The 144,179-nt window shown below is 35.4% G+C and overlaps 1 pseudogene across 1 annotated transcript in view; it reads right to left on the bottom strand.

Annotated features, from left to right (window-relative positions):
- LOC149558055 (ubiquitin-conjugating enzyme E2 2-like) overlaps nucleotides 1-2,871 on the bottom strand; it is a 3,063-nt pseudogene extending 192 nt beyond the window's left edge. The window contains exons 1-6 of the transcript XR_016364970.1: nucleotides 2,734-2,871; nucleotides 2,450-2,534; nucleotides 2,253-2,345; nucleotides 1,713-1,811; nucleotides 1,537-1,622; nucleotides 1-1,405 (exon numbers count right to left, since the gene is read on the bottom strand). The exon at nucleotides 1-1,405 is cut by the window's left edge and continues 192 nt beyond it. The product of XR_016364970.1 is annotated as a ubiquitin-conjugating enzyme E2 2-like (transcript). The remainder of the gene's footprint in view (nucleotides 1,406-1,536; nucleotides 1,623-1,712; nucleotides 1,812-2,252; nucleotides 2,346-2,449; nucleotides 2,535-2,733) is intronic.
- Nucleotides 2,872-144,179: the final 141,308 nt, after the last annotated feature.

Below are 144,179 nucleotides of genomic sequence, written 5' to 3'. Positions count from 1 at the left end.
GTTCATCCAAAACCACCAATGAGCCTTTTAGTTGTGATGAACAATTATAGTTATTCAAAACTCAAGTGAGAATATGTTTCTCGTATTGCTTCAGTCCATTTTAGTCATAAGCATATTTTTGTGGCGGCACCTGAAAATGCAGCAAACACATCAGGGTATCAGATTCTTGACATTTTTGTGGTGGCACCTGAGAATGCAACAAACACATCAAGGTATCACACCATGTTACTGAAAGAGTTGGAAATATTGAAACTAACTATGGAAATGACACTTGAAAGTATTGGAATCAAGGGAAAAAGTGGAGATTAACCGATGGGATAGATTCTCATATTTAGTACTACACCTCACACACTTTGTTCGTAGGTTGAAGGCATGTTACCTTGGTCGGCTATGTTACTTTTGTCATTTCTATGTTTATCTAGTAAAATTCAAGATCTATTTCTCTAAGAGTAGGCAGGGATCATGAAAGCAGGCATTACTCCGGGAAAACCTGTAAACTTGTTATTGCTTTTACTTTCTACCTACCAACATGTTCAGTTTGCTTTCAATGATGAACAGATTCTTCTCGTGGCCCCTAAAAGTACAAAACAAAAAAAGGCATCAGTAATGATCTATAGTAGTAGTCCTATAAGAGCTTTGGAGTTGTAAAGTAACGTTGGTTAGCAAGGCAAGCAGTAAATTTACTTTTGATTATCTTGAAGAATAAATTTTCAATGATCTCAAAAAATATATATTCTATTCTGTGTGCAAGCTTTAACATAGTTTTGGATAAATGAATTCGAAAATGTCAACAAATCAAAGAACATTTAGAATTAACCTTCATTCAAGATCGTCTTGTTTCATGATTACCTTTTAGACAAAAAAATTGATTCATTAGCACCAATGATCTACCTTAAAAGTAAGCATTGAACATAAACTTTATGTCAGGCCTTCATTCAAGAGCAACTTCTGAGTTATAAAGTCACCCACTACTAAAACAAATGTTTTTAGATTATAAAAAATCAATCCTTTTTGATGATCACTATTATTTTCATAAATTAAAATGTTCAATGTTACTGGCAGATACCATTCTTCTGAGCAAGAAGAAATGAATAGACAAATGGAAGATTGACCCAAAATGTTTTGAAGTACGGTGATTTATCTTTATATGAAAAAAATAATTCCAGTGCACAGAGAATTGAGCATCTTGGAAAAATTGAATAGTTTTTTGCAAGAGGTAATAGCTGAGTTCTATTACTATTGTAATAACAACTGTACACATTAGGAAGGCAACAGAAACCTTCACATCGTTCACTGCAAATTTTTGCTTAGAAGAATACATCAATTAGCTTGCATGGAGTCATCTGTTGACTCTGTTGATCATCATGTAGATTCAATAGATTTAAGAGCACATCGCCTCACTCTCCTATAATCAGAAATTTAGGATGTAATATATAAAAACTAAAAACTCATCATCAGTCTAAAAACAAGCATTAACAGTTGGGCTAAATGAGTGATATTTAGTAAAATCAAAAAATCATCTTCCAAGATAAGTACCTATTGTAAGCTTGCATATCAGTCTGATACAATTGAGCAGCTTTTGGATTAGCAGGACTTGCAGGGTTTGGATCCATAAGCAGAGACTGTAAAACAGAATAGATCACAAACATTAAGGAAACTCTATCGAAAATGGTAGCAGCAAGATATTCTTAAAATAAATCTCAAGATCTTACCTAAATAGATGTCAATATTGTACAAACGTTATGGCAAGGAGACCAGGCATCCTGAATGATGTCCATACAAAGTGTTTAATCATGTTCCATCATGATATACTGGATGGATATCAAAGCAATTTTATAGGTTAGTGAAGTTTACTCCTGCTATATCTATTTGATTGAGGATGGGTAGCATAAAATTCACTTCAACATAGCCTCCATCTTGTTAATTAAGCATATATATATATATATATATATATATATACTATTACATATGTTACATGATCCATAACGTTAGACTACATATGATATTTGATCTAACTACTATTGGAATTTAAACCACAACTGTTCTTTTTGGATGAGATTAAAATAAAAATTTTAAGGCCAGGGAAAACCCTACGAGATTTCATCCAATTGCAAACTCTTTCAACTATATTTACCATAAAAATTGCTCCATCTTAATCAAATTAATAGATCCACAACACTTGTTGCAGAGATTTAAGTTTCCAAAGAAAGATTATAGTGACTGTATAAATTTGAAACAACAACAATACTTACCATTGGGATGAAACACATCCAATGTAAATCTCACACGAGGAGGCTTCTCCGGATAGTTTTCCCCAAAAATCAATCTCAGGCTAGAAATTCCACCTAAGCCGAATACACAAAATCAAATCCAAGTGAAAAAAAGGAAAAACCGTTGATGAACAGAATCATTCAAAAAAAAAAAAATTTCAAACAAAAACCAACTTCACCTTCCTAGGGAGTCTCGCTAGGACCAAAGATGGCAGTGCTCCACATAAACAAATTTTCATCAGTGTGAGGACTTGCACTACAACCCTATATGACAAAACAGAGACAAAATACAAAATAGTGACTCCCTCACACAAACTTAGACTACCAACATGCATGAGACAAGAAACGATATATTTTTGAAAGGATACCCAAAATATTTACACAAACAAAAACCCCAAAGAAAAAAGACGAAAACAATTGAGCATAGAAAAGGGCCATAATATGATAAATCCAAAGCACAAACCCTCATTTTCAGGATCTATAAGATCTTCTAAAAAATCACACTCAATCCCTAGCAAATGTGCGACCCCTTACTGCAGCAACAACATTCACCAAATTTATAGCAGGCCCTGGCCATGCATACACAATATCTATAGATGCGATGACTCGGTGTATAAGCTCGCACAATCTAGCATCTGCCCTAACCATAGACCTGTGGCCTCCATCCGTGTACAAATCAAATGTCTATGCCATATCTGCAGAGCCGGTGATGCCCTAATAGTAGACTCGTGGCCTCCGTCTGTCTGCAATTCGAATGTTTGTGGTGACACCTGTGGACCCTCCATCCCTGTTGCAAACAACTATCTATCGACACAGCTGCAACCACAACTCCAGCATGGACAACTGGCAATGGTAGGAAAACTCTGAGAGCAACCAACGATGCAGGCAGCAACATGAGGAATTCTCGATGGGCTATTGCTTAAGTGAAAGCCTATCGGCTAATAAATAGTGGTCGAGAGACAAAGCATAAGAATCTTGAGATTAAAAATGAATACATTGAAGAAAATGTAGATAACTATCATGATTTTAAAAAGTATAAATATGTGTTCATTATATTAAAGTATTTTTAAATAAAGATTAAATTTTGTTGATTTTGGTTTTAATTAATGAAATATTAAACTTGATGAAATGATTACTTATGCATTACTCTTAAATTTACATTTACTACAGTGATATTTTTTCAAATACTTTGCTATAAATTTTTTTTTTTTAATTTTATATTTAGTGGTATATCATTATATTTCTGAAAATTGGAAATAATTTTTATATTATCCATAATTTTTTTAAATAAAAATAAAAATAAATATTTTAACTACTTTCAAATATAAAATTCAAATTGCAATTTTTTATCAACTATCTAATAAAGGGGCACATATTGTAATTTTTGCCAGGTGGCATCAAATTTTAAAACAAGTGAGTGAAGCAATTCATGCTTTTGTCCACTTGTTTAGTTGGAGGAGAAGTCATAGACTCTAAATGATAGGTGGAAGCCATTAACTCTATTTCTTCCCTTTGATGCTCTTTGATGTTTATCTAAGGTAGAGTCAAGGATTCTTTTGTAAAATTTGGAGTGGAATGTCACAAAATTGGTGGATGATTAGTTTCTAAACAAGCAAAAATTGGGAAAAGATTTAGGGCTTTTTTCAGAAGGTTTTGGCAAAACAACTCAGAGATGATGAACAAGTTATATTGTTCCATTTTCATGGATGTCCACTTCATTACTGACATGGAAGCTTTTGTTTGTGCCCATTATTTCTGCAATAACTGTTGGGTAAATTACATTAAGATGTCAATGTTGATTTTGTGTTGGTGAGAAGCAACTCAATGAATGTTATAACTGCCATGGATTTATCAAGGAAGAATAAGTGTTGGGTATTATGTGCATGAATTTCTTAATAGTAAGGTAGAGTATTTTCAGTTTGATGGAATGATCTAATAGTATGCCTAAACCTTTCTCCATACCCTTCCTAGTAGACTCCATGTCTAAAGGCACACATTTTTCTTACTTAGGCTTTGACATAGAAATTGGATGTGCTTTTCTCATATTAATAAGCAAATAGATAAGGTAAAGATTAGTGTAATCTAGTTATAAATTCCTGAAGATTAAAAATAAATAGGAATAGGATGCTCTGCAATATGGAGATAATAATGTAAAAGGTTGAAATTATTGGTGGAAATCATACTTCAATTTGAAGTTGTCATGTTGGGTAGTGCATAATTTGGTGGTGACATATACTTTGTTGCTCATTAACAAATCCATTTTGAAAAGTTGTATGCAAGGCTTCTTCCAGTGAATGCTCAGATGTATAAAGACTTAGACATTTGTCAAGGACATTTATCGTGCACAAGAAGCTTGCAAATCCATGTCAACATTTGCTAATTTGTTTAATTCAAACAGAGTAAGCTTGTTTGCTAATTTGTTTAATTCCAATAGAGTAAGCACTTTTCAGTAAGGTGGAAAATTGGGTTTGATCCCATTCACACACCACAGAGGTCTTTTACATTATTTGGGTAAGAGCCATCCAAAGGAAAGTCTCAAAATATGTTATGATATTAAAAAAACCAAAATAATTTGCGAAAAAATTCTTTAAAAAAGATAAGATAAAGCTTTTTTTATGCAGGTCAAAACGGCTTCAAATTCTTCAAAATATTTGAAGATGACTATAAGTCTTAAGAAAAAGAGAAAGAATTTGAAGCCAGAAAAGCTAGTGGCCTGTCAATGTTGCCAACCTGTCACAATCATGCCAACTCCAATTAGATTGAACCAACAATTGCATGCAATGCTAGACCTTCATTTAATAACGATCATGAGAATGATTTCTTCAACCTTTTCTATTAACAGTGGCTTCCATGTCTTTCTAGAAGGCTATGGATAATTTATGTTCAGGGGAGAAACTTCTTGTTTAGGCAAGATACTTCTAGAACCAATGCCAATATAAATTTAAAGGACTTATAAAATAAATACTTTCCGAAGAGTATATTTTTCTATTTATTTATAATAGAAAATAATTTTCACCCTTGTTATTTTTACTTTTGACCAATGAACATTAAGATAATTAACTAATTTAATATTTTTAAAATATACGTAAATGTATTAACATAGGATATATGCATAGGTTGAAAATAATTCTTAAATATTATTGGTTAAGGTATTTGAACTATTTGCATCAAACCAATGCATAAGTATCCTAGTGCAGCCAGGAACTAATAAGTAAAGAGGACAATGTACCTCGGGTGAATTTTTGTAATGTTGCTGAACAAACATGGTGTTATTTATTCATTTAAAAAAATGATAAATATATTTGTTAAAACATTTGATTTAGTTAATATGATTTACTTCATAGGGATTCTCATTTCTTTAAGTTCATGTCTATAAGGTGTGATGTTTTTTATGGTAAGATATGGCCAAATGAATATGTGACTAAGTGAATATGATTAGACAACATAGATTAAATGAAGATCTCTTTGTAAAGACGTTTGACATAATTTAATAATAAAAAATATAAAAGCTTTTAAAGTATTCAGTGGAAAAATAACATATAATAATTTTTACACCATTTATATTATATTCTCATTGCTAATTGAAATGAGATAAACTCCCTTGAAAATTGTTGAAAACTCTTAACATCTTCCTTATTATATTTGTTGTAGGCTAATCACTTAGGCATAACTCTTGATTAATCACTTAGGCATAACTCTTGATTAATATTTTCTATTTTAACCAGTCAAATAGAATTGTTTTTTATTTTTAGTTTTACTTTTTAATTCATAATGTTTTTATATTAAAAAGTTTTACTTTCGAATATATATACTTTCTAAAATATGATAATTTTGTAATCTTTTTTTAAAATATTATGTAACATTCTATTCAAAAATATGAAAATATTAATAAGTATTAAATTATTTATTAAATTATATTAAATCATATCATTACAATTAATTTAATTTTTTAAAACTATTAATTATTTTTCTCTACTATTCTAATCAATTAAACTATATTGTAAGTACATCTATTATGTGGCACTTGTTAGAATCAAGAAAACACATTTACAAACTCTTAGGTTGCCCTTTCTCCAATTGAATTAATCCACAACACCTTTACTAACTCTTCTTCTATATATTTTATGTTTATAAGGCTTGTTAATAATGCTTTAATGAAAAAATATAAGGGAACACATTCTCATATAATGGTTATCCCTTGAATGTGAATTATGTTTAGAACTAAAAAAAATCCACTTACCTAAAATGAGACCTATCTATAAATTATATACTTTTCTTTGAAAAATATGTTTTTATGGTCATAAAATCATCAAAATCTTTCAAAAATAAAAATAAAAATATAAAGTTTTAAAATTTTAGATTTAGTTTAATATAAGTTTTTAAAATTTTTTTGCTTTAGATTTAATTTAAAAAAAATAAAAATTAAAAATTAATATACTATTAAATTTATTTTTTTGATAGATAAGATAAGATAAGATAAGTTTATTAATGTCCAACGAGAGACCAAAAAGAGTCTATGGGACTGAAAACTTACAAAAGAAGAATCAAAGAACTAGCAAACCACCAAACAATGGTCGAGAAAGCAAACAAAAGAGAAAAGAAAACTAGATACAAGACACAAACTAAGGGTTCTTCCAGCACTGAAAGATATAGACCCAGGTGAGGGAGAGCATGTAGTCATCTTTAAGATCTATTGGTGGGCTAACGTTGATGAAGATGAAGATGAAGATAAGCCCTATAGAGTTGCATGGATTTGGACTGAATAGTGGTGCAGGTATGTGAGCGTTGCTTCACACCCCACCCAAAGGGCAAGGGCGAGAAGAAGTTCATAATGAGCTTCTATGTGGCCTGCTTCAGGTGGAATAGAAGCTATAGGGTGTGATCATGAAGTTGCATCGCCTCCCAGAGATAAAGTGCCAAACATCTCTGATCTGTGTAGCTGAAGAAGGAGGTCAATGAGCTGCACTCTCTGAATAAATAATAAAATCTTCTTCTAATCTTGTAATAAATAAGGCAATGGAAAATAAAGTGTAACTTAGTCTTGGTCTCGACCAATATGCATAGCCTACAAATATGGTCCTCTATATCAATGTGGTGGTATGTCTAGGCTTGTAGATGGTGGGAACCAACCCTAAAAGATCCTAACATGAACCAAAGAGTGTGACAAAAAATCTGAGACAAACATCTACATCGAGAAATAATCCCATCCTACATGTCTAGAAAGTGGTCAACATAGAAATCCATTCTCGGACCTAGCCCACTAGGTGGGTTAGTCCAAGTCATAACAAGGTATTGTCTATAGATGTCAAGTCTGACCTACTCATTGAATTCTTATTTGGAAGGGAGAAGATGAGAAGGAGCGTCTAACAAGAACCGAAAGCGGGGTAGGTGATCAATGTCTATCCCGATGGAGCTCAGAAGGGATGTGGCTTGGGCATACTAGGAGTGAGCTCTCAAGGGGGTGTCAAATCTAGCAAGTGCAACTAAGGAGCAATATGCAAGGTAAGAATATCTATCTCAGCCATAAATGGAGTTAGAAAGGCAATGAAGATGATGGAGAAACCATATCAGGTCAAAAATAGCCCCCAACCTAAAGGGATGAGCTGCAAACTTAACCAGGATGATACTGTGGGAGATGGAGTGGTGACATCTGATAATTTGCCAAAGGAAGAGAGTTTGAATATGCTCAATGGAGGCCCAATATAAATCAAGAAACGATGGTCCCCAAATGACCAAACCATATAGAATAGTAGGTCTGACCAGAGATATAGAATAGTAGGTCTGACCAGAGAGTCTAAGAGGAACAAGTTGGATGAGGTGTCCTGGAAATGGTGTTTGAAGCATTGTCTCTCAATCATGGAAAGGGAAACCATCCCTTTGCTAATATTGGGCTAAATGGTGGGTCTCAAACTAAAATGAGGACCGGAGAACTTTTCTCCAAGGTATGTGTATGAGGAGGTGAGGGTATTCAACTAATTTATTATTTCAAGGGACTTTCAGCTTGTCCAGGTGAGGGTATTCAATTGATTTATTATTTTCTCTTGTTAGTCCTAGAAACCAAGGCTAGGTTGTACTACTAGGATTTGTCCCTAGTGAGGCAACACCATTTCTCCTTAAGAGTTGTTATACATGACTCAACTATTTGAGTGTCATAGAGATGATCTCTAAGTTTCTCAATAAAGCCACAAATAGACTTACTTAAGAGAACTTGGGACATATGAGTGTCTTCCCCAGTAGAGTCACCAAAAACTATTGGTTAACAATTTTTCTTCCTTATCTTTTGGTTTATACCTTGACTCTTAACTTGCCCAATGGCTTGTGGAGGAAAAAGAAGTTAATAACAAAATGGGTCAATGTAATGTTTTATCAAGGACCCATAAATTGAAAGGTACAACTCCCTTATGAGTGCAAGATATGAAAATGATTTTTTTTTTTAAGGTTTCAGGGGTATGCTCTTAACCAGAGAGCAGAAGAGGCAAAATCCAAGTTTCTCAACACTTTAAACTACTTAGGCAATAGAAAGGGGGACTAACTCATAACATGCAATCTATTCTAACCTACACTACAATAAATGGAAAAGTGAGATGGCGAAATAGGTAATTCCCAGACTACACAATTAGCTGATGTTTTGACAATACCCAGATTGTCTATCTCCCAGCTTCTCCACATACTAATTTCTAGGTTCCTCATGCAACTAGCTATACTAAACATGCAAACTATGACATATAGCAAAGAGAATGGAATACATATTTATGCTAAAGAAACTAAGACATACACTCTATTTGAACGAAGGAAACAAAAACAAGTTCATTCACATTCATTCAATTCTCAACATTAGCACATTCATTCCATACACTATACTAAAAGTAAATGAACAACAAAACTTGAAATGGACTAAGAGTCACAAATAGTAGTCCTAGCTATCAGGGTTTGCCCAAAGTAAATTTTGTTGATCTTATTAACATCTTAAAATGTTACATTTATAGGCCTTCTTAAAATGGCCATTTGAATTGGATGATTGCTTTGTAGAGCATCTCTAAAAAGAATCAACTAAAAATAGGACAAGCCTGAATCATTGTCTGTTACAAAGACTAACAAAATGTCATGAATGGATACAAAAAGAAAGAGAAGGGGAAGAAAGACAGATGTATGGAAAAGCATCAGAACATCATGTCTTCTTAGGAGTAACTGATTTAGCTCTCTAACCTTTCATGGCTTCGGTTACTTTGTCCAACTCTTCAACATTTCAAATGATGATATTGTCGGCTTGGACCATCCAGTAGTCATGCATTTCTGTCAGTTCATCAATTATGGAAACCCTTGATTGGAATTTCTTCATTTCTCTCCTTATGATTGCATCCGCTAGTGAGAGTTCATGGATCTTGGACACTTGGAAGTTGAGTGGGTCAACAACTTCATCAACAAATGCCAAGAAATTTGATTTCATTCTCTCAATTTCCATGAGCTTGCCATTAGTGGACACACAAGACTTTGTGTGCACGATCTTCAAATATTGAAACAACTTTTCAATGACCTTTTGCACCAGGTCGTGCACATCCTTGAGCTCATTTGCAGATCTCGTGGAGCTTTCTATAACAAACTCCAAGGATTGTTTCTAGTGAAATAGTGAGTCCTTACCTATCTTAAGGATCTCATGAGCAATGGCCACATTTGTCTTCATGTCTATCACTTCTTGTAGAAGGGCCAATTGCTCTATCAGCTTGTCTGTTACCTTCTGTATGGTTGTCTGATGATTTCAAGTTGCTTCCTTGAGCTTGTGAGCATTCAACACTAGGATTCCCAGGTTTTCAACTAGTAGGGGACCTTTAAGCCTTCATTAATCTACCCACGCTCGTCCAACCCACCCAAATTTTCTTTCTTGTTACAACTTTAGGAGTAGATTTTAACTCTCCTTTGCATTTGGTTAAATTGACTTGAAGAAGTGCTCTCGAGTGCAGACCTTATGTATTCCACTAACTCTCTGTTCAAGGCCTTTAATATTTCCTTCTCTACTCTAAGCTCTTTCAGCTTATCCTCAATTTTCTCATTGGTAGACTTCCACATGCTCACCATGGAGTCGTGAACTCGGATGCCAAGATCCACTGTCCTAATTTGGAAGTCATCCTTAGAGACCTCATGAAACCTACCTTCTTTTTTAGGCTTGGCAATCTCAACTAGCATGTGGCTAGTCATTGAATCCGTTGCCAATGCAATAATTTTCCTTTGCTTTTTTGTCTTCTTGGATGGCTAAGAGAAAGTGACTTGTGTGATCAAGTCCTTTGATGGGGTTACTTCCTCATATCTCCTCTTCTTCCTATCAATGGTCTCTTTGAGCCATGACTCTATAGAGAGCACATTGATAGTAGATTGCAATGCAATAGGATCGAATAGTTTCCTTAGGATTAATGGTGTTGGCTTACTCTATGAAGCAATAAGGAAGGCAATGACCTTAGTTACCAAAATGGCTAAGGTATCCCCTTGTTGAGATGCATCCTATTCCTGGCCATTTGTGGGGCTGGTATCACCATCCAAATTGATGATTTGGATAAGGGAAGATGGCTTGGCCATTGATTTTTCTTATTCTTTACCCTTGTCCTTGCCATCTGGCTTCTCCCTAGTCTTCCTGATGTTCGGAAGAGAGCCAACTCCATAGGTAGGGGTGAGTGGCACATTCTTTTCTAGAGGTTGGTCTCCACCTTGGCCAATGGACTGTAACGGCTCTACAGATGTTGATGTAGTAATTGTGGTGGTTGTTGCTATGATTGATTGGGCAGCTCCAATTGATACTCCATTCGTAGAACCAGTAATTTAGATCCTCTTCTTCCTCACTCAGGTCCACTCCACCCATTTGTTTGTTCTCTTGATTATCCCCTGCATGAGAACCTCCATAGTGTTAATAACTGGATCTACAAGTGGGGTAGACAAAATTGGGGTGCCTTTCATCTTCTCATAAGATGTGGGGTGCATGTAGGCTTCATCATCTGCAAGGTCAGAAACATCAATAGAATTGTTATATAATTTAATTTCATCAATGGTTAGTTGTGACCAAAATCTCTTCTAAGTTCGATACTCACTGAGACATCCAAACAAGAAGTCTTCAATATCTGGAACATGCTTGTAGGCATACCCCAACTTCAAATGATCCCTGATAAAGTTAACTAGATCATATTGAGGCTTGAGTACCTCATTATCTAACAACTTAATTTTTCTTTCAAAGCTCTTCCCTAAAATTTGAGCATCTGATCTAGAGGCACATGAATATGGGCCAACCATTATAGGGAAGGGAATCTCAACTATCTTGTTCACATTAGAACACAAGGTGTTCACTTTAAGGATTTGTTGACATAGTTTGACTAGAACCACCTTCTCTATTGGATATCTGGGTAACCTCTTAGGAAATCCATCATAAGCTCCTATTTGCAAATAGGAGAAACTTAGAAACTGGATAAATGAGCATCTGAATTGGCTTATGGCCTAAATTTCCTCTAGTGAGAATTTCCTTTTAGGGCATCCCTGCAATTCTCAGTATAGCCTCATTGTGAAAGAATCATTGATAGCCACATATTCCTCATAGCTTCTTTACAGCTACAGATGTGGGTAAAATTCATATACCTTGGTGCACTCATCATAGTTTGGGATGCTAGGGAGGCCAAGCCATAAGTGGTGAGTTGCCAATGCATAGATCAAATATGAGGACATATAGAACTGCTTGAATCCTTTGGCCAAATTCAAACACAAGGTGAGCTCATCACAAATGATCTGTGCCCAGTCAATCTATATGTCCCCAACACATATTGCCTATACTAGGAAGAAATGGTGCTCTATGAACTCCAAAATCTCCTCCTTTCCTTTGAGTTTGAGGAGGAGCACAAGGATATCCATAACTTCACTTTTCAGATTCATGTCGAATAGAGTCTCTGGCATTTTGCCCTTCTTTGAGCAGATAGTCTAGAACTAGGTCATCTGCATATCTTCCCATCTGAGGGTCTTCTTTTTGTTGAACATGGATGCAGAAGAGCCAAAATCAAGATCACAATACTACTCCTTCGTAGGAATGCCAAATGTAGACTGCATCAATGATGAGAATAGACTGATTAGGAAACATAATCTACTTTATTTCTGGGTTGTATCTCTCGATGTATTCCTTCACTATCTTAGGTGCATGAATTGCCATTAGAAAATTGACTGCTTCAACCAGTCCACTCTCTTTAAGTTTCTAAGTGATTGGGTGAATGGGTTGAGAATTAAATCTTCTATGAAGATCACCCAAATCATAGAATTTGAAGATGTGTTAGTAAGCTCTTTTAACTCACTCTCCAAGACAATTAATTTATCGTAACCAACAACTCTGATTTCAATTCGCTATGATTGCACATGATGGAGTTCTTGATAAATAGCCATTTAAATACACTTGAAGAAACTAATTGCATGCAATTCTAATGAAATAGCTTTAGGAATTAGAACATTGGCATCACATGAATGAAATTAATTTTGGCCAATGATTATAATGGCAGGATTTACATTTAATTCCATGAGTAACAACTAGTTAAACATTTCATTCATTTGCATGTAAAATACTAAATTCCCAAAAGCTCTCTTACTTTATTTAAAGTAAAGTGATATGACTAAGAATTACTTAACAACACAAATGCTTTAGCTTTTCAAGAAGTGGCTTACTTTGCTTCAAAATCTAGAATGGAGATATACTTGATAATGTTAACATATGTAGGAGAGAGAGAAACTTAGCTTTTCCACAAATCCATTTTCCTTCTATCCTGGATTGCAACATGGGGAGTAATCCTTTTGCTAGCTTGCACACTTCTGCATCCTTTCACTTTCTGCCTAAAGCTTTTAACATTGCATTTCCTTTATATCGGGGTTGTATTTCCATCACTAACTTCTCCAAAAGTGTCTTTTGATCATCTCCAAGGAATATTTACACTATAGAGTAACTTGACTTTCTATTCTCAAAGCCCTTGGAGAAGTAGCCATTTCCATTGCCTTGGGGTGGAAAACTCTTTTCTTAGCAACATTTTTTGGACTAGAGTACAACTATCAACACTTCCTCCTTTCATTTCAATCTGATGGCCTCAAAGCAAGATCTCGAGCATGCCTTATTGATTATAATCCCACAAATGGTTCATTCAACATTGTGCTCACACTATTTGATCATTGGGACTAAGATTTGGCTCCAGTTCATACAGCATCGAAAGTAGAACAAAACAACTTCACTTCCATAAGTATGTAGTAGAAAACCCATATACCTGTGTTCCTTCATAGCATTTGATCTTATCTCCATGAATTTGAATGGGATTCAATCTAGCTTTGATTCACAACTTTGTAGACCTTTGGGAATGAAATAATCATATTCTCAACTTGTTAATTACTGTGACAACTTCATCCTTCAAATTCACACTCGATATAGTTCATACAAGGGGAAAATCAGCTCAAAAGCTTAGAATCCATGGGACAAGGAATGTTAGGTCAAGATAGAAGACTATAAAATGAGAATAACTTACTTCTCACTGGGACGATGTCAAAACACATCCTAACCATGCCTAGATCATCTAGACCTCACGTGCACTAGAGAAATAAGAAACCTACTTAGATGGTGGGTAAAGGTAATGCAAAGGGGAACCACCAAACAATGAAAGTATAATACTTCAGGAAAGATGAGAAGTAAGTGACCTAAAGGACACTTAGACATCACACTTAGACACACACTCATTTTCATACCAATAACTTCAAGCTCTAAAGGGTAAGACTAAAACTTGGCAACAACTGGCTCTGACTGGGGACTTAGGCATTGCAAATGTCTAAGAAGGGACCCAAAATATTTGGTTTTGCATAGCCAAAATAACAAATTACAATGGGAAACTAAACTAAGAACACAACAAAAAGGAAAACTAACCTAGGAAAGAAGGAAAAAAAAGCAAGGAAATACACAAAGGAAACCTACCTAGACTAACACTAACTACAAGGGTTACCTACTTTCAATTGTGAATTTGATACAAGTTTAGATCCTGGCCATTATAAGAACATTGTCCAAATCTCTCTAGAAGGATATGCCAGGATGAAAGAATTGTTCTAGTTTGCTTGCATAATCTTGAAATGGCCCTTCTAGAGGGAGTCAAACTTGTGATGCATACCTTTGGGCTCAAGCCTTCTATCCCATAATAGGACTAGGTCATCCTCCATGAACTTCCTTTGTCTAGCCTTTTTATCAAAGAATGTCTTCACTCACTTTTGATGCTTTGTAATGTGATCAACCATCCTTTCACATTCTTTATCCAACTTAGTTTGGTATATAATGCGCTTCTCCAATCCATTTTGGAATATTGGATACTTGATCACTTGATGTAGTTTACAAATGGATATCTCTAATGGGAGAGGAAGGCTAGCTTCAACTTTGTATACCATATCAAATGAGGAAATCCCAATTTCCTTCTTAGGTGTTACTCTATCTACCTAGAGCGCATCATGCAATTTCCTGTGCTAGTTCTTCTGGTTCTCAGAAACCAACTTCTTCATGATATTGATCAAGTTTTTATTGCTTGATTTTTCTTGACCATTTCCTTGAGGGAAATAGTTAGATGAATGACTGAGATATATGTTATTGTCATAGCAGAATTCTATAATCTCCATAGAAGAAAAGTAAGAAGCATTGTCTATGACAAGCTTCATTAGCACCTCAGACCTTATCAAAATGTTCTCCTTGATGAACTCACAAACGACCTCAGAAGTAGTCTTCTTAGTTGGCTTGGCCTCCACCCATTTGATGAAGTAGTCTATGAGTGATGACATACAAATGACTAGCAGATGAGGGTGGACTGATTGGTCTAATAAAATCAATTCCCCACTGTTGCAAGAGGCCTTCAATTACAACTGGCTTTAGAGGCAGCGCAACTAATTGAGGCTTATTGGAGAACATCCTACACTTGTTGCACTTGGTGTTGGGAGCATGAATGCTGATGATATTCCTATGGGGGAGTATTGTAGAAAAATGATTAGATCATTATCATGATGATATGTTACATTCATTATTGTGTTTGTCATTGAAGTCAACATAGCAGTTTTCTGTAGTATCTAATAGAAGAACAACAGTAAAGATCAAGTTGGTATGGATAGATTGTTGAGTATTTTCACTAGCAAGGTTAAAGGGATATACTAATAAGTGTCTAGTATATGGAGCTAACCTTAGGGGAAAAAGATATAAACTCTTGACGAAGTTATGCAAGTTTTGGTGAAAATTGTTCTCAGATAGAGTTTACATAAGCATGTTTTTCTAAATTTGTTATATCTCTTAGCAGAGATGTTATTTTGAGAAGCAAGGTTAAAGGAATATAGAAGACATGTTGGAGATAATGTGGCTAAGCTTGCTCATCATAATATTATAGGCACAAAAAATTATTCAAGTTATAAGGTGATAGATTGATGTTATTGCTAAGTAAAATGTGTTTTTAATGAGGTCCTATAATAATCAATTAAGAAGGTGCAATAGCTGACTCAAGAGAATTGTTTTATGGACTTGGTATAAAGGAAGGACATTTTCCTTTATTATGTATGTAAGTATGAAGTAATCAAGAAGATATAATTGCAAAGATAAGTAGAGCAATGCAAAGTTGAAGAAAACTTCATTGTTAAGGTTTTATTTTGAGATTTGAGGTTTGTGACCTAGTCTACAAGGTATGACAGTGATTGGTCTAGTTGATAGGATAGGGGAAAGAGGATAAAGTGTAGTATGGACAATTATTCTACAAGGAATAGTTGAGAGATCAGTTGAATAGTGAAGTTCAATGGTCTTTCCCCATAAGCCATTTGGACAGTGGGTCCTTTTGCCTTCTACAACTTCTAACAGGGTTGGCACAACTCCTAACATAGTTAGAATCTCCTAATAGGGATTCAAAGTCTCCTAATAGGGACTCTTATGTACTGAATGTGCTTATTGACTCCTAACAGGGTCCATCCTCTAACAAGGAATATATATATATATATATATATATATATATATATATATATATATATATATATATATATATATATATATATATATATATATATATATATATATCAATATATTTTTGTGGGAATCATTCCCATGGAGTTTTCCCTCTAATCAAGGGTTTCCCTAGTTAACAAATTTGGTGTAATTGTGTATGTGCATCTTGTTATGGTTACTATTTACTTTGATTGAATGGTTAAGATTAATTGAGGTTGATAAATGTTTTAATTGGATAACTGATTCACCTCCCCCCCCCCTTGTTATCTTGGTGGACTATTATTTCTAACAATTGGTATTAGAACATCAGGTCCTTGAAGATAAAGTTTAACAACTTTGGGAGATCCATGGCTAACATATTTAAAAAGAATAGTTGACTACAATTCTGATGATGAGAATGCTGTTGTTACTAAACCAAGGAATGATGAAGTATTCTTTGAGACTAACAATCATTTGTAGAATGAAGGCGAGCTAAGGCAAAAAAAAAGTTCAAAACCTAGAATAGAACAAATAGTTGAGATAACAAATCCTACATTTGGTAAGAATATGACAAAGAATCATCCACCAGAGTAGATCATCGACAACAGAGATAAATGTTTGATGACATGAAATAGAATCAATGAAGAACTATGTCTGATATCTTAAGTAGAACTAAAGAATGTAGATGAGGTATGCAAAGATGAATATTGGAAGCAATCTATGAGAGAAGAAGTGGATCAGATAGTGAAAAATGAGACATGGGAATTGGTCCCTAGACCAAGAGACAAGAATGTGATAGGAACAAAATGGGTATTCAAGAACAAGATGAATGAACAAGGTGAAGTTGCAAGGAACAAAGCAAGATTGGTATGTAGAAGTTACTCATAGCAAGAAGGAATAGACTATGATGAAACCTATGTTCTTGTGTCAAGAATTCAAGCAGTAAGGTTATTCTTAACCTATGCAGCACATAAGAAATTCTAAGTATATCAGATGGATGTCAAGTCAACATTTTTGAATGGAGAACTTGAAGAAGAGGTGTACATAGAATAGCCCGAAGGTTTTCTTTTAACAAATGACAAGGACATGGTATGCAAATTGAAGAAAGCATTGTATGGCTTAAAACAAGCACCCAGAACTTGGTATGCAAGGTGTGACAACCATTTGACAAAAAATGGATTTAGCAAGTATGGCAAATAGTAATCTATATTGGAAAGAAATAGATGATGAATTGATAATTTTGGTAATATTTTTTGATGATATCATATTTGGAGGAGATGATAATGAAAGTGGCAAGTTTGTAGAAGAAATGAAGAAGCAAATTGAAATGAGCATGATAGGGGAAATGAAATACTTCCTAGGATTATAGATTTTGCAGGATAAATAAGGAATCTTTATTTCTCAGACTAAGTATTTGAAAGATCTATTGAAAATTTTTGGTTTGGAAACATGTAAACTAGTTGGAACACCTATGATAACTGGACACAAGTTATCTACAAAGGATGAGACCCCTACTATTGATCAAAAGAAGTACAAATCTATGATTGGAGGATTGCAATATCTGACTCACACAAGGCCAAATATAGAAAATGTAGTTGAATTTTTTGTAAGATTTCAAGCTGATCCTAGAGAAGCACATTATGTAGTAGTTAAGAGGGTATTTAGATATCTAAAGGGAATGCCAGAGTTTAGATTATGGTATGACAGATCTAATGATTTTACTTTATATGCTTATACTGTTGCTGATTAGGTAGGCAGTATGGATGATAGAAAGAGCACTAGTGGTGGAGCATTCTTTCTTGGAGGAAGATTTGTCTCTTGATTAAGCAAGTAGGATTGTATCCCACAAAGTACAACAGAGGTAGAATATGTTACAGTAGCAAACAATTGTAATCAAGTTGTTTGGATGAAGTAGATGCTAAAGGATATAAGGATAGAATTCAATGAACCTGTTATCATACATTGTGATAACACAAGCACAATGAATATGTCTAAGAATCCTATGTTTCATTCTAAGACTAAGAACATTTCTATCAAATATCACATGTTGAGAGATAAAGTTGTAGAAAAGGAAATTAGACTAAAGTATGTAAGTACCAAAGAAAAGATTGCAGATATTTTCACCAAGTGCAAGATCATGGTCAACCAAACTATGGCCTTAAGTGGTAGTGAAAAACTAGCAAATTAGGATAATGTCAACTTGACACATAATTTTAAAGTGGTTATGGACTTTATATTGAAAAGTTGTAAGAAAATAATGTTAAAAATGCTTTAGAATAATTGAGAGGGGGGGTGAATTAGTTATTCAAGGTCCAAATGTCATATTCAAAATTTTCACTAAGTATAGTGAGCCATTAAATCATTCATTCATCCAAGCTTTAGATTTTCTAACTAGCAAGTTACTATAAATCAACATGCAAGCATAACACATAATAAATCAGTTTACATAGTGATTTACGAGAAAACCCAATTTGGAAAAAACCACCAATAACAAGCTACTCCATTCTCACTCTTTTGAAGTGATGCCTTATGAAAGGCCTGCCCTATTAAAGGCTTACAACACACTATTAAATGTGACCTTGTTAGAGGATTTAACCACCTTGTTAGAAGTGGGCCTAGTTAAAGGACTTTAGAACATTCACTTGGAATGCCACCCTATTAAAGGATTTACAAATGGTTGTTAGGCCAACATAAGTCCATAGGATTTTCAAAGCTAATACAATTTCTAGAGAGTATTAGAAAATCTTTGACCTGACTATAACATACAACTTAACTTGCAGATCTCAGATCACTTCTCATCTCATACCATTGCCTAGCCTTCAATCACTGCAACTCTGACAGCTTGCCCTCCTTTCAAGCTTAGTCTCTTTGAGTCTCTATGCTTAATGTACCAGTGCAATCATCTCTTCATGACCACTTGCAAAAGCAAAGCCTCTGTGTTCTTCCTTCTCCTATATGTCTTCCCCTTGACACCCTTCTAACTACTTCATAGTTTGGCTCTTCAGTAACAACAGTATTAGCAACATTTGCTTCTTGGTCTATGACTCCTTAAATAGAAGTCTTGGAGTTCTTTTCCTGCTCGATTCTTCCATTCTTTAATTTCAATTCGTATGGATTAGGTAGGATTCATTGCATCTAACCCATATTCTATTTTCTCTAGAAACTTCTTAAATAATCTTTTAGAATTCACCCAAAAATGGTTTACATAGAATTCTGTGCCACCAGCTCATCATCCTTATCTTTCAACTTGTTTAAAAAATTCAAAGCAACCACTTTGTTAGCTTAGATTTGGAAAATCTTCATCATTTGAAATAATGTAGTAGCTTGGCACTATTGAAATACTGGTGCTCGGCACATACTATGTTACTTGACGTCAACTATGTATTTTTTGATGCTTGGCACCTGAAGATCACTCGACACCAATTAAGATTATCTAATGCTCAGTACCTGATCTTCACTTGGCACTTGAAGATCACTTGGCACACATTAGAATTTCCTGTTACTTGGCTCCAATTGAGAATTTTCTTGGCTTTAACTAACTTTCTTGACACCCACTAATGATTTTAGTTTAAGCTTTACAGTCATCCTTGTTGCAACTTCTTCCTCCAATGTTTCTAAGTGCGACCAATATCTATGTCTTTAAGTATGTTATCAATACATCATTTAACCATTGGCTTAACTGATCCTTGCACTTCATTACAAGATCATAACTCAACCTTTCCCTTAGGTTCTCTTGTTACATCTTGTTGATCAAATCCTCTTCATCAATCAACTAAGTGATAATACTTTGATCTTATAAGAAAATTTCATTCCTACAAATAGCACATTTGCATCAATGAAAAAACAATGATTGAAAACAACAATCTTCCTTCTTTGCAACAATATCCTTCTTTGATCTTCAACAATGAGCTTTTTCAATCAGATTTCCAACAATCTCCCTCTTTGGCATTGATGGCAAACCAAATTGATCAACCATCAGACTAAACTACTCAGCCACATGCTAACTAGGTTAGAACAGTAAGTCAAATGCCAAAAAGTAATTGTATTACCATCAGTTCTCACATCTCCTTCTGCTATTTTGATTGCTTCATTTCTGCTTCTCCCTCTTGGCTGTTGTATCCTTGTTCTTTATTTTTCTCCATCTATATTGCTCATCTTCTGCTGGTCTAATCAACCTATCACCTTGCTTGTGACTAATTTGGAATTTTAGCACATCTACTACTTTACGCATGAATCCTAAAGTAAACATCCTCTGCATCAATGTGTAAAATCTTCAACAATTAGCTTATTTGATTGCAGGGCAGTCTTGCTTTTGCTTCAAGTAGCCTTAGCTAAGGGTATCACCCCTAACTTGCCTCTGAGATACTCAAAAAAATCTTTAGGTAGTGCTTTTGTGAAGATGTCAACAATCTGTTCCTTTCAGCTAACATATTCCATCTTCACTTGTTTATTTTCCACCAACTCTCTTACATAGTGATACTTGATTGCAATGTGCTTGGTTTTAGCATGCATTACAAGGTTCTTTGATATGTTGATAGCAGTTGTATTATCATAATAAAGTATCATAGGCTCAGCTACCTCTTCCTTCATACCTTGCAACAAATGTTTGATCCATACAATATTGGTACAATTTATAGCAGTTGCAACATATTCAGCTTCAACAATGGACTATGAGGTACAAGTTTTCTTTTTGCTAGTCCATGTAATCAACCTTTTTCCCAAGAAAAATGCTCCTCCACTGGTGCTTTTTCTATCATCAATGTTACCTCCCCAATTTACATCAGTGTAGGCTCTTAGTTCAAATTTTCACTCCTCTTGTAGTACAAACCAAAGTCACCAGTTCTTTTAAGGTACCTTAGTATTCTCTTTACTACCATTAAGTGATTTTCTCTTGGATTTATAGAAAATCTTGCCACTATTCCAACAACTAATGCAATGTCTGGTCTACTATGTACTATATATTGTAGCTTTCCAATCATTGATCTATACAATGTCTAATTTACTTCAGCAGATTCATGATTCTTAGATAGCTTATGTCTAGTTGCCATTGGTTTCCTGACTAGTTTTGAATCTTCTAACCCAAATGTTTTGAGTATCTCTTTGACATATTTGGATTGGGTCACAAATATACCATGCTTCAATTGATGTACTTGTAAACCAACAAAGAATTTGATTTCTCCAAACATTGACATCTCAAATTCATATTTCATTTGATCAGTAAAATATTTGCAAAGAACATCTTTTCCTCCAAATATTATATCATCAACAAAGATTTTTGATATCAAAATGTCTTTACCTTTTTCAGCTTTAATGTACAAGTTATTGTTGTCATTTGTTCTCTCAAATCCTATCTTCACAAGATATTTGTGCAATCTCTCATACCATGCTCTTGGTGCTTGTTTCAATCCATAAAGTGTTTTGTGCAATTTGCAGACCATGTCTTTGTTCTTCTCATCAATAAATCCCTCTAGTTGTTCTATGTAGACTTCCTCTTCCAATATACCATTTAGAAAAGAAAACTTCACATCCATTTGGTAAAAATTGAAACCTTTGTATGTAGCATATGTAAGTAATGTTCTTACTCCTTCCATTCTTGCAACAGGGGCAAATGATTCCCCATAATCTAGTCCTTCTTCTTGTGCATAGCCTTTACAAACTAGTTTGGTTTTTTTTTTGTTATGTCACCATTCTCATCAAGTTTCTTTCTAAACACCCATTTCGTACCAATCACATTCTTATCTACTAGTCTAGGAACTAGATACCATATTTTGTTCTTCTCAATCTAATCTATCTCCTCTTCCATGGCTTTATACCAGACATCATCTTGTAGTGCATCTTTCATTGTTTTAGTTTCAACCTTGCTCATCAGACATGATTCATTCCTCAGTCTAATCCTTCTCATTGGTCTAGCATCCTTGTCACCAATGATTTGATTTGCAGGGTGATATCTTCTCACATACTTGGCTAACCTTGGTTCTTTCCTTCTTTCCATGTTTGATCCTTTAGCTTCAGAGTCATTTTGTTCTTCTTCATTTGGCATTTCATCATTCCCCTCATGTATACTATTTTTAGAATCAAAATGTGCATTCTCTACTTTCTATAGCTTACCTTCTGAATGCAGCTTGACATTCACTGGTTGAGACTTGGTAGATATTGAAATTTGTTGTTGATTCCCAACTTGATTTGCAACATTGTTTTCAACAGTCATTCCTTCATAGAATTATATAAAGGATCTATAATCCTCTGGTTTCTTGGACTCATCAATTTGAACTTCTACATGCTCATCAAAATTTACATTTGGACTCTTCACAATCTTGTTAGTGTTAGTATTCAAACACTTATATGCCTTACTTCTAGTGGAGTATCCAAGGAATATGCCTTCATCACTTTTTGCATCAAATTTTCTATTTCTAGTATCTTTAAGAATATAGTATTTACAACCAAATACTTTGAAATGTTTTACATTGAGTGAGTGACCATACCATAGTTCAAAAGGTGTTGCATTTGTACCTTTCTTGACTTGAACTCTATTCAGTGTGTAGATTGCAATACTTATAGCTTCTCTCCAGTACTTTAGTGCAACATTTTTCTCCATTATCAAGGTTCTAGCACAATCAATCACTAACCTATTCCTCCTTTTAGTAATACAATTTTGTGGTGGAGTTATTGGTGCTGATGTTTGTCTTTTGATATCTTTGTCATTGCAAAATATTTCAAACTCTTTTGATGTGAACTCACCTCCTTTGTCTGACCTTAGGCATTTCAGGTTCTTTCCAATTTCCTTCCAACTCTAGCCAAATACCACTTAAACATTTGAAATGTGTAAGATTTTTGTTTTAAAAACATAGTAGTTATCATCCTGGAATAGTCATCTACAAATAACATTATGTATCTGTCTCCTAGGTAGCTTTGCACTTCTATTGGACCACATAATTATGTATGGACTAACTCTAGTACTTCATTGGAAGTTTAAATTTTGATTTTGAAGCTAGAGTTAGTCATCTTTCCTAGTTGACATTGTTTGCACATTGTATTTTCAGGTTTCTTCAATTTGGGTAACCCTCTAACTCTATTCTTTTTGCTAATGCTGATTGGATTATCAAAGTTAACATGACACAACCTTTTATGCCACAACCACACATCATCAAATCTAATAACAAGATATGTTGCATCTTCCATATCTAGGTAAAATAGATTACTCCTAGTTTGTTCACCTTTTCCTATCAGATTTCCATCAGTGTCATAGATCTTGACAATTTTGTTTCCAAATTCAACTTTGCAACCTACATTGCCTAACTGTGATACACTCAACAAGTTGTAATTCAATCCTTCAACATAGTATGCATTATCACATGAAATTTTCTTTATGCACTTAATAAAGCCTTTTGCTTTGATTTGACATGGAGAATCATTACCAAATCTAACACTATTTCCATCATATTGAGTAAAGGTAATGACCTTACTTTTATCTCCTATCATGTGATGTAAGCATTCACTATTTATGATCCACTTGTCATTCATGTTCACATAGGTAACCAATGCTATTGCTTCATCTTCATCTTTGTTTGATTCATCCTTCATGGCCACATAGACTACTTCATCATCATTTTCATTAGAATCTTCTTCAACAATGTATCATCTCTTGCCTTTTTCTTTCTAGTCTTTGCTATCATCTTCCCTTTTGTTCCTATACTTGTTTCTTTCTTTTTAGTTCTTCTTCTATGTACATCTTGTAGCAATATGACCTACTTCATTGCAATTGAAACATATGATAGGAAGCTTACCTTTGAATTTACTTTTGCCTCTATGGAATCTCCTAGCTAGTAGTGCTTCTAATTGCTTTACATCTTCCTCATCTCCGCTACTATCACTGAAAGCATGTTTTCCTTTTCTTCTCTTCTTGCTTAATGTCTCCTCCTTAGTATCTTTTATTATCATCTTGGCCTTGAAAGTAGATTCAAGGTTCTTAGGTCTATAGTTATCAAAATTGGACAATTCAAATGCAGCAAGCCTTCCCACTATTCCTTCAAAGGTTAGTGTGTTTCCTTGTACACACCTTAGCTCTTGAATGGTTGAAACTCTAATAGCATAGATAGGTAACAGAGTTCTTAAGTATTTGTTGATGACAGTTTCTTCTTCCAATTGACCACCTAGACTTCTTATTGCACTTACCACTTCTTTCATTCTTGCAACATATTTAGCAACATTTTCACCTTCCTCCATTTTCATGTCATCAAACTTTCCTCTTAGAATTTCTCTCTTTACTCTTTGGAAATTTCGATCTCCTCCATAGATATCTGATAAGGATTTCCACATCTTGAATGAAGCGTCACAATCTTTGATGTCATCATTTTCTACATAATTAAGTGCAAAGGCAATCTCCAACATTGCTTGATTGTGCTCCTTCTTTTTATTCAAATCATCTGCAGTAAGAGATCCTACTGGATTTACATGTTCTATTCCAATTGAGGTTTGTGCATAGTCAGCTATTGATCCAAGGTGCAATTTCATTAGACACTGCCATGCAACAAAGTTATCCTTGTTGAGCTTGGGAACTTCTCTCTTGGACATCTTGATCTTCCTGCTTCTAGTACCTTGAAACTAAATCAGCAAATGGCTCTGATACCAATTGTTAGAAATACTTTAGAATAATTGAAAGGGGGTAGGTGAATCAGTTATTCAAGGTTCAAATGTCCTATTCAAACTTTTCACTAAGTATAGTGAGCCCATTAAATCATTCATTCATCCAAGCTTTAACTTTTCTAACCAGCAAGTTATTGTAAATCAACATGCAAGCATAACACATAAGAAATCAACACATTACATAGTGATTTACATGGAAACCCAATTTGAAAAAAACCACTAGTAATATGCTACTCCATTCTCAGTCTTTTGAAGTGATGCCCTATGAAAGGCTGGCCCTATTAAAGGCTTACAACACACTGTTAAATGTGACCTTGTTAGAGGATTTAACCACCCTATTAGAAGTGGGCCTAGTTAAAGGACTTTAGAACATTCACTTGGAATGCCACCTTGTTAAAGGATTTACAAATGGCTGTTAGGCCAACCTAAGTCAATAGGATTTTCATATCTAATACAATTTCTAGAGAGTATTAGAAAATCTTTGACTTGACTACAACATACAATTTAAATTGTAGATCTCAGATCACTTCTCAGCTCATACCATCGCCTGGCCTTCAGTCACTGCAACTCTAATAGCTTGCCCTCCTTTCAAGCTTAGTCTCCTTGAGTCTCTATGCTCAATGTACTAGTGTAATCATCTCTTCATGACCACTTGTAGAAGCAGAGCCTCTATGTTCTTCCTTCTCCTAGATTTCTTCCCCTTGACACCCTTCTAACTACTTTGTAGTTTGGCTCTTCAGTAGCAACAATGTCAGTAGCATTTGCTTCTTGGTCTATGAATCCTTAAATAGAAGTCTTCGAGTTCTTTTCTCGCTCGATTCCTCCATTATTTAATTTCAATTCGTATGGATTAAGTAGGATTCATTGCATCCAACCCATATTATGTTTCCTCTAGAAACTTCTTGAATAATCCTTTAGAATTCAGCCAAAAATGGTTTACATAGAATTCTGTGCCACCAGCTCATCATCCTTATCTTCCAACTTGTTCACAAAATTCAAAGCAACCACTTTGTTAGCTCAGATTTGGTGAATCTTCATCATTTGAAATAATGCAATAGCTCGACACTATTGAAATACTAGTGCTCAACACATACTGTGTTACTCGGCATCAATTGTGTTTTTCCTTCGACACTTGAAGATCACTCAACACCAATTAAGATTATCTGATGCTCGACACCTGATCTTCACTCAGCACCTAAAGATCACTCGACACATATTAGAATTTCTTGTTACTCGGCTCCAACTGAGAATTTTCTTGACTTCAACTAACTTGTTTGGCACCCACTATTGATCTTAGTTTAAGCTTTGCAGTCATCCTTGTTACAACTTCTTCCTCCAATGTTTCTAAGTGTGACCAACCTCTTTGTCTTTAAGTATGTTATCAATACATCATTTAACCATTGGCTTAAACTTGCACTTCATTACAACATCATAACTCAACCTTTCCCTTAGGTTCTCTTGTTACATTTTGTTGATCAAATCCTCTTCATCAATCAACTAAGTGATAGCAATTGGATCTTATAAGAAAATGTCATTCTTACAAATAGCACATTTGACATCAATGACAAAATAATGATTGAAAATAACAATCTTTCTTCTTTGCAACTATCTCCTTCTTTGATCTTCAACAATGAGCTTTTCAATCAGATATCCAACAAATAATCTGTAGGAAATTGAATGTAGTTTCTAAACAACTAGGCCTTATCTGAAGAAAAATAAATTGATTGGTCAAAAGTTTGGATTTTAATGCAGTACTACAAAAATTTCAGAGTGAAAATAAAAAGGAGGTGTATGTCTGACCACCTTAATCAAAATCAAATGATAACATTTTTTTAATATAATTATAGATATAAAAAGTAGACTCATGCTCAGATCTAATGCATATTTTTGGGTATTTTTATTCCAAATAAATAATTAAATATGAATTTTCTACAAAAAAAAAAGTCAAAAAAAAAAACTCCTGTGTCTAACCACCTTAACTAATAGAAAACTTTATCAAATTTAATTTTTATTTTATTTTTCTTATCCTAGGCAAAGCATAGAATGTGACAACTTTTAGATTTAAAAAATGTTATATCGTTTGAAAGTTATAGCTATTTGTTAATCAGTATGTCAATCAGCACTTTACAATCATCTTCATTGAAAATTAACTAATAAATACTTATCAAACTCAAAATTTGATAGCAATTATATTGATGAAATCTCAAGAGTGTTATAAAAAAACTCTTTTTGTTTCATTCAATTTCAATGAAAATAACATTGTCAAATGGCTACCCGATGTCTAAGTGTCAGTGAAACCCTTCTCAACATGTTTTTTTGGGTTGATCGAATAGGCTTGGTAAATACCAAGGCTAATTAGATACTCAAATTCAAATTGGGTATTCGATCAGGTCTAAGATTTTCCAATTGAAAATTGGAGAGAATTTTGAGAGGATAGATTTTCCAATGTTAAATTTGGAGGGAGGGAAATTTGAGAGGAAATAAATTTAAGAGGGAAACTTTAGAGTGTTTTAGAGAGAAATTTATTTGGGAGAAGTGCAAATATTGATATTATTATTATTATCTATTATTATTATTATATATGATTATAATTATTATTATATTATAGTAATTTGTATAATTATTATTATTAAATATAATATAGTTATAAATATAATAATAATAATTATACCTAATTATAATATAGTAATATATATGATAATAATAATTTTTATTAAATATATATAGTAATATTATATGACTATTATTATAAATAATAATATATATGGTTATTATTATTATGAAATCTATAATCTAGTAACATACATGACTATTATTGTTATATAGTCTAATAATATATTATTATTATAATAAAATATACAATATTATATTATTATTAAATATAATATTATCATAAAATGCATCAAAAAGGGTCATAGGTCAACCTATGACACCTTTTGACGCATTTCATGACAACATATGTCCCTAGGGCCCCTAGTGACCCCTTTCGACGAATTCCTAATGGGCCCCAAGGGGTCCTAGGGATATACGTTGTCATGAAATGTGTTGAGAGGGGTCATAAGTTAATCTATGACTCCTCTCAATGCATTGGAACCAACCAAATGTGTCCTAGACCCCTAGGAACATAGGTTTTGATGAAATGCATAGAGAAGGTTCATAGATCTCCCTATGGCCCCTTTCGACCCATATAAATGATTATAATATATCCTTATGGGTCCTAGGACCCCTAGAGACATATGTTATCATGGAATGTTTCAAAAGGGCCTATGACCCCTTTCGAGCTATATAAACAATTATAATATGTCCCGAGGGGTCCTAGAGACCCTAGAGACATATGGTGTAATAAAATGTGTCAAAAAAGAGTCATCGATCATCCTATGACCCCTTTCAACTCATATAAACAATTATAATATGTCCCTAGGGGTCCTAACTAGAGACATATATCATCATGGAATATGATGAAAGGGGACATAGGTCATCCTATGGCCCTTTTAGACCCATATAATGATTATAATATGTCCTTAGGGGTCGTAGGACCTCTAGAGATGTATTTCATCATATAATGTGTCGAAAGGGGTCATAGGTCATCCTATAGCCCCTTTCGACCCATATAAACAATTATAATATATCCCTAAGAGTCCATATGTCGTCATGAAATGTGTCGAACGGGGTCATAGGTAACTCTATGGCCCCTTTCGACCCATATAAATAATTCTAATATGTCCCTGGGGGTCCTAGGATCCCTAAAGACATATGTTGTCATAGAATGTGTCAAAAGGGGTCATAGGTCATCCCATGGAGCCCTTCGACCCATATAAATGATTATAATATGTCCCTAGGGGTCATAAGACCCCTAGAGACATATGTCATCATGGAATGTGCCGAAAGGCCTATAACCCCTTTTGACCCATATAAATAATAATAATATGTCCCTAGGGGTCCTAGGACCCCTAGAGACATATGCTATAATAAAATGTGTCTTTCAACCCATATAAATGATTATAATATGTCCCTAGGGGTCCTAGGACTCTTAGAGATATATATCATCATGGAATGTGTCAAAAGGGGTCATAGGTTATCTTATGACTCCTTTCGACCCATATAAATGATTTTAATATGTCTCTAGGGGTCCTAGGCCCCTAGCGACATATGTTGTAATAAAATATGTCAAAAGGGGTCAGAGATCATCCTATAACCCCTTTTGACTGATATAAACGATTATAATATGTCCCTAGGGCTCCTAGGACCCCTAGAGACATATGTCATCATGGAATGTGTCGAAAGGGGTCATAGGTCATCCTATGGCCCCTTTTGACCCATATAAATGATTCTAATATGTCTCTAGAGGTCCTAGGACCCCTAGAGACATATGTTGTCATAGAATGTGTTGAAAGTGGTCATAGGTCATCCTATGGCCCCTTTCGACCTATATAAATGATTATAATATGTCCCTAGGGGTCCTAAGACCCCTAACAACATATATAATCATGGAATGTGTCAAAAGAGGTCATAGGTCATCTTATGGCCCCTTTCGACCCATATAAATGATTCTAATATGTCCTTAGGGGTCTTAGGGCCCGTTGAGACATATCTTGTAATAAAATGTGTCGAATGTGGTCATAGGTCATCCTAGGCCCCTTTTGACTCATATAAATGATTCTAATATGTCCCTAGGGGTCTTACACCCCTAGCGACATATGTCATCATTGAATGTGTCAAAAGGGGTCATAGGTCATCCTATGGCCCCTTTCGACCCATATAAATGATTTTAATATGTCCCTAGGGGTCCTAGGGCCCCCAGAGACATATGTTGAAATAAAATGTGTCGAAAAGGGTCAACCCATATAAATGATTGTAATATGTCCCTAGGGGTCTCAGGACCCCTAGAGACATATACCATCATGGAATGTGTCGAAAGAGGTCATAGGTCATCCTATGGCCCCTTTCGACCCATATAAATGATTCCAATATGTCCCTAGGGGTACTATGACCTCTAGCAACATATGTCGTTATAAAATGTGTTGAAAGGTGTCATAGGTCATCCTATGGCCCCTTTCGACCCATATAAATAATTTTAATATGTTCCTAGGGTCCTAGGACCCCTATAGACATATGTCATTATGGAATATGTCAAAATGGGTCATAAGTCATCCTATGACACCTTTCGACCCATATAAATAATCATAATATGTCCGTAGGCATCTTAGGACCCCTAGAGACATATGTTGTAATAAAATGTATCGAAAGGGGTCATAAGTCATCCTATGGACCCTTTCAACCCATAAAAATAATTCTAATATGTCCCTAGGGGTCCTAGGACCCCTAGAGACATATGTCATCATGGAATGTGTCAAAAGAGTTCATTGGTTATTTTATGACCCATTTCAACCCAAATAAACAATTCTAATATGTCCCTAGGGGTCCTAGGATCCCTAGCAACATATGTCATCATGGAATGTGTTGAAAGGGGTCATAGGTCATCCTATGACCCCTTTCAACCTATATAAATGATTATAATATGTCCCTAGGGGTCTTAAGGCCCCTAGTGACATATGTCGTCATGCAATTTGTCGAAAGGGTTCATAGGTCATCCTATGACCCCTTTCGACCCATATAAATAATTGTAATATGTCCTTAGGGGTCCTAGGACCCCTAGAGACATGTAATAAAATACGTCAAAAAGGTTCATAGATCATCCTACGATCCCTTTTGACCCATATAAACAATTCTAATGTCCTTAGGAGTCCTAGCACCCCTAGCGACATAAGTCATCATGGAATGTGTCAAAAGGGGTCATAGGTCATCCTATAGCCCCTTTTGACCTATATAAATGATTTTAATATGTCTCTAGGGGTCCTAGGGCCCCCAAAGACATATGTCATCATGCAATGTGTCAAAAGGTGTCATAGATCATCCTATGGCCCCTTTTGACCCATATAAATGATTGTAATATGTCCCTAGGGGTCCTAGGGCCCCTAGAGACATACGTTGTAATAAAATATGTTGAAAGGGTTCATAGGTCATCCTATGAACCCTTTGGACCCATATAAATAATTATAATATGTCCCTAAGGGTCTTAGGACTCCTAGAGACATATGTCATCATGGAATGTGTCGAAAGAGGTCATACGTCATCCTATGGCCCTTTTTGACCTAAATAAATGAGTCTAATATGTCTCTAAGGGTCCTAGGACCTCTAGAGACATATGTTGTCATGGAATATATTGAAAGGGGTCATAGGTCATCTTATGGCCCCTTTTCAATCCATATAAATGATTCTAATATGTTCCTAGGGGTCCTAGGGCCCCTAATGACATATGTTGTAATAAAATATATCGAAAGGGGACATAGGTCATCCTATGATCCCTTACAACTCATATAAATGATTGTAATATGTCTCTAAGGGTGTTAGGACCCCTAGAGACATATGTCGTCATAGAATGTGTCAAAAGGGGTCATAGGCCATCTTATGACCCCTTTAGACCCATATAAACGATTCTAATATGTCCCTAGGGGTCCTAGGACCCCTACCGACATATGTTATCATAGAATGTGTCAAAAAGGGTCATAGAACATTCTATGACCCTTTTCAACCCATATAAACGATTCTAATATGTCCATAGGGGTCCTAAGACCCCTAGAGACATATGTTGTCATGGAATGTGTCGAAAGAGGTCATAGGTCATCCTATGGCCTCTTTCGACCCATATAGATGATTATAATATGTTCCTAGGGGTGATAGGACCCCTAGAGACATATGTCATCATGGAATGTGTCAAAAAGGGGTCATAGGTCATCCTATGGCCCCTTTCAACCCATATAAATGATTGTAATATGTCCTTAGGAGTCTTAAGACCCCTAGAGACATGTTGTAATAAAGTGTGTCGAAAGGGGTCATAGGTCATCCTATGACCCCTTTTGACCCATATAAATGATTATAATATGTCTCTAAGGGTCCTAGGACTCCTAGAGACATATGTCGTCATGGAATGTGTCAAAAGGGGTCATAGGTCATCCTATGGCCTCTTCCAACCCATATAAATGATTGTAATATGTCCCTAGGGGTCTTAGGGCCCCTAGCAACATATGTTGTAATAAAATGTGTCGAAAGGGGTCATAGGTCATCTTATGACCCCTTTCGACCTATATAAACGATTATAATATGTTCCTAGGGGTCCTAGGATGTCTATAGACATATGTCATCATGGAATGTGTTGAAATGGGTCATAAGTCATCCTATGGCCCCTTTCAATCCATATAAATTATTCTAATATGTCCCTAAGGGTCCTAGGACCCTTAGAGACATATGTTGCCATGGAATGTGTCGAAAGGGCCTATGACCCCTTTTTACCCATATAAACAATTATAATATCTCTGTAGGGGTCCTAAGACTCCTAGAGACATATGTTGTAATAAAATGTGTCGAATGAAGTCATAGGTCATCCTATGGCCCCTTTCGACCCATATAAACGATTGTTATATGTCCCTAGGAGTCTTAGGACCCCTAGCGATATATGTCATTGTGAAATATGTCAAAAGGGGTCATAGATTATCCTGTGGCCTCTTTCGACTCATATAAATGATTATAATATGTCCCTAGGGGTCCAGGACCCCTAGAGACATATGTTTTCATGAAATGTGTTGAAAGGGGTCATAGGTCATTTTATGGCCCTTTTCGACCCATATAAATGATTTTAATATGTCCATAGGGGTCTTAGGGCCCCTAGAAATATATGTCATCATGGAGTGTGTCGAAAGGGATCATAGGTCATCCTATGGTCCTTTTTGACAGATATAAACGGTTGTAATATGTCCCTAGGGGTCCTAGGGCCCCTAGAGACTTATGTTGTAATAAAATGTGTCGAAAGGGGTCATAAGTCATCTTATGAACCCTTTCGACGTATATAAATGATTATAATATGTTCCTATGGGTCCTAGAACCCCTAGCGACATATGTTATCATGAAATGTGTTAAAAGGGGTCATAAGTCATCTTATGGCCCCTTTCAACCCACACAAATGATTCTAATATGTCCCTAGGGGTCGTAGGACCTTTAGAGACATATGTCATCATGGAATGTGTTGAAAGGGGTCATAGGTCATCCTATGGCCCCTTTCAACCCATATAAATGATTATATAATGTCCCTAGTGGTCCTAGGGCCCCTAAAGACATATGTCTTCATGGAACTCCTTTTGATCGATATAAATGATTATAATATGTCCCTAAGGGTCCTAGGACCCCTAGAAACATATGTCATCATGGAATGTGTCATAAGGGGTCATAGGTCATTCTATGGCCCCATTCAACCCATATGAACGATTGTAATATGTCCCTAGGGGTCCTAGGGCCTCTAGAAACATATGTTGTAATAAAATGTGTCGAAGGGGTCATAAGTCATCCTATGACCCCTTTCGACCCATATAAATGATTATAATATGTCCCTAGGCATCCTAGGACCCTTAGAGACATATGTCATCATGGAACATTTTGAAAAGGGTTATAGGTTATCCTATGGCTCCTTTCGACCCATATAAATGATTTTAATATGTCCCTAGGGGTCCTAGGACCCCTAGGGACATATGTCGTCATGGAATGTGTTGAAATGAGCCATAGGTCATCCTATGACTCTTTTTGACCAAGATAAACAATTATAATAGTTTCATAGGGGTCCTAGGACCCCTAGAGACATATGTTATAATAAAATGTGTCCAAAGGGGTCATAGGTCATCTTATTGCGCCTTTTGACCCATATAAATGATTGTAATATGTCCCTAGGGTTCCTAGGACCCTTAGAGACATATTTCATCATGAAATGTGTCAAAAGAGGTCATAGGTCATCCTATGGCCCCTTTCAACCCATATAAATAATTATGATATGTCCCTAGGGGTCCTAGGACCCCTAAAGACATATGTCATCATGGAATGTGTCAAAAGGGGTCATAGGTCATCCTATGGCCCCTTTTGACCTATATAAATAATTCTAATATGTCCCTAAGGGTCCTAGGACCTGTACAAACATATGTCATCATGAAATGTGTTAAAAGGGGTCATAGGTCATCTTGTGGTCCCTTTCGACCCATATAGACAATTGTAATATGTCTCTAGGGGTCCTAGGGTCCTTAGAGACATATGTTGTAATAAAATATGTCGAAAGGGGTGATAGGTCATCCTATGACCCTTTTTGACTCATATAAACAATTATAATGTCCCTAGGAGTTCTTGGACACTTAGAGACACATGTTATCATGGAATGTGTCAAAAGGGGTCATAGGTCATCCTATGGCCCTTTTCAACCCATATAAATGATTATAATATGTTCCTAGGGGTACTAGGACCCGTAGAGACATATGTCATCATAGAATGTGTCAAAAGGGGTCATAAGTCATCCTATGGCCCCTTTCGACCCACACAAATGATTCTAATATGTCCTTAGGGGTCCTAGGACCCCTAGAGACATATGTCATCATGGAATGTGTGGAAAGGGTTCATAGGTCATCTTATGGCCCCTTTCAATCCATATAAACGATTATATAATGTCCCTAGGGGTCTTAGGGCCCCTAAAGACATATGTCTTCATGGAACTCCTTTTGATCCATATAAACAATTATAATATGTCCTTACCTTAGAGACATATGTCATCATGGAATGTGTCAGAAGGGGTCATAGGTCATTCTATGGCCACTTTTGACCCATATGAACGATTGTAATATGTCCCTAGGGATCCTAGGGCCTCTAGAAACATATGTTGTAATAAAATGTGTCATAGGGCTCATAGGTCATCCTATGATCCATTTCGACTCATATAAATGATTATAATATGTTCCTAAGCATCCTAAGAGCCTTAGAGACATATGTCATCATGGAACGTGTCGAAAGGGGTTATAGGTCATCCTATATCTCCTTTCAACCCATATAAATGATTCTAATATGTCCCTAAGGGTCCAGAGACATATGTCATTATAGAATGTGTCATGACCTATGGCCCCTTTCGACCCATATAAATGATTCTAATATGTCCCTAGGGGTCCTAGGACCCCTACCGACATAAGTTATCATAGAATGTGTCAAAAGGGGTCATAAGACATCCTATGACCCCTTTCGACCCATATAAATGATTCTAATATGTCCCTAAGGGTCCTAGGACCCCTAGAGACATATGTCATCATGGAATGTGTCAAAAGGGGTCATAGGTCATCCTATGACCCCTTTCAACCCATATAAATGATTATAATATGTTCCTAGGGGTGATAGGACCCCTAGAGACATATGTCATCATGGAATGTGTCAAAAGGGGTCATAGTTCATCCTATGACCCCTTTCAACCCATATAAATGATTGTAATATGTCCTTAGGGGTCCTAAGGCCCCTAGAGACATGTTGTAATAAAGTGTGTTGAAAGGGGTCATAACACATCCTACAACAACTATACTATCCTAGGGTGCTGGTGGATGATCAAAATGTAGCCTCTTCACTGCACTAGGTGGATCATATGCCTCGTACATAAACAAAAAAAGAAAACCAAAAGTTAGACTACTAAATTTATATGATTATTTGTATCCAACATTGAATTACTCAAATGCATAATGATAGTTTTTGTAATGAAGATTTATACTATTAAAATTTTATAATAAATACCTCTCTTGTCGACCTCCTATGCCAGTCAGGAGTCCTCTCGTATTCCCTCAACAATGCTCATACCTCGCTGATTATGGGCTGTGCATGTTCAAATATGTTTGTTAGATGAATCTACAACTTAAATTATAACATTATAATTCATAGCATGCTAAATTTATAAGATATTTAATCATGAATTCGAACTACAACTTACTAGTGTAGGCTCCTCCTTAGGATATAGTGGCTGCATCATCAAATCTACATAACTCTCCCGTTGAACCTCATGTGCACTAGGAGTCTCCTATGAGATACAAATAGTAGTTTTTAATATCACAAAGATTAGTTTTGAATTTATTTATGAAGATAAGGAAAATAAAAAATAAATGATACTTATACATATAATGGGGCTCTCGGTGTCAATGGAAATTCTTGAGCATCTACGACGTGAAATTTGTATAGGTTCATCGCTAGTGGCCACGCCCTATATACAATACAGAATGTAATTAAATTTCATTACTACAAAAATTTTACAAGAATGCATTGATATTTAATTAAATAGAAAGCACCTAATTACCTTTCTTTTGTCAATGGGTTCTAGCTCATCCCTCGCACTTTGTCCCCCTAGGATAGGTGGTATGTGCAAGATAAAAGAAAGATTGGCAACCATATATGCTACAATATCAAATAGAAAAAATAGTGAGAGCACAACATAATGTACCGCAAATGTCTCAAGGCTAAATGAAATGGCCGCATTGTTGGAAATATTCAGGATATGACAGGTTACTGAGAGGGGAGGGGTGAATTAGTAACCTTAAAACTTTTATTCTTTTTACCACACATCCATCTATACTACTACATGCATAAATTTCACAAAACTTCAATACTGTAGTATAAAGTTGGCCTGTTAAGGCTTACATTAACCACTTCTGGTGATCTGCCCTATTAGGAGCACAAAGGACTGCTAGGTCCACCTGTTAGGATGAAATAGTGGATATGCTTGCAACTGATTGTTGATAAGATCCCTTATGCACTAATCACCTCATGTGATGGATATAACTTTTTAGTCTCTAAATTGACCTTGCTGTGTACCTTGAACTGTTGATGCTGATCTTTCGCATATACTTCACATTAACTTGCAATTCCTTCTCATTCCATGCATCATATATTTTATTCATTCATATCTTTCTATCTTACAATGCATCTTACATATATACCTTTCAAACTTACAAAATTACAAGGTTGGCCAAAATACAAGTAAACAAATACATTACAAAGTCGGGTTCATTGATCTGACTTGGTGACCTTCTGATACTCGATGTCCACTGCATTACTTGGCATTGTTATGCACTCGGTAGAAGTGAAGGTTTAGTTCATACTAATCACTCGATGTAGTTATGAACTCAGTAACCACTAGTGACTTGGTAGATGTAGTGTCACTCAGTAGATACTGTATATTGAGTTTACCTTGCTTCACTCAGTAAACACTATACAATGAGTTTAGCTTGCTTCACTTGGTAAACACTAAATCTTTCATCGCTTGGTTTGCACTGAATCTTCATGACACAAATTATCTGCTCGGTAGACACTGTGAAGCATGGTAGATACTGAGAAGCTCAGTAGACATTGTTGGACTTCACATTGTTTAAATTTTCTTGGTAGCCACTATCTGCTCAGTGTAAACTACTAAACTGCTAAGCTTACAAGGTAACCACTTGATGCTTAGTAAGCATACATAATTGAGTAAGTGTTGTCACTAATGACAAAATAATCATAATACCAACAATCTCCCCCTTTGGCATTAGTGACAAAAACACTTATGAAACAAAACTTAGCCAAAATTGATCTTTGTAAATCTACTATATACATATCTTACATGTATCACATATCTCACATATCTCATCTCCCCCTTTTTCAAAAATAATGCCAAAGAATGTATATACAATAAATTTAAATTGAGACACCAAAATGTGACAAAAAATTTGAGTGTACCTTGAGAATAAGAGACAATGTCTTATCCCAATTATCTTGCAAAATTTTGCAGGTGGAGAGAGCCACTTGAACTTTTGCAGAAAGTTCAATCATACGATCTACTATTGAAAAATTGCTGTCATGAATCAATGTTTTTGAGTAGGCAATGTGTTTCTGCGTTTGACCCATGACTGGAATAATCATATTTTGAATGACAATCAATGTAGACCGAATTCTGGCTTCTTCTCTGAGTAACTCTTCCTGCATTTTGAGCAAAAATTTCACCTTTGTGTGATGGGATGAACTTGAACTATGGTCATGCTGCAACTTTTGAGTGCTATCTTTCATTTCCATATCTAATTTATTCAATTTTTCCTTGACTTCCTTAGTTAACTTGGTAACATCACAGAGCTTGCCAAAAAGTGATGTTACATTTGTGAATGCTTGCTCAAGATCACTCAAAATTGAGGTTAATTCAACCTATTTTATTGCAATGTGCTGAGCAATGTGCTCAAGCACTTTATTATCAAATTTCTTCTCTGCCTTTTCAATGATTTTCTCTTGCCTAGAGATGTCCTCATTGAACTTATCTACAACCTCTTCTAATTGAAACAAAATGCGTTGAGATGAATCAACATCAACACCAATAGCTTCAATAATTATATTTTTTGGCATTTTCTATTATAGTATATTCTCTATCTCTCTCTTCTCTTAGTTGCTTCTGCCTTGCCTTCTGGTCTAGAAGTTGACTAACCATTCTCATCTCACTAGCTGAGGTAGTATCCAAGTCTATCTTTGGAATAACAATTTCTGTATCCAAATCTATATCTTCATCAATTTGTTTTCCAGTAAGCAGAAGTTTCAGAGGAGTCTTAGGCTTTACTTCTATGCTTACTTCCTTGGATAGATGGACTAGCAGAAAATACTTGAATAGGTGCAACTGGAGGAAAGCTGAGAGTAGTACCGACTGAATCCAAAATTGATGTGCTTCCCAAAAATGATGGACAAATAGGTAGTTTACAGACTGGAATATTCACAATTGGAGTTGTAGACAAAATTGTAGAAAGAATTGTAGAAGTTACTGTACATGTAATAGAGGAGGTAGACATAGCTGGTGCTGTAGTGACTAATTGCTCAGGTGCTAATGAAGAAGGCTGCAGCTCGGTAGATGAAGTAATGGTTACTACCATAGAAGATGCTCAGAGTTGTGGGGAAGTAGGAGTAGATGATTTTTTTGATGCGGTTAATCCTGTTGAAGCTATCTCCAACCCTGATGATGTTGCAATCTTAGGTGGAGAGTGAGGAAGGGAAGCAATGAATTGTGTTGCAATCTTCATTGGATCATCTTCTTCATCCTCTTCCTCCTTGTCTTCCTCTTCAACTTCTTCCCTTTTTTCTTCATCATCAGACCTTAGAGCCTGATCATCACTAGCACTTGGAGCACTGTCATCTCCTTCATCACTACTGGTGCCATCATCATCCTTGATTATCATTGGATCATGATTGGGCTTATGCAGATGATAGATGTTCTTCCACATGTTTATGGAATCTCTAACAACATGCTCAATGTCCTTGATTAAAATCAAACATGTGCGAAATTTGATCATCATTTTACCTTCGTTGTTTTTCATTGCTGCCTTTATTTCTGCCTCAGTAGGACTCAGTAGAAGATTCTTCAAGGATTGTTCATATATGTCCTTGGTTGTTTGGGTGGCTGACTCCCACCTTGGTTGCAATCTTACCAACAACTCTTTGGAGATTTAAGGGGCAATTTGGTCTGAGTATTTCCATTTTCCCATCTTATTAAGTACCAGTTCCTCAATCTGCATCTTCTCTACATCAGTCCTTGTTTCAAATTTTAATGCTTTGAAATTTGTGATGCCAACTCCCTCTTCTATTTGTTTCAATCTCTCTTGGAAGGTTAGTTTGGGCTTGCTGAATATTACTTCATCTTTATTCTTACCTTTTCCTCGCCTTGTGAAAACAACTGTGGAGGTCTTGGGGGGTTTTGTGATGATAACCCTACCTTTCTTCTTTGCAGGCTCCTCCTCCTTCTTTGATTCTTCCTCTTTCTTTTTTGTTTCCTACTCCTCTTCTTCATCCTCACCTTGTCCCTCGGTAATCATTAAGGGTTCAGTAGTAGTTTTCAACTTGGCAACCTTTCTCTTACCTTTACTAATTGCTTGGGAAAGTTTGATTTCCAGTCCTATTCTAGCTTTACCTTCATCATAGGTTCCAAAAATTGGTTTCTTGGGATCTATTGATTCATTTACCAGTGCTTCAATAAGATCCCTAGTTTCATCGATGTTTACCTCATAAGGTAGAGGTTTTACCCATGCAACTCGGGGCCTGACTGCCTGAATATACACTCTGTTACAGTCAACCATAAAGAAAACATCATATTTGTAATCTTCAACAAGTTTAGGAGGGGTTTTGAATCTATTATTCATTCACTCCTTGAAGTCCTCAAAATAGTTGTCCATTATACTATCAAAATTGACACCCATTTTTGATATAAACTCATTAATTTGATAAAGAATGGGGACATCCTTTCTCCATACCATAGAACCTTTAGAGGGAAAGAATTTTTGTATATTGAAGAATAAACATGTCAATAATGATCCAAATTTATAGGGGTTATTCTTTGACGATTTGATATTGTCCATGTTCTTGTTCAGTTGCCTTAGCAACATCTTAGACAGGTCATATTCTAGATTTTTCTTCACAACCTTGAACGCCAAGTCTACGGCCTCACATGATACACTGTTTAATCGGCTTAAACTATAGATCTTGTGAGCTATCACATGAATTCTATATCTAAGTTCAACGTCAGTAATGGTGCTAACCTTTAAGCCTCTGCCATCCCACTCGGCTAGGGTTTTCTTCTGAAGTTCATCTTGACCTAGGGTTTTTGTAGATTTGGATTTGCTGAGTATGGGAAGGCCAATAATCTTGTGAATAATTTTCTTAGTGATCAGAATGGGTTCCTCCAACCATAGTTGACCATTATGAACACGGCTAAGGATATATCTAATCCATTTTATTTGGAAGCTTCTTGGCATGTGGGAGATGTGGGTCAACCCTTTTGTCTCCAAATGTTTATGTTTGGGTTTCAGAGAGCCATCAACACACATTTCTTCTAACGTGCTATCCATTTATAGGCTTCTTATTTCTTGAATAGAACATTTGAAATGAGTTCAAATATCATTGATTAAAAGTACCTTTGGTGGTATCTGCGATTGTGCGCCATTAGGGTCTAGTGCCTTTGCAACAGTGGGAACCAACTTGAAATTAGGTGCTTTCCATTCTGTGCCCTTGACCAACATTTCTAATCCACGTTTCACCTTGTTGGTGCTTGTGCTTGCAAAAGCCATTATAGCTCGATAAGTGATGGAAATCTTTGAACAAACTTCTTTATTTGCAAATTCACTCGAAATCACTTTGAAATTGCTTGAATGCACTTGGAAATCTTTTAGCTCTAAGAATACGATGAGAATAAAGTTGAATTCTACCCATTTTGATGAAAAGTTTGCCATTAATGCTAGGTACCATGTTGTCATAGTACATGATAGACTATCATCCACTAACCTAACTTGGCATGAGTATCAACTCGGTAGACAAACAAAATTCCTTTACTCCCGACCTCAGTTGGTAAGGTCTTCAACTACTTTTCTCGGTAGAGTCTGATGCACTGGTGAAAGGATAACTTTTCTGTGATCCTGATGTATCTGCAATACTAATTGGATCATTTTGCATTCCTTACATTTCTTGGAACTACTTATGATTTCCTTGGTGTGTACAGCTCCAACTTATTCTTAGGAATTTAGTTTGAGGGGATGGAGTCACCCGCTTCTTGAGTGACTTCACTTTCATGATTTGAGCTTGCATCTTTAGTGGATTTGGAAATCCATTGTTGCTTCATTTCTTTCCTTATGTTATTAGCCCTTGCTTTCTTTTCATCTTCAATTCTACCTATATTCATGGAATTTTGAGCTATATGACTAAGTTCAGTACATGTATAACACCTTATAGTAGTGTCCTTCTTCCTTAGGTGATGTCTTGCATAGTTTATACCAATGTGTCCATATTCTCCACAATAATGACATTTGCACCAAGTATTGTAGTCCCATCCAAATATTGCCTTTACAAGTTGTTCTGTTGGATTGAATGTTTTGGATTTGCATTGAGATGCCTTGTGACCATGCTTCTTGCATTTGTGACAATTACCTTCAAATTTTGGTTTCTCCTTACATTCATTGGCTTTGTGACCATGCTGATTATAGTTATAGCACTTTCCATTGAATTTTCCTTTTCCATTGCTCCAACATTTGTTTGATGTGTGACCAGCTTTTCCACAATGATTGCATGAGGGTTTTAGATTTCTTTTTGCACCTTGCTTGGAAGATTCACCTTGTTCTTCATTGTATCCAAGTCTTGCTTTATCATTTTGCTTATGAAGATTCTGTTCATTTTGCTCTATCAGTTGATTCGTGTCTTCTTGTGACTTCATCATTCTTTCATTGATTTTGTTTTCATTATTTAGGTCACTTTTTAATTTCTCGACAATTTTCTTTTCACATCTTAGTTCTCTTAGTATTCTTTCATTAACTTCTTTTTCTTATTCATTCATTTTGTGCTTTGAGAATCCTGATTTCTTCATTTTCTCTAGAGATTTGATTCATGAGGTCTTCATGCTGATTGGGTAGCTTATTTCTTGCCTCCAAGTCTTCATTTGCCTTGTTTATTTGTTCCAAAACTTCACATAGCCTGATTGATTGGATTTCTTGTTCTCTTTTAAGTTTTCTTACTTCTTCCTGCAGAGAGCCATTCTTTTCTAGGAGTTCCTTGATTGCCTCATTAGCTTCATTTGAGTTACTTGATGGTAAAAGGTCTTCAATATTTTCTTCAATATATTGATGGTCATTCATTTGTCTTGCAAGTTCCTTCCTTCTCTTCAGGGATTGAGAAAGATGCTCATTTGCTTCTTTGAGTTGAGCCATGACCATTTCTAATCTAGCTTTTCATTTTCAATTGCCTTGTCAAGTTTGAATATCTCCATCTGTCCTTAGATCTTTGCTCAAGCTACTAAACTTTTATCCTAAGAACCACAAAGCTCTGATACCAATTTTTGGAAATATTCAGGGTATGATAGGTCATTGAGAGGGGAGGGGTGAATCAGTAACCTTAAAACTTTTATTCTTTTTACCACACATCCATCTATACTACTGCATGGATAAATTCCATAAAACTTCAATACTGTAGTATAAAGTTGGTCTATTAAGGCTTACATTTACCACTTTTGGTGATCTACCCTATTAGGAGCACAAAGGACTACTAGGTCCACTTGTTAGGATGAAACAGTGGATCTGCTTGCAACTGATTGTTGATAAGATCCCTTATGCACTAATTACCTCATGTGATGGATATAACTTTTTAGTCTCTGAATTGACCCTGCTGTGTACCTTGAACTGCTGCTACTGATCTTTCACATATACTTCACATTACTTAGCAATTCCTTCTCATTCCATGCATCATATATTTTATTCATTCATATCTTTCTATCTTACAATAAATCTTACATATATACCTATCAAACTTACAAAATTACAAGGTCGGCCAAGATACAAGTAAACAAATACATTACAAAGTCAGCCCAATAGTAAATAACTCGAGTTCACTAAACTAACTCAATGACCTTCTGATACTCGACGTCCACTGCATTACTCGACATCATAATGCACTCGATAGAAGTGAAGGCTCAGTTCATACTAATCACTCGATGTAGTTTTGAACTCGGTAACCATTGGTGACTTGGTAGATGTAGTGTCACTCGGTAGATACTGTATACTGAGTTTACCTTGATTTACTTGGTAAACAATGTACACTAAGTTTACCTTGCTTCACTTGGTAAAGATTGAATCTTTCATCGCTCGATTTGCACTGAATCTTCATGACACAAATTATCTTCTCGGTAGACACTGTGAGGCACAGTAGATACTAAGAAGCTTAGTAGACACTGTTGGACTTCACATTGTTTGAATTTGCTTGGTAGCCATTGTCTACTCGGTGTAAACTATTGAACTGCTAAGTTTACAAGGTAACCACTTGATGCTTGGTAAGCATATAGAATTGAGTAAGTGTTGTCACTAATGACAAAATAATCATAATGCCAACACGTGTGGCATCATCAATCTGTCTGAGCTCCTCCTCAATCATCAACTAAACATGAATGAAGATCACATACATGTATAAGTCAGTATGGCTTAAAAATTAAAATTACTCTATTATAAAAATTAACTTAAAGTCGCATATGTCATAACAAAAAAATGTATACACGTATCAACACAGAATGAGTCCATGCCTCTACATTCCCCTCCTCTCTCACATCAGGGTTTGTAGCCTCTGTACGTGTGTCTAGTGTATCCTCATCTAATACAAAATGATACTTAGGAAGATCACCTATGGGACCCAGGAAAATATTCTTGCATGTAATGCAAGTGTGAGGCACACAAATGTGTGATGAGCTAGCCGATGATGAACTGGCACCAGCATCATCAACACAGGGAGGTAGGATTGACCTATCTTGAGATATCAATAGGCTATTCAACATAGGAATGGCTCTGATGATATGAGAGCTAGCCTCTGCCATAATATCAGGATGCTACACTCAAGGAGGAGGGGAGATATCAATAGGGGGGACAAAAGTGCCAGCTTTCTTCTGCTGGGAAGAGGGTCTATTTTGAGGAGCTCCTAGTCCTACACCCATGTTGGGCTTCATGCTTCAATAGTTCACTTTGAGTTTCAACACAAATTCTACATATAATTTTCTAAGGAAATAAAATGGCACCTATAAATTGCTATGTGGAGGGATATCAAAAACCATCCACAAACAATCCAAAAAGTTTTCACATATGGCATCATTTGTGCACCATTTAATCGATAGTTTAGATTTTTTTTGTCAACTAGTATATCGATTTTTGGATTCGCAAAAAGGCTAGCCAAATCCTCTTTGGTTATATTGAGGGCCACAACCTCATCATAGTCCAAGCCATCATCAAACATCTTATGCATTTCGTCATGCCAACGAAGAGTGGCATTTTTTTGGTTGGTAAGGGTTTCAATGTTATCCACTATGGTGTTTAACATGGATAACATAGGAGCCAATGTAGGTACATTATTATATGTTCTTTGAAAAGTCCTCAATTGGGTGAGATTTTCAATTATCAAATCCTCGATTCGAGGAGGGTTTTGAGGGGGTAAAGGATCATTTGATGGACAATTTTGCGGGGGCAGTGGATCATTTGGTGGGGGATTACAAGGAATATTATTCCTTGCCTCAGTGTCATCATTTTGATAAGCCATTCCTATTAATTTGCAAAACATAATATATATTAAAAAAAACCTTAATTTTAACAATTTCTATCAAAAAAACCCTAAATTCAACTAAAACTAACAAATTTATGAAATTTATATTAAAATTGATAATTTTTTTTTTTTTTACCATATCATGTATCCAATTTCAAACCTGATATCTGAGCTGCTAAACGCCAGATAAGTCTGTGAAAACAACCCGCAGGTTGTCATTTTTTTATTTTATAAACACTGATAGATGTCAGGTATCTGATACAATATCGAATATTTGATATTTGACACATCAACCTGCGGGTTGTCTTTCTTGAAACACCCCGTGGGTCAAAAATAACATATTAGTAATGTATTATACTATACTATACTATACTATACTATTATAATATTATAGTATAATATAATATAATATAATATAATATTATATTATATTATTATATTACACTATTATATTATATTATACTATTATATTATATATCATATTATAATATTATATTATATTATATTACACTATTATATTATATTATAATTTATACTATTATATTATATTATACAATTATATTATATTATGCTATTAGATTAGATTATATTATAATATTATATTATACTATACTATACTATTATATCATATTAGTAATTTATACTATTATATTATATTTTACTCATATTAATATTTGTGAATGATTTTGAAATATAAAGATATTAATCTTCATAAATAATATAATATATATTTATTATTTTATAATTATATAATGTAATAACTAATTTATTATTTCATATTACTTTATATATATTTCATACTATATATTTTTAAGTACTCCTTATCGAGTATCTGAAATTATATCAAATATCTGATATAATATCAAGTATCCGATATCAAATGGGATATTTGATAAGGGTTGGGCCTTACTTTCTAGGTTTGGTACTTGGATAAGTGAAAAAAGTTAGAACAAATTTTGAAGCATTTTTAGACGTTTTCAAACTCTATTTTTTTCACATCGCCACTTTTTGGCACACCATGATGCTGCACATACCTAGGGGTTATGCCTCTACCTACATTAGAGTAAATGATGCAAGAGTGCATCAGTCTATTGGTACAAAGCACTATTGTTTGTTTGGATGAATACTAATGCTTACTGTATGGGGGAGTATCTATGATAGATAGAGTCATCTAGGACTCTTGATGGATGTTTTTTTGAACAATGTCTTTGGACACTTGAGCAGGTCAGAAATAGTGGTTGCAGAGATTAACAAGATGCAATGTGAGCTGGTTGTTGAAACCTTTGACATTGATGACCATGGGGGAGAGATTACAACATGAATTTTTTTTTGATATAGAGTACATTGAGGTTTATCAATGAGGGAGAAGTGAGTGAACACAAAAGCTAGTATGATTGATGAAGAGGATTTGAAAAGAAAGTATAACAGTCTTTAACAATTGGTATTCTTGGAACTAGATGTTTTTCATCTATGTTGTCATCAATGCCAAATGGGGAGATTGTTGGAAGCATGAATGCTAATGATATTCCTATGGGGGAGTATTGTGGAAACATGATTAGATCATTATCATGATGATATGTTACATTCATGACTGTGTTTGTCATTGATGTCAACATAGTAGTTTTTTGTGGTATCTGACAAAAGAAAATTGGTAAAGATCAAGTTGGTACAGATAGATCGTTGAGTATTTTCACTAGCGAGGTTAAAGGGAGACACTACTAAGTTTCTTGTGTATGGAGCTAACCTCAAAAGAAAAAGATATTATGTCTGGAAGAAGTTATGCAAGTTTTGGTGAAAATTGTTCTAAGATAGAGTTTATAGAAGCATGTTCTTGTAAACTTGTTATATCTCTTAGCAGAGTTGTTATTCTAAGAAGCAAGGCTAAAGGCATGTAGAAGACATGTTGGAGATAATGTGGCTAATCTTTCTCATCATAATATTACAGGTACAAAAATGTATTCAAGTTACAAGGTGACATATTGATGTTATCACTAAGTAAAACATGTTCTTAATGAGGTCCTATAATAATTAATTAAGAAGGTGTAATAGCCAACTCAAGAGAATTTTTTTATGGAAATGGTATAAAGGAAGGACATTTTTCTTTATTATGTATGTACGTATGAAGTAAGAAAGAAGAGCAAAAAGATATAATTGCAAAGATAAGTAGAGCAGAATGAAGTTGAAGAAAACTTCATTACCAAGGTTTTATTTTGGGAGCTGAGGTTTGATCTATGGATCTGAGATTTGTGACTTGGTCTACAAGGTCTAATAGTGATTGGTCTAGTTGACATGATAGAGGAAAGAGGATAAAGTGTAGTACAAACAATTATTCTACAAGGAATAGTTGAGAGATCAGTTGGACAATGAAGTTCAATGATCTTGCCCTAGAAGCTGTTTGGATAGTGGGCCCATTTGCCTTCTACAACTCCTAACAGGGTTGGCACAACTCCTAAAAGGGTTGGAATCTCCTAATAGGGATTCAAAGTCTCCTAATAGGGACTCTTATGTACCGAATGTGTTTATTGACTCTTAACAAGGTCCATCCTCTAACAAGGAATATATATATTAGTATATCTTTGTGGGCATCATTCCCACCAGGGTTTTCCCTTTGATCAAGGGTTTCCCTAGTTAACAAATTTGGTGTAATTGTGTATGTGCAAGTTTTTATGGTTACTGTTTACTTTGATCAAATGGTTAAGATTAATTGAGGTTGATAAATCTTTTAATTGGAAAACTGATTCACACCCCCCCTCCCCCACCCCCCAAAACTTATCTTAGTTATCTTGGTGGACTATTATTTCTAACACTTGGCCACCCACTTATAAGCATCCCTAAACATGCCAGGCCAATAATAACATTGCCTTAAAATCTTGTATGTTGTAACTGTTGATGAAAATTGATGACCATAGGCATTATTGTGGAAACTATTAAGCAACCTTTCTTGTTGAGGTTTATCCACACATCTTAGGAAGGTTCCATCTATTGCTCTCTTGTACAGTTGGTCATTGTATATGACATACTTAGCTGATTTGATTATGAGGTCTCTTTTTTGCTTGCATGTCAGTCCATTAGGGAAATCTCCATAAGTTAGGAAATAGGCAATGTTTGATAACCAGGGGTCTTGAAGACTGACCATTAGTACCCTTGAAGATTCATCTTCTTGGCTCAAGTCCTAATTTTCAACAATTATCATGCACAAGCCATTCCCTCACACCAATTTTGTTAGCTTCAGGTTGATATTATACTCTTGAACTTTCACTATCCATGCACCTCTAGTGTTGCAACCTATCTCTTGTTGGGTCAATATGCTTTTGACGGTCGAATCAAGTAAAAATACTATAGAGAGAGAGTGTAAGACATAGAATCTAACTTTTTTTAGCACTCTTACCATAGCATAAGCATACTTTTCCATTTGAGAGTATCTCAACTCATGCTCCTTAAGGGGAGTACTCATGAAATCAATTGGCACTTGGATATCTTGTTTTCTTGCATGAGTATTACAGATAGTGTATGGGCTGAGGCATAGCAATACAATAAAAACTTGTTGGTGTAATCTGGATGTACCAAGATGGGTGCTTTGGCTATGGCATCTTTAATTTGATTGAAATCCTTTCTTCTAAAATCATTCCATTTGAAACTTTGACTTCCTTTCATCATATTTATTATGCATTTGGTGATTTCAAAAAAATTACAGATGAAGCATCTCAAAAAGCTCACCTGTCCAAAGAATGATTTGACTCCATATTTGCTTCTTGGAAAATCGATTTGTTGGATGGCTCTAACACATTCTAGGTCAATCTTGATACCATCTTGAGAGACTATGTGACCCAATAGTTTTCCCTTGGTAACATATAAGACTGATTTCTTGGGATTAAGTGAAATCCCATGTTCCTTGCATCTTTTCAACACTTTCTCCAAGGCCCTTAGATGATTTTCTCTTTTCTTGGAAAAGACTATCAGGTCATCCAAGTAGATGATAATGATCTTATCCTTTAGATCCATGAAGGAGGAATTCATAGCCCTTTGAAGGGTAGCACTAGAATTAATAAGCCCAAATGACATTCTATTATATGCAAACATTCCCCAAGGAGTGGTGAATGTAGTCTTGAATTTATCTTCCAGATTTACCTCAATTTGGTTGAAACCCAAAAATTCATCTAGCATGGACATCATTTCAGATTCGGCCACAATTTGCAACAAATGATCCATATTGGGCAAGGCATAGTTGTCCTTTAGAGATGCTTGGTTCAAGTTCCTGAAATCCACACAAATTCTAATCTCCTCATTCTTTTTTTAGATTTGGAAAATGTTGGCTATCCATGTCGAATGGTGTATGGAGTAGATAATTCTTTCTTTCATCATCTTGTGAACTTCCCTAAAGATGTCATCTGAGACCATAGGGTTGTAGTTACACTGCTTTTTCCTAAAGGGAGTGACTTTAGGATTGAGAGGAATTTTGTGCTTGAATTCACCATTCCTAAAGGTTTTTAGGTCTTCATATCCCCAAGAAAATACATCTTGGTATTCTATTAACAATCCTTTTTCTTTTACCCTTTCTTCCTTTGAGCAACTACTACCTGTAGACACCTAAATTTGATTACACCACTTTAGTAATCCTATTTAGTTATCTCTAAAGGCATCATTAATTAAATTCTTATTTAATTAATCCTTTGCCATCCCTAGCTGATTAATTTAATTAATCATCTATAGTCCTAATTGATAAATCAAATAACCTATCATTTATCAATTAAATCCTATTCTTCTATCTAATTCCAAAAATCCCCATTTATTAAATAAATCTATTTGATAAATAAAAATCCTCAAATCCAAAAACCCCTAACTTATCCCTAATCCCTCATTTAGCCTAATCCACACCATCCACCCATGCTAACCAAGCTTAGCCACTAACTCACCCACCCTCATTAATGCCATCCACTTGCACATCTCTAACATCCCTAATCTAATCCTAAACCCAAGCTTAATCCACCCCCTAATGTTGTCACATTCCCTAAACAAGTTTAAGACTTTCCTAAACCAAATCAAAGTCTCCCCTCAAAAATTCCAACCACCAAGTCATGAGTGCTCTTACAAACCATAAAAGACTCTTACAAGCCCACTCATGACTCTTACATCCATCTTCCACACTCTTCCCTCTTCCACACTCATTCCTCTTACATCTCTCTTACATACTCAACCCCACTCATCATGCCTTTAACCAACCCTTTACCCTACCCTCTCACACTCATCCTCCTTGTGACAAGTGTCACCTTCCCATTGGTGCTAAACAAGCACAATCCATGTGCTCCCCTTTGAGTGCATCTTAGCCCTCCTTAAGCCTTCATCTCTCCTTGCATCTTAGCCCTCCATCCCTCAAGCCCTTAGCCTATAAATTGAATCCCCTCCCAAGCCATTTAAATCACAACCATTTGAGTAAAGTTATCATGCCCTTTTGAGAGCCAAAAGTCATATCCATACCCTTATAATGCAAAATTGAGAGCTCACAAAGCTACCAATTTGCCATTACCCATCTCCACCATTGAAGCAACTTTGAGCATCTTAAGCATACATCCACATCAAAGGACGCATCTACAAAATCAAGAAAGCATGGAGTGTTTTCTCTTTTGAGGTTTTGCACTTCTTTTTTGCTTTTCTTTGTCTAAACATATATGTGAATTTAGTTTTAGTTTGTAAATGTTTACTTTATTGTTAATGTTCTTTGCATACTAAGATCTAGTTCTACACTACCAATATTAACCATCTTGGGTTTATATTTGGTGCCAGTGTTCATCCCTTCATATTCTTTGAAAGTTCCACCTTTTTTTCCCCCTCTCCCTTCCAATGAATGCATCATGCCTATCAAATAATTTTTCAAGGGAAATAAGATGTCGAGGGATCTTGTTACCTTTAAGTTATTCAACTCCTAGCTCCAACTCTTTCTTGGTGTTAGGAGAGAAATTTTTGCATGCGTTTTTGGTCATTGAAAGGTTTGGATCACTAAAAGCTTTGAATCCTTCCAAGAAAGAGTAGATCTTATTATTATCATTGAATACTTTCCATGTCTCAACATTGTCAGGAACATTTGGCTTAAACACAACTTTTACCTTATATTGTTTATCTGAGAAATCTAGATGTGAGAGTAGTAGTGAGGATGATGTGGTTAAAGTGTCCACCCTTGCATTCTGCTCCTTTGGAATAACTTGTATTGAGAAGGCATCCAGATGCACAATCTTATCCCAAACCCTATTTCTATAATTCCTGAGCCTTGCATTTTTTATAGTGCACTGAGCTTGAACTTGCTTCACTATAAGCTTTGTGTCTCCTTGAGCTCTTAGAACTTTGATTCCTCTCTACTTTGCAGCAATGATACCTAACAACAAGGCCTCATACTCTATTGTATTGTTGGTGTTTCTAAATTGCAACTTGTATGTGTTGGAAATGATTGAAAAGATCATGAATGAAGAATGATGGAATTGGTAAAGAATATTTTCAATCATTGTTTTGTCATTGATGTCAAACTTTCTACTTGCAAGAATGACAATAGCTTTAGTGATCCAAATACTACAAATTGGTTGATTGAAAAGGAGGTGGAAATAAATAAGATGTAACTAGAGCACCTAGAGAAAGGTTGAAGTTATGATGTTGTAATGAAGTATATGGATCAGCTAAGCCATTGATGAAATAGTGTACTGATGACATACTCTAAGACACAGGGAATGGACACACTAAGACACATCAAAGATGTAAGGTTTAGCTAAGTTCATTTGTGAGTGCCAGGCAAGTTGGTTAAAGCTGAGCAAGTTCAACTTCAGGTGTCGAGCTATACAAAATTCAACATGTGCTGAGTAACTCAGGATCCAATAGGAGCCGAGCACTACGAAATAAATAGAAGCTGAGTGATTCAAAGAAAAAAATAGAAGCCAAGAAATATAGGAAAGCTTCAGGTCCTAAGTAAAGCAGAAACTATAGAGGATGCTGAGCAATCTAGAACTAGATGGTGTCGAGCATCAGTAAATGTAGTAGAAGCCGAGTAACATAGAAGGTGTCGAGCATTAGAAAACCAATGATGCCGAGTTGCTGCATCATTTGTTAAGTCAAAAGATTCGACAGATCAGTAACGATAAGTTTGTTACATTGAATTTTGTGAATTAGTTGGATGATAAGGATGATTAGTAGATGTCACATAATTTTATCTAAACCATGAAAACCAATTCAAGGTGAATACTAATGGACTTATCATGAAGTTTCTGGAAGAAACAATTTGGAGGGAAAACAATATCGTTCTCTCAGATCAAATCAAATTAATGAGTGAGAAGATTTGAGAAAGAAATGAAGAAAAAAACTTCTTTATAAGGAGTTATAGGTTAGAGATCAAAAAAGAGAGAGTGAGTTGGTCATAAGTATGGTCGTGTGAAGAAGCCAAGAGAAGGCTAGTGTGAAGAGTCAAGAAGAGGACACAGTGAGCAGTAAACACATAGCATCAAGACTTTGAGTTGATCAAGTGACCATAGAGTGCATTGGTATAATGAGTGGAAGAACTCAAGGAGATAGATCTTGAAGGGTGGACAAGCTATCAGCACTGCAAGGAAGAAAAGCCAAGCAAAGAAAAGAACTAAAGAGTGATCTGAAATTTGCAAGGTTAGAGTTGCAATCTTTATCAAGTCAAAACCCTTCTAATACTTTCTTACCACTGTATTAGACATTGAAATCATACATTGCTAGTTTAGTTTAGTAGCTAGGTGGATAAGCCTTAGGAAAAGGATAGAAGATCCCCAAGAGAAGGATAAGAGATCCTTAGGAGAAGGATAGGAGATCCTTAGAGAGGGATAAAAGATCCTTTTGAGAAGGTGACTGTAAATCCCATGGACTTGGGTGGGCCTAAAAACTCTATGTAAATCCTTTAACAGGTGGCATTCTAAGTTGAATGTTCTTAATTCCTCTAATAGGGCACACTCCTAACAGGGTGTAGAAATCCTTTAACAGGGTCACATTTGACAGTGTGTAAAGCCTCTAATAGGGCAAACCATCAGAAGTGGTTGAAATCTATTATGTACTAATTTTATGGGTGTCATCCCCACCCTAGTTTTACCTTCATATTCCTGGAGGGTTTTTGGGTCACCAAAATCCTTCATGTTATGTGGTGATGCATGTTTACTTTTCATGATTGTTTAATGTTTAATTGCATGCATGATAATTTCAATTATATGCCATTAAGGATTTGACAAGAAAGTAAAAAGTATAGTACTTCTGATTCACCCTCCTTTTATTGAAAAAAAATTGTATTGGACATTATTGGACCTTGAATAATTGATTCACCCTCCTCTTGGTTATTCTAAAAGAATTCTAATAGTATGCAAGCTGAGTTACATCTCCATTTGGGGATACAAGCACTACACCATCTCCAGACCCTATAGTAGTGCAACTGCCATCGAACTCTAGGGTCTAAACATTTGAGTCACTTGAAGGCTCTAGCTTTTCCTCAAAATAATTAAAGTTAGAGAACATCATGTAATTTCCAAACTCCATTTCTTGATGTAGGATCTGTGCCTTAGGATCATCAGACTTCAAGACCATGAATTTGGCCTTCTCCTTAGGTTCCAACTTGATCTTTTTGTTACCCACAAGAATTTTTACATGAGACCAATACATCTTGATTTCCCCTCCCATGTCCCTACAAAAACTTCTACTCAAAAGAATATAGTAGCTGGTTGGAATGTCTACTACCAAGATGGTTAGCTTAATTCTCTTTGTAGGATGAGCAACTAATGCTACTTGTGCATTTTTCACTTGACCCATTAGAGGGACCTATTTTTCATCCATGGAATAAAAATGCCCAAAAGTTTTGATAAGGGTCAAGCCAAGGGCATGAGAACCTAAAGAGGGCATGACATTATCAGAGGTTCCAGAATCAATAATAATGCAATTACTAAGCTTATGGCCATTTATGTATAAGGGCACATAGAATGGGTCTAACTTCTGACTGGGGGAGGTAGCAAAAAATGATGCTTCTTCCTCTTTGAAGAGCATAGGAAAAATAGGCTCTTCATTAGCTACTGGGCCACTATCCAACTAAGGTTGGTCATTGCTAATGGTAGAGTTGACATTAGGTTGGATTTTGACATTAGCACCACCTTTACAATAATCTACTACCTTTTGCAATTTGGTTGGATGAGTCTTGAGATAATTAAAGGGAGACACCTAGATATGAGCATCCTTACACTATTGTATTATGTCAAATGAGGATTGAGGCTTACCATTTGGATTGAACCTTAACTACTCTTTCCTCTAGGATGAGGAAGTGGATGCTCCAACTATAGCTAGGAAGGGCCAATGGCTATGTTCCAGGAAGGAATAGAGTTCACCAAGTTCTTCTCTCTCTAAATTCTTGTAGCCACAGTCATTTGAATTTTTTCTAAGGTGGGAAAGCAATCACCTCCAACCTCTAAATATGATTCATACTCCAAAAAGAATGTTCAAGAATCACCATAGGGAGAAGAATCATCTTCACTTTTGGGGTACTCAATGAGTAGCTCATTAGTAGTAGTGAGCTACTTATATTTGTTCATTTTTGGGTAGGAATCACCATTGTGTTCCTCTCATTGATGAAAAATGCACATATTTTGCTTCTTGGGAGGTGCCTCAATATCAAGCTTTTGCTAAGAAGATGACAATTGCAATGGTTTGCCTTTATGTTTCCTTCAAGGAATGTCTTGATAAGTTTATTGGAGGGAAGAGCTAGGTTTTCCCATTTGTCTCTTCATGGAAATCATTTCATTAGAGAGCTTCTGAAGCATAGCTTCAGTATTGTTAGTTACACTAGGGGAAAAGCTTGTAGATGCTCCTCTCTAAATCTCCCTTTTCCATTTCTCGGCTACTATCAGATCATCCTCCATTTCAATTGTCAAGGTCTGAGAAGCCAACAAATTATCCACATGTGCACATCTGAATTGAAAGCTTATGTTAGGGGGCATGGAGCTAATGAAGAACATCTTTTGGTTATTAGTAGTAGGCCTGCTTGCAACAAGGGTCTTATTGACCAAATTATTGCATTTAGAAATGAAGTCTCTCATAGGAACACTAGGTTCCTTTTTTATCTGGGTAAGTTGAGTCAAGAGAGTATGCTCATCCTTTGCACTCTTATAGCATGCTTTAAATTGATTCCGCATATCATTCTAGGTTGTGATACATCCTACTGGAAGGTGCTGAAACCAGTCAGCTACATTTCAACCAAGGTTTCCACAAACATCCTAACTGCTACATCTCCATGTTGAGGACAAATGAAACTACATGTGATAAAGAAAACCATGATGTGCTCATCAATAGAGACCTTTCCATCACCATTGAATTTTGGGAAATTCTTTCTAGAAGCTCTAGGCAAGTCATTATTGGCAACAAGTCACAAAGTGCTAATATCATTACCCTAGGGAACAACCATTGAGGCAGGAAGGATTACTAGTACAACTTGAAAAGTGACAACAATAGGGTTAACTACTCTATGAAGAGTGACGGTGTTGCAAAATGATAGGATTTGAGTGCAAAAAATAGGAGGCAAAGATGAATGGCTACGTATGTAGGAAATAGGGCAATGTGGTGAAAAAAGAGCACCATAGATACCTTGATATACTGGATCCTGAAAGTGAGTTCTCCCTCTTCCTATAGGATCTTCCAATATAGGGAACTCAACTTTCTACAATTCAATAAACATAGGGTCAACTTGCCCTTTACCATGAGCACTATGAGTATATGTAGAATCCAGGGTCAACTATCTTAGTTCATAATGGGCACACTTAACTTAATCTTCTTTCTCATAAAAATCCCTCCCGATATTCAACATTTGCTTCCTCTCTTTCAAGGGCGAAGCTTACTCTTCTATATTGGTTAAGGGACTTTCAACTTTTCCAAGCAAGGGTATTCAACTAATTTATTATTTCCTCTTTTTTGTCCTGGAAAATGAGGTTAGGTTGCACTACTGGGATTTGTCCCTCATGAGGCAACACCATTTCTCCTTAAGAGTTGTTATACATGACTCAACTATTTGAGTGCCACAAAGATTATCTCTAAGTTTCTCAGTAAAGCCATAGACAAACTTACTTATAAGAACTTAGGATGTATGAGTATCTTCCCCATGACAGTTGCCAAAAATTTTTGGTTAATAATTTGTCTTCCATATCTTTTGGTTTATACCTTAACACTTAATTTTCCCAATGGCTTATGGAGGACAAAGAAGTTAACAATAGAATTGGTCAATGTAATGTTTTATCAAGGACCCCTAAATTGAAAGGTACAACTAATCCCTTATGAATGCAAGATATGTAGTGAATTTTTCTTTTGGGTTTTGGGGGTATGCTCTTAACCAAAGAGAAGAAGAGGAAAAATCCAAGTTGCTCAACACTTTAAACAACTTAGGCAATAGAAAGGGAGACTAACTTAGAACATGCATAACCAACTATGACAACAGGAAGAAAGGAAGAGATGGTGGAATAGGTAATTCCCAGACTACACAATTAGCTAATGTTTTGACAATACCTGGATTGTCTATCTCCTAGCTTCTCCACACACTAGTTTCTGGCTTCCTCATGCAACTACCTATATTAAACATACAAACTATGACATACAATAGAGAGAACAAAAGACATGCTTATGTTGAGGAAAGTAAAACATACAATCTATTTTAATGAAGGAAACAAAACCAAGTTCATTCACATTCATTCAATTCTCAACATTAGCAGATTCATTCCATACACTATACTAAAACTAAATGAACAACAAAACTTGATATGGACTCAGAGTCACATATAGTAGTCCCAGTTACTAGGGTTTTCCCATAGTAAATTTTGTCAATTTTATTAACATCTTAAAAGGTTACATTTATAGGCCTTGTCAAAATGGCTAGTTACATTAGATGATTGTTTCGTAGAGCATCTCTGAATAGAATCAACTAAAAAGTAGGACAAGCTTGAATCATTGTCCATTACAAAGACTGACAAAATGCCATGAATTACTACAAAAAGAAAGATAAGGGGAAGAATGAAAAATGTCTAGAAAAGCATTAGAACATCATGTCTTCTTCTGAGTAACTGATTTAGCTCTATAAGCTTTCATGGCTTCAATTACTTTGTACAACTCTTCAACATCTAGAATGATGATATTGCCGGCTCAGACGATCCAGTAGTCATGCATCTTCATTAGTTCATCAATTTTGGCAACCCTTAACTAAAATTTCTTCATTTCTCTCCTTATGATTGCATCCACTACTAAGAGTTCATTTATCTTGGACACTTGGAAGTTGAGTGGGTCAATAACTTCATTGAAAAATGCCAAGAACTTTGATATCATTGTCTCATTGTTCATGAGCTTTCCATTAGTGGACACAAAGGACTCTGTGTGCAAGATCTTCAAATATTGAAACAACTTTTCAATGACCTTTTGCACCAGGTTGTTTACATCCCTGAGCTCATTTGTAGATCTCATGGAGCATTTTATAACAAACTCCAAGGAATGTTTCCAGTGAAATAGTGACTCCATGCCTATCTTAAGGATCCCATGATCAATGGCTACATTCGTCTTCATCTCTATTACTTCTTGTAGAAGGGCCAATTGCTCTGTTAGTTAGTTTGTTGCCTTTTATATTGTTGTCTAATGATTTGAAGCTACCTCCCTAAGCTTGTGAGCATCCAAAACTAGGCTTCCTAGGTTTTCAACTAGTGGGGGACCTTGCGGCTTCATTTAATTTAACCATGCTCACCCAACCTACCCAAATTGCCTTTCTTGTTAGAACTTTAGGTGTAGATTTTTATTCTCCTTTACATTAGGGTCAAATTGACTAGAAAAAGTGCTCCTAAGTGTAGACCTTATGTATTCCACTAACTCTCTATTAGAGGCCTTCAATATTTCCTTATCTTCTCTAAGCTCTTCTACCTTATCCTCAACTTTCTCATTGGTAGACTTCCACATGTTCACAATGGAGTCGTGAACTAGGATGTCAAGATCCACTATCTTGATATGAAAGTCATCCTTGGAGAGCTCATGAAACCTTCCTTCTTTTTGAGGCTCAAAAATCTCAACTAGCATGTGGCTAGTCATTGAATCCATTGCCAGTGCAACAATTATCTTCTACTTCTTCATCTTCTTGGATGTCTAAGACAAAGTCACTTGTGTGCTCAAGTCCTTCGATGGGGCTGCTTCCTCGTATATCCTCTTCTTCCTATCAATGGTCTCTTTGAGCCATGACTCTATAGAGAGAATATTGATAGCAAACTATAATGCAATAGGATCAAATAGCTTCCTTGGGATTAATGGAGTTGGCTTGCTCTAAGAAGCAACAAGGAAGGCAACAACCTTAGCTATCGAAAGGGCTAAGGTATCCCCTTGATGAGATGCATCTTTTTCCTGGCCATCCACGGGGTTGGTATCACCATCCAAATTGATGACTTGAATAGAGGAAGATGGCTTGGCCACTGATTTTCTTGTTCTTTCCCCCTGTCCTTATCATCCTACTTTTCCCCAATCTTTTCAATGTTTGGAAGAGGGCCAACTTCATAGTTAGGGATGAGTGAAACATTCTTTTCTAGAGGCTAGTCTTCACATTGGCCAATGGACTATAATGGCCCTACAGATTTTGATATAGGAGCTACGGTGGTTGTAGTTGCAATTGACCGACGGCTCTAGCTAATACTCCACCTGTAGAACCAATACTTTTGGTCCTCTTCTTCCTTTCTTGGGTCCACTCCACCCATTTTTCTATTCTTTTGATTATCCCCCACATAAGGACCTTGATAGTGTGAATGACTAGATTTGCAGGTGGGGTAGACAAATTTGGGGTGCCTTTGATCTTCTTGTTAGATGTGGGGTGCATTTAGGCTCCATCATCTGCAAGGTCAAAAACATCAACATAATTATTATATAATTTAATTTAATCAATGGTTAGACACAACCAATATCTTTCCTAAGTTTGATACTCATTGAGACACCCAAACTAGAAGTCTTCAATATATGGAACATTCTTGTAGGCATACCCCAGCTTCAAATGATCCCTGGCAAAATTAACTAGATCATATTGAGGTCTGAGTACCTCATAGTTTAACAACTTAATTTTTATCTCAAATCTCTTCACTAAATTCTGAGCATCTGATCTAGAGGCACATGAATATAGGCCAACCACTATAGGGAAGAGAATCTCAACTATCTTCCGTATGCAAGAAAACCTAACCTATCTGGAGCACATGTAAACAAGCAAAGTTAGTTGCACATGTATACTAAAGATTCAAATAATATTAAAATACAACTATCTATACTTGATTTTTACAATTTAATACAACAAAAAAAAAGTCCTCATGCAACCTCACAGTAGCTCAACAAGAGCGCTCATAAGAGGCCTTGTTGGTGTGCTCAAGTTGGAGGGATGTGGATGTGCTCTCTCAAACACAACTATTGAATGAATCCAAAAATGATAAATAAAAATGCAATATGAAATATGAATCTCAAACAAAGATGAGTGGAGAACACTTCAACTAATGGTTATGGAAGAAACCATGCTTGAAAGCATTCAAAAGATATGAAGATGGATACAAGTAATCAAACTAACAATGTAAATCTAGAATGAGAATGCAATATTAAGACTAGAATGCAAACAACTGCCAAAGGTTAGCTCTAAGCATAAAAATATCTAAAATCTCTAAAACTAAACTAGCATGAAAGTGCAATGGAGGAGATGAGAAATGCTTGAGACAAGGGCTCTATTTATAGGCTTGAGAGAGGCCTTAGAGAGGTGGCATCTATGTGGCATCCACAACGGAGACACATGGACTAAGGGGACAAGCCATGCAAAGGTCAACATAAACCTTTTGGGTGAAAGGGATGGCTCAAGGTTTGCTCACACATGTGTGAGCAACCTCGGAGAAAGGAAATGGAGACAGGTGTGTAAGAGTGTAAGACTTTTTGAATAAAATAATAAAATAGAAGCTTTCTTGGATCTTGAGTTTCTCACACATGTGTGAGAAAACACTTAGGGACTAAGATGTGTTTAGAAAGATGTTTAGGATTAGTTAAGAAATTAATTAATGGGTAGGCTTAAAACGATGAGAGTGATGGGTGTAGACTAGGCTTTAGGATGGGATTGGGATTAAATTAAATAAGATTTAACTTAATCATAGGATTAAATAGTTTAATAAAGTGGAGGAAATTAAATAAACTGAGATTAATTTAAAAGGGGATTTTATGGAGCACTTATGTATTAAATAAATTTAATACATTAGGGGGGATGTATTTAACTTAAATTTAAATACATTAGGGAAATGCACCTATTTAATTAAATAAACTTAATTAAATAAGAAGAAGAATATGACAAATATAACTAATTAATTATAATGTCAAAGGAAATATTAAATAAATTAATATAGTGTTTGGGACAATTTTAAACATCTACATTTTGCCCATCTTTTTTTTGATGTTGGGATGACATTATATCAAAGAAAATAAAATATATGTTGCCTAAGAAAGGATAGGAGTCTTAGGAGTTGTGTCATAGTGATGAAAGGGGAGGAGGGAGCCCCCTCACAAAAATAAAGAAATTTTTTTTTTTTGCAATTTTTGCGAAAATGACTCTAGAAGAAAAGAAATGGTAGGAAAAATGCATAGATGAACATTTTGCATGACTTGGGGATAAATAGGGGTAGACATGGTCGAGGAATGGGTATGGGCTCAAAAGGGGACCTTAGAGGGCCTATATGAGCCTCCAAGGGGCTCATGGAAGAGTCATTTGCACACCTAGAGAGCATAGAACTAGAGTGAAGGATGGATCGAATTGAGAGACTACAACTTGCAGAGCACATTCTAGTGCACCAGAGGTCAACCGACATGGGACCACCAGTAAGTCGACTATCCTTGCTCATCAAATTTTCAATTACACATTTGAATTTGGCATTTATTGTGAAATAAATGGGAAAAAATAAGGTCAGGGTGGAGACAACAGTTCTCCACTCCATCATCTTCGTAGATGACAAAATAGGGTAAACGACTCTATGGAGACGATTGGATACATCCTATAACCTTTGGAGATGATAGGGTTTATCCTGTCATCTGCACAAATTATGAAAGGGGAAAAGTTGGGCAGAGATGGGGTTAAAGACAATGATCTCTGCATCATCATCTCCACAGAGGACAAAAGAGCAGCCATCGACAGGAAAACCAGTGTCTGCATAGCCGTCAAAGATGCTAGATCAAAGTCTCCATGGTTTCTTGTCTCTGCCAATCCACATCTACATGGATTAGCATCTCTATTGATTTGGACTAATCGGTGGATTCAGGTAATGGGGATAACTTGGGGGGGAGGGGAATAGAGCATGATGCCGCATGCTTAGATAAGAAAAGAGAGCAAGAAATACATGGTTAATTGACTATTACATGTCTCTTCTGTAGATGGTGACGATGATATTTTGGTCATGGGAACACTATCCCACGATAATGGTGCTAGTAGAGAGACTCACAAAGGTAGAGTAGGGACACATTCGACTATGTGGACTAGAGCATGTCCACGAGTAGCCAGATCTGCACACTCAGCACAACTATCAACACTGATAGAGCAGTGGCATACACTAAACTCTAGCTTCTATCTGCCTATAGGAGAGGTGGAAATTACCTTATTGGATGTATGGTAGATACTAAGAGTGTCGATCTACAACATATATGTAGAGTATGTGCTAGAGGGTGCAGATCCCTATCTGCAGGAGTGCTTTAGGTGATGACAATAGGGATTATCGATACAATGATCATGGCTAGTATGGAGGGAGGCATTGGACCAAGGATTACCATGACTTTCTCTGTATTTGGCCTCACTCATATGGAGGATGGTACTAGACTATGCGAGGCATGGATTTCTGATTGGATGGATGTGAGTGCAGAGTGCTCAACACTCTACTAGAGGATGATGGCATGATCTTTTGTTGGGGTCACACCATCTTGGCCCAATTTTATTATGATCTCCATATGTGCACATATATGACACAAAAAACCATAGGTCTAGGGCTGACTCTACTGATAGTATGGTTGTGGGAGCATATAGGTGTTACTTGACCTATTACTAGACAAGAGACATGACTTCCTAGTGAGCCCTATGCATGTCGATACATGCCACTGATTCAGTACATATCCATCGAGTCGGTAGGATTCTAGAGGAGGTGCCTAGATGAGATTATCATGTTTGATTGGACACCATATGTAGGTGGTGAGTAGTCGGAAGACATATTTCCAATAGGGGGAGATGATGACATAAAGGATCAACTTTATCTCCTGTATGTGCAGATAGACTATTGGTTGATCGGTTGGATGGTACATGTAGTTATGAGATATATGCCCTCTAGGGTGTAGTGATAGTTTAGACAAATTTAGGATGCTATACCAAAAAGGTTCCTTTATCCAGTGGTATCCTAGGAATAGGGTAGATTATGGGGACATGGGACCATTTTAAGACTAGTGAGGGCTTCATGGCATGGTATGCAGCTAGTGCCATGGGTGCATGGGCAGGGTATAGGAGATGCAAGTATGACACCTGCATATACATAGTGGTGGGAAGCACATCAACTATTGAAACTGACAGTGCCTAGAGTGCCTCAACCAACAGAATAGCCATGAGGTGGTGGAGATGGGGCTAGAAGGGGATATGGTGCATAGGTATGAGTAGGGCCATTACCAGTTCAGGAACCATAGTAGGGGCCATAGGGATGATGAGTGTGCCAGTGGAGAGTGCCACCACTGGCAAGGCCACTACTAGGGCAAGGACCGTAGCCAGGTCCACAAGTACAAGGGCCACAAGTATGGGTACCACTAGGGCCACCTCATCTAGGGGATGCAGATACAATAAGGGATGAGTGGGGTAACCTCCAGACTAAGGTTGCATGTCTACAGGGAGAGGTAGCAACTAAGAGTGCTCGAGCTATGAGTGCATAGGCAGAGATTGCCAGATTATAGGTTGAGGTATAGGTAAGGCATGCTAGGGAAGATAGTGCATAGGAGGTCCTAACTAAACTATAGGTGATGGTAGATGCCGATGAGTTTAGTGATTTCACCATGTAGGTGGAGATAGATGAGTTGGCTAAGATAGATACTCTTCGGCAGGAGGTGGCAACTCTACAAGTAGAGAGAGAGACCTTTTAGAGGTAGGTGGATGAGTATTATGACCAACATGATATCACCAAGTAGATGGTGTAGGCTAGGGGGATGTTGATAGTGATGCAAGAGGCCATGACTACACACTGGCATGAGGCACAAGCCCTGCAAGAGGTAGGTTATTATAAGACATTGTATCATGATTTTGTGCCAGCCGATCAACAACAACTTGACTCATGGGCCACAGGGGGTCATTAGAGATTAGAGCGATCAGTGAGACAGGGTAGGCCTCCACTAGGAAGGGGGATAGGAGGGGCAGGGGCCTCATAGCCAGCCACATGAGCCCTAGAGCATTTAGTTTTGACATAGTGATGCAAATGTAGTGAGTTTTTGATGATGCATTATGCACAATGTACTAGATGATTCTTTTTATATAAGGACTATACATGGACACTTATTCTTTTCATATATATGACATGATTCAATGAGCCTATATGTATATGGATGATGATGTTTATGATTTTATATGTGATGCATGATGCTATGATATTGTTACTGACATTGTGATACATGATGTGTGTGATGTTATGTTTTCTATGATGCATATATGATGACTAAATGTGTAGATGATGCAAGTCCTATGGCAATATATGAGATGTATGGATGTTGTTATTTCACATGTATGGATTTACTATATGCTTTTCTTTCTATGTATCATGATGTGTATGTCACTAAATGTAATGATTATGATATCTAATGGAAATTAATGTAATGAACAAATAATGTGACCTAATGAATGAGATGCATAATGTAATATGTAATGAATACAACAATATGAACAATGAATGTATCCTAAATGAAAATGTCAATAACATATTAATCATGAACGAGATAAGAATGCAAAATGAATTGATGTAAGCACAAAGTGTAAATGAAAGTGCAAAAATGAATGAGACCTAAATGGTGGACCTGTGTCAAACTTGTTAACTCGTAGCAATCAAGTAGCCTAGCATAGGAGGAGGGAATAAATATAAACTTTGTCTCAAGTAGAGCGCAATGAAATCCTATACTACATGAATTCTAGCTACATGATATCGAGGTATTCAGTTATGTTTATATGGGAGAGCACACCCTCATTTAATTTTGCAAAAGGAGTTATGCACCCAATGCTATGGAAGCATAGATGACAAGGTTCCTTTAATGCATGGACTAGACTCTCAAACATAGAGACATTAGGACAATATATGTAGTTTTCATAGTCATGATGGAACAAATGTCATATATGCACTGGATAGGTCTAGGAACACCCAAATTCTTTTTAGGGATCTTGGAGGAAAGTGTGCAAACCTGTTGCCCCCAACGAGCAATGCATAACCATAACTCAGAACTAACATAGATGTACTAAAGAATCATGAAAATATATCATACTACAAATGACACGTGTAGTCAGTTGTAACCATTCAAGTGATACCAAAATATGGAAGATCAAGGCACACTGTAAAAGGCCATTACTTTTACACAAAGATGAAATCAAGAAAAAGACACCTCATGACCAAGTAGTCATTCAACCCATAGTTCTTGCTAGGAATATTAGTTGAAGAGTGAAGGTTGTAGTGCCATGTGTAGGAAGGATTCATCTTGTGAAAGTTTGGTTGTCTAAGTTGTTTTCATGAGTGTTTGTTGGCAAGGGATGTGAAAAGAACAATTTTCTCTAATCGTTAAGTCTCAAATGATGCTTAGTTTAAATTTTGTTGTAGTCACTGTTGTGGTAAAAAAGCTCAGTGTAATGGGAGTAGGACAAACATTTGACGAGAAAGTACCATGCAGACAAGAGGTTTTTTGAGAGATGAAAATGAATGGATTCCTTGTAGATAAGAGGTCTTTTATTGGATGCATGAAAAGAAAAAGTCAGATAGGACTTCTACAAAAAGATGGGATGAAATGGGGGAAATGTGGTGAAGTGACATGAGTCTTATGGATAATGGATCAACAAACATTTTTCAAGAACTTTTTTCTCTGTTTAGTCATTTCTTCAGGAACATTTTACAAATGTTCTTGGAGTTTTTGATTTTCTATTTTTTGTTTGTTTTGTGGAACTTTAACAATACTATACAGTAATTGTAGAACTCAAGCATAGAACTGCTTGAGGCATTGAATATTTATAGGCTCACAGAGCAGATCTCCTTCTGAAGTGGCAATCTGATATGCCCCAGAACCATATTTGGCTATAATGATAAATGGACCAAGCCAATTAGGTACAAATTTTCCTGTCTTTTCATAGTTTTGGAGGTTACCCACCTCAAATTCTTGAGGTGTAACTTTTTTGTGAAACTGGAGTTGAAGGTGATTTTGGTACATAGAGGTGGTTTAGGGCATTGAGGCATCTCTCATTGAGGAGTTGTAGCTCTTGCAAGTGAGCAACTTGGTATTCTTCTTTGGACATCAAATTCTTGAGAGGGATTATGAGGGAAGGGAGCTCAATTTCAATGGGTAAAACAACTTCAAAACCATAAACAAAGGAAAATGGAGTGGCTCCTATGGGGGTAGAGATGGAGGTGTGGTAGGCCCAAAGGGCAAGAGCAATTTGGAGGTGCTAGTCATGACCAGCTGCATCGATGGTTTTCTTTAAGATTTTCAAAATGGTTTTATTAGTGGCTTTAGCTTGGCCATTGCCCTAGGGGAAGTATTTGGTGAAAAAATTCTAGGTGATTCTAAATTGCCTACACAATGTTGCAACTTCTTGATTTATGAAAGGAGTTCCATTATCAGTCATGATGTCTTGAGGGATACTAAAATGACAGATAATGTAGTTCAAGATGAATTTTGAAACCTATTTTCTGGTGGTGCAGATTAAAGGAATATCCTTGACCCACTTTGTGAAATACTCAGTGGTGGCAATAATATACTTGTGGCCATTTGTAGAATTTGGATATATTTGACCAACAAGATTGAATCCCTAGTGGGAAAAGGGCCATGGTGTGATGGTAGGTTGAAGGTCTTGGGCAAGAGCGTGTATCAAATCTCCATGTTGTTGGCAAGGAACACATCATTTCACAAAATGATAGGCATCAACCTCCATAGTAGGCCAATAGTAAATTGTTCTGAGGAGATTTTTGCTAATGTAAGGCTATTGGAATGGGCACCAAAAATTCCTTGGAAAACCTCTTCCAAAGCCGCTTTGGCTTCATTTGAACTGAGACATTGGAGGAGGGTTCCATCAAAGTATTTTCAGAAAAGTGTATCACCTAGGATAGTGTATCAGGTAGTGTGACAAATGAAGGTTTTTATCTCGTTTGTGGAAAGGGCTATGGAGATTGTTTTATGATGAAGGTAGGAAAAAATGTTGGAGTACCATGGAGATTTAGGACCAACAATTTCACACACTAGCTCTAATTTGGGTTGCTCATAAGTAGGAAGAAAAAGATTCTCAACAAGAAACTCACACTTAGGATTGTATTCAAACATGGCGATCATGGAGGCAATGGTGGCCATAGCATCTAATGCTTTGTTATTAGTCCTTGGTATCTGCTAAAAGACCATCTCAATGAAGTTTAAGATCTTCAACTATCTGGCGATATGGAAACAACTTTTCATCCTTTGTTTGGTATTCATCTGTGACTTGCCTAATGACCAAATTGGAATCTCTAAAGACAAGTAGGCTCTTAATATTCCATTTGATAGCTTGAAAAAGCCCTGTTACTAATCCTTCATACTCAGCTATGTTGTTTGTGCAAGGGAATGAAATTATATAAGACTTAGGAATAAGGCCTCCTTGCGGTTTTACAAACAAAATTCCTAGCCCTAATCCCTTTTGTGTGAAGGAACTATCAAAATATAGTTTCTATTGTGTACTAGGGGTAATAGCCATAATTGTGTCATCCAAAAAATTTGCTATGATAGGGTGGTCTCCTTGAAAAGGATCTTCGACAAGTTAGTCTGCAATGACTTGTCCCTTAATGGCCTCATGATCTTTATAGACAATTTCAAATTCACTTGAAATCAAGATCCATTTTGTAGCTTGACTAGTGAGGGAAGCTTTTGATAGCAAATACTTGATAAGATCTATCTTAGCAATGAGGTGTGTAGTATGATTAAGCATGTAATGACATAGTTTCTATGTGCAAAAGACTACCATCAAACAAGCTCACTCAATATTAGTGTAGTTCAACTCATAGCCAACTAATGCCCGATTGAGATAGTAGATAGCTTTCTCTTGACCATTGTCATCTAGTTGTGCTAAAAGATCACCTAGGGCAACTAAAGTGATAGAAATGTAGAGAATCAATGGTCCTCCTACGATTGGAGGGAATAGTACTGGTGGATTAGCCAAATATACTTTAACTTGCTCAAATACTTTCTAACATAGGCAATCCCATTGAAACTTGGTGTTCTTTTGAAGCAAGTGTTGAAGTGGATGAACTTTATTTGCTAACTAGGACACAAAGTGTTTGATGGAATGTATCCACCCTTGAAAATTTTGGAGTTGTTTCAATGTAGTAGGTGGAGGTATTTCTATGATGGCTTTCACTTTAGTGAGATCTACCTCAATACCTCTTCTTGACACTATGTAACCTAACAAATTTCCAAATTAGACCCCAAAAACACACTTCTTTGGATTAAGGTGCACTTTGTATTTCTCCAATCTCTCAAATATGGTGGTAAGAACAACAATGCATGTGTCCTAGATTTTCCTAGAATTTTATCAACATGGTCCTCCACTATGACATGTAGAAGATCATGTAAGATTGTGGTCATTGTGCATTAATAGGTGGCATCGACATTATTCAAGCCAAAAGGCATGACTTGGTAACAAAAAGTTTCCCATGGGGTAGTGAATGTCATTTTGTGTTGATCTTCTTCTGCAATTTTGATCTGATTGTAACCAGAGAAACCATCCATTAAAGACAACATTTCATGTCCGACAATCAAATCCACTATGATATCTATGTTAGGAAATGGAAAATCATCCTTAGGACATGCTAGATTTAAATCTCAAAAATCTAAATAGATACAGATGCCCCTAGAGGCTTTACCTATAGGAACAATGTTGGAAACCCACTCAGGATAATCAATAGGTTAGATGAATTTTACCTCTAGCATTTTTTGCAGTTCTATTTTGACCAAAGGTGCTACCTTAGGATGCATCTTGCATAACTTTCATTTAACAGGTTTAATCTTTAGATCCACTACTAAGTGATGCACAGCCAAATCTATGTCTAGACTAGGCATGTCTTTGTATGTCCATGCAAAATTGATTTTGCCTTTCTGTAGGAACTCAGTCATCACTTTTTGTTCTTCAAGACTTAGCATAGTGGCAATGTAGTTTACTTGTGGATTATCTATAGTGCCCAAGTTAATTGGAATTGTGTCTTCATTCAATATAGATGACTTTTCTAGTGGTAAAGATTTGAACGGCAAGTTAGTCTCTCCCTCTTTTGGCACCTCTAGGAGGTTTTCACTAGAAGATGCATCCTTTATTTTATCTTTTTCTTCATCCAAAAGTGCTCCAAAAGAGTTTTCACTAGAGGATGTTTCTTTTATTTTTTAATTTTAATTTTCTTTTTCATTTTTGTAACTAAGAGAGTAGACTTGGCAACCAAAGTAGGCTTCCTCATTGTATTGGATCTCATGTTTGTAATCTTTGAGATTCTTAAGGCTAAAGAGTGTCATCACTGCTTTGTCAAAGTTACAAATATCAAGAGCTGGTGGTGTGGCTTGAAGGTCCTAGTCTATCATGTTAGGGTTAGTGAGGGTTAAGGCAGTGGATGAAAGGTCAACTATGGTAATGTCATGGACATAGTTATCTAGGTCATCCTCAATGTATTGAAAGGGGATTTAAAAGAATTCCTCCTCTTCAGTCTTAGAATTAGGTTCAGTCATACAATAGTTGTCAGAAAAGGACACCTTGGGTTTAATGGAGCCGAAACAATGTCCTTTAGGATAGCTATTAGCCTCAAGGGGTTTTCTGATTCCATATTCTTTAGGTCCAAGGCCAGTGTTGTGATATCCCATGTTTTCAATAATGGAAGGAGCCTTGATATACTTATCTTTAGGGAATTCAATAGGTTTATCTTTTCCATCAAAAAATAGCCAATCTAAGAAATTAGACTCCATGTGTTCATCACCAAGTGAACCCCAATGTTCAAAGGTTGTTTTATTAACATGCATAGTATCCTTATTTGTAGAAGGTGGTATTTGGGAAGGTTTTCCAAAGGATCAGGGGGAGAGTGGTAGTTGTCCAACACACAAGGCATTTTCAAACTTATACTCTCCCATTCCTTGGTCAAAAAAAGTAACCTTCTTCATTGTAGTATTGACCTCAATATCTTCAGCCTTCTCTTTTCCTTTACGAGACTTGGGATCAACACTAGATGACTCTAGAATTGTTGTGGAAGGTGATTCTGTTAAGGTGAGAGATCTAGGTATAACCTTAGCAAACTTATTAAATAGAAAAAAAATTGTTGGGGCACCTTCCAATCTCTTACAAAAAGAAAAAGGTAAAGGATCACTTAGAATTATGACCTTTCTTCCTTGGTGGGGAAATTTCAAGCATTGATGATATGTACATGGGAGCGCTTTTAGTGTATGTATCCAGGGTCGAACAAGAAAGATGTTATATGGAAAGTATAAATCTAGGACATGGCATTTGGTATTGATTACAGCCAGCCCAACCTTTGGTTGTGGCATGATAACTCCTTTTGATTCTCTTTATCTTTCATCATATGCTTTAATGGTTATCCTTTTATTGATATCTAAGAGGTCTTCTGGTAGCCCCAAGAAATGAATCATCTTTAAAGTACAAAGGTTCAAACCAAATCCATTATCTATAAGGACTCATTTTATTATGTGTCATTGTATAAGGACTTCAATGTGGAGTGAAAAATTGTGGTGTTGATCAGGACCTTAAAAATCTTTGTTTGTGAAGATAACGTGTTGTTATGCGACAAGATTTCCAATCATGGTAGTGATTTGGGATGCATTAATATTTTCAAGAACATGATACTCTAAAAGAGTAGTCTCAAGAATTTCCTTATGGATAGGTGAGGTGGTGAGAAGCTCGAGAATGGATATTTGTGCAGGAATCTTCCATAATTGAGAGAGGACATCATAGTGACAAGCAGGTCTTTGGGAAGTGGATGGCGTAGCAAGCGCATGTGGAACCAATGGATTAGTAGGATTGGGAGTGGTGGCTTACAAAGTAATTCTTCTCTGTCGAGTGGTTGCATGACAATTAACTTCTTGTAGGAAAATGGTATTTACATTAGTTTCCACTTCTTCAATGCAACCACACATGGAGTCAAAACCACATATATCATTTGTTTCTATTTTACTACACAAGGAGTCAAATCCTGATATGTGATTAGTAGAATAGTCATAATGTAGCAAGTTAGACATGGAAGCTCGATTGACATTATTTGTATTATTATTTCCATTTTTTTTATTGTAATTGTTGTGGTTAGGGAATGACTTTTGAAATATCTTCAGTTTAGCATTTTTAGAGGGTGGTCCTCCTTCAACCTCAACTTCCCCATCATCAACAAGATTTTGAATGAAGACTTTGAGTTTGATACACTTATTAGTGTCATGTTCTTTGATATTCATTTTCCCTGTACCATTTTGATTTGAGTTAATTTTCATCAAAGGGTCATGTGTTGGGAAAGATCATCAAATGGTGATCCACTAGCTTCTGAAATATGGCATCTAAGGGTTCATGAAAGCTAGTGAACTTTCAATTTCGGCCATAATCATGATTGTAGTTGTTATTATTGCTATTATGAGGAAATAGTTGTGTTTAATTATGAGATTTTTGGTTGTTCTGATCATTGTTTTGATTATGATTATGATTGTCATAGTTTGAATTATTCTTGTTTCAGTTACGATAGTTTTTGTTGTTGTTGTTGTTGTTTCCACCTTGAAGGTTTTGTACACTTTTGACATCGATGACACCATCATGGGTAACACCTTTATTTTTAGACTAGAATTTTGAGTTTTCTATTGTTATTTGTGTCATTGTTTGATGATGAAGAGCTATAATTTTTAATGGAACCCTTGCCTAGGAGTCCATTCTCAATGTTCTTGCCTTTCTAGACTAATGTGGCAAAGTCCTTAGGACTAACCATCTTCATTTGGAAATACATCTCTCAGATCAAATTCTTGATAAATATGTCTACAAGGTGGGAATATTCAATTTTGTACAACATTTAATTAGCAAGATGTCGCCACCATTGTAGAAAATTGGCAAATGTTTCACCGTTTTGTTGTTTCATGTTGCACAAATCACTCAATGAGGAATGATGTTCAATTTTGTAAGAATATTGTGCTACAAATTTCCATGTCAAGTCATTGAAAGAGGTGAATGGAACCTCTAGAAAATTCCATTAGCCATTCAGGTGTAGGGTCACCAAGACTTCATGTGAAGAGCCTCTTAAGATAATCCTCACTATAGCCACCTTTTGACATAAGACAAAAAATTCCTTGAGATGTGTGATAGGACATGTTTCTCCCATGTATTTGTTGAATTTAGAAATCTCAAAGTTTGGAGGAAACAAAATCATGTTGATAGATTTGTCAAATGGAAAGGGAAAAATTTCCTCTAAAGAGAAATCCTTCACCCGTTTGTTGTTCATGTTATGGACAAAATTTCAAAGTTCATGAAATTGCTTGGCTAGATCTTGGTTTGGTTACATTTGTGATCGTTGGGAATTGATGAACCCACCTCCAAAGTTGTATGGACGTAGAAATGTATTATGATGTAGTGGAGGTGGTGGTGCAACACTTTGGCCAATGTATTGATACACAGTCATTGGAATTGGCAGAGACATTTTCATCATATTGGTTGGCATTTGTAAACAAGAGGAATATATTAGTTGTGTCAGAATTGCCATTTATTGTATATGTACTTGCCCAATGTTTAAGCATCCTATAGCTGGACCTATCAAGGTTGACTGTAGAATACTAGCATGTGTGGTTGTGTTAGGCATAGCACTAATAATTTGTTGAATATGTTCTGCAATTAATTGGAATGTGGGTTGTGTTGAAGCACTTGATATAGGTATGGAACTAGTTCTCACCACAGGTTCTTTTTCCTTGCCAGATGTTTGGGCTATGTTTGAAGTTGGAAACATGGGAGCACCATCCTTGGTAATTTTTCTAAACAAAGTGCTCTCATCAAAACTTGTAGGGACATTAACACCATCTTTAACTAGGTTTAGGAAGATCTTAGTCTTGTTTTTCATAATAGATTTTTCCAACATTTCCAAGTTGTATGGATCTGTAAGAAATGTTTGGACATCACTAGGGCTGTTATTATTATCAATGGGATCTTCATCTTGGTACACTTCTTCATCCTTATATGTGTTACTCCTTAGAGTGGTGTTTCGAAAATGATTCTTTGGTTCTTGTGTGGATGTTAAGTTAGGCATACCAAAGTTCATACTAGGGGAAGATGTAATGCCTCACTCAGAGATCTTTGGAACAAGGATGAAATACAAGCCAAGATAATTTTTTTTAACAAGTATGAGTGGACACAACAATGTCATACATGGATCACAAATATCACAATGGAAGACTTAAACCATCCTGGCAACCAATGAATCTCCAAATACCACTACCTAAACTGACACACAAAAATAGAGAATGGAAACCCATGACAACAATAGAAAAAAGAATATAAGATCTATCAAAGCATGGAAAATTAAGTAAACCCAAAGGGTACTTAAAACAACAAAAATCAATCTCTGAAAACTAGTGGAGATGCCCCCTATTTTTTGTGCGATGACTAACAACATATAGAAATCTCATGTGAGGATGTGCAACAAGCCACACAAGAACATATCTTTCATGCGAGGATGTGCACCAAACAATGTGAGGAAGTACTTGACCCATCAACCAAAGTACCCAAAACTAGTATGGGGTTTCATAGAAGAAAGTGCCAAAAACCATGTGAGAAAACCCAACACACCATGCGAGCTTTTGCATTCTCGCGCAAGACTATACAATTTTGCGTGAGAATCCAAAATAGCACACTAGAAGACAAAAAGGATAAAAAATAATAAATAAAGTGTCTCCACACCGAGGAGTACCAGATCCACATTTCAAGGCATAGACACTTGAAAATAGTAATTGAAAGAGGGAAGGATGAATTCTGAATCTAACCATCTACCATAGCAGTGAAGGGAAAGTATAGAATGTAACATCATAGTGTACTAAAATGACATTGTAATAAAATAAAACCAAACTAAGTATGTGGATCCTCCCAATCATAATAGCATCGTGGGTCCTAGCCATCCCCTGTGTGTAACATCCCAAACCATAACATAAGAATAAGGAAATCTAACATGCTAGAAGTAAAGCATAAGATAATCCTACAAATCAAACTCATAATATATCATATACTAAATATCATAATACAAGAATGTGACAAATAAACTAGCATCATCTAACATGATATCCAAGCATTCATATGAAAGTATAAATCACAAGATAACATGCTTTGGAATTCGAAGTACCAAGTGAAAACCATCTAGCAATGGTCATACTAGAACAATAGACCATCTCTGTACACTAGTCCCTAGTAGTGGTGAAGGTAGCCACACCTCCCAATGATGTGGAACCCATAGGTCCACTCTCACCATGTTGATGGAGATTATGATCCAACCACATACACACATAAAGCAAACATCCATGGCTAATACTCACGCTAGAAAGTATGATGACTAAAACCAAGAATATAGACAATGCATAAACTATAGGTGTTGGTCAAACATTCAATGGGCCACTAAGTAGGGGCTGGCATCATGGAGAGTCGCTTGGCATTGACAAGCCCAAGCTAGTGCTAGTAGCTCACACTTCCCAACGGAAGGGGCACATCCTGAATCTTTTTATTATCTTAGTTTTATTACCACCCCATGTTTTTTTTAGTTATCACTTACTTAAAACTTCCTCTTCCAACCCATGGGAGTAGTCACTGGGTTGTGAGATAGAAGCCCCTCCATATGCTACCCTACGCTACCCATGCTCATCCAATGATGAGTGCCTGTAGGCATGCATATTCCTAACCTAATCCCAAATGATCATAACTCTACTAAAGTACAAATGGGAGATCGGGCCTTGTAAGTCACCCTTCAATGTATGCACATGTATTCATGTGTGGCACACCACCATCATGAAGATCATAACACAAGGACTGCATGAGAACAAAATGTAGAAATACACTCAACCAAAACAACTCAAGAGGATAGATACAACACACATCCCAATAAAACATAAAAGTGCAGTAATGGTCTGATTGACATCCAAATGGATGATCCAGGTCCACAACCCACATCATGCCAAGAAAACTCAAGAAAACAAGGTGGCACACAAATCAAAGTGAGAACCCCAAAAATTAGAAAACTTCAAAATCGAAATCCATTTGGTCCTTGGGTACACAAGCCTCAAAAATCCAATAAAATTTGGGTTCAGACACCATATGCAAAAATGGCCAACATAATGATGCGAAACCCCAAACCCCCATCCCAAAAATAGGAAAAATGTTCATACTTGACCAATCAGGCAGAACTAGCAAACAAAAATGGAGGGGAACACTAGTTCTTAGCCTCCTAACAAACTGCTACTAGAAACAGAAGCTAAAACAAAGTAGAAACAAGAAAATGGGAAAGCCTTACCTGACAACCAAAAGGGCTAAAATGGAAAACAAACAAGTAAAATAAATAACCTGCAGATACTGCCAAAAATGACGGCAAGGCAAGGTCTCCCCGAGCTGGATCCAACAAGTTCGTCCTTGCAAAGATCCCATGCTCGTAGCTCTCACAATGAATAGAAGACCAATCCTTTAGAAAAAGCTCTCTAATTTCTAAATTGCAAAATTGAAAAATGAGGAATTAAATTCATCTTCCATACTTATTCACTTTTTGAGTGAATAATTGATTAGGGAAAATAGCGAGTTAGACTAGCTAAACTTCGAATTGACCCAAATGGAAACAAGCTATTCCTAGAAATAGGAATTCATCTATGGCAAAGCTTCCATAAATTAAATTCAATAAAAATTAAAGCCCAAAAAACTCAAAATCATAGAAATTTTCTTAACGACCTTCACAACAAAGTAAACCTCTAAATGCACGGACACACTTATTGGTTTAATCACATAATGCAAACGAGTTCGTATTTAATAATAACTGAAAGGTTTAATTTAAATAATTAAATAAGGATATGTTGACCATACAGGGACACTAACTCCATGTGCCATTGCTAGGGATATAAATCCTGCACACTAGAACACATGATCAAGTGCAATTGCATATAATATCATAGCCAAAGAAATAAATGTATTAAATAACTTATTTAACCATTTATTCAATTATACCTAAATATGCCATTTACATCACTCACATTCGCATAAAACATAAAGATACAAGAATGAAGTAAATAACCATAGCATAAATCCATCACATAACATAATTAGAGATATGTCCAAAATACCAAATAACTAGATATCATCATAGACCTACTGTCATCTCAAAAATGGCATCAACATGTAAATATGATAAACTGATTAGCATAGTAGTAAAGCATCTATGGTAATGAAATCAAAGTCTAACATCCAACCCTCAAGATATCTCAAAGTACAAATAATAAGAGTATCAAGTATCTCTTGAATCGAAACATAACAAGGTACAGACTGTAAACATGAGAGGCACTATAGAAAATGTGTTCCCCAATGAGGCTGATTGTGGAGGAAAAGGATTCTCCATCTCTTGTTGTCTTAGTGATTCCAATAAATGAGACATAGAGTTAAATGTGAGTTTGCCAGATTGTGTTTGTACCATACAATTGTGACTAAACCAAGGGGTGGAAGATTACAAAAGAAGGAGAAGATGTGAGAGAGAAACTGAACCTTATATGATAAAAGGGAAAACAACCTAAACATAAACAAAAGACCTTGTTGTTTTGACAAACCATGTATGATATAGGATAAAATTATCTTTCTCCTACCAAAGATGGACAAGTGATCTTTGGGCAAGATAGGAAACCAAATAGATTACTCAATATTTGGATATGGACTTGTGATCCCCAAACAAGTGAGTGCAACTTTGATAAATGTTTTCTTATGGATAATGGTCTATTGTTGTAATCTCAAAATTTTTGTAACTAAGATGTTCTTAGGCTTAAGGTTCAAATGATTGAGCTCTTTAGAGGAAATTTTGCAAAATGGAAGACTAAAAATTTTGAAAATAGATTGAAGTGGAAAATGTGGGTGATGTGATCACTATGCAGAACTTGATCCTCTCTCATCGAAAAGAAAAATCTTGGGTTTACTCTAGGGAAAGTAGACCAATTTTGAAGTTTACCATTGTATAAGATTTCGTCATAACAATCATGTTTAGCTTCTTCCTTCTTGATGTCTTTGATAGCATATAAGAATTGTTTATCACTATGTGCTAGACTTTTCCTTTACTTGTAGGCAAATGGTTTGGATAGTTTCACCTTCTTAAGTTTGACTTTGTCAGACATGGCAGGAATAAAATAACCCAAATTACAAGATCAAACACAAGAACCTTATAAAAAATAATGCGGATAACAAGACCCAATGAATTTCAAATGCTAGACTAAGTATAAGGACTTCTGAAAATAACTATAGGTCAAGAGGACCCACTTGCAACCATTTTTCTCACTAAATGTTTAGCTCACCATTTCACTCATTTTAGACTTGTTTGATGTTTGGTATTGGTTTTGGATGTTTAAACACTCAAGCACACTGAACACATCAACAATCCTAATAAGGCTGCAACTAGGATGTACAAAGATCAAGTAGAGGGCATCCTCGATATACACATGGTACATGAGGCCCAAATCTATAGATGAAATAAAATAGTACCACATAGTTGGGAGTAGACGGTAACCCAAATCTCCTCCTTCATTTCTCAAAGGTATAAAGTTATTTGGGGCTTAGCCAAGAGTGACAAAATTTTTCTTATAAGAGAGGTGTCTTTTGATTCAACTCCTGATATTTATACTCCTCTAGAACACTGGAGTTGAGGTCATCCCAAGGGGTGATGAAATCCCCAAGTAGGCATTCTAAAAATAAAAAAAAGACCAATTATTTCTTGTGCACTCAAGATCACTTAAAGGTGCAAGAGGAGGGAATACATAAGTGGCCTTGGGGTTTAAAAGACACTTGTTCTTTTTCAGTGAAGCTTTAGATTTTATATCTACTCTTGAAGGCACTCATGTTTAAGCATGTATTGTTCTTTCCAACTTGACAGTGTCATTGTAATGTCCCCTCTTTAGTTTGACATGACATTGATCATGGATTTTGCCTATTCTAGACTCTCGTAGGCAAATGGTGTGGAGAGAGAGTCAATTCTTCGGATCAGATGGTCATATCTTGCTCTTGAAGAAGTGTTAAGAGGTTATATTTTATTATTATGTGTTATTGGGGCCTACATGTTATAATTTTAAGTTGAGTTGCACTTTTTATTTTATAAAATTACTTTATTATAAAAAGTGCATTATAATGCGATTTTATAAAGGATGTTTCTAGTAGTTCTAGAAAAAGTGCATTATAAAGAGATTTTATAAAGGATGTTTCTAGAAGTTCTAGCAACTTCTTAAAAAAGTGAATAAATAGAGGGCTGGGCCTCTCATTTTGGACATGCTTGGATTTGAGATTTCTTCTACTTCTTCCATTGTGGAGCAAATTTGTAGTCTCTTGGGTCTGCAAATTATTTGATCTTTGGGAACAAATCACTCCCTTGGATTGGCGACTTTGAGGGTGTGAAATATCACCTGAATTGTTGCATTTGAGGAGTTGGTAATTCAGCCATCTCATTTGGACTTCATTGAGATTCAGTTATAAGGGTTTACTTTGGTTGGAATAAGGGTTTTAGTTGTACCCTAGCATTTTTGGATTGATTAACAGGGTTTAAAGACACAGTTGTGCATTATTTTCAGACTGCCAGTCGAGGGTTTGGACCCATGTTTTTGCTCATAACTCCTAATTGGCTTGACGGATGAATTTCATATTTTAGGGGGTTATTCAGAAACCCTAGGCACCTAGATTTATTGCTTTTGGAGTGACAAAAAATGCTGCAATATTTTTATCTAGCAGCCGTACCAGGCCGTACCTGTACGGCCCTGTCAGTTGGGTAGCAGCAGCAATTTTGTGAGTCGGTTTGGGGCAAATTGTGAGGTCTTCGTGTGGCATTAATTCAGCATTCATGTCCGGAAAAATTGGAGCTATTTCAGGTGCTGTAAAAGTTTCGTCATTTGCATTCCAAATCTGAACTGGGTTATTGTTCATATCATAACATTGCATTGTCAAGAGCTTGATGTATTAGAAGTGCATAGTTGTGACAGTCTCTCATTGTAATTAGTTCTATTTGCTGTCATAAAAATCAGAATTGCATTGGACTTCATATTTGAGTTTCATATTGTCATCTATCTCTTAGATTGGTAGTGTTATAATCTGGAATTGTTGTTCATACATTATTGGCATCATATATTGAGGTTTCGCTGTACAACAATTAGTAATATTGCAGCCTTATTTGGTTACATGCCAACTGTTTGAAAAAATTCCTAAGTTTAGTTTGAGAGTTTTAGTGGCCTTTATAGTAAGGGTCATTACAGTCATCAACATAATAAAAAGTGAGGATTCATGAACAAAAGTAAATCAACCATCTTCAACATAATAAAATTGATGCAAATGAAACAAATTCCCTTAAGTCATTCAAGATTGAGTGTATTCATTTTAAGCACCAAGTTGAAATATTTCATAGTAAGCTTCTTTGTCCCTTCAACATTGAAGATTGTATGAGCATGTTTTAAACTCAAATTGAAATGTTTCATCACATTCTTCTTTGATCCTTATGCATTCAAGTGTGTATTTGTTATCCCACCATTCATTCCAATGAAAAGCATGCCAATTTCTTAAGGCACTCAAGATTGCATTTTGCTACTCTACACATCCATTCCAATGAAAAGCTTGTTCATTCCTTAAGACATTCAAGAGTGTGTTTGAACAACATTCATTCCAATGAAATATGTGTAAATTTCTTTAAAAATATTCAATAGTGTATGTGTAATGTTACCTTTAAATGCATTCAAGAATTTTTTTGGTTTAGGTTTTAATTGCAACATACATTCCCAGGACAAGTGATTAATTCATAGAAGTTAATTTGTCATTCAAACTGTACAAGTGATTAAAATCACTATAAATTTTCCAAGTGATTAAAATCTCTATAAATCTCCAAGGTTTATCTCTTGCAATAAAAATTAGATTAGAAAATCCTACATATCAAGTCATTAGTGATTTAGGCATAAAAACATAACTCAATCTGTGACTATTCATAGATGATAGACAATAGATGCAGACGATAGAACATCAGAGATGACAAAACTCTTAGATGATAGAACACAAAGTAGTACGGTCTACTTTTCACTAAAACCTTGCAGTTGCAGATGACATAACAATATTAAAGACACTAAAACTCAAAGATGCTAGAATATTGCAGATGACAAAATACTAAAAAATGTTGACTTTCACCGCCCACAACGCAAACGACAAAACTCTGGAAGTGGAGATGATAGATTAATAAAATAATAGGCTTAAGTCCACCCACAACACATATGAAAGTTTATAGCTAATCTTTAGAGATGAAAATTTGAGATCCTATAGATATTAGGTTGCCCACAACTAAGATGATGGTCTAGATAAAACAATTCAGATGATAAAAAATCTATAAGAGACATCAATATGTATCAAAGACAACAAAATAGGTAGGTTTACAAAATGAAAAATGGTTTTGAAATGATGTCGTGGGCAGAGATGCCAAACAATGGAGACACTGATTTGTGAAGATGATGATGTGTCTTTGCAGATGACAATGCATAGTTTTTGACAACAAGTTTTGAGTTTTGACTAAATTCAAAAATGGAAGAGGGATGTGGGTGCCACTGGGCGTGCCAAAATGTATGCAAGAAAATCTAACCTATTGAGAGCACATGTAAACAAGAAAAGTTAGTTGCACATGTATATCAAAGATTCAAATAAGATTGAAACACAACTATCTATACTTGAGTTTTACAATTTAATACAACCGAAAAGAAAAGTTCTCATGCAACATCAAAGTAGCTCAACAAGGGCGCCCATAAGAGGCCTTGTTGGTGTGCTCAAGTGGGAGGGTTGTGGATGTGCTCTCCCAAACACAACTATTGAATGACTCCCAAAATGATAAATAAAAATGTAATATGAAATATGAATCTTAAACTAAGATGAGTGGAAAACACTTGAAGCAATGGTTATGAAAGCAACTATGCTTGAAAACATTCAAAAGATATGAAGATGTATGCAAGTAATCAAACTAACAATGTAAATCTAGAATGAGAATGCAATATTAAGACTAGAATGCAAACAACTACCAAAGGTTAGCCCTATGCATAAACAACTCTAAAATCTCTAAAACTAAACTAGCATGATAACAATTCAATGGAGGAGATGAGAAATGCTTGAGATAAGGGCTCTATTTATAGGCTTGAGAGAGGCCTTGGGGAGGTAGCATCTATGTGGCATCCACATAGATGCCACAAGGGAGACACATGGACTAAGGGGACAAGCCATGGAAAAGTCAACATAAGCCTTTTGGGTGAAAGGGATGGCTCAAGGTTTGCTCACACATGTTAGTAACCTTGGATTAAGGAAAGGGGGACAAGTGTGTAAGAGTATAAGACTTTTTGAATAAAATAATAAAATGGAAGCTTTCTTGGATTTTGAGTTGCTCACACATGTGTGAGAAAACACTTAGGGACTAAGATGTGTTTAGAAAAGTGTTTATGATTAGTTAAGTGAGATTAATTAATGGGTAGGCTTAGAAGGATGAGAGTGATGGGTGTAGACTAGGTTTTAGGATGGGATTAGGATTAAATTAAATAAGATTTAACTTAATCATAGGATTAAAGAGTTTTAAAAAGTGGAGGGAATTAAATAAATTAAGATTTATTTAAAAAGGGGATTTTATGGAGCACTTATGCATCAAATAAATTTAATACATAGGGGGGATGTATTTAAATTAAATTTAAATACATTAGGGAAATGAACCTATTTAATTAAATAATTAGAAAAATATGAAAAATATAATTAATTATAATATCAAAGGAAATATTAAATAAATTAATATAGTGTTTGGGACAATTTTAAGCATCTACATCTTCTTCACATTAGAACATAGGGTGTTCACTTCAAGGATTTGTCGACATAGTTCGACTAGAACCACCTTGTCTTCTAGATATCGAGGTAACCTCTTAGGAAATCCATCATAAGCTCCTATTCATAAATAGGAGAAACTCAAAATTGGATGAATGAGAATTCAAATTGGCTTATGGCATAAATTGCCTCTCGTGAGAATCTCCTTTCAGGGCATTCTTGCAATTTTTGACATAGTGTCATTGTGAAAGTATCATTAATAGCCACATATTTCTCATAGCTTCTTTGCAGCTGTAGATGTGGGTAGAACTCATATACCTTGGTGCACTCATCATAGTTTGGCCATAGTGGCAAGTTGCCAATGCATAGATCAGATATGAGGACATATAGAACTGCTTTAATCCTCTAGCTGAATTCAACCATGAGGTGAGCTTATCATAGATGATCCATGCCAAATCAATCTACATGTCCTCAACACATATTGCATGTACTAGGAAGAAATGGTGCTCGATGAACTCCAAAATCTTCTCTTTTCCTTTGAGTCTAAGCAGGAGTGTGAGGATGTCCACAATTTCTCTTTTTAGATATGTGTCGAATAGAGTCTTTGGCATTTTTCTCTTCTTTGAGTATGCAGTTTGGAACTAGGTCCTCTACATGTCTTCTCATTTGAGGGTCTTCTTCTAGTTGAACATGGATGCAGAAGAGCCGAAATCAACATCACAATACTACTCCTTTGCGGGAATGCCAAATGCAGACTACATCAATGCCTTGGTGATTGAGATAAGAATAGATTGATTGAGAAATATAATCTACTTTGTTTCTGGGTTGTATCTCTCTATGCATTCCTTTACTAGCTTAGGTGCATAAACTGCCACTGGAAAACTGTCTGCTTTAACCAGTTTGCTCTCTTTAAGTTTGTAAGTGATTGGGTGAATGAGTTGAGAATTAAATCTTCTATGAAGATCACCCAAATTGTAGAATTTAAAAGATGTGTCTATAAGCTCTTTTAACTCACTCTCTAGACCAATTAATTTATCATAACCACCAACTCTGATTTCCATTCACTATGATTGCATAGGATGCAGTTCTTGATAAATAATCGTTTAAATATACTTGAAGAAACCAATTGGATGCAATTTTGATAAAATAGCTTTAGGAATTAGAATGTTGGCACCACACAAATGAATTTAAGTTTGGCCAATAATTATAACAACGAGATTTGCATTTAATTCCATCAGTAACAACTATTTAAACTTTTTGTTCATTTGCATTTAAAATACTAAATTCCCAAAAACTCTCTTACTTTACTTAAAGTGATATGATGAAGAATTACTTAACAACACAAATGCTTTAGCTTTTTGGGAAGTGCCTTACTTTGCTTCAAAATTTGGAATGCAAATATACTTGATAATGTTAACATATGCAGGAGAGAGAGAGAAACTTAGCTTTTCTACAAACTCATTTTCCTTTTAACTGGGATCACAACATAGGGAGTAATCCTTTTGCTATTTTGTGCACTTCATCCTTTCACTTTTTGCCTAAAGCTTTTAACACTGCATTTCCTTTATATTAGGGTCGCATTTCCATCACTAACTTTTTCAAAAGAATCTTTTGAGCATCTCCAAGGAATATTCACACTATAGAGTAACTTGACTTTCTATTCTCAAAACCCTCGAAGAAGTAGCCCTGTTCATTGCCTTGGGGTGCAAAACTCCTTTCTCAGCAACATTTTCCAAATTGGAGTACAACTAACAACACTTGATTCTTTCACCTCAATCTAATGGCCTTGAAGCAAGATCTTGAGCATACCTTATTGATTATAAGCTTATAAATGGTTCATTCAACATTGTGCTCATGCTATTTGATCATTGGGACTGAGATTTGGCTCCAGTTTATACAACATTAGAAGCAAAACAAAACAACCTCACTTCCATAAGTACACAACAGAAAACTCATATACCTATGTTCCTTTGTAGCATTTGATATTATCTCCATGAATTTGAATGGGATTAAATCTGGTTTCGATCCATAACTTCATAGCACTTTGGGCATGAAATAATCATATTCTTAGCTTGTTAATCACTATCATGCCTTCATCCTTCGGATTCACACTCGATGTAGTTCACACAAGGGGAAAATCAGCTCAAAAGCTCAAAATTTGTGGGACAAGGAATGTTAGGGCAAGATAGAAAACTATGAAATGCAAAAAACTTACTTCTCATCTGGAGGACGCCAGAACACATCCCAACCATGCTTAGATTACCTAGACCCTGTGCACACTAGAAAAATAGGAAAATCATTTAGATGGTGGGTAAAGGTAATGCAAAGGGGAACCAACAAACAATGAAAGTAGATTACTGTGGGAAAGATGAGAAGTGACCTAAAGGACACTTAGACAACACACTTGGACACACACTCACTTTCATACCAATAACTTCAGGCTCTAAAAGGTAAGACTAAAACTTGGCAACAAATTTATAATTCTTTTTTCCACATTATTTTATTATCAGTTTTCTTTGTTACACATTATTATAATTATTTGATATTTTAATAAAAAATAAATAAGATATTAAATAATAATTAAAATTTATCAAAATCAATTCAATTTATGCCTTTATTTATGAACTAAATATGTTTTGTCTAAAAGAAAATGTTCAATTTTTTTTATTTTGTCTTTTTTATTTTTTTGTTTTCTAAATTTAGTTATAGTTTTAAAAATCTTATTATATTTGATCAAGATAATAAAACTATGAACACAAATATTAATGTTAACTAATAAATCAATTAACTTTGACTTGTGAATGGGCCTTTGAGGGGTCATCCTCAAGTAGTGGTAAAATAATAGTTGAGTGGAAACCGCCCGAAACCAATTGGATTAAAACAATTTTGATGAAACTTTGAAAGGAAATATGGACCCTTTAGGAATAGGAGCAGTTTCTCAAAGTGAGGATAGTAACATTTTGACAATGGTAACAAAGTGAGTTGTAGATGGCACAAACTATTAGGTCAAATGTTTAGCAGCAGTTGAGGCAACCTTGTTAGGTCTGAAGCTTGGAGCACGTAAAGTCCACCTAGAAGGGGATTCCTAATTAGTAGTCAAGGGAATTGTGAAAGGTGAAATGGAGACCTAGTAGTTGAACAAACACACTAAACAGATCATAACCTTATCAGAAGAACTTGAGGACTTCAGATTAACAAATGTTTTGAGGGAGACCAATGTGGTAGTAGATAAACTATCAAAAATTCTAGTGAGAGTGAGGACAATCTAGCACTTTTTGAAGATTACATGGATATTAATCCTTGTGATCTCGACCTACCCCAACTTCAATTTTCCCCTTTTCCTTCCCATATCCAAATGGAGTAGGTAATGACAAATAATGATGTTTGATTGAGCCTTTGGCATGTGTGAATCATACAAAAATTGGGCATCATTATGAAATGATCATCAAAGATTGAACTCCTTAAGGCTTCGATGTTGGATTTATATACAACACTCTATTTTTTCATTCAAATCATATTTGGCTTTTAGTGTTGAGTAGTTGAGATGCATTGAGGATCGAAGCAAACTTTTCCTTGAGTACTATCAACCAAATCCCTTCCTTTGAAGGGTTAGTTTCAGTAAAATGATTGGGAAATATTTTCAAGTTTGACTATGAGTTTTGGGATGCCTTAAAGCTACTATTTGGGGAAGATTAGTTGGTTTATGACTGGAGACCAAGGTTGAACCTTGATATCTCCTCTATGTTTTTGGAACTTGCCTTGATGGTAGTGGATTCCAAGCTGGAGGTGATGAGTGTTGTATGTGCCTATGTTGTGCCGAAATGGTGTGGGGTTTTCAAAGGTATTATGAATGGGGTTGTTTTGGGTGTGGGCAATCATATGGGTGATCGTCCATGGTGACTGTTTGGAGGAGGTACAAATGAGTTGCCGTTGTTGATGGTGTGGTCTTTGAGCGCACCCGTTGAAGTACACTTTCCAACAATTCATTTGGGTTGGTTTAAATTGGGGCCTTTCCTTCAGCCCCATGTGCATGTGTGTGAATAAATCAATGACCATCAAGTCTTCGACTTTGCTCAACGAGGAAGGGTGCCCTTTGGTTATGGTGGTAAATAGATTTGTCACCTAGAAAGTACATTATTTTGCCCAATGAAATATGTGGCAAATCAATTTCTCCAATAGTTGGATAAGCCCTTGGTATAGGACCTTCCTCTGCATTTGGAGGGGCAACTTCCTTGTAATATGTAATTTTTTATTTTCAAATAAAGAGCTATTCAAATTCAAAAAGACATGAAGAAAGCTATTGAAAGCAAATGTACCAAATGACTTTCAAGCCGTCATAAATCAACTTCAATTGCTAATGAGAATGATCAAGAACTATGCTTGAAGGCTAGCATTAGCTCAGTGATGATTCGATAGTTCACTAACATTTACAACATACCATGAGAACATTAATTACAACAAGAATCAAAACGCAAACAATTTAAACTTGGTAGAAAAGAGAACACAAAATGCACTTCCTTTTATTTCTTTGCACTAAGAACATAAGAAAATCTATTGATTACAAGAGCAAGAATTGTACACACTTTCCAAAAATTGCTTTGCTATCAAACTTCAACACAATTGTCCCCTTATTTCCAAATCCAAAAAATCTCCTTACAAGGCCAAAAATGATAGCTTATATAGACATCAAGATTAAGAACTACTTCTTTATGATTAATAACCACCTCGCAATCACGTTTAGTAGGGTTAATTAACCTTACCAAAATTAACTCGAAAATGACCAAAAACACTATTGCTAGAGATAAAAGATTAGAACCATTACATCACATGAAGAATAAGCTATTGCCCATGTCAAAATGACGGATCACAAGATCTTCAACCTAATGGAAACTACACCTTCAAATCCAAATATCCGCCTATGAATTTCCTCCAACCTCTCCATTGAACTCGAAAGCAACATTCAATAGATTTATAACAATTGGATCATATTAAAGTGATCTATGGTATACGCTTGAGGAGACGCACTATATTTATATTTAGAAGCTCCCATCTTGTCATGTGGTAAGAGAAACTAATTTTCTTACAATTCATCCACGTGTACTTGGTCTTCGTCCTTTTATATTCTCCCATGCTTCATCTACATATTGAACCAAGCACTTGTAAGTGCTATGTTTTGCATGAGTTCTCGACCTTGATGCTTTCCAATATCTCTTATTCTGGACAAGATGTTTATTTCTATCTACACGGAAAAAAAAATGTCTCCATTTCGAACTGATAGTGAGAGACTTTGGTACTCATAGTTTGGAATAATTGATCTCTCTTATCTCGAACTATCGCCTTCCACCTTGAATGCTTAATTGACTCCATCTTAGCATTCGATTGAACAACTCATGCTCTGCTTACCCCGCACGATCTCTATGTTCTCATTAGATCATTCGAACAACATTTTTGTCTGTAGCTTGTTCTTTGTGTTTCAGAAGGGACCTAGTCACGAGATCATGAATTCCCGATGATCATTGGAATGATTAATGCTCCTTTTCTGATGAATATTTGGCGTACATAGATAAGCCTATGGTACCTTTGATGGATGAAATCGACATTCTTAGGAGTGATCATCTTACGCAATGTTTTGCTCGCACTTTCTCAGAGCATTATGTCAAATGGTTCATGTGCGTGTGTATGCTGCCATTCAAAAACCAATGTAAAGATAAGCTTGAAGTCTGTGAGCATGATGAAGTGGTGGGCTATTCTTCATAGCATTCTCTTTCGATGTATAGTGTGATTGATTGGAGACTTTTCATTCTCGCGACCATTCTATCTCACCACAGTGATAGAAGATGTTGCTAGCGAACAACTAACAATTTCTAACTTAACATAGCAAAAACGACTCTTAAACATTTGGAACACTGGACTCGTTGTAAGCATGAAGTACCAATCTGTCACCATGTAATGATCCTGCGGGCTGGGTGTGAGGCACTGTGTCAAATAATCCGCAAGTTTTATCTATGTTTCCTCATTAAGTATCTATATAACCTGCAACAGTCCCATAAAAGCTAGCTGAGTTTGACGAATACGTTGCATCTGTCCCTCCTTTATAGGAGCTGACTGTAGCGCTTCACTTCATGGTGGAGAATGCTATTTTGAAGACTTGTTTTATGAATATTGATGCGGCTATGGCTACCAATGAACACAATATTTATTTATTAAACTTCATCTCTCCTTTATAAATTCCATCAAAAATGCTTGTAGTGGACATGTCTTGTGACTGCGTTTGGCATGCTAAAATGTAGATCAGAGTGGATAGGAATGCTGCCAATAAACTCCTCTAGGTCGAATTGGGCTTGAACAAGTGTGCTCAGGTTTAATTACTTTTGTAATATGCGCATCAACATTGGCCTTCGAAACATCTTCCTAGATGTGCAGTCTTTCATTCTCAGGATTTTGAGATTCAGATTACGGGCTTACCATTTTAGGTGGACGCGGCTATCCTTCTTACAAACTGTACAGTTGACCAATTTTCAAAAAATCGAAAACATTATGGAATTTGATCTTCATGATCTGTATAGTTTGTAGTTGAAAACAACAAAAAAATTGGAAAAAAATCATATGTTTTGATGAATCTGGAAAATAAATAAATCTGACATTGTTTTGTCTTTAGTACATTTTGTGTGGAAATTAACCCGACCAAGGTGGACATATGTGCCTTCCAAACAAATAATAGAGTACTTTGTACATCTGTGTTCATCATTTATATCTTTCCTCATACTATGTGTACATTGTATAACCTCTCTAATTCATTTCTAAAGTGACATTCCTTTGAGGCATTTCATCAAACAACTCGTAGACCTTGTCAATGCTTTGTCAATGTTCAAAGCAATTCTCATACGTCAGAATGCCAAGCTCAAAGTAGACACAGAAAAGATTCACAGTTTCATGAATTTCTTGAAGACCCTATCTGCGCAAAGGCATCGGAGGAAGTATAGCATACATTGTCATTTCTTCATTCTTATCGAATGAGCAAAACAAACATCCCTTAGCGGTTCCAAGGAAATGGTATATCGCATGTTGGATGGTGTGAATAGGACAAATCATGCACATTTCTCCTCATTATATCAAAATAGTATCCTTTCATGCATGGACTCTTTAAGTCTTGGATGAATGGCATGTCGCAGGCTGAGAGTTGGGGTGCTCCATCATAGATACTACACAACATCTCCTTCATATCATGTTACATGTCATAGCTTGAGTGCATGCTTCTATATTCTTTCAATCTACCATAGCTAACTGGTTTGTGTTCTTTGTTTGTGATTCTACAATCACACATTTGCTAATTAGAAGTCGGCACCTACATTATCTGGCAAAAACCTTCATGCCATGAAACTTTTAGTCATTGAGGGAGACACATATCGTTGGCTGAAGCACCAAAATCAAGATCAAACTAGTTTGAGATGGTTCACCTTTCAATTCTTAATCTCTATCAATCTAGTAGGAGAGGTTAATAATCAAACTCAAAAACTTATGTTTTAACATTCAATTTTAACCTTTTTGGATGAGAGGTTAAGGTTAATGATTGGGTGGAAGGAAAATACGTAGATGGTAAATTTATCTTAAAATTTTTTAGATGGAGAGGTTAAGATTTCAAACTGAAACACGTGTTTTGGAGCCCGAACCTTAACCTCTTTAAAGGTTAATAGTTAATGATTAAGTGGAAAAAACATATTTTGATGCCTTCCATTAACCTTAGATAACTTGAGACTTGGAAACTGGAATTTGTAAATTCAGAAGGCAGAACAGAGCTGGCAAAGAGCCGAAGATATCTCACCTCCATAGAGTACTCTCCCTCAATAAGAGCCTCATAGAGAGATGACCAGCCAGGGAAGACCTTGAAAAAAAATAACGAAGATTTGCGAGAAAGAGTAAACCCCTTAGCATAAACTAGTTTCTAAAAAAGTGGAGGACAAGATCCAACAAGGCACTAGAAGCCTAACCACAAGGGAAACACCACACAAAGCCTCTAGAGTCTTTAGCAGGAAAACCCAGAATCGGAAACACCTAGTGAACAAATAATAATTGACAGCAAAGGCTGAACCCACATACTACTTTAACCTGCAACAAATGACGGAGATGATTCTCCCAAAACATTCAGAGAAAGGCACAAACCGTACCCAAACAGGCCGACCACAAAGCATCAAATAAGAGAACAGAGGTCCCCAACCAACAACCACAGAGCTCACTTGCAGATGATTAAAGAATCAGACGCCGAGAGCCAAGAGAACAACCCAAACAACCACACAAACTACAAAAAAATGAATCCCCAAACCATATATGGGTTTCCATTATCATCCTCCAAATCACCTAACTCTCCAACGCTCCTAGAAATCCTAGCACTGTTGTTGTTCGCACACAACGCAGCAAGAGAATGGAAGTTGTGGATGCACATTGTATGGATATGATTATGATAGTGTTAATAACAACCAAAAAAGGAGCATCAACATGAACAAAATTGTCAAGGCCCCACATCTAGATCGCCCTACAACAAAGTAACTTCCAAAAAAGTAGAAGAGGGAACAACATATCAACCCTCGTAGCATCAAAAAGGGGCAACCATGCCCAATAGTGCGAAAAGCCTAGATGGGGGACAACCCCTTCCTACCCAAGCGACCACCACTTCTATCAGCATGAATGCACCAGCTACAAAACTCTCCATTGACATGCAAGTAAAGGCAAAGACCAGGCAGGCGAAGCCCAAAATGGATGCCACGACAAAACCCAATGTACCAAAAGAGACCACCGCTACCAGAGAGGCCAAACCTCTCATCATTGAACAGTGAAAAGAAGATAAAATCCTAATGCCACCAAAAAGAAAGTGAATGCAAGTGCCACAATAAGGACAGACCCAAAGCGAAGACCCCATCGACCTCCAAGCCAAAAAACGCAATAAGCTAAAGGGAGCCAACAACGAGAAGCCCCTCCGTCCGTCCGACTCGACATCTTGTGAATCCCCCTCTCCATTGTCGAACAATCCATCTCCAAAAACCCTAGCATCTCCCTTCTTACCTCACTCCATTCTCCCCCACTGCTAACAATGTATGGTAAAAGAAAAGTTATTTTGCACTTTTTAGGAAAATAAAATATCAAGCATTATGTAAAATTATATGGGGGAAATTTTTCATTTGTTCACTTGCCAACCATTATTTTCTATTATTTGTGAGTAATGGTTGGTGAATATTAATATATGTTTTTTTATTAATATTACTTTGTGTAATATTGTTTCTAATTAGTTTTTACATATTTGAATATCTATTTAGAGATGAGTTATAGTAATATAAGACTATCTTACATTCTTTGTAGGAGATATCTAATTGTGCTACAAATGAGGTGTGCATAACTTACTTGTAAGATTTGAATTTGTAACCAACACAATTCTAAGAACACAAGTTCTCTGTCATCAGACCAACTCAAAATCCAATAAATTAAATACATTATGATATTTCATTTTACAGTATTTATTGAAAATAAATGCATATTTTATAAAAACTGAACATTGTTTCTTTATCATAATTATTAATCATTTTTTATAGTCTTGGATAAAGTAAAAATTATGAGTGCCTAATTGGATTCAAGAGAATTTAAACCTATTATTGTTATCATCCTTCATATGATTTATAAGATTGAAATGAATCCTTCAAAAAAAGAATGAAAATAATGAAAACATTTTCTAGAAATAACATTTCACATTTACAAACCTCTTGCATCTACACCTCATCTTCTTTAAGATACCAAAAAAACCACCATTGACACCTCTAGTCTTCTCTTAGTCCTTTGCTTCACTAACTTGATAATTACTAAGATTAATTTGAGTCATCTTGTATGATACAATATTTACCAAGGGCTTGTGCTTGATTCATATCTAATTTGTCTTAGAGTTCTCATCCTTTCATTTTTTTTTATTTTTTTTATGAATAGTCCCTGCTCTATTAATTAAATATTAAAGTTACATATTCACAAAAAAGGTTGGGGGATATAAGATTACCTTATGAGAGAGTTTGCATGGTAGAGCCAAAAATCAAATAAGTATTCATAAATAAAACACACAAACTACACTTAGGTGACTAAAGAAGTACCAGTCGAGGAAGATGGATCTTAACAATCATGAAAACCCCATGCATCGACAAAGTTGGGGGTGGCTCAAGAAGAGCGCAACCATCATTAGTAACAACATCTTTCTCTTTTTCTTCTTCTCCCACTACCTTGGGAGGAAAAATCACTAGATCTAGTCAAGGGAGTGACCAGTTAGGATTAGTACTAGTAGCAGGTTAACCAAAGGCAACAAGAGTAGAAGGAGGAGAAACCAAGGACCAATCAAAACCCTGCTATAGGGAGGCAGAGTGACAAAAAAATGCATCCCAACCACTTCTAAGAGAGCAACGCGAATCCTAGGAACACAACATCTATGAGTGGTAGGATGAGAAGATATGGCCCCAATGATGACCATGGGATGGAGTCTGATCTACTAAAGTGAAATCGAATGACACTCGAGAAATCATACAAGGCACATTGCCCAAGTGATTGAAGAGCTCTTACAAGTGGGCCACCTCAAAAACCACCTTGTTGGCTTGTACTTGAATATGCATCATCACATTATTAGATATGCAAGCTTTAGTATACATAGATAAATTAATGTCAAGAAAGTTACGAGTGAATAAAAGTGCATTCTTCTCCTTCCAAAGAGTGAAAATAATCTCCATACTAAAAGAATGTCAAATTTAGGTATACCTAAAAGGGGTTATTTGGGAATCACTCAAAAAAACCATATGCCAAGAAAAGGGCTCTAGCCTGAAAGGCTTGAAAAAGTCATGTATCTAGAGCCAATAGTGCTAAGCTTTACAACATGACCAAAATATGTGTAGGAAAGAGTTTGGTTGCCCACAAAAAGGAAAAAATGAGTCAAGAACACCCAACTTCTTGAGCCAAGGACCCAAAGGTAATCATTGGAAGAGGACATACCATGCAAAGTGTCCAATCTTCAGCTCAGTGATGGCATTCCAAATAGTATTAAACCTGTTAGCATGAATGTTGATGATACTACATTAGGGGAGTATTCTAAGCATTGGAGAGCATTGACATGTTGCATTCATGATTGAATTTGTCATTGATGTCAACATAGCAATAAGTCTATGAAGATTGACAGAGTAGCAAAGATAGATTTTAGTTGTACGGAGAATGGTTTGATTGTCTAGTGATGCATGACTAAGAGCATATTCCAAACTATGTCTTGATGATGTGGTTCAATGTGCAAAGTCTAAGTTGAAGAGGTACATAAGTTGTACCTGATTTACTGGTAGTAGTATATAAATAGTGTGTTAGAGAGTAGTGCATTAATAGAGTGTTGGAGAACAATTTTCTAATGTTTGTTTGATATCTTTCATCTGAGATGTAATGAGAAGATGCATGGTTAGACACTGACTCATGATAATCAGATGGTGATATCAGTGAGTGTGCAAGCCCTAGTATGACATGTGTGAGAAGTTGTATAGACTATGAGCTGACAATGCTATTGTAATTGTAATTTAATTAATTATCTTAATATAATTAATTGGGAAAGCTTCAAGGCTAACTCAAGAAATTATTTTGAAGATATGGTATAAAGCAAAGATATTTTCCTTATTTTTAATGTGTGTGTGATTAATGTATATGTGAAGTGTGAAAAGGAGCAGAGTTTTTATTGAATCCATGTAAGCAATCCAAAGGATTATTGGATGTGAGCTTTGTGATCTGGTTACAAGATCTGAAGGAGCATAAGTCTAGTTGAAAAGTTAGAGGAAGAGGAAGGAAGGTCATTTGATTCCTATTATTTTGCAAGGAATAATATAGAGATCATTTGGACAATGGGTTCATTGATCTTAATCTTGAAGTTATTTGGGCAGTGGGTTTAGCTATCTTTCACAACTCCTAATAGGGTTGACACAACTCCTAATAGGGTTGGAATCTCCTAACAGGGATTCAAAGTCTTCTAAAAGGGACTAATATGTACTAAATATTGTTATAGACTCCTAATGGGTGTTGAAGTTGATGAAAGATCAACCCCATAGCTCCCACGAGTCACCTACATGCAAACACCTATCATAAAAGAGAGAAGGAAAAAGATATGGAGGCTGAAATTTTGAGACCCATAGATGAGACATTCTTGATAAGACAAAAAAGAGATTTCTATAATCAACAATGAATTGGATAATTACAAGAGAGATCATCCTTATAAAGGAGATCAAAACCCAAAAAAGGTCTAACCTAAGTTGCATCGTAATAATTAATAAAAGAATTAATTATTAGATGCCTAAAGTTTAGCTTAAGAAAAATAGAGTTAATTAGGGAATATCTAATTACTCTAACAATCTTCGTTAAGATAAACTTAGGGAGTAGCTAAAAACATAGAAACTACTACAAAAGGTAGATTTGGGTCTCGACAATAAATCCTGATGAGGTACCCAAGCACAACCAAATCTCTGAAAAGAGGAGAAATAGAGAAAACCACATGGGAACAACCCTACTTCAAAAAGAGAGAAATAATGTTGAAAGAAACTAGTGAAGGAATGAAGAAGCCTCCAAACTAGGGAATATCCTAGAAGATAGGAACAAAAGATGATCATGAAGAACATCACTGAAGCATGTAGAAGTTGCAAAGCTTTGTCAAAAGTAACTACTGATTTGAAGAATCTCCACTATAATAGAACCTGAGTAGGTAGAGGAGACTGTAATCTGCACCGAATTAGGAGGCACACAAAGGCAAATAACTAAACTTGAAGATACAGAAGGCATGGAACACCAAATCTTGAAGAACTGATCAATCAAACCAAGGAAGCATGAGAAACAATAGAAGAACCCCCCTAATGCAAACAAGGGAAAGGTGACAGACAATTGGAAAAGTGGTCCAAAAGAACTTCATGTCAAGGAACCACAATCAAGATGCACAAAAGAGTACATATGTGTGTACTGAGGTGATCAATTTCAAACACATCATGAGGTTAATGTCATGAAAGGGACACTCACTGGACAAAGGAAGATGGCAAGCAAAGGCAAAAACACCAACCCCCTCATGGCACTTTAATCAGAGTAGTGCATGTATAGTAAGGCACAAGATATGGTAAATCTCAAGAATACAATAATCTACATGAGTGTCCTTAGATGACACTGCTTGAATCACAAGGAAAAACAAGGAAAAACAAGGCAAAACAACTGAAAGAAAAATACAGATGCAATATGGTACTTTATCTCAGTGCATTTGCAAGAATGCATACAAATGATGTCTAAAGAGACTAGAAGAGATATGCGACTAATGCAATAGATAGTACAAGTTATGATGAATCATCTAAAACAACAAAATTGATCCTTGGACCTAAAACAACCAAGATATCTACCAAAATGCAAAAATGGAGAAGACTAAATAGAATATGCCTAGAGAAGAATTTTGTCATGGCCCTCTCTATAAAGGCCACAGAAAACCTCAAACTGAACTTAGGAATTTTGTCAAACACTTGGCGTGTAACAGTAACAATATTTAGAATATGGTAATTTCAGATTTGATACTTTCAGAATATAATCACAGAATTACAATATATATAAAGCCATTGAACTATATTTAAATTACAATGCAATAAATTCTAAAATTATTTTATTACCAATTCTGGACTGATTATTACAATGTCTGTATGACAGCAAATTTACCCAAAAATTGACATATATTTCAAAATGCAAGAACCTGGTTTGAAGAACTATGGGAGAACACCATGTTTTGCTGCAGATCGTTGATGAAGACCTCCAACCGCACCCCCAAACTGTCCTTAATTTGCTGCTGCTGCCCAAACTAGCAGGGCCGTACCAGGGCGTACCTGTACGGCTGCTGAAATAAAATAATATTAGGGTTTTGGGACCCCCAAATGCAAGGAAAATGGGTGCCTGGGTTAGGTAGTAACCCTGTAAAACCATAAAAAATAACTCCAAGGGGTTGAGGAGATATGAGCAATTATGTGGTTCCGAACCCTGCTTTGCCAATTCTGAAAATGCACTTATTCTGTCTTCAAACTCTTGTCAAATGCTTCTCCAATGATAGGGAAAATCTGAAATCCTTATTCCAACCAAAAACAAACCCTAACAACGAATTCTCAATAAGCTCCAATGAGATGGCTAAATACCAACTCCAATTATGCAACAATTCAGGTGATATTTCACACCCTCAAAGTCGCCAATCCAAGGGAGTGAGTCGTTCCCAAAGATCGAATAATTTGCAGATCCAAAGTCCACAAATGTCTTCACAATGAAGAAGTAGAAGAGTTCTCCAATCCAAGCATGTCCAAATGAGAGGCCCAACCCTCTATTTATTCACTTTTCTAAGAAGTTGCTAGAACTTCTAGAAACATCCTTTATAATTTCTCATTATAATGCACTTTTTTATAATAAAGTAATTTTATAAAATAAAAAGTGCAACTCAAATTAAAATTATAACATGTGGGCCCCAATATCACATAATGATAAAATATAACCTCTTAACACTTCTTCAAGAGCAAGATATGACCATCTAATCCGCAGAATTGACTCTCTTTCCACACCATTTGCCTACGAGAGTCTGGAATAGGCAAATCCATGATCAATGCCATGTCGAACTAAAGAGGGGACATTACAGTCCGCCCCTCCTAAAATTGCTTGGCCTCAAGCAATCTCAACGCCGGGTGCTGCAAAATAGCCTCCCCCTCCCAAGTAGCATCCTCAACAGGTAAATCTTTCCACTTAACCAAGTATTCTCTGATCACCCTTCTATGAAGCTGCTTTTCTCTGCTCTCCAGGATGGATTTTGGTACAAAAATCAATTTTCCCTCATCATGTAAAGGAGGTAATACTGCAGAAGGCACCACATTCTGACCCAACGCCTTCTTGAGGTGTGACACATGAAACACATTGTGCACTCTGCTGTCTGCGGGAAGCTCCAACTCATAAGCCACTTCACCAACTCGCCTGATAATCCTGAATGGTCCATAATAGCGTGGCTTAAGTTTCTCTGCCCCACTCTTCTTAAGAGTAGATTGCCTGTATGGTTGCAACATGAGGTAAACCATATCATCTACCTCAAAACTACGCTCAGTTCTCTTCTGGTCTGCATACTGCTTCTGCTGGTTCTGAGCTCTTGCAATATTGTCTTTGAGGGTAGCAACTATATCCTTACTCTCCTGTAATAATTCACCTGCACTGGGTACCCGGCTGTCGCTCAACAACAAATCCAAGAAACTAGGTGCTTCATAACTGTAAAGTGCCATGAAGGGTGTCATCTGTATAGTCATATGATATGTAGTATTGTAACAATACTCGTAGAGATATATCCATCTGACCCAAGCTCGCTGCTGAGCTACCACATAATTCCTTAAATACCCTTCCACCCATTTGTTCACAATTTCTGTTTGACCATCGGTTTGTGGGTGATAGCTAGTGCTGGGTGTAAGCTCCGTGCCACATAACCGGAATACCTCCTGCCAAAAGTGACTCATGAAACGGCTATCCCTATCACTCACAATGTTCTGAGGCAAGCCGTGCAATCTGAAAACCTCTGCCACCTGAGCTGCTGAATGTGTAGTGGTGATAGGAAAGAAATGAGCATATTTCGTTAATCTATCTACCACCACATAAATACAATCTCGTCCTTGTACCTTGGGCAAACCTGTGATAAAGTCCATGGAGATGCATTCCCACTTCCTGTCGGGAATCGGAAGTGGCTGTAGGAGTCCTGCCGGATAGCTGTGTTCTTGTTTGTTTTGCTGGCAAACAAGACACTCTCGAACATACTGCAAAACATCAGCTTTCAGCCCTTTCCAAGTGAACCGCTCTCGAACTGACTTGTAAGTCTTGAAGTACCCGGGATGGCCTGCTGTCGGTGAGTCATGAAGTGCTCTCATAATCAGTTGCTTAACCTTCGATCCTGGGACCAGGTAAATCCTGTTCTTGTAAATGATCAAATCATCCACAAGTGTGTATCTGGTATCAATCACTGTTCCCTCTACTATATCGGAGGCCCATGTATCCCTGGCATACTCTGCTATAATCAAGTGTCGCCAATCCTCTAATATCTGAACCATAAGAGTGAGGTGTGGCCTTCGAGATAGAGCATCTGCAACAACATTCTGAGTTCCCTTGACATATGAGATGTCAAAATCATATGCCTGCAACTTACTTACCCACTTTTGTTGGCGATCATTCAGGTCCTGCTGTCCCAAGAAATGCCTCAGACTGTTATGATCAGTTTTAATACAAAACTTGCTACCCACAAGATATTGTCTGAATTTGGCCAAAGCATGCATGATGGCCAACATCTCCTTATCATATATACTGAATGAACGCTCAGGGCCTCTGAGCTTCCTGCTCTCATAAGCTATGGGGTGCTTATTCTGCATAAGTACAGCACCTACTCCCTCTCCAGATGCATCACATTGAAGCTCAAATGGCTTCGTGAAATCAGGTAATGCTAGAACTGGGCACGTAGTCATTATCTCCTTAAATCTCATAAAACAGTCCTGTGCCTTCTGAGTCCACACAAATTCCCCTTTTTTCAGTAAATCTGTCATGGGAGCTGCATGTCGTGAGTAGCCACTGACAAACCTACGATAAAAACCACATAAACCAAGGAACCCCCTTAACTGTGTAAGGTTCTCTAGTGGAGGCCAATCAACAATAGCACGAATCTTTTCAGGATCCATCCGTACTCCCTCTGCACTAATGATGTGTCCTAAATATAACAGCTCGGTCATCCCTAAGTCACATTTGGACTCCTTTGCATACAAGGACTCCTTCTGTAGAATGCTCAACACCGTCTCCAAATGCTCTAGATGCTCCTGCCATGATCGGCTATAGATCAAAATGTCATCAAAAAACACCAGCACGAATTTCCTCAACTGATGGTGGGAAACTCTGTTCATAGTGGACTGGAAAGTGGCAGGTGCATTGGTCAGACCGAAAGGCATGACTACAAACTCAAAGTGCCCACAATGACATCTGAAAGCAGTTTTCTTAATATCCTGTTCACGGACTCTGATCTGGTGATATCCTGATCTCAAATCAATTTTCGTGAAATAACAGGCCCCATGCAATTCATCTATCAACTCATCAATGCAAGGAATAGGATACCTGTTCTTAATGGTTCTCTTATTTAATGCCCTGTAATCAATACACATCCGAAGCGTTCCATCCTTCTTTTTTACCAAAACAACAGAAGATGCAAAAGGTGACTTACTAGGTCGGATGTGCCCCATAGCTAGCAACTCCTCAATGGTCCTTTCGATCTCATCCTTGAGTCGCTTTGGATGTCGATATGGTGTGATCATGATAGGTTTAGCACCTTCCTCCAGTTCAATAATATGCTCAATACCTCTGTCCGGTGGCCTGCCTGGTGGAATCTCACTGAATACCTTTTCGTACTTAATCCTCAACTTCTGAATATCAGGATGATATTCCACCTTATGTTGCTCCTCCTGTGTAGGTATCAAAGTACAAACTGCTGCCCACTCTATATTATTATGCCTAGTTAATCTCTCTAGCCGCCTAAATGAGATAGTCCTGATGTCTCCATTACGGATAGCCTTTAGCACATGAATCCTACCATTCATTTCGAATTGTAGCTCCATATCCTCTAATCTTAGGGTAACCACCTTCAATGAATGTAGCCACTGCATCCCAAGTACTATGTCCATGTCACCCATGTTGACCACATGATAATCCGCCTTAAACTCATAGTTGTTCAAGCGCAAAGGTAAGTCTCGTACGATCCTGTCACAACGAAGAGTGTATCCATCAGCTACCTTGACTCTTAGTCCTTCGAACTCCTCAGTAATGAGTCCACACTTCTCTACAAATCGTGCATCAATGAAATTATGCATTGCACCTGTGTCCAACAATGTAATAACCTTCTGTCCAGCCAAGACTCCTCGAAGTCTGAAAGATCCCTCTCTCTGGATACTAGACAGTCGTGCTTCATGTAAATGTAGCTCTGTTTCCTGCCTTTGCCCTGCACTGTCTATCTCCTGCTCTCCCTCTGCTTCATCAGGATCCTCATCATGATGTTCTGAACCATCTGAATCTAAGCCTTCGTAATAAGCCCACATTGCTCGGTTGGCCTTCCCTTTTGGCCTCATAGGACAGTCATGGCCGTACTCATACGGGCCTTTGCAATAGAAGCATAGCTTCTTCCTACACAAGTCATTAAGTGACTCCTTGTCCAGCCTCTTACTTTCTTCCTTAGGTAGCTGTGCCTCTCTATGAAAGGGTTTCCTGTCCTTATCTTTTCCTGAAGGGAAACTCTTTGCCTGAAATTTATTTTTAGAAGCTGAAGAGGAATCCATGTCACGAGCTTTCTTAATGGCTTCCTGCAAAGTGGGAGGGTTGAGAGCTTTAATCCACCCTCTCAACGGATCAACTAACCCATCCATAAATAAAACCAATAGCCTTTGTTCAGATACATCTGTTACTAACACTGCAAGTTTCTGAAACTCTGAAATGTATGTTTCCAATGAGCCCCACTGTTTAAGCTGGGCTAATTCCTTGAAATGGAGTTCTGGATCTTTCTTATCAAAACGTTCAATCAGTCTCTCCGTAAACTCCACATATGAGGTAATGTGTACATGACCCATAGTAATCATACCATGATGCCACCATTCGTGTGCTAACCCATCCAAGTGAATTGCTGCATACTTAATAGCTTCTTCCTCAGACATAGGATTCAATTGAAAGTATGTGTCAAGCTTTTGAACCCAAGCTCTTGCTGTAGACTTCCCCGAGCCATCATAATATGGTAACTGTAGTTTTCCTACTTTCTTTCGTAGCTCATAGTTCTGAGTCCCGTCTTGTCCATGGGGCATATGCTTCATCCGCACATCCATATACTCTCTAAAGGTGATTGCAGCTGTAAAATCTGGTCCTCCTGCTTCGCAATCTCTCCTCAGCTGATCCTGTATGTCAGTGATCTGGGGTTCTGGTACCGGCTGCTCTGGAGCTCTAGGAAGAAACGTAGGAATCATAGGCCTCGAACTTACTGTCCGAGCTTACTGGGGGGCATGACCGAAATTGTTCCCAATTTGTTCGCCTCCATTATGTCTCTCATCCTGATTATTCCCATTCTGATTGTGACCATTCTGATTATTTCCTCCACCTATGTTAGCGTTCAACCCCATTTGTCGAGCCATCATCTGCATCATAAGCTCCATTCTCTGATTCTGTTCTTGTGCTCTTTGTTCAGCTAATCGCTGTCCCTGTGCCAGGGTGTCTAATAACTGTAAAAATCTTTCCTCTTGCGGATCTGGACCGGCATTCCCGCCTCTATCCATATTGTAGTTGTAGTCTTGATCAAAAAATACCTCCCCTGTGTCTATATGACTGGATTCTATGTCCACCTGGATAGATGAGCTAGACTGTTCGCTCTGCAGGTCAGAAATCCTATCTTGTCTTGCTTTGGTATTGCGGAAATTATAAGGCCTTTGTCGCATGCTCTGATTTTAGTGTTTTGACATTTCGTCAAACACTTCCCCTCCTATCCAGCTGTTCCAAATTCCCTATAAGACCTCCACAGGATGGCAGGACTTATAGCTCTGATACCACTGTCATGGCCCTCTCTATAAAGGCCACAGAAAACCTCAAACTGAACTTAGGAATTTTGTCAAACACTTGGCGTGTAACAGTAACAATATTCAGAATATGGTAATTTCAGATTTGATACTTTCAGAATATAATCATAGAATTACAATATATATAAAGCCATTGAACTATATTTCAATTACAATGCAATAAATTTTGAAATTATTTTATTATCAATTCTGGACTGATTATTACAATGTCTATATGACAGCAAATTTACCCAAAAATTGACATATATTTCAGAATGCAAGAACCTAGTTTGAAGAACTATGAGAGAACACCATGTTTTGCTGCAGATCGTTGATAAAGACCTCCAACCGCACCCCTAAACAGTCCTTAATTTGCTGCTGCTGCCCAAACTAGCAGGGCCGTACTAGGCCGTACCAGGCCGTACCTGTACGGCTGCTGAAATAAAATAATATTAGGGTTTTGGGACCCCCAAATGCAAGGAAAATGGGCGCCTAGGGTTAGGTAGTAACCCTGTAAAACCATAAAAATAACTCCAAGGGGTTGAGGAGATATGAGCAATTATGTGGTTCCGAACCCTGCTTTGCCAATTCTGAAAATGCACTTATTCTGTCTTCAAACTCTTGTCAAATGCTTCTCCAATGATAGGGCAAATTTGAAATCCTTATTCCAACCAAAAACAAACCCTAACAACGAATTCTCAATAAGCTCCAATGAGATGGCTGAATACCAACTCCAATTATGCAACAATTCAGGTGATATTTCACACCCTCAAAGTCGCCAATCCAAGGGAGTGAGTCGTTCCCAAAGATCGAATAATTTGCAGATCCAAAGTCCACAAATGTCTTCACAATGAAGAAGTAGAAGAGTTCTCCAATCCAAGCATGTCCAAATGAGAGGCCCAGCCCTCTATTTATTCACTTTTCTAAGAAGTTGCTAGAACTTCTAGAAACATCCTTTATAATTTCTCATTATAATGCACTTTTTTATAATAAAGTAATTTTATAAAATAAAAAGTGCAACTCAAATTAAAATTATAACATGTGGGCCCCAATATCACATAATGATAAAATATAACCTCTTAACACTTCTTCAAGAGCAAGATATGACCATCTGATCCGCAGAATTGACTCTCTTTCCACACCATTTGCCTACGAGAGTCTGGAATAGGCAAATCCATGATCAATGCCATGTCGAACTAAAGAGGGGACATTACAAATTTGGAAAAATAACTAGCATCACTAGAAAGAGCTTTGAAAGACCTTTCCAATGATATAAATAGTTCCCAAATTGGAAATCAAATGCTCAAGATATGTCTCCCAAAGTGAAAAACTGTACCCCTGACTCTGACATCCGAAAAAGCCATAAAAAAGGCATCAAAATTGAAAACTAATTATACCAGTGTCATGGGCTCGAAACCATATTGTGACAATAACTTGATTACAAAAAAACAAAATCTGTATGCCCAAGATATGAGCTAAAATGGGAAGGTAGGTCCAAACAAAGCTCGAGGAGGTGACAGAAATGCTGATACAGTGCTAACATGGCACTAATGTCAACAAGTGACGAGCCCAAATTTGACAAGAAAATGGTTGTTGAGGCAAAAAAATGCCATAAAATTGCCCCTCCCAAAAAAAAATCCAACGGCTAGAAACATGTATCGGGTAAAGGGCCAATGCCAAAACAAAATTTGGTGCCCAATAGTGATGGGAAAAATATACTAGTGGCAAAAACATTTTGGCATTTTTTGAAATTAAAAAGGGAAACAATCATGTGCAACCTCCCAATAAAAAAGCCTTCTAGGGTCATACAGTCGATCATAGGATTCAACAAGAAATATGGAAACCAAAAACAACAAGGAATAGATGTAGACCTAACACATTTGGTAGAGTTGCCAAGTAAGTAGTGGCAGAGGTACTACTTGCTTTGGCACTGATGATCCCATGGTTGCGAGTGTGGATATCTCCTATTTCCACCAATGTTTCCAAATTGTTTGAACCATCCATCAACATCATTCCATTTGGTGCCTTTCAACTCCTAGGCATCTACTGGAAAAATGTACATCGACTTGTTTGTACCTCTCACGAATTGCACTAATGAGAAAATGAGTTGATATGAAATATCTATAGTCACTCCTAGGTAACTAGAAATCCCATCCTCTGGATGAAATTATAAACTAGCAAGAGCAAGGCATATTCTTCCAAGAAGCATGTGGTGATCTACACACATGGATTGGAGAGGTGGTTGCATGTGAAGGCTAGGAAGAGCTAATTCATCGGCAAGACCAGTCTCATAAAAAAGAGATGCCAAAGAAAAATTTAACTTAAAATCTTTGCCCAAGAAAGGACTCAAAATCCAAAATCCATGCCGCAAATAAGTGCAGACAAAAAAAAATCCCATAATCCTCAAGTCATTGATATCCACGCCGCTAAAAGTGGGGAGACCAAAAAATCTTGTAATCATGCAAGACACCAAAGACTTTGCAGTCCAAGTCTTCAAATCCATAAAATAGGCTTGGAACTTCATGACACTAGTACATTTGGGGGTCATTATTGACCTAAATATTCGATGACAAGCCAATTTGGTTTGTCAAATTTTATTTTATTTAAAAAGAAATGATCCCGGTAACATCAAAATTTTGACATCAGTTAAGTTTAGAATTAAAAATTTGATGTTGTCGAGGATATAAACAAAAAGAAAAAGAAAAGTGGAACTTCATTTATTTATGCAAAAAAGTGCACGCACATAGGAGGGAGACTTCAGGAAGCATTTTACAATGTCATTGAAGGTAAGGGTTTTCTGAACAACCCAAGATAAGCTGATACTTTGCTAGCAACATTTCATTGTCTTGAGATGTTTCAATTGGAATTGACAAGTAGTTGCATATTATTTAAACAAAACCCTTCTTTTTGCCACTCTTGGAGTTTATATACTATCAGAGGAAGACATTATATCTGTGTCATTTCCTATTCAACAATTTTGCATGACCCTAGAAACTTTGTGACAATGAATGTAAACCTCACCCCAACCAATGTGTTGTGCATTCTCCTTAATCAGGGCTTTGTACTCATGCTTTAACATGTGACCATCATATTAATTTATCTATTTGAGATAGAGAAGATGTCATGGCATTCTATTTCAACTTCTATAGTTTTCAATGTGTTATTATAGTTATGTTTTTCCTTGAAAACTACATTATTGCACCGTGGCCATATTTGAGATTTGGTCAAACATTTATTGTTCATCTACAAGTTTTGTGCTATGAGTTATTTGTTAGTGTCATTTTGTCAAAATGTTGGAGGGCAAGAATTAGAAAATACCCTGATGCACAATCGTCAACATATTTGATAGGATGCTACATTAGGTTCCATTGATTCATTTTCAAGAGAACAACGAACTAGAACTTCAAAAACTTAACAGATTCATTGTCCAAAAATATATGGAAACAATGATTCATATTACATTAGATTATAAAATGTATCAACATTTTAAGCTCCAGATGACAAACATTTGCAATAGTTTTGTAAAGGAAAAAATAGATGCAAAATCTCATGTGACTTTTAAGGTATCTTTGGGATATAACCCTAGTCATGGCCTCTACAAACCATGGGTTTAATATTTTCACAATTGTGAGAAGCTCCTTCAAATGCAAATTTCAAAACGATCCAATTTCCACTTATTTCAAAGCAGACCCACAACTTGGCATTTGACATTGAAAATCATCTATACAGTTTCCATAGATGCATTTTTTCCCTTCACCTGTGGCATGTTTCAATCTTCCTCCACCTTATTTTCTTTGGAAAATTTAGAGCTTATTTGATATAAGACTTGTCAGAGAATATGGACTATCCCAAGCAAGATACCATGCTTAAGAACACTTCAAACTCAAGGATTAAGATGGAATTCAATATGATTTTCATAAAACTTTCTAGGGGCTAATTTCTAAAGCATGTTTTAATGGTTCATTGTCTTTCAATATTTTCTCAAAATTTATGTTAGGACTTACATTTGGATTGGAAATGGACTAAATAAAGGGCTTAGTTAGTTATAACACTTTAGGAGTAAATGGAGGGTCTAGTTTAAGTCTTTGTTAGTTAAAATAAGTTGTAGTTAGACATATTGAAAGACATAAAATCATTGTGATATTGTTAATGATGATTTAATTGTGTAGTATTTTTTAGTCAATTTATTGGCATGCAGAAATTTCAAAGTTTTTTTCCCACATTCCTATACAAGTAATAGTAAAAATATATTATGAACTAAAAATAATAATTTAAATCATGTAAATAAAAAATAAAATAAAATTAAAGTGTTGAAAAACTTACTAATATGAGTTTCATCACGGCACCAAGTTCTTAGAAAATACTCAATGAATGTTGCTCTTCTTTGAACTCTTCCATGAATGGTTTGATTAAGTGAATTGTAGTATTTTCAACATCACCTATTGCATGAATTATATCATGTAATCTATCAAAAATGCTTGTTCCAACATCCCTATTTCTTGCAAACCTACATTAGAAGCATCTCCCTTTACCTTTTGATAATCGATCTCTCTTCTCTTCATTTGCATCTGTATATGAATCTTTCCAATCTCATTCAGAATTGAGGATTGTATGTTAGCTTTGCTACCAGGTTCAGGCTCAAGATCTATATTTGTCACTGAATGCAGGTGTCATTCTATTCATTGGTTTAAATCTGTGATCAATTTATGATATGCGATATTCTATCTTGCTAAAATACATAGACAAAAATCTTCCATCTCTATCCTTGGTAAGGGTAAGAGGAACCCCCATCCTTCTATTCATACATACAGTTTTCAAGTTAGGCTAGCTTGGAGACCCGAGCTCACGTGTGAAGAGTCCATTAAGATTATTTATCACATTGGCCACAATGCAAACGACACCCATGATCTCTTCATTGATATTATATGATATCCTTTTGAAATTGATTTCTCAAATTTAGAAGTGAATCGATGGTGGACTCTTTGTCTTTTTTAACACTAGTAGCATATTCTTATTTTTGAACTGCTATGTACGCCTTTAGAAAATGCACTTATTAATTGGTGTTAGAGAATCCAATTCATTTTGTTTATTTTTAGACTTGAACTAAAGGGTGAATAATTACATCCTTAATTATTGTCAATAATAGGCCACTCTACTGTTGGGAATTAGATAGAGTAGGCACGACTTATGAATATCTGAGGATGGTCGTACACTTGAATATATTAATTATGACTTATGAATAAACTATTTTCTCAAATTAAACAATAAGATAAGAAATAATATGGATAGACATGATCAACATTTATCATCTTTATTAATTACACCTAACACACTCCTATGGCAGCCATTAATGCTCACATGGAGCTCACCAGGAACACATTAGAACACATAAGACCTGTAACCCAGTAGCAAGGAAGCGTTGAGAATGATCATTTGAAAAAATAAAAATAATACTATAAAGCTTATATTATTTCAGATATTGAAGCATATATATCTTGCATTAGATTATGATGTCATTTATTACTAAAACATAGCTCTACATGTAATCATTACATTCTCCCATATTTTCTAAGCTAGCAAGTATATATCTAGATGTATAGGTATGGGTGTGTAATCAATGTTGTTGTAAGATCATGCTATAATAATTTTAAAATTCATAATTAAGGATATTTTTATTTAGAGATGGTTATGAAATATTTCTTTAATAGCAAAATTTTAAGTTTTTTTGATAGATATTTGGACTCAAATTTAAAATATATAGTATTATTCAAAATTTTATGTAGTAATTACTTCTTTTTATAAATAATAAATAATAATAAAGCTGAATTATTGTTTATGATAAATAAAAAATAAATTATTATATTGATAATTAAAATTGTAGATAAGAAATTCTTATAAAAGATTTTCCATGATTTTTGTCTTATTATATTGTTCTCGTATTCTTATTTTTTGAATGTTGTTAATATTTTGATCAAGCTATTTATTTATTAGTTTCTCCGAAAAATTTCACTTCAATGAACAACAAATGCTTCATTCTTAATTGAATTGGAAATTTTACTTGTTGTAGGAAATTGAAACTAGTTAAAGGGAATGTTTACAATACACTAATACCTAATTGTCATATCCAAAAACATCCTCATGGGGTGATCAAAAGTAAGTATCATGTCACCTACAAATCCTTCTAAACCAATATTATTCAATTTCTTTCCATTAGAACCACTATATGTTAACATTGTTATACATTGAATTGTTAACACCTCGCAATAATTACAACTACCACTTGCCTCTCATACTTTCTAACCCTTGCATAAGGCAAGGACTCAAGCTCTCCTAGTGCTCTTGTTTAAAATTAAATTTTGGGAAAGGTGAGAGTTGACTTAGGGTCAACATCACCTAGTTTAAATGTGTTATTCCTTGGTTTCAATTAAATACCATCTATGTGAAATCAACGTGAGTTGAGCATGGGAAATGGTGGGTGGGTGTGAGAGTCTATCTAAGTACTTAGATTATCTTATTTTTCTTTGTTTTATGAAGTTCTGGTATGAGAAAAATATTCATTAATAGCGAGCTCTGGTATAAAGTCACATATGAATTAATGGTAATATTAATAGGAAATAATATCCCTGTGTGTATCATTTAGCTATTTATTTTATATAGTTTGTATTTTTTTAAAGGAGAAGAATAATTGAGGATGCTATTATAGTCTACAATATAATATTTGATATTAAAAATTATCATGTTGAGTAAATATGTATGCCTACAATAATAGAAAGGCATTTGGATTAATATCCAAAATTCAATGGGTCTCATACTATAATATTTTCATATAGCTTCTCATTCATTATCAACATTTATAGTTATTGGTGCATTTTATAAATCTTTTATTCTCCATTTTGATGCATGGAAGATAGAGCACCAACTCTTTTTCTTCTAAGCAGTAAGAGTCGCATCATTAATTACTTCCTTCTTATGTTGTAACTATTCTATTTTCATAATAGAATCATGTTTGAAGGCTGCTACAATTTTCTGCATATGTTTGTTACTCATATCTTAAGAATTTTTGTGGTCCATATTGAGAGGAACAAACAAAGCTATTCTTGAAAGGATTCATTAGTCTATACATTCCTTGAGCGACCCCCTGATAATTTGGATACCATCGGGTGGGAGATTATTTTGGTACAAGTGGATTACATACATTACTTTATAGTTTCAATTTTTTAAACAAACATTATTTTGAAAATACATCTACTTGCAACATGGAAACCCATATAATCTCAAGATGCATCTCCCTCTACACTTAATTTTACATATCATATCTAGATTTATTTTATTTTCATACTAGATTTATATTTTCACATACTTTTTTTTTGTTCATGTCCTTATGATGGGTCACGCCCTTTGGTTATGAAAATATACTTCTATTTGACACAAACTATTGTCCTTTAGCTCCTTACTTAATCATAGTCTACCTCTTAGTACACATACATATTAGATTGAAAGAACTGATATATAAAGATTTAAAGTCAACAACATACCCGAGAAGGGAATGAGAGTTTCAAAGGACCAATACTCCAAGACATTGAAATCCATAGAATAATAAACTAAAAAGGAAAGTTTACAAAATTGTTCTTGTACTGAATTCACTATGCCATGCTATTTAGGGATCTTACCTTGGTATTTAGATCATAATAGTTTCATTTTTATTCAATTCACTATGCCATGCTCTATCATTTATTTATTTATTTTACAATTATATTTATTACTTCAGCATCCTCCTTATTAGATAATAAGTTTAAAATTATTTGAATATTGTAGTTTTGAATATTTACTACACCTACATGTATGACAAGTGTAAAAATATATGTTTATGCATTGTTCTACTTCTATTATACAAACTACTTATGAGAATATCTATGTTTGTGCATGTAAGTTGCTACAATGTAGTACAAGTGGCTTATATACAATGTAGAAACTCCAAAATGGATGGAATGGTCTTGTATACACTATGTAGTACAAGTAGCTTACATACAACCACGTTAGTGGCCAACAAGCATAGCAAGGAGCTAGGTAAGTCAGTAGTAGTGGTAGTAGTTGTAATAGTACTAACTATACCATACTATATTGTGTAGAATATGCAAACTATACTATGATCATAAATAATAACTAATAATAACCAAGCCTCTATCTATTCATACCCATCATGTAATTATGCAATAGGGTATCCAAATATACATTTATCGATATTAGCTATAGAAGAAGTAGATAATATTTCAAGGAATCATAGACATGAAGCTGAATTCGTGGAAATAATCTAATTGGAGATATTTTCTCCACAATCTACCATGATTTCATTATATTTCTTGTCACTACATTCTTTTTTTAAATAAACCAACGTCAAATTGTGTATAAAATTACAAATATTTAAAAATTTTAACTTTGAGGACATGTCTAAGCAATTGAACACAAATGGTTATTGTAAGAGTATTAAAGGACTACATCCTGAGCAATTCAATATCACAAACTCTACATAATAATTTTGTAGCCTTCAACAACCTAGTTTTAGGATAGGTTATGCTAGTTGTATCTTCATGTAAGTGTGAATTTGTATATAGCATTGGAGCTTGTGGGATTCCAAGATTTAATCCTCTTTAACTATGACCTAAGAATTTATAGCTAATTAGGGCTATTGGTATATTTGTGTGCACATAAATATTTACTTCCTATTTATTATAATACTATTTCTCAAGGACCAAATAGAAGTTATTGTAACCAAAAAGCATCTTGAATCTTACAGTGATAGGCCTTGTGATTGTGACTTCAAAAAAAAGCTTGTCCACTATGATGGATCATTACTTTGAGAAAGATTTTCTAGAAGGCCCACTCAAGATTGCTTAGAGGGATTATAAAACCTACAAATAGGAAAAATAAAATTTATTAAAATTTAAATGCAATACAATCTACACAAAACACTGGAAATTTGAATTTTCTTATGTGTTTAATCATGCATCAAAACTAAATGAATCAAATTTTCAGGGTCATAGAGAGTTAATCCAACTTTGCTTAAGTGTAACTAATGGTTCATTATTCCTTAGTAGGCTCATTATATCATGATTTTAGTGGAGAAGAATGAGAGGGAAAAGGAAAATGAAGATTCTTGTTAATTTTGTGGTTATCCAAACAATCCAAAAAAAACAAAAAAGGAGATGAATTTGCAACATGAAATCCAAATAATCCTTCATTGATCTTGCTATAGGTGCATGTACCACAAAAATTCATTCATATTCATGTACATAGGGATACTAATCCTTACATCTCCTCTCTGTTGCAATCATATCTCCTAATTCCCACCTTCCACCCATGTGCGATGAAACAATAAGTGAAAATGATTTCACTTTTTTTTTGTTTATATCCCAACGATGTCAAAATTTCAATGCTTGTCTTTAATGGCATTGAAAAATTGAATTTTTTAGGATATAAATCTCCCCAAAAAGAAAATTCACATTATGTTCAACAACGTAAAAAATATTCATTGAAAAATAGGTCATAATGTACTAGTGATAGACTACAAGGGAAAATATAATAAATCTTGTTACATTGCTGAAGAAGATGGTTCTCATAGTGATTTTGGTGAAAATGATGAAGAAGTTGTTTATGTTGCAATGAAAGATGAGAAAATTGGTTTATTTTTTCATGTGAGTAAGAATGATAGATGGATAATTGGTAGTGGTTTCTCGCATCATATGACTGGTGATACAATTAAGTTTGAAAAGTTAAAACATTATAATGGAAGTAGTGTTAAGTTTGGTAATGATGCACCATGTTATGTGAAAGGTAAAGGATCAATCATACTAAATGATAAGATCATATGTGACAATGTATATTAGGTTGATGGATTGAAATATAACTTGTTAAGTGTAGCATAGTTGAACATTTCAAACTACTGAAATGAATTCCAAAGCAAGAAGGCAAAACTATTTGATGCTATTGGTGAACTATTTGGAAGTGGAGTGCAAGCAAGAGGTAACTTTTTCTATCTAGACATATTATAAGATACTTGTCTATTTGAACAATTTGAAGATGTTTGGTTATGGAATAAGAGGCCATGCCATGTGAATTTGGATAATTTGGTAAACATTAGTAAGATGAAAAGAGTAAGAGGATTACCAAGATTGAGAAAAATTGATAATGGGATGTGCAAATAATGTCAAATGGGGAAAATGTAAGAGTCTAGTTTCAAGAGAATGACCTATTATTTCGATGATATTCTAGCGTTGGTTCATACTAATTTATATGGCCCTATTGGAGTACAAAGCTATTATGGTGACAAATACTTTATTCTATTTGTATATGATTTCTCTAGAATGATGACTATGATGTTTTTAAAATAGAAAGCTGATGATTTTCAAGTGTTTAGGTGGTATTTGGATAGAATTGAGAAGGAAATAGAAATGAGTCTGAAATGCTTGAGATCAGATAGAGGTAGTGAATTCATATCAGAGGAATTAAATATATTCTACAATGATTAAGGAATCAAAAGAAAAATGAGTGCACCAAGGACTCCACCATAGAATAAGATAGCTAAATGAAGGAATAGATCAATCATGGACTATGCAAGAACACTAATAATGAAGAATAATATTTCACAAAAGTATTGGAGAGAAGTTTTCAGTATCGCTATTTACACACTGAACTGAGTTCAAGTCACAATAGGTACAAACAAAACCCTTTTTGAACTTTAGAATGAATATGCACTTAATGTCAATTATTTCAATTTTTTTGGAAGCAAGTGTTATATATTGAAGTATGCAAAGAAAGGAAAATTTTATTTAAAAAGTGATGAAGGTATATTTCTAGCATATTACACTAAAAGAAAGGCATACAAGTGTTTGAATTCTAACACTAACAAAATTGTGGAAAGTGCAAATGTTACAGTTGATGAATTTGCTGAAATTAATGAAGAAGAATGCAAGAAAGAACTTGAAGATTACATTTTTTTTTTCTACATCTATGAACAAGAACCAAGTACCCTGCATAAGCTAGAGAAAGAGGTTATCAAGCACCAATAGCCAGACACTACCGAGGTTCAATAGAAAATCTTTTTCGAGCATCAACATGTTGTTGAGCATCATGATATAGGAGTCGAGTCACAAAATGAATAAGTTGAATGTCAGAGAGAGGAGGATGAACACCAGACTAACAATGTCGAGTTGTAGCTAGAGATACTTGAAGAAGATGAACAAGTTGGATCAAGTGAAATACAATAAGAAGAAAGAAGACTTGGGGCTGTCTTAGTGAAATTTGTAAGGATGAATCATACAATTGATTAAGTCATTAGAGACAAAGATTTAGGAGTCATGACAAGAAGCAAGTTGAAGATTGATACATGTTTATTTTTTGATTTGGAACCTAACTTAATCAAAGATGCATTATCTAGAATGAAGACTAGATTTAAGAAATGAATGAGGAAATTGACCAAATAGAGAAGAACAAGGCATGGACATTGCTACCAAGGCCAATTGTGATTGAAACCAAGTAGGTGTTGATCTCATTTTGGTTTTGACAAGGCAGTGACATTATCTTAGCAAAGAATAGTGCATAGTACAAGTTGAGTGATTAGAGTGAGCCAAGAAATTAGTGAGAGTCAGTTAATCAAATCATGTTGAGCATAAGTTTCTAAACAATACATGCCGAGTAATATGACAAGTCATTGTCAAGCACTAGTATGTGTCAAGAAGATAGTGTGTGTCGAGTCACTCTAGTGCCGAGTAGTTTATACATGTCAAGTGATTTAGGTACCAAGTATTAGTAAGTGTTGATTTCTATAGAAGTAGAGTTAAAACATTCAGAGCATAGTGAAGGTTAAGCACCAGAGCCTTTGGATGTTGGGTGAACATTTTTTGGCATAGTTGTTTGTTATGGAACAAACTACTATGCAAACCATTTTTGGCCAACATAATAAAAAATTTACAATTATAAGAGATAAGCATGGAGTCATATTATGAATCCCTATGCAATGTATGCAACCAATCAGATTAAGAGAAGTTTAAGGCAGAAATATGGATCAACCATAGTCATTGATTTTGACCTAGCCCATCTCCACCTATGCCTATTCAAGGAGGAAAACCCTAAAGAGTTTGTACATGTGCAAGGACATGAATGCTAAGAGGTTAGAGATAATTCATGGTGGCTATGATGGCTATGATAGAGTTATGCAAAGTAGAATCAGTCTAGGAGGAACGAAGATAAGTAGTGAAAGGTTTAGAAGGATAGATCTGATTAGGAGGATCAAGGATTTAATAGTAAAGAGGAGATCTAACATCAAGGAGAAAGGTGTTAATCAAAGATCAGGTGGTGAATCATTCTAATAGGTGATATAGAGTAAATCTCTTAATAGAGTAGTCCTAACAGGATGTTGTAAATCTCTTAATTGAGTGCTTACTTAATTGTGAGTTTGAAATCCTTTAGCAAGGTGAGACCTAACAATCTTGTAAGCCTTTAATAGGAAAGACCCCTCACATGGTAGATCATAGCTTATGATCAACACTTTGTAGCCATAATAGGCCACACTTTACAACTACAGTAGTGAAGATTTGTGGGTGTCATCTCCACCCCAGGTTTACCTTCTTTGTGGAGGGTTTTTGGGTAACTAGATTTGTTGTGTTATGTGTTATTTACTTTATGCTATGGATGTGATGCATGTCAAGTTATTTCATTTTATGTGTTAAGTTATGAGATGGATGATGGTGATATGTTATAGAGGAAAAAGTTTTAAGTGTTAATTCACCCCATCTCGCTCTTAGAACTTACTTTCCCATTGGTATTTCGAATAGTGGATATTCAGAAACAAGATGAATAAGAAATCTAAAGTCCTAGGGAGCATAGAAAGATAAGTCTGTAAGGGATATGCACAAGAGGAAGGATTTGATTATGGAGAGACATTTTCCCTAGTTGCAAGGTTGGAAGGAGTAAGAACTTTTCTTTGATGTTGTTTAAAAGGGATTCAAAGTATAGAAAATTGATGTCAAGTCTAAATTTTTCAATAGAATCTTGGAGGAAGAAGTCTACATTGAACAACCTAAAGGATTTTTTGGTCTTAGCAAGAATAGTATGGTATGTAAGTTGGAAAAAGCATTATATGGTTTGAAACAATCTCCTAGAGTATGGTATGAAAGGTTACACACTTGTTTGGTGAAAATTAGTTTTGAAAGAACTAAAAACAATATAAAATTGTACTTAATAAGTGAATATAAGAATAAGATATTGCTAGCTAACATTTTTGTTGATGATATCATATTTGGAGGACATGATATGTTGTGTAAATCAATTGCTAATGAGATGAAGAAAGAATTTGAAATGTCAATGTTTAAAGAGATCAAATTCTTTGTTGGTTTGCAAGCCTATCAGATGAAGAAATGTATTTACATTACTCAAAAAAACTATATAAAGGAGATATTGAAGACCTTTGGAATGGAAAAATTAAGATTAGTTTGAACACCTATGGTCAATGGACACAAAATTTCAAAGAATGATGATTTTGTTGAAGTAAATTGGACATTGTATAGGTCAATGATTGAAAAATTACAATATGGTGTATATAGAAGACCTGACATTACATTACCTATTGGTATTGTTTCAAGATTTTATAATAATCTTAGGGAAAATGACATGATGGTTGTGAAAAGGATATTTAGATATCTAAAAGGAACATAAAACTATGGTTTATGGTATAAGAAGAGCGACAAGTTTAAACTAAAATATACATAGATGTTGATTTGGCTGGCAACATTGATGATAGAAAGAATACAACTAGAGGTGGTTTCTTTCTATGTAGGAGATTTAATTCATTGGAAAGCAAGAAGAAAAATTGTATTTCTCAATCCACAGTAGAGACTAAATTTGTTGCTATAGTAGTTAACTGTTCAAATATTGTGTGGATCAAGCAATTGTGGAAAGGTATGAAGGAAGAGATTATTGAACCTGTGATGATATATTGTGATAATACAAGCACTATAAGCATATCTAAGAATCATTTGATGTACACAAATACAAACCACATTACTATCAAGTATCATTACTTGAAAGAGTTATTACAGGATAAAGAAGTGAGATTGGAGTATGTGAATATAAAGAAGCGGATAACTGATATATTCACAAAGGCATTACCTAAGGATGTATACGTGTATCTAAGAGGTAATCTAGTAGTCATTTCTCTATCTAAAGCAAATAGAGTTGAGATGCACCATTGCATCAATTGTTATGATCATAATATCTTACAAATTGAAGCAAGAGGTCACACTTTAGGAACTACCTAAAGTTTTGAAAACAAGGACTAAAGCATAAGATGACGAGGTTGCAAGAAGTCATAAAGGAAGATGACAGAGTGAGTGATATTGCAAGATCACGTAGAACAATGATCAAAAGATGATGTGTAGAATGGATGATGTCTTTGGCATTGATGTCAAAGAGGGAGATATGTATAGAAGTTACCATACAAGTTACATCTAAAGAGGGATATGTTATGTTACCATCTAGTTACAAAGAAGTGGAATGATGGATATATAATTGGTATCATAGAGGGAGAAGTGTAAAGAATTAAGTGGAAGCATATTGGAGGTTGAGAATCAGAATGAAACTAAGAATATTAGTGAAGATCTCATTCAAAATATAGAGGGAGTTGTTAGTGAGAAATCAAGTGATGTCTTTTACATTTGTATGGTAATTTAAGGTGTTGCCATCAATGGGCTAAAGAGGGAGATTGTTAGAAACTAAAATTTGAGCAATTGTTATGTTGTCATTGATGGCAAGCGTTATCATTTTAACAGTTTGAGAAAGAATCAAGATTTGAGGTTGACATAGTTGAATTTTTTAATTAGTCAAAATGTGTGATAATGATTGATGAGCATGTGTATTTAATGCATGAATTGAATTTTTCAAGAAATTTATAATGAGGATGCAATGCTAAGTTTCCAAAAGTTTCAAGAAAGAAGAAGGAAAAAACAATGGGTAGATTCATTGAATATGGTCAAACGCTAAGATCTACACAATGTTTAAGTGGAAAAATATCTTGAAGCTACCTATTTAAGGAGGGATAAGAGATGTATTATTATTGGTTGTTGGTTGGTTCATTGTTGATTGGAGGATTTTTGAATGAAAATTGAAGTATAGAGTAGTAGAGTAAAAGTGAGAATATTGGCGAAGTGTGATTTCTTTAAGGGTTGCGAAGAAGATTAGAAATGGAGAATGTGATGAATTCCAATCAATGAAATAGCATGAGCCAAATGGAGATCTAAATATTGCAAAGTGATTTGTGTTTTATTAGATCACCTAGTTGTTACTTTCTAACTATTATGGTAGTCAAAATCCTTTAACCAAGGTTGGCAGTCATTTGTAAATCCTTTAATCAAGATGACATTGTAATGGAATGATCTAAAAAATTCTAACTAGTCCACTCCTAAAAAGGCTATTTAAATTCTTTAATAGGTTCACACCTAACAATGTGTTTTTTAATATTTAATAGGGTTGGCTCTTGACCGAGCTCACTTTAGAATAGTGAAAAATTGGTAGCATGTTGTTGATATTTTTTTCCCAAATTAGGTATCCACATCAAATCTCGGTGCCATATATGTATGAATTTTGTTTTGTGATGTATGCTATTTATTGATGTTTATATCCAGCAATCACCATATATTGAATGGAGAGTTAAGTGATGAATGAATAAGTAAAGTTGTTGATGAGTTGTTATATTGGCTGAGTGAAGTTATGAGTTTAAATTTAAGTTATTTGAAGTTGTTAAAAGTTGAATTGGTACATCTGGACTGTAGGATAAAAACTATTTACCACAAACCCCCCCCCCCCCCCCCCCACATCAGTTATTCTAATCATTCTAACAAAAATTATCATAGTGAGACATTTAGGCTCTTGCTAACAAAGAGTTGAGTTAATCAGAGTGGGATGTTGTGTTTTCTTTGACTTAGTTGGGTTGATAAATTTACAAGCACTCTTGAGGCTTTCCTTAAAAATTAAATCACGATTTATTAGGGAAGATACATTTTAGAATAATTATTTTTTAGTAAATAAGAATTAATTAATTAATTTGTATACTTCTGTCTTCATGCATCAATGCGTATATAGGTGTTTTGTTCTTTGGGTCTTCATGCATCAATTTTTATAAATTGTGTATGCTTCATGTCTTCACACATTAATGAGTATGCTTTGTTTATTTATGCATTGATGTGTATTCTTCATGATCTTCATATTTTACTAATGTATCAATGTGTATGATATGTTTCTTTATATATTAGTGTGTATTCCTTGTGTATACTTCATGAATTCATATGTACATGCATATGTTTTCAGGGACATAAAATATCTAGCTTATCTAGAATAACATAATAACTAGAGAAAAATGAAATAGAAACGTATTTTCATGAAAATTTAGTCACCCCAATGAGATGATCCATAATATTCTTTCAAAAATATGGTTTTTAGTTTAGTTGTCAATATTTCTTATTAAGGCATAAGTAGTAAATATATTATTTCTTGAGGAAAAGAAAATTTGGGAGGGTTGTATTGATGCATGACAAGACATTGACATATAAACAATATAAATATATTTAATTTGTTTCAACACACACACACACACACACACACACACAGAGAGAGAGAGAGAGAGAGTTAATTTTTATATATAAATTCCTTATTTAATGAATATAAAAATATTAATCAATAGATGTAATAGTCATTATTATTATTAATACCAAAACTGAACCATATGAATATTACTACAACCAATAAGTCAATAATATACAAGTATCACTCATTATATAAAATTAATTAATATTTAATTATTTATTTAATCATTATATAATTAGTATTAATTCATATTAATATTAATAACACTAAGCAATACATATTTACATAATGAAAGTAATTCAATATAATAACCAATAATAATAAATAAGACTCATTGAGTGGCATGTGATAGGTTGCAACCTATAACCCATAGTACATATATATGGTTCAATGTATAAAGAAAAGGGGAGGAGGAAAATATAAAGTTCAAAAATAAGGATAATTAAGGAAGGATATTTGACATAGACTAAATATTGAAACGACTTGGAATGCAATCCACAACTTTTTCTAGAAACAAAAGAAGATCAAGGGCATCACTGGATATAGGGGCAGACATGTCTATTAGACCATGCCTCGTCACTCCCTACTCTCATTAGAGAAGATGGGCATAGGCAGATATCACTAAAGCCAACAAGGTCAAGATTGGGACTCCCTAGGAAGATGACTAACAAGGTTTGAGATGTTGAAGGGATTGATGTGTCTCTGATATAGATTATGCAAAAGGCTTAATCATGGATGTGAAGTGGAGTCAACTAGGAAATGATGGTATTCCCAATTTCATCAGGGAAGAGGCTACAACATGGTTTAAAAACTAAGTCGATGTGTCTCTATGCTTTTTTTCAAATCTTAGTTATGTCTAGTAAGCAAAGTGGAGTCAACTGGGAAAGATGGTGGCATTCCTAATTTCACTAGGGAAGAGGTCGCAACATGGTTTAAAAACTAAGTCCATGTGTATTTGTGCTTTTTTCAAATCTTAGTTATGTCTAGTATGTGAAGTGGAGTCAATTGGGAAGGATGGTGGCATTCTTAATTTCATCAGGGAAGAGGTCACAACATGGTTTAAAAACTAAGTCCATGTGTCTCTGTGCTTTTTTCAAATATTAGTTATGTCTAGTATGCGAAGTGGACTGAACTGGGAAAGATGGTGGCATTCTTAATTACACTAGGGAAGAGGTTGCAACATGGTTTAAAAACTAAGTTCATGTGTCTCTGTTCTTTTTTCAAATCTTAGTTGTGTCTGGTATTCTATATTTGGAGGATTTGGTTTGTAAATGTTGGTCTTTGGTGTAGGGTGCATCCCAAGTATCTGGTTTTGAGAAATTTGGCTTAGGTTGGGTTGGGTTTGTATGTATGGAAGCCTTTGCTCCAAGTGTGGCCACTAGGTGGCATTACAAATGTAATGAAATATTAAACTTGTATTGTTATCAATAAAACCATATATATATATATATATATAAATTTTAGAATTTAAGACTATCAATTCCCTTTATCTTTATAGTTAAGATAAAGAAGAGATTGAGATCTCTAGATAATTATAAAAATTATATATAATATATTTAATTTTGTATTACTATTATTAGGAAATAATCTAAATTAGATACTTTAATTATATATCATAGGAATTTGTCTCCTACCTCTTACAAAGGCTTCCTAGGGTGTTGAATTTGTGAAAGAAAGAGATAGAGAAGTTATGAAAACATGATGGTTTTCTCAAAACTAAAGTTAAGCCTTGAGGGGGATCACTTGTCATCTATTTGACACACATTTGGCACAATAAGTCTTCTACCTTATAATGACATTAATAAGGAGAATATGAGTTCTTACAATCTATATAAAGATACTCTAGTGTCAAATCTAGTTTAACTTGATATTTGTAATTCTTTATTTCTAATGAATAATAATGGTTAATATAGTGTAATATAGTAGCATACATAGTAAAGAATGATGATTCTTTAACTTCCAATATTCTTAAACTATACTACTTTAGAAAAGGATGAGGGAAGTAACAAGAATGAATTCATTATCAACGTCATCCACATAGTCCTCAAGGATGTGACAAATAATGTCCTAGAATATGATAGTCATGGCTCTTTATTATCTAGATCCTATCTTTTTTAAGATGAAAATAATCATATTATACTAGAAGATGGCTCATGGCGTTTTCAATGTTTCCTTATGATGATCTTCTTTTCCAATGCATATATGATTATAGACAAATAAATCTTCCATGAATGATAACAAATCATGTTTTTTGATAGATCTGCTAAATACCAATGCTTGGCAAGGGGATGTCATATTTAGGACTTACCTTGTTACAATCCTAGAACTCTTTGTATATTACAATTTTTGTGATGGTTTAGAAACTAACACCATGTTATAAATCTAATATAAATAGTTAGTAGTGTAAATGATCTTACATTGTACCTGAGATTTTCTTGATCAACCTTGAACAATAAGGTCACTTTGGGATTGATATGGAGACTCTAGGGTCCTATGTACTTTTTTCTTTCTTGACTAGCCTGAGGTCCCACCCTGATCCATCCTATCATTACTAACATTTTTCTTTTTTATGATGTTAGTAGCACACTATTTTGATACATTGGGTTCGTATGAATAGTGACATTTTGATCATTTAGACTATGTGATGATTCCATGTGATGCTATTAATCATGTAGGACATGCTTATGTATTTTGGCTTGTGGTTTATATTTAATTATGCTACTATTTTTCTACATTTGGTCCTTATAGATAATAATATTTTTTTATTATTCCTACTATGTGATGGTTTACATGCGATGCATGCTTATGTATTTGGTTTATGATTTATATGTTATGATTATTAATGGAAGGAAATTGAAATTTTAGCATTTTAGATATGATTCCTATATTGTGTATATGAGCTCAACTTATAAATTAGAATAAGTAGGAATGATCATGATGTAATATTTTCTACAATATATATTAGAGAATGTTGATGCATGTGAGATATATGATGTTGAGTAATGTGACTTGATCTATAGATGTTACAAATATGAGTTTACATATGTGTTACTTTATCACGGATATTAGAATTTATAAGTTTAATGATTATGTAAAGATGTACAAATGTATGGATGTTAATACCTACTCTCCAATTCTGGAGACCACTAGGAAGTTTGTAGAACTTAGGATCCTTGAGAATTTGGCTAAGGAAGGGAATGAACCTTGGGAAGAAAATGGAGAAATCTTGGGTAGGAGAGAGAGCTAAACTCAGCCTTGAACAAGCTTGGGAGTGAGGTCAATACGCATATCTTATGGATTTCATGTTTATGTAAAATGTTGAACCAATGTTTTTCATGTTGTGTTATATTTCCTTGTGCAGTGCTACAAATTTGTGTATTGTAGATGTATTTTTGTGATGTTTTTGTGTTGTGTAGTGTCTATTGTGTTCATGTGACTTCCTTGAGTTTTTCTTTGATTTTTATAAATGTGTATGGGAGCTCAAGGTAGGCCTTGCCCTTTGGAGGGAAAACAATATTATTGGGTGAATGGTAGGGAGGAATGCCTTGATCTATGACAACATACCATCTGAGGAAAAAAAAACAAGAAGAATTTGAAGCATTGTTGGCAAAAAGGTTAATGAGAGGAAAATAAAAGTATAAAGGCAGATTACCTTTGACATATTTTTATTAAAATGAGATTGGTCATATTGCATCTAGGTGTCTTGATAATGATGGGAATGATAAGAAGGAAAAAAGGGAAAAAATATACTAAAATTTAAGAGACAAGGACAAATGAAAGAAATCATGCTACCTAGCTGAGAAAGGTCAAATCGATGATGGATCTAATGACTTAGATGAAGATGAGGAATTTGGTTGTCTCTATATAGGAAGATTTAGAAGAGGAACGATAAGAAGATGAAAAACCCTTATCTCTCAAGTTGATAAAACTGATACATGGATTATTGATAATGGATGTTCATATCATATGACTGGTGATGCTAACAAATTTAAAAATATTGAAGAATATAATGGAGGATGTGATAGATTTGGTAATTATGCTCCATATTTTGTCAATGGAAAATGATCCATTGTGATGAATAAAAATATTAAATTTCATAATACTTATTGGGTTCTAGGACTAAAATACGATTTTTGAGCATCAGACAATTGAACAACATAGATCACGAACTAGAATTTCAAGACCACGAGGTGAAAATGTATGATGTTGTTGGAAAGTTGATTGGTATTGGTGATCAATGAAAATACAACTTATTTTATTTGAATTCTACTGCAAATACATGTCTTGTTACAAGAAGTGAAGAAAGAAACAAAGATGTTTGGTTATGGCATAAAAGGTTCTATCATGTTAACTATGATAACCTGATCAAGATTAGTAAGAAGAAAAGAGTTAGAGGTTTATCAAGTTTAAGGAAGATTGACAAAGTTATGTGTAAGGAATTTTAGAACAATAAGATGAAAAAGTGAATTTTTTCAAGAAAGACCTATTCATCTAATGATATACTAGAGTTAGATCTTGTCCTATGAATGTACAAAGCTATTATGTTGATCAATATTTCATTTTGTTTATTGATGACTACTCTAGAATGATGTCTTTAATATTTTTGAAGAATAAATCCTATGCACTCCAAATGTTCAAATGGTATAAGGAAATATTTGAAAATGATATTGGTAAGAAATTAAAATTCTTAAGATCTAATAGAGGAGGTGAATTTACTTTTGATGAATTTATTGTCTTCTACAATGAGAATAGAATCAAAAGATAATTATCTACACTAAGAACTCCACAAAAAAATGTCATAGCTGAAAGAAGGAACATATCTATAGTTGATTGTGCTACAACATTACTAATTGAGAAGGGAGTTGCACAAACATAATGGAGAGAACCAATGGTAATGTTGTTTACACCCTCAATTGAGTACAAATAAAGAATGGTACAAAAAAGACTCCTTATGAATTGTGGTATGGGCATACACCTAATGTTGGTTACTTTAAAATAATTTAAAGTAGGAGTTACATATTGAAAGATGTTAAGAATGGAAAGTTTGATTCTAAAGGAGATGAGGGAATATTTCTAGGATACTCCACAAGAAGCAAAGCTTATAAATGTTTGAATAAGGCTACTAAAAAAAATTGTGTAAAGTATAAATGTAAGGATTGATGAGTTTACATAGAAGAATGAAGAAGATAGAAAAAAGTAATATGAAGACTATCAAAGATTTGTAAATGTTTAGGAAGGAGTTCTTAATACTTTACCTAAGCCACAACAAGCTGAAATTGATAAATCATTGTTCTTCTCAATCCTAAACTCGAAATCATGCACAAAGAGCTAGAGTTGTTGGAGACTAATCATAAGCCATATGTGATTTTTGGTCCAATAGATCTTCAGGCAATAGAAATAGTTACATATGCACTTTGTGGAGAAACTCGGTAAGAAGAGTCATTGAAGAAGTCATGGAATATATACTTCCAAAATCTAAACATAAAATTTGCAAATATTTTGAAGCTTATATAAACTACATTTTCTTAAAAGCATGTTTTTCATAATTGTACATATATGTAAGAGTTTTTGAGATCTCTCATTTTTTATTGATGTCAAAGAGGGAGAGTTAGAGTGAAAATTGATATATAAGAAGATATAGTGTGTTATGTATACAGTATGCTCCAACGGGAGCATCAAAAGTTAAAAGCATTCATGTTTGACATTGGACACTTAGCCATTTTTCACTAAGTGGTGCTATCGATGCCAATAGAGGATATTGTTTGCAAGTGAATACTCAAGACTGATCAAATGTTGTCAAAGCATGGTCACGGGTTCAAATCCAAGTAGGTTGTGCTGAGCGACATTGGGAGGGGGATTATTGACAATAGGTCAATGTCCCTTGTGGGGTTTACAACATGGCTTAGCCACCTCTTGTGAATTCTACAAATCTAGTGGTTGTATCAAGCATTGATAGGTTGATCTTTTGGTGCAAAGAAAAAATTGGCTTCTAAGAATTGGAACCTATATTTTCTTAAAAGCATATTTTTAAAATAATTCTATAAATATGTAAGAGCTTTTGTGATCTCTCATTTGTTAGTGATGTCACAGAAGGTGAGTTGGAGTGAAATTTGATATATAAGAAGATATAGTGTGTTAGGTATAGAGTATGGTCCAAAGGGGAGTATCAAAAATTAAGAGCATTTTACATTTGACATTGGAAATTTAGCCATTTTTTACTAAATGGTGCTATCAATGCAAAAGTAGGATATTGTGGGCAAGTGAATGCTCAAGACTGATCAAATTTTGTCAAAGCTTGGTCACGGGTTCAAATCCAAGTGGGCCTTGGTGAGTGACATTGGGAGGGGGATTGTTGACAATGGGTCAATGTCCCTCATGGGGTTTAAAACATGGCTTAGCCACCTTTTGTAAATTCTATAAATCTAGTGGTTATATCAGACATTGATAGGTCAATCTTTTGGTGCAAAGGAAACCCTGGCTTTTAAGAATTGGAACTTAACAATTGATGGTCTAACTATCAATAACTTGAAAGGTATACTACTATTATAAAAGGTGGGCATGTTGAGACAAAGAAGCATATTGAGAAACTCTATACAATTAGTGGAAAACTTGATAACATTTGCAACAACAGAAGCCTAAAGGACATATGATTGGAGTAGGTTATAAATATTCTATGATGGTAGAGGAAAGTACAATACAAGATTCTATTTAGACATCTACTCAAGATAAGGCACTAGGAGAGAACATCAAAAAGATTAAAGGTAGTTTCTTTGTATGTATGAAGCATGGACATATGGAGAAGGATTGAAAAAGTAATATTGGACCCAATCCATTCACTAGTTATTATTTTAGTTGTTCTCAACATGGGGAAAAATCAAATGCATGTATATATAATGAAAATCAAAAGACAAATGAAAGATCTAACCCTGGATCTAATGCTAGAAGACTTATTAGAAGCAACAATATGATATCATCAAGAGTTGCATGTTATATGTGCAACAACTTTTGGAAATTTGCAAGGGATCGCAAATTATAAGTCAATCAAGTTGATCCAAGGTATGAAAATTTAGTTGTCACTTGTTTTAAATGCAATAACCTAAGCCATACAACTAGATATTGCAGATTCAATGGAATTTTTAACAATAGAATAACACCTCTCACAAAGGTTGAAGAGAATAAGGAAGGGGCATCCACAATTGTTGCAACATCAGTAAGACCTTCTAGGACTCCTAGACCTAGAGTTATGGCTAAGGGGCCAGAACCTAAGAAGAGTAAGGTGATCAAATCACCACCTGAGGTTATTGCAGAGAAGAATATTTAAAGGAACAATTTATAGAAAAGAGTGAAAGAGAAGCTAAAGCCAAAACTAAATATAAATAAGATAACTAGAAGAATTGTGAATCAAAGACCAATCAATCAATTGAACAAATATTGTGACAAGTATAATCTTGAAAAATAATATATTTTAGAGGATTCTATTATTACATATTTGTTAAACTTTAAGATGAATCTTATTGAGATTGATGGTAGTATACCTAACAATCTTTTTGAGAAACTTGATGTAAGAAGGAAAAGAGCTCTGGAGGAAGACATATTAATAAGATAAAAGACTCTACATGATTTTTATACTTTGATAACCTTTAAGAAAATGAATAGAATCCTCAAGAGGGATAAAGCTAGAATAAGGTCCAAGATGAGGATCACTATGATCATGGAAAAGAAGTATGAGGAGATTGGAAAGGAAACTGAGAGAGCAATCTCTCAAATTTTGATGGAAAATGATTAAAATGGTACACTTGTACCACATGTGAAGGGAATATCCATCAAGATCAGACAAAAAACCCTACTGAGCCCAAGGACATTGATAAAGGTGAAAATGAAATCAGCTCTATAGCACATTTCAAACACTTGATTACTTTGTGATAGGAGTGTCAATTACACTATATGCATCTAATTAGAGCAAGAGAAAAATTATTTCATGGAAAACTTCATTTCAAATGAAGAGATTAAAGAAATATTGCTTTAATCCCAAGATATGGTTAGGGAAGAAGAAGAAAGAAAATGAGAAAGAGAGGGGAGATACTATGATTAAAATAGAGATAAGGGAAGTGACTATTGAAGGTAAACCTTCAGTAGTCACACTTGATGAGGCACTCCAATTAATTTGTGATAGGAGTGTCAATTACACTATATGCATCTAAGAAGAGTTGGAGAAAAATTATTTCATGAAAAACTTCATTTCAAATAAAGAGATTAAAGAAATATTGCTTTAATCCCAAGATATGATTAGGGAAGGAGGAGGAGAAGGAGAAAGAGGGGATATATTATGATTAAAGTAGAGATAAGGGAAGTGACTAATGAAGGTAAACCTTTAGTAGTCACACTTGATGAAGCACTCCATGATGCTAATCAATTAAATTCTTAATCCCCTAAGCCCAATGAACCAAGTGTCCCTACTAATAAGGGAAATGCATCTGATAAGGTAGAGAGAGTGATGGAGAAAATGAGAAGTCTATTGGAGTCTCACATTAGTTTAGAGGAGATTGGAACAAAGGTTGTATTGGAAACTAATCTTAGCAAGGCACTCACAAATGCTGAGAAAGGTGAAGACCATGAGACTTATGATGAATATTGGTTGATAAATAAGGAAAAGTATGAGAGGAAGATGAAAATGAAGGCAATAGTGTTGAGAAAACATTAGAAACCATGAACAAGTTTTTCTCTATTCCTTATACATTTAGACAAGGTACTTCATGTTTTTTATACTCATTTTCAAACTACAAAGAAGGAAACAAAAATAAATGTAAGGAAAGAATATAAGGCTAAGCAATATTCATAGGTATTTGCTTCCATAGTTAGTGATACTAACATTAAGGATGTAAAGTCTTGCATGTCTAAAGGAAGTAATTTGTGTATTCATTGTATAAGATCAGCTAGCTATGTACAATATAGTAAGAAATCAAAGAGGATAAGCATAGCTAGAGTAATTGGCAAAGGTGTATGAATCATCTAGTCAAGAAGTTTATAAGTTTGATAAGAAAGTGTGAAAGATAATGGATAAAATAAGTATTCTTGAGCATGAGAAGATAAAACTTCAGAAGGTATTTGCAGAGGAGTCTTCTCAATCCTAGGATTAGAGTTATGAAAAGAGAGCTAGAGTTCTTGAAGACTATTTAGAAGTCATAGGCCATTTTCAGTCCAATAGACCTTGAGCCAAATAGTTGTGCATGCACTTCGTGGAGAAACTTAGGAAATGGAGTCCTTGAAAAAATCATGGGATATAGACTTCTAAAATCTTAAGGTAAACTTCGTAGATATTTTGAGGCAAGTGTAAAATTTTTTCTTAATAACAAGTTTTTAATAATTGTATATATACATAAGAGTGTTATGTATAAATTATGGTCCAAGGGGGAGTTTTTATAGATAAAAGCATTTTGTGTTTGACCTTGGACACTTCAGTCATTTTTCAATAAGTGGTAGTATCAATGCAAACAAAGGAGATCGTTGACAAGTAAATGCCAAATGACTAATCAGATGTTGTCATTGATGGAAGCATACTTCATTCGCATGGTCATTTTCTTAATGATTAGTTGTAGTATGATAAGAATGTGAAAAACGACTAAGTCTAGGAAAGGAATATAGAGTACAATTGGATAGTTTTGATCAATGATGGTAGAAGACTAATCATTTAAGGCTGCAATTTTGGGAATGTGATATATATGATGTATATGAGCTACTCTAATAGTCACCAGTATTAGTATGCAATATAGTAAGTTACAACAATGCAAAGTAGAACTAGTTCAGGAAGACAATATTTCAGGCCAGATTAGGAAGATCAGATATTTTGGCTTAGTAAATTGAATTGTCTTATCACTTCAATTACTTAACAATATTGGGATAACATCCAAGGACTTAACCCTTGGATAACACAACTTGGTATTATATTTTGGTAAAGTTTATGAACACATTTTGTAAAGACTAGTTGGAGCAAACTATAATAAAGAATCTAAATGGTATAAATGAAGGTTTATTTTTCTATGCAAGGATATGCAATGTGATGGTAATGTAATATGATGTGCAAGCCTTGATGTTGAATATCATAATAGATTCAATGCAAGCTTCATTGGGACTAATCTACCATTGTGATTATATGTATAGTTCTCACTTTTGTTGTAATACTTCATTGTATTGGAAAATGAGTCCTTGAAGGCATTTTTAACTTTCACTCTCAAGCAATGAGGTCCTTTTTGGTTCTTTCAACTCCTAACAGGGTTGTAGACCTTTAATAATGTCTTTCCTATTAATAGGGACTTATGTACTAAATATAATGTCAGAACTCCTAATAGGAGGACATTTTCATATTACTGCATTATCTTATGGGTTCAATCCCTAGTAGGGGTTTCCCTTGGCCGAGGTTTCCTCAAGAACAAATCAATGTGTTATGAGTTCTCTTGTGTATGTTTTACTTTTATGCTTTATCATTTTAGCGGTTGTGTGGAATTGTGCTAAAAGGTCTAATTTATTATAAGTTTTGCATCACTACTTCACTCCCCTCCCCCTCCCCCCCCTCCACCCTCTCATTTCTACTTGATTCTAATAATGGTATGCACCAGACTAAACATTTTACGTGTTATGAGGTCGTTAATAAGTATATGAATCATCATAGAATTGAACATTTGAATGAATTAAAATGAATTCTCATATATTTGAAAGGCACATCAAACAAATGTTTACATTTTGAGGTCCCTAATACTGATTTAAAAGGCTAACTCAAATTTGGCAAGGGATTTAGATACCAAGCAAAGCACCACATAACATATATTTACCACTGGTGGGACAACATTGAGTTGGATTTCCCAATTCCAAAAGATGGATTTTTTATCCCTTGTAGAGGAAAAGTAGGTTGTTTCTAAAGAGGCGCCTAAGGAGATCATGTGGATGAATTTTTATGGAACAGTTGGTAAAATCATAGGCTATATATTATTTATTTATGGATAGCCCAAGTGTTATTCATCTTGCCAAGAATTGTCTCTTACATTTGAAAACCAAACATACATAGTTGAGGTATTGCTTTATTTGGTCAACTTTGGATAATGATGAATTAAATATAGAAAGGGCTCCTACAAATGATGATACAATAGATATGTTTACAAAGGTAGTGTTAAGGGAGAAGTTGAACTCCTCAACTTTGATTGATGTTCTAAACTAAATAAATAAAAATAGAATAGAGTCCAATGTGTTTTTCGTTCCAATAGGAACTACAAAGTTAGTTGTGTTATGATCAGCCTCCACATGGGAGTTTATTATTGTGAAGTCTAATTAGTCTCCAAGTTGGAGATTGTTGTTATATGAAGCCTAATAAAACTCAAGGTTATTTTTTCTCCACTTTTATCAGCAAGATTTCCACCCCAATTTGCCTATGGTAACTTGGGATAAGTGCCTCTAAGATAGGGTCAATCGGCAGTGCCCCTTGCGAGGTCCAAGGGCAGAGCCATTAATAATGTTATTATTGTAAAATACATCAAGACTTATTTTTTCTATTAGATGACATATTCTAACCATACTTTCTAACTAATACAAGTCTTTTTAATATGGCTTAGGGTTACAAATTTTCACCATGATAATTTGGTAGCTTCTTGCAACAATATTCAGTTGCAAGTGATTGCTTCTCATAATCAAGTGGATTCACTAAATAATAACACTGGACTCTATTTGATGGATGTAGTCTGAGATTAGATGAAACACATCAATTCTTTGTATCTTCTTGTTCTATTTTTCAAGCCCTAACAAGTATTCAATGAATTAGTTGAAAACAACTATGTCCCAAGAACACATGGAAAGGAAAATGTAAGTACACTTTAACAAACACAAATTTTTATTTCATTAATGCATATAGCTATACGATGTTTCCTATTGATAAATGTTTTCTTGTTTTTGTATTTCTAATGTTGTCAATATTTTAGCACGTTGAAAGTACTCAAGAAAAACAAAGCAAGTTTTGAGTACTAAAGCTAGTAGCATACATTTGATAGTTCTACACTACCAAACTTCCTCACTATGAGCAGCCTCCTCAAGCGTGGAATTAGATGTTGCATTTTCATCACTGGTTTCTTAGAATACCTTAGTTTTCATATATTAATAAAGCCAATATATGTAACTTGACGGCTCGTTTATGAATTGTACTGAACTAAGGACTTTGGCTTACCCATTAAAATGAAAATTCAACATATTCACACAATTGTGATATATAAAAGAAAACACATTAAAAAATCATTTAGATTTTGCGTGAGTACATCTCAATTGCCACATGAATACATAGAGCATTATATGCCTTGGTAAAAATAAAATTTTAAAATATTTGTTTTAGATGACCGCATACCATGGTTAGCAAGCACAACTTTCTTTTTTTGTTCTGAGTTTCGGTGGTCTCCAAAACATTCTTTTACCAATTGGTTTAGTGAGGTCTTCATAGAAGATAATAACAATCAGTTCACAAACTGTCCAATCAACTGGACATTCGATAGTTAAAAGTCCACAGTTTTTGGATTTTCAACTACATCATTTACAAGATAAAAGAATTGGAAATTAGTAGAAACCAAAGTGTAAACTTAAACTCATTCCCTCTCTAAATTTAAAAGTATTTAGAACGAGTGTGAGCCAAGTCATTACGTAATAGATGAAAAAAATAGATTCAGAGGTTTATGTTAGCTTCTTCCTCCTGTTCACAGAGAAACGAATGATTTATTTTATGGAGATGATTTAAAATATTTGAATATATTAGGGATATTGTTAATAAAAAGAAATCATAAACTGTATATTTTGTTTGCAAAAATAAATAAAGTTAAACTAAAAGCGGGGTAAAATTTTTATTGAATATCAAAGAGAGCTGAACAACAATAAAGAGAACTACATAGCTTTATCCTGGTCCACAAATTGATCCAGCAAAAATAAATAAAGTTGGCCATAGCACTTGTAGACTCTTTTTTTTAAAAAATGCAATCCAAAATAAAATAGATCTTTCTGCAAACAAGACGAGAACATACAGCCCATCAACAACTTGCCACGAAAGACCAAATGAGCATTTGGTCACATAATGATTAAAGTAAATAATACATGTATTAGCCTCCTAAAGAATGTTGTAATTGTTGGCAATGTGTCCACCTGTAATTCATGAGTGTGATATCTGATTTTGAAATTTATATATATGTTAGATCTCAAACTTCATCTAAATAATAAATTAATAATATAGATTAATGTTATTTGATTTCCACAATCTATTAGTAATACATCGTCCTAAACATTCCAGAAAATCTTTGATGTATTAATAATATAAATCTTTAAACATTCCAAGTCATCCTGAAACCCTACAATAAAATAAGGTAAACACTAGAAACCTCCCAATATAGAGTATGGGGAAAAACTCACCTAACCCCACCATCACAGTTCTTCTGAAAGTATCTACCTTTTAAATGCTCTAGTTACCTTCTTGCCAAAAATTGAATCAAGAAAATCCACAAACCTTCCTTATACAATGATGACTATGAGATCAAAAGTTACAGAAGAGAAACTAACTTTTAGTTATTTAACTTCAGTCTTCTTGCAAGCAATATTACCAAGATGGCAGCCAAAACCCTTAATGGGAAAACATTCACAATCTCCTATTGCCCATCAACACTTGTTCTGTTAATTATTGTTAGTTGGACAGCTGTTATTTCTGACACAGAAATAGCAGCACTATTTATGGGTAGCTTGGACAGCTGTTCATCCTTATCTATGAATAGCTGTTGTATTTATGGGTGGTTTGGATAGCTATTTGTCCACTTGCCAAAAATTAGTAAATGGTTATTATTTACTAATTTTAGTGATTCCTTTTGGACACTTTGCAACCAATTCTATTATTGGCTGTCGAGTTGTCTTAATCTCAGCCGTTGGTTAGATTTAATCTCGGTCGTTGGTTTACCAACAGGAGTAGTATAGAAAGGGGTCATTGGGTCATTTGGATGTGAAGAAGCATTTTGGAGAAGCCGTTTGCAGTGTTAGCAAACAGTCTTGCAGTGTTAGCAAGGGCGCAGTGTTAGCGCAAGGATAGCAATGAAAAATATCAGCGGGAGAAATTAGGAGGTTGTCGGAGTTCTGCCAGTGTGAGGCAAGGAATTTTGTATCTCTTGATTTGCTGAAGTTTAATATAATTTCTCATCTGTAGAACTGGTTTTCCCTTAGGGGTTTTTCCAGGGACAATTTGTCCGAAAATATTGTGTTGATTCTGTTGCGCATTTCTTTCCGTATTTTAAGTGAAGTTGCAGTTGTGTTACGATATTAGCTGGGAATTTATTTTCAACAGTTTAATAATCATTTGTGATAGGAGATTAATAATCAGTGACTGCAATAGTTTGATTTTTCACATGGTATCAGAGCATTGTTAAGGGTAGAAGAGTTTTTCCCTAAGAAAGAAATTTTGATCTCTTTAGATTTATTATTGCTTTAAACCCTTGAGATGGCTTCAACTGGTTTGAGAGATCAGGATAGATTGGATGGTGCCTCAAATTTTGGTGTCTGGAAGGCCAAAATTTCTTTATTGTTGGAAGAGAATGGTATCAAGGATTATGCTACCAGTGGTGTACCTGTACCAACGGATGCAACACAGCTTGCAACATATAGGAAGGACGATGCCAAAGTGAGGAGGATTATCCTTGATGGTGTCAAGGATCATATTGTTCCACATATCTCGGAGCTAGATACAGCAAAGAAGATGTGGGACGCCATTCTAAATCTGTACCAGAATGCTACCACTAACAGGAAGTTGATTCTCAGAGAGAAGCTAAAGAATACCCGGATGAATCAGGGAGAAGACGTCACAAGTTACCTCACCAGGCTCAGACTTGTCAAGGATGAGTTAGCAGCTGTTGGAGATAGCCCTAGTGATGATGAGCTAGTGAGAATAGCCCTAAATGGGTTTACTAAACAATGGAGTGTCATTGTTCAAGTTGTCAGTGGACGAGATACTTTACCGAGTTGGGATCGACTATGGACTGATTTCACTCAGGAGGAGTTTAGACTAAGTCTTGTCAATGTGGCCAACAAGAGTCAGAAAAATGAGGTGGAACAAGAGAACGTTGCCCTAGCGGGTAAAGGGAAAGCAAAGAAGGGATCTAGCAAAGGATCAAATTTACAAAGTGAAAAGAAGAAGGACCTTTCTAAGGTCAAGTTCTTTGGATGTCACGAGTTTGGCCACTATGTCAGTGATTTCCCAAAGAGGAAAAAGGGTAAGAAGCAGGTAGCAGCTTCAGCAAGTGCAGAAGAACTCTCCAGCAGAATGGAAGATGAGTTTGCACTCATAGCTTGTATGGTTAGCTCAACCTCATAGTGTGTTTGGTATATAGATAGTGGGGCGTCATTTCATATGACAGGAGTTAGAGAGTAATTCTCCAGTTACAAGGAGGAGGACACCAACATCCAGATTTCTATGGGAAACTTGTCCAAAATCAACCCTGTTGGGAAAGGGACTGTTCAGTTTCAGAGGGAGAATGGAAAGATAATTCCTCTTCATGATGTGTTATATGTGCCGGGCTTAGGTATGAATTTGATTTCTATATCTGTTCTTCAGGGTAGAGGGTATAATGTACTCTTTAGAGGGACACATGTGTTGATTAAGCACAAGGATTGGAAATCACCCATAACTATTGGAGTTAGGAGTGGTCGCCTTTATAGATTGCAGTTTGATACTCCTAAGGCACTTATGAGCAACAATAATCCTAGAGATCTTGGAGAGCTATGGCATAGGAGGTTGGGCCATATTCATCATGGAGCACTTAGATTGCTTCGTGAGACCATGACAGGTGTTCCAGAGGTGAGCACAGAGCATGACGATGTATGTAAGGGATGTGTGTTGGGGAAGTTTGTGAAAGCATCTTTTCCAAGGAGTGACACTAGATCTAAGGGTGTTCTTGATCTAGTACATTCAGATGTTTGTGGACCAATGTCAACGAAATCTCTTAGAGGATATGAGTACTATGTTATTTTTATTGATGACTTCTCTAGAAAAACCTGGATATACTTCTTGAAGACTAAAGATGAGGTTTTCAGTCGATTCCAAGAGTTCAAGGCTCTTGTGGAGAATTCGACAGGAAAGAAGATAAAGGTTCTTCGGTCAGACAATGGAGGCGAGTACAAAGGAAATGTCTTCCAGGAGTTCTGCACCAGAGAAGGAATCAAGAGAGAATGGACTGTTCCTTACAATCCACGGTAGAATGGAGTTGCTGAGAGGAAGAACCGTTCTATATCGGAGGCAGCAAGAGCTATGCTACATGACCAGGACATGCCCCGTTACTTATGGGCAGAGGCGTGTAATACAGCAGTCTACATTCAGAATAGAGTTCCACACAAGGTGCTAGGGAAGATGACACCAGAGGAGGCTTTCATAGGGAAGAAGCCAGATGTTAGTCACTTCAGGATATTCAGGAGTTTGGCATATTGTCATATTCCTGGAGATACACGTACAAAGTTAGATCAGACTGCAGAGAGGGGGTACTTTGTTGGGTACAGTGAGACCTCAAAGGCATACAGGATTTTCATTCCAGGGACTAAAAGAGTTATTGTCAGATGGGATGTCAAGTTCATGGAGGACAAGGCATTCAAGAGATCCAGAGATTTGCCAGCAGATGATCAGAGTGAGCAGCCAACAGAAGCTCCAAGACCAAGTCAAGGGCATCAAAGCTCAAGTACAGTTACCAGTAGGAGTGTAGACTCAGTTAGTGAAGATTCACAGAGTATGGAGCAACAGGAAATGCATCTGGAAGACTTAGAGGTTGACATTTCATCCTCTACAGTTGGCAGCAGGAACCATGTGGTTCCAGATACACAAAGGGATACTCAGGAGTTTGTGGGAACTCCTAGGAAGAGTACTAGACAGCGAAGACAACCAGCCAAGTTCAATGACTATGTGGCATTAGTTAGTCAGTTGGTAGATAGTGAGCCTTCTAGCTATCAGGAAGCTGCAGAACATCAGGTATGGCGAGATGCTATTATTGAGGAATATTCTTCAATAATGAAGAATGATGTGTGGGAGGTAGTACCTAGACCAACAGATAGGGTTGTAGTTGGATCACGCTGGATCTATAAGATAAAGCACGGTGCAGATGGTAGCATCGAGAAATACAAGGCTAGGTTTGTGGCAAAGGGATTCTCTCAGAAGGAGGGTATAGACTATGAGGAGATATTTGCTCCAGTTGCCAGGTATACTTCTATACGAGCTGTAATCTCACTTGCAGCACAGATGGGATGGCAGATCCATCAAATGGATGTCAAGACAGCATTCCTCAATGGTGAGTTAAAGGAGGAGGTATACATAGAACAACCAGAAGGCTTTGTAGCACACAACAAAGAGACCCACGTGTGCAGATTGAAGAAAGCATTGTATGGACTCAAGCAGGCTCCTAGAGCGTGGTATGAGCGCATTGATACATACTTGCAGAAAATGGGCTTTGTGAAGAGTGAAGCAGATGCTAACCTCTACTACTTGTTGGTTAGGGGTGAGATTCTCATTCTTGTTCTTTATGTGGACGACCTATTTCTTACAGGTTCACTAGGGCTCATAGTGGATTGCAAGAGGAACCTTGCAGAAGAGTTCGAGATGAAGGATTTAGGACTTATGCACTACTTTCTAGGCATGGAAGTGTGGCAGACAGATGGGGAGATTTTCCTTGGTCAAGGGAAATATTGCATTGAAATCTTGAAGAAATTCGGGATGGAGGATTGCAAAGCCATGTCTACACCCATGATCACGAATTGGAGGAAGGTAGATACATCTAAGGAGAAAGATGTAGATCCCACTTTATATAGACAGTTGATTGGTTCGCTTATGTATTTGGTCAACACTAGACCAGATATAGCATTTGCAGTAAACTCTCTTAGTCAGTTCATAGTTGAACCAAAGAGAATGCATTGGATAGCGGCTAAGCATGTGCTACATTACTTGTGTGGTACAGTCGAGTATGGGATCAGATATGTTCGAGGTGAAGGTATCAGGTTGATAGGCTATACTGACGCAGATTGGGCAGGAAGTACAACAGACAAAAGGAGCACTTCAGGGTGTTGTTTCAGCTTGGAATCAGGAGTTGTATCTTGGTTCAACAGGAAGCAGAAGTCTGTGGCTCTAAGTTCAGCAGAAGCAGAATACATAGCAGCTAGCATGGCGACATGTGAAGCTTTATGGCTTCGAAAGTTGTTAGTAGCCTTGTTTGGTCAGAAGGTTGAGACTACTGTGATACATTGTGACAATCAGAGTTGCATCAAGTTGTCTGAAAATCCAGTGTTTCATGATAGGTCTAAACATATAGATATCAGATATCACTTCATCAGAGATTGTGTACAAAGGGGAGTTGTTCGACTAGAATACATACCTACAGATGAGCAGGTAGCAGAAATTCTGACGAAGGCTTTGGGAAAGGCCAAATTTATCTTCTTCAGAGATAAGATGGGTGTCATGCAGAACAGCTTCCTCGCTAAGAGGGAGTGTTAATTATTGTTAGTTGGACAGCTGTTATTTCTGACCCGGAAATAGCAGCACTATTTATGGGTAGCTTGGACAGCTGTTCGTCCTTATCTATGAATAGCGGTTGTATTTATGGGTGGTTTGGACAGCTGTTTGTCCACTTGCCAAAAATTAATAAATGGTTATTATTTACTAATTTTAGTGATTCCTTTTGGACACTTTGCAATCAATTCTATTATTGGCTGTCGAGTTTTCTTAATCTCATCCGTTGGTTAGATTTAATCTCGGTCGTTGGTTTACCAACATGAGTAGTATAGAAAGGGGTCATTGGGTCATTTGGATGTGAAGAAGCGTTTTGGAGAAGTAGTTTGCAGTGTTAGCAAACAGTCTTGTAGTGTTAGCAAGGGCGCAGTGTTAGCGCAGGGATAGCAGTGAGAAATATCAGCGGGAGAAATTAGGAGGTTGTCGGAGTTCTGCCAGTGTGAGGCAAGGAATTTTGTATCTCTTGATTTGCTAAAGTTTAATATAATTTCTCATCTGTAGAACTGGTTTTCCCTTAGGGGTTTTTCCAGGGACAATTTGTTCGAAAATATTGTGTTGATTCTGTTGCGCATTTCTTTCCGTATTTTAAGTGAAGTTGCAGTTGTGTTATTTTTCGATATTAGCTGGGAATTTATTTTCAGCGGTTTAATAATCATTTGTGATAGGAGATTAATAATCAGTGACTGCAATAGTTTGATTTTTCACATGTTCAACACATGACTGAACCATCTCTTCAGAATCTTCTTTCAATATAACCAACTATTAAGCAAAAAAATTATTTACATATAAACAAACCGTAATCATATAGGATAAATGTCTCTGAATACAGAGTTCTCTGCAACAAATTACTTAACTAAAATCTCTGGATTCTTCTCTACGTAACTACCGGTGAAAAGACTTAAAATGTAAGACTCGTAATCAAGACAAAATAGGGGGAAAATGAAAATTGTTTAAACAAGTTTTATTTAGACTACAGTTTCATGTTAGTCAAAAACATCCATAAAGAGTATATTTGAGTAGGAGAAATTATATTAGTTTTATTAGGTGAACTTTTTTCCATTATTGATCCAGGAGCAACAAAATTTCCAGCAAACATTGAAATTTTAGAAGCTAAAGCTTCCATGAATAGCTTTTTATCTTACTTAGCATTTTGTCAAGATTTCAAATAGTTGTTAGTCTTTGTATTTTAAGAAGTCTGTTCCATATTTTGTGGATCTGGAAGTTTCATCTTTCTGTATATAAATATTGTATACTTTTGAGCTTATTAGGGCAGATAAGTACGTATAGTATTATTTATTTATTTTCTATGTAGCTTTGAATGTATATGTGAGTAGATAAATTAATTGTGTTTGAGTTTCTACAGCTTGTAGATTGTTGTCTTAGGTAGAGGTCTCATAAGGGGGGGCTTAAGCTCTATTTTTAAGAATGAGGTCTCAGGAACAAAATTATATTTTGTAAGGGGATTATTTGGAAGCTTCACCTCAAAGATAGGAATTCCTAATGGGTGAAGAAAAGGCAAGGCTAGAAATTGCCCCATCAGCTAAAAGAAAATGATTTTTTAACTAAGAAAAAAATATAAAAGACAAATTATTATTTTCATAAAAAGACTTAACTTCCAAAATTTTAAAGCTTAACTTCTTAAGTTGAACTAGACTACATAATTCATGAGATGATCAGCTAAAAACTATTCCTAAAAAATAGCAAGATAATTGTAGTTCTATTTTTTAGAAAGCCTCCTTTCTCATTATTTCATATGTCGTAGATTGTCTGTCTGAAAGTGATATTCATGTCACTGCCAAAAAGAATGTATGTTAGCTGTAGATTTTCATGAATAACTAGTCTAAAATTTTTGCAACGGTTGGAGGAAAGCTTCCTTAATCATAGCATTTGCATAAGCCAATACAAAGAACCCAAAGTTGTTAGAAAACCATTGAATCTGAGGGAAAGAGTCACAATATTTCTGAAAAGCATTTATGAAGACTGCATTTGATAAAAAGAAAAGAGGTCGCAGCCACTTATTTGAGAAAAGACAGAAGTATGGAACAGACCCTTCAAGGAGATTATAAACTTTGTTAGCAGATAGTGTTTCCAATAAGAGAGATGTGCATCTATGTTTGCAGCTAGGAAATAGATCAGTATTTTGAATATTATCGACCACGAAAGTTAAAGAATTCAGAGATAAGTGCTCGTTCTAAAGAAGGTCACGGAATTTGTTTCAAGTCATTGCCAAGTGAGGCACCAAAGAAGTTAGCACAGAATCCAACAGAAGAGAATCAATGTCCTAAGGAAAGCACCATCCAAAATAAAAACAAGGGTGAAATAGGTTGTCAAATGATCATGGGTTAAAGCCTCATGAATATAAAGTAGATTTCAGGAGAGTTTTCCCAACTACAATTGGAGAAGTGCAGATTCAATGATTACATCGAACTTCTGGGTTGAAATCATTGATAATTTATACTCATGAGATGATCACGACCAAGGTGTGGTTAAACGATGATGGAAAATGCAATAGAGGTAAAATAGTTAAAACTCCATTTGTCGAAGGACCGTTCAAAGATCTGGCTGTGTAAAAATTTAAGTGGGATTTTATTTTGCTATTTCATGGAACAGTTGATTTCTAAGAATCGATTGGATGTAATCAGAAACGCCAAGACCCCTGACAGTGTAGTGGGAGAATTGTTGAATTTAAAAAAGTTTAATTTCTTGTACTAGTTAACTTTAGGTGTGTGAATGGTCAAAGTTCAGGCTTAAAGAAATTCAAGAATGAATATGTGCTCTGTAGACAAGTTGAATGAGATTTAAATCTCATGGTCAAGGTGAAATTGAGGGTGGAGCATCAAAGTGACACATCTTTGAGGAGCAGCAAAATATTTAACTGATTTCTATGATCATTGTTTGGGAACTTGTCACAAGATTCCAGAGCTTGCAGTTTTAAAATTGTAATGACGTGGTATAAAAATGGTAACTAATTTGTTGTGCAACAATTGACGATTGATGTAGATGCTGAACGTTGAGTGCAAGAATGAGTATTCAATCAAAAATTCAACCATTGGCTGTGATATTATTCTATGTTGGCTGTTTAAAACATGAATGTCGGTTTAAGGTCAAACATATTAGAGCCAAATTTTGCCACTTCTCATTAAATTTGCAGACTCAACTATAGAACTCAGAGATTAATGGTAAAGGGAAAGCATTCCAGTGCAATAATAGAGAGGAGGTTTAAATAGTCAATTTGATATTTAATATTGTAAATATTGGACCATTGACAGTCATAGAAGTAACATTGGTGATTGGACAATCAAGTGATTTAAGCAAGAGAGATTTTTTAGCAACTTCAAATAGAAGTTCAGATCAGGAAATGTTAAAGATGATTCTGGTAGCACTTTGATGTTCCATTACTATAATGTGATTTCTCCATCATTTATTTAGATCTGGTAGCATGGATTTGAATTTAAGGTTACGGAAGGTAAGATATGTGAGTTCTATTTATTCTTGTAGTATACCTCTTCTGTTGATGAGCTTAATGATCAGGTTTAAATACTTGGCGAGGTTTAATAAATCTAATATTGAACTCATAGCCTAGCTATATAGAATTTTGAGCATGTGAGTGTGCATTGATGAGTAATGTAGGTACGCTCTGATACCACTAATGAAGGGCCACACCACCCTTACCAACTCATAACCAAGAATGCAACAATATGAAGCCAAGAGATGACAAAATACTTCCCAAGCAATTTTATTATACTTGACAATCCAATAGCAATTACAATAACATTTCTACAAGATCTCTCAAGATCCAATCCAAACCCAAGCTAGTCCAGATCCACATTCTGGTAGAAACCTCTGAGATCTCAACTTGTGCTCGCAAGCCACCAAGCAACCTCCTTGTTTCTAAACCGTAGTCACTAGCTTTTCTCCAACTTTATCCAAGATTCAAGTGTAAACTGCCTTACATTCGGCACTCTGTCCACACACTCACAACTCCATCACAATCCTACTGTAAATTGCCTCACATTCGGCGCTCTGTCCATAGACTCAGGAAAACTCACTCTTCACTTCCTCCTCCTCTTTCACACCTTGAAGCCTTCCAAGCTTTCCAACTTTCCTTCCAACACTTCTCCTTCTCGAGCTTGATTAGAAATGCTCATATGCTTTGCTTAAATAGGCACTTACCACCCAATGCATGACTTATCCACAACCTTCTAGAATTCCACCTACACAATATCCACAACATTCTACAACTTCCATAACCTTCTACAACATCCACAACTTTCTACAATATTCATAACTTTCTAAAATTCTTCTCACACACCTCGATAAATGGAATGACAACCATTTATTTTTTATTTTTTCTATTATGCCACCTATGCACCTCGAAAATAGAAATTTCTCCTTTTCTCTTTTTATTTTATTTTTTTAATTATTTCTTCTCTAATTTTCGTCACTTTCTCTCTCCTCCACAACTTTTTTTTTTTTTTTTCCATGCAAGATGCTCCTGCATCAATGAGAGACATCTGGAAATGCAATTTTGTTTAAATCTTAAAAAATAAAGAAAAGGATTTAAGGATCTGAATACAAATGTGTTTTCTATTATTAGTTATGGGAACTCCAATTTTCCTGTAGCCAAAAGTTGAGGGAGGAGAAATTTGGAAAGCGGAGATTGTGGAAGCCTGCAGTCAAAGTCCAGTCACTGCATAAGAGTTGTTAACAACAATTGACAGGGAACTTGAGAAGATTGGTGACAGAATGAGTCTTGCCGCATTGCAAATCAGAGAACTCAGAAGTGTTTCTTGCTTTTAAAGTTTTAACAATTGAATGAAGGATGTTTTTGAATGCAGGTAACAGCAGAAAGAGAAAGGCAATTGTGGTAATCCTTATAGAAGAGGTTGCATAATTGAGAGAAGAAAAACATCCAGCTGAGGTTGGGTCAAAGTTGTTAAGATAGCACCACATTACAGATGTGGGTAGAGTTATCCGAGGAAAGAGCAGATAAAGCTCTTTAAAGTGGGTAGATTACAGAAGCCTAGAGGAGAAGAAGAAGCTCAGAAACTCTAAATGAGAGAACCAATGTTACCAAAAAGCCAACTCAGAGGAGACAAGCGTGGTGAGGTGCTTGTGGCAAGGTGAAACCGACTTGCTAATATAAAGACTTGGTGCAGCTCATAGGTGGAGTAGGAATATTCACCAAGAAAGAGTGAACATGACTAATAATAGTCATGCCAAGGGTATGAACAAAAAACCACAATAGAATGGAGGAAAATGGAAAAGAAAATACAATAAAGATGAGAAGGATGAGTACAAAGGAATTTGACAAAGAAATTGTTGGGATGAAAGGACAACTCAGTATAATGATGATGCTACTGCGCGAAAGTGAGAGAGATCAGAGATTATGGATGAAGAATGAAAAAAGAAGTTATATGGCCTGTTAAGAAATTATTTGTATGATTGTTGAGACACATGTTCAGTGCTTAGTTGAAGAGAGAACTCAGAGAAATTGAGTTTGAGATAAAAGTTCAGTATTGTGAATTAAAGCATAGATCATTCCTCGGAGATGATGATGATAATGTAATGAAAGACTTCATGAAATTTTCACAGATCGTTTGGAAAGTTCAGATCAACAAGAAGATCAACCAATAGAAATATCAAATGGGGCTAGAGAACCTTACGTTTTAAAAACTAATAATTTGTGTATGCAATGCAGGCATTGAAGATGATGGACAATCATTGAAAACAGTCAAGTATGGATGATGAAAAGAGTCAGAATCTTGTTGCTAGAATAGGAGAGGCAGAATTGCCTTGTAATGGCAATCAAAGTGGAAATCATACACAATTGACAAATGCAACTATTGGAGAACAATTGTGAGAAGCTATTGTAGCAGTGAACAAGGACATGTTGGCTTAGGAAGATAGCAAAAAGAAGGATCAGAGAAATAAAGAGCAACATTCAGATACAGTACCAATGAAATTTGATGAGAAAATCAAATTGTTCGAAAGATTGTCAAGACCACCTGAAATTGGAAATTTATTCCATTTAACACAAGAGGATGATGATGGAAACAAGAAGATTCCAGCATGTAAAGTGGGAAGTTACAACCCCATATGAACATAGAATTGAAGATGTTAGAGGAATGGATAGTCAATTCAAAGATTAAGGACTCAAAGGAGGTTACAAACAAGGAGCATGAAAAAGAAGAAAGAAGAATTAGAGATTCAAAGAGAGACAAATGCATATGGAGGGACAATCGTCCACATATTTGTAGACATCAAGAAAAGGATAGAAGCACACATTCTTGAGATTGATGGTGATTTTTGAAGATATAATCTTTACCACGATAAATTTTGTTTCATGTCAAGACATGGCAAAAAGTGAAAACATGTAGAATCTAAAACAGGGGAAGAACAGGGCAGAAAAAAGAAAATGGAAAAATACACATATTTCGCAGAAATTATACTCACAAGCCCTATATAACTTTGTTGATCAGCCCAGTCTGATAACATTCTTGCACGTTGCACTCATTATATTTTGCAGTGTATCTAAAAAACTGTATATCCATAATAAATAAAAACCTATGCTAACTCCACCGCTTAAAACAGTAGTTTACATAATCTATGAACTGCTCTTATTACATGCTGACAGTAAAAAGTTACAGTGGAAACAAAAGTCTTTGACAAATCTAAACAAGACTTATAAAACTCATGCAAATCGAAATAGCCTATTGCATGTAACAGTCATGCTTATTAGAACTACAATGAACTGGAGAATTGGCGGTGCTTTGATGATGACTTCAGTGCTTGAAAAGTGACTTCAACATCAGTTTTCAACGAGTTTGGAAGATAAAAGTTAACTTTTAATAGAAAAGCCATGGAGGAAGCAAGAAGGTGCCTTCAACATTTTCGAAAAAGTTGTCTAGTGAAAAAGAATGGATGTTAAAAAGTAAAATGGCAATGGAGGCCATACAAGTTTTAAATTTAAGAAGAGCTCGAATGGAACAGTGTCGAAAGCATGGATCAGCAAAGAAGTATGCTAGATATTGACATTGGGAAGTTATGTTGGCCAATGAAGAAACTGCCTGAAAGGAAGCAGACTGAATGAAGAAGACAATCAACAACACAAAATAATTGATCTCAACAGAATACACCTAGTAGATGGGTGGAGTATTGCAAAGTAAAGTATGGAAACAGAGAAGATTAAGGAGAGCTATAGCATATCAAGAGGTAAAGAGGAAAAAGTTAATGAAAAGGTTCAACAACAAAATTGAAGTTGTTGAACATACTAAGGCAACTGGGCAATGAAATAAGAAAGTTTGGCATCTAGAAAAAAATAAGTTGCAGTTAATGCACTTGCGATTTGAAAATGTGACACAATGTATAACCAGCAAAAGTAGCTGGAAAAATCATGGACAAGAGTCCACAAACAAGTCTTTCTGTGTTCCTTGAGAATCAGATTGAAGACTTATGACCAGAATGTCATAAAACTTTCTACCCAGAGAGTCTGATGCAAGCAACAAAATCTCCAACAGATATTCAAACTTTAGATACTATAGTTTCTGTGAATAGGTTTTAATCTTAGTTAGCTTTCTACTAAGATTTCAAATAGTTATTAGCTTTTATATTTTAGAAAGACTGTTTCAAAATGGATCTGGAAGTTGCATCTTACTGTATAAATATAGTGAGCCTTGAGCTTGAAAGGGCAGATAAGTGTGTAGAGTATTAGTTACTTATTTTCTGTGTAGATTTGGATGTTTATGTGAGTAGATAAATTTATTACATTTGAGATTCCACAGTTTGTAAATTGTTGTCTTATTGTTTCATAAATTACAAAGAACTTTAAGAAAAGTTGAAAGAATTATATTAAATTAAACATGAATCATGGCAGTTTCGTGGATGCTTTCCCACTGAAATAACAACCCATGAAACCGGGTGAGTGGAAATGGTAGCCAACAAAGACATTCGAAGATCTTATCTATATTCAGTTATCATGATTTATATTTTTATATTTTAATGGATGGGCTAATCTTGAGATAAAATGTACTAAGACAAAATAAAGTCATTTCTTTTCAGATTCATGAAAATGTAGTGGTTTTTTTTTTCAATTTTTTGATTGTGTTCCACAACAAACTAGGTAGTTCATGAAGATCAAATACTAAATTTTTCAAAAAAAAAATTATGATATTTTCGATTTTTTGAAAATTAGTCAACTATATTATTTGTAGGAATGATAGCCACGTCCTATTTTAATATTATAAGA

This window comes from Cupressus sempervirens, chromosome 5, assembly GCF_028749045.1.
Source record: "Cupressus sempervirens isolate cs-2001-9-10 chromosome 5, ASM2874904v1, whole genome shotgun sequence".
NCBI classification, from domain to species: Eukaryota; Viridiplantae; Streptophyta; class Pinopsida; order Cupressales; family Cupressaceae; genus Cupressus; species Cupressus sempervirens.
Note: the sequence above shows the minus strand (reverse complement) of the source record. Positions and strands in the feature narration are given on the sequence as shown.